Source organism: Phasianus colchicus, chromosome 1, assembly GCF_987193195.1.
Source record: "Phasianus colchicus chromosome 1, bPhaCol1.hap1.1, whole genome shotgun sequence".
Lineage (NCBI taxonomy): Eukaryota > Metazoa > Chordata > Aves > Galliformes > Phasianidae > Phasianus > Phasianus colchicus.
Genome location: NC_143436.1, coordinates 155148563 through 155261983, shown reverse-complemented (window position 1 = coordinate 155261983; position 113421 = coordinate 155148563). Strand labels below are relative to the sequence as shown.

At 40.1% G+C, this 113421-nt stretch overlaps 1 protein-coding gene across 3 annotated transcripts; it reads left to right on the top strand.

The window, feature by feature from the left end:
• The first annotated feature begins 8408 nt into the window (after positions 1-8408).
• Positions 8409-66149, top strand: SLAIN1 (SLAIN family member 1). 3 transcript variants are annotated; one of them, XM_031610020.2, is made up of 8 exons: positions 8409-9296; positions 12465-12604; positions 34820-34969; positions 36768-36917; positions 44798-45136; positions 59494-59658; positions 61467-61749; positions 65088-66149. In XM_031610020.2, the coding sequence occupies exons 1-8, from the start codon at positions 8845-8847 to the stop codon at positions 65161-65163; spliced, it is 1755 nt and encodes a 584-aa protein (XP_031465880.2). In that variant the 5' UTR covers positions 8409-8844; the 3' UTR covers positions 65164-66149. The 3 variants fall into 3 exon arrangements, with proteins under 3 accessions (XP_031465880.2, XP_089986496.1, XP_089986504.1); XM_090130378.1 differs by lacking the exon at positions 34820-34969 and adding an exon at positions 11168-11284 and having other exon boundaries at positions 9239-9296; positions 65088-66148; XM_090130370.1 differs by lacking the exon at positions 34820-34969.
• Positions 66150-113421: the final 47272 nt, after the last annotated feature.

Sequence of the window (113421 nt, the reverse complement as noted above, 5' to 3'; positions counted from 1 at the left end):
CATAAATAATGGTGTCATTGAAATCAATAATAAAACTTGACTGCAAGATGAATGTTCTAGAAAAAAGATTTATCTTCACATCTTCTGGTTCCTCTAAGGAGTATCCAGCTATGGAATCTGGAATTATGTCATACCTGTCTCTAGCTCAGATATTATAATTAAGAACTGGATACCAGCTACTTGAATATGTAGCACTGTAATCTCAGACATTCAAATATTTTGAGTACTAATATTTGGTAAATCTACAAAAAAAAAGAACGACAAAAAACAAACAAAAAAGAACCCATACAATTGAGAATGCTTTTATCCTTTTGCCAAAGTAACAGTAAAACTTTCTGAAGTAAAATACCAGTTTTCTCCAGACAAAATTCTCTGGGGGAGTAGGCATGCTAGTTTTGACATGAGTGACATCTGTGGAAAGCTTGAGGAAGAAAACAGAAATAGTATTTCTTCTGCCTCTTCCACTGCAGTGCGAGACATCCCAGACACTCAGTCAGAGGAAAGCACGTGCTCTGGGAACTCCACTTTCTGTTTGTTTCTTAATTGAGCTTTCTAACACAGAATCAGATCTTCTCAGTAGGAACATAAAGGAAACAGTGAAGTGGGGATAGGAGGGACTTCGTTTCTCCTGAAGAAATCTGAACAAACACAAGGAAAAGACATCGCTGAAAAGAAACCATAATTCAAAAGTCCTTCATCAGTCCAGTGAGCACACTTGCAAAATGCCTTTGCCACAGCAACACTTATTTTGTGTACAGATTGTTTCAGGGCTGTTTACCGTGCAGCTCTTGTCCAGCCAGCCTTGGAGGTTTGGCTGGCAGAGGCTGCATAGTGGAACAAATTAAGTATTCCAGAACGTACTAGGCTCATGTGGTGAGAATTTGGTAACGGTGCCCACAAGGGTGGTCTCTGTGAGCAGAGCCCAGCAGCTGCTCCATATCAGAACAGGGTCAGCTCCAGCTGCTCCAAAAGGAAGCTACAGCTTATGGAGAGACCCTGCAGGAGCAGCCCCGAGCCAGAGCTGCAGCTTGAGGAGAGGAGCCTTGTGGAGCTGCAGCGTAGGGGAAACTCACACAAGGTCAGTTCAGAAATCACAGCATGTGTCATTTGTGCAGAGGGAGAGTGTGACACCGAAGGAGGAATAGAAACAAAGTGTTATGGACTGACCTCAGCTCCCATTCTCCATGTCCTGTGACACCTGTGGGGAGGAGGTGTGAGGAAGCTGTTTCTAATCTGCTTTTGGTTTTTCACTGCCCTACTTTTGTTATTAGTAGGCAATAAGCTATATTAATTTCCCTCACACCAATTCTATTTTGCCCATTATGGTAAGTGGTGAGTGATCTCCCACTTCTTATCTGGGTCCATGAGTTTTTTTTCATCCTATTTTCTTCACCTATCTATTTGAGGAGGAGTGAGAGAGCACTGTGATGGTGCTGGTGAAAAACCACCACAGTCACAAAGACTGACACGTCACTACCCTGACCTAGGAGGAATGGTAAATATTTTAATGCTCGTCTCATTATTTGTTGCAAGACAGTTATCGAGTATTTTAAAAGTGGTATAGCATATGGAAGAGAGGCTCTGGAAAAAAAAAATGGTTTGATTTAGGTTTTGTAACTATACTGAAGTTCTACTTCAGGTATCTTTGCTATTGTATGGTAACTGTTGAGTCATGGCCTGAACCACTGATTGATCACCTGAGGCAAGGACTGAGTCAGCCGTCGGAGCACAGGTTAAGGGGAATCAGTTTGTGTGACCAGAAGGGGTGGAGCCTGGCTGTAGCTCTCCTAGAGCCCATTTAAGGGCTGACTGCCACTGAGAAAGGATCTCTGGAGATTGTTCCTTTGTGGAGTTTTTCCTGTGAACTTAGATCTTTGGATACAAGTGAGCACTCCTTCTCTGTTTGTTTCTTTTCCCATTTTCACCATGGTAATCTTTCCAGCTGCAACATCATATTTATGTAATATGGACTTTGTGCGTGAATAAGTTATAGATAATGCAAGAATGGGCTTTGAGTGTGAGGGTTTTTTTCTGATCACATCTGATAGGACATAAAGAAATCACAAAAGTGATGTGGTTGTGATCAGCTACTCTGTGTCCATGTGGAGGCCAGTGATGAGTGGTGTCCCCTAGGGGTCTCTTTCAGGACCAGTACTCTTTAATGTCTTCTGCAATGACATAGACATTGGGATTGACTACACACTCAGCAAGTACACAGATAACACTAAGCTGAGTGGTGCAGTTGTGTTGTGGTTTTGAGATTAATTTTTTTGTTGTTGTTAGTATTCCCCATCAGAACATCATGTGGACCAGTGGGAGTTAACGAGTTAATGTTCTGGTTCCATTTACTGCCTTTTATGGGCGCTTTGTGTATCCTGATGGGAGGGGAGAGGGCAGCATCCCCTGAGGACCTGGCAGGAAGAGGAAGTGGGATGGAGCTCTGGACAGGGCTGGAGTGTCTGCCTGTCTCCCTCTGGCCCTGGCTCAGCCATCTCAGCTCACCGCGGAGAAAAGCACGTGCTTTTCCTTGCACTATCATGGTTTGACTCACATTTTGGATACTCTCTGGCTCCTCTACATCCCGGCTAATCTAACAGACAGTATGATGATTGGACTGGTTTCCAGGTGCTCTTCTCAGTTCCTTATGCATGTTCAGGGTGCAAGCTTGGGTACTGTGCTGTCACTATCTCTGAATGTTTTCTCTGCAATAATATTTCACGTTATGTGGAGAAAGCTTTCCCTGAAACCAGTGAATGTAGAGTGGCAGGGAATATGGAGAGGGTTAGGAACGAGATTAGAAGTGTGGGGACCCCCGGTATCATGGGATTTTACTCTTGAACATCTGTGGGACCCTGAGGAACTGAGCGAGCATTTGGGTAAGAGATGGCACAGCTCAGAAAGATCTGAGGAGGAACGGCTTATCTGGGGCTTGGCTTGTACTTACTGAGCTCTATATAACATTATTGTGGAGAGAGAGAGTTTCTGAACTGAGATCCGAACCAAAAGGGGAAACCTCCAAGTCAATCTTGATCAATCACAGGAGGCACCAGTATCAATGTTAGTTGTCCCTGTGGAAGGCCAGAAATGGAAGCAGGTGTCCTCATGTCTAGAACGGAAAGAAGAAGAAGCGGATGAAATAGAGGAAGATCCAGGCGAGGGGTCCTCCTCAAAACCACCACCATCGCAGAGGAAGGCAACTGAGAAAAGTAAGAGACATGGAGAGGGGAGTGATGAGGAAGGAATCACTATTCGTTGATCCCTGAAAATGACTGAAATCCAAGGCGTAAAAAAGTTTACGTGACATCTGAGTGAAACTGTTGTTGCCTGGTTGCAACAGAAGCGCAGACGGAGAAAAGAACATCAAATGACCTTGCCGGGGGTTACATCTCCTTGCTGACCACAAAGCCCCCTGGGGAATGTAGTTGTTCTCCTCCAGACAGGCACGCAGAACTTGAGCATCCACAGTCAAACCCCCAGTGCATTACATGATGTTATGATGTGGAATACTGATAACCAAAAATCATAAAACTGTGACAGGATGTTTAGCAAAATTTTCTGCATGATTGAACTGAATTTGGATAATAGTGCAAGCAGTTACTCTTTGAAACCATTCCCTTTTCTAAGAGTTCAACATACACATACGCTAATACAAGTAGAACCTCCCAAACAACTGCAAATTTTCCATGTTCTTTTGACATTAATTCAACTCCGGTGTCATTGCACTTAGATCTGCTTTCTCAAAAAGCATGTTTAGTGCTGGCTTGGAGGGTTTTTGAAATCATTTTTTCCCAAAAAAAACTGGTGACATGACCAGTGCTGAGCATATTGCTGTTCAGTTTTTTAACATGGTAACTTCTAAGCCACTTTACATTATCATTATTAAATTTTCAAGTTGTAAAAATCACTTAGTTATTCATGTGATGGAGCTGTGAATATGGATAGTAATTTTTTCCCCACTCTGCTGAAAAGCTGCCCCAGTACATTCATATCATCATGAAGGCATTTTTCCTCTGCCAACATCCACTGTTCCATAAAGACAAATCAAGTTGAAAACAGAATTGTTGGCAAAAATGTGTGCTGTGTTTTTTTAGCCACCTGGAGATCAGCTATTTTTCTGTCGTTTTTGATGGAAACTTGTAAGAAAGAAACAACCTGCACTGATGTAGGTCAGTGCTTTCTGTCTATGGCTGATAAGGTAAGGGAAGGGTTGATGGATTTGTAAGCCAGAGTAATTTCATATGGAACTGATGAGTCAAAACAAAAAAGTACTCAGTTAAACTACAAGTGTCATGTTCCATCTAGATGGACCTACAAACTAGCACTGTCTCTATGTTCGATACATAGGCAATATTTTAGATACTGTAATTACTGATTTTTCTGGGGTAACTTGGTCTCACAGAAAGTGATGCAGTTTTGGACTTAATCCCATGGAAAATACATGCTAGTAGTGATTGCAGTGTAGTTGAGTTTTAAATTAATTCAATAAGGAAAAAAAACATAAGATCAGAAAGAATCATAGTAGTTTAGAAAAAGAAATTGTATAGAAATAATGAAGTCAATTAAGAGAAAATTGAAAGAAACAACTAAAAAGGTAAAATGTTTGCAAGAGGCATTGATAGTGAAGAATCCTGTAACTCCAGGAAGATGTTTACCTACTCCTTACTTTTGAGCAAATTTATAAATCTAACAATAACAAATTTTTAGGACCAGACTGTACATATGAAAATTCTACAGAGGGTCAAATGTAGCATTGTTCAACTTCTCACATGCATTTAACCTATTGCTCAGAGCATGCCTGGTGCCAAATGAATCGGAAGCATCAGCTGTGATGCTGAATCTGAATAAATATGAAAACAGCTCTGTGGAACTATATTTCAGTTAAGCTGACTTTTCTAGCAGTGCAATTTGTACCAATTACAATAAATAATGAAATATGCAGGCATCTGGTATGATACATTGGAGGCGATTCTATATAGCTTTTTTAAGACAAGGTGTGCTCATGAATGTATGAATATTTCTAAAGGCAACAATATGTTTTTGGGGAAGTTGTTTTTTTTAACTGAATATATTTGGATTTATAAGAAAATTTTCAAACTTTTCCTAAGCCATCATAATAATAAGAAAACAAAGACTACTAATAAAAAGGAAACAGTGGGTTGGAAAATTCAGCTTTTGTTATGGAAGGAAAGAATGAGAGGTTCAGCCTGGCTTCTGTGGGGGCAAGGCTCTATAAATGAGGGCTTGTCAGTTTGGAAGAGAAGTAACTGAGTTTTATAAGTCATGAATGATAAAGAAAAACTGAATAGAGAGTGATTAATCATTCTGTCTTAGAAAAAACAGAACTAAGGGGCACCCAATTAAATTACTAGGCAGCAGATTTAAAGCAGATAATAGGAAGTAGCTTTTCTTACAATACGTAATTAAATTGCAGTGCTAATTGCCACAGGGTGTTCCTAATGGATAAATGGTTTAAAAATGAGTCTCAGCAAAACATATTACACGTTAGTGGCTATAAAAAATAAATGGTCCAGATGTCCCAATCCACTGACTATAGAATGCTGAAGAGAACTTCTCAATAGTTTTCTTGTTTCTGATATATTTTCCCTACTCTCAGCCTTTGTTACTGGTCACTGGTTAGATGGACTGCTGCTTCTGTGTTGGTGGCTCTATTTCTATAAAGTTATTTTCACAGACATCTTTCGGACTGTAACTGCTCTTCAAAATTTCACCAGGCGTGGAGGTTACCATCAGTGCTCTGACCTTATTGTAACACATCCTTTGTGTAGCTCAGACTGGATTACTGCAATTAATTCTTTACTGGCTCGCCTGAAAGGCAGGTCCAGCCTGCAGCTATTACAGAATAAAGCAACAGGCTTATTATCAGAGAAGAGCAGATGGGATCTGCAGGCTTTCCTGCTTCTTTGTTCTCTGCACTGGGAGCCTATCAACAACTATACTGATTCATAAATTTCTACTCCAGTAGGCCATGTAAGTAGCCAAAATCAGCATCTTTTCTGCTACCGCTATTTCTCAGGTCTAGGAATAACAGGTTTGATGGGCATTCAAAGATGTGAGATTGGAGGTAAAGCACATTTTATCAATAACTTAAAAAAAAAAAAAAGAATGGAATCATAAAGTCTTTATTTTGTTTGTAAAGAGCTTATGTGTTCTTGGTTGACCAGACTAATCAGCTAGTGTTGGGACACTGAGTAGAGCTTGTTAACAATTTTTTTTAGTAATATCAATACTAGGAGGAAAATAATTAGTTAAGGAAAAGCAAACAGGTCAAAAATTTTAATCATGTTCTAACCCTCTTGCCAGAAGGGTTAGAACAGTATGCCAGCACAAAGGTGATAGAGGACTTAAAAGCACACATCTATCTACCAATACCACATGCAAAGTTATTAGACATACATTTGACATACAGGAACAAAAGCAATACAGTGAAATGGATGGTTAACCTCCACTCAGCCAGGAAATGCTGGAAAAAAAGACAGTCTCACACAGTGATTATGAGCATAGTTGCTGAAGCGTGCACAAGTTTGAGCTCTTGCAAGATACAGATGAGATTCAAAGCTGTCCTACTCAAAGAAGAGGGATGAGATGTAGTGAACCTTATTCTGTTTGTGATCAACTTGTCTGAGCTGCCTGAAAAGTTTGGCCCAAGGCTAAGGCACTGCACTCAGCACTCAGCTTTTCCTCCTCTGAGTACTGCCCCAACAAGTGTCTGTATGCAGCATTTATGTTGGCAGCAGAAACAGAAGCAGGTACTCAACAATTGGCTATGTGTAGTAGTGAAAACTGGATTATGCTACCAACATGGATGACACGTGGCAGAATTGGGGCCAGCAGTTTTTTACATTCAACATTTTTCCACTTCACTCTTCCAAATGGATGGTGGAGATCAAACAAAATTTTTGGATTAAGCACTGTCGGGTTCAATCTAGGTTATGCTAGGGGCTATATTTATTCTCTTTGGTGATAAAATAAAAATCAGTACGTCAGTGCTTTGTTCCCTGCTTTATCTTTTACAGCCACTCTTGTAGTACTAGCTGTTATCCTTACACTATCACAGTGTAAGTGCTTAAAAGATTAACAAGTAATAGTGCTGTGGTCCTGTGCATGTGCAGAAGAAAGTTTCCCTCCTAAGACTATGAACAAAAGAGAAAACTCTGAGAACTGGTTGGTTTGTTTATGCTTTGAGTAGAGAACTGGTGCCTGTACCTCCTGACATATGAAACCTCTGACGCTGCAGGTGGCAGTGACTGCTATTGCTACAGCTCTGTCCAGGATTGGTGCCCAGCAATTGGGTAGCAACCAATTGACCCCAGCAGCTACCAGCAGTGGCTGACCTGGCAATTCACATGCATCACATCAGAGTTGTAGAGAACTTCAGGGCAGCCTCTGTCTTCTCCTGATTAAATGAACCCAAGGGGCAGTCCTGGGTGTGAAATGATTGCGCTGCCTTGGGTATGATGCTGAACTTCTTTCCACCTGCTTGCTGAGGAGAAAGGATGCATGAGTGATTTCTTCCACTGCTAGACAAGGAACGATAATGAAGGGTAGCAAAATGATCTGCTTTATCTGGGCTGTGTTAAAGGACCTTTCAATTAGGGAGGAGGGAGGGAGGAGCATTTTTCATCGCAAGGGTTCTCCTCCACGTAACAATTTTGTTATGTTTTTGTTATGTTTTATTTTGTTCTGCTTGGTAATTCATGACAGTAAGAGAGGTAATGGCCTCAAGTTGTGTCAGGGGAGCTTCAGGTTGGATATTAGGAAGAATTTCTTCACAGAAAGAATGATGAGGCACTGGAACAGCTTGCACAGGGAGGTGGTGGTCTCATGGTCCCTGGAGGTGTTCAAGAAACGTGGAGATGTGGCACTGACGGACATGGTTTGTTGGTCATGGTAGTGGTGGACTAGACAATCTTAGTGGTCTTTTCCAACAATTTTGTGTGGTTTTCTACTGTTTATGGTTCCGTCTCCCTTTGTCACCAACACATCTTAAAAAATCATACACCCATAGAATTATTTGGGTTGGAAAAGAATTCTAAGGTTACCAACTTCTAAGGTTACCAGCCGTTAACCCAGCACTGCCACATCTGCTGCTCAACCACACCCTTAAGCACCACACCGACATGTCTTTTAAATACTTCCAGGGATGGGGACCCAACTACATCCCTGGGAAGCCTGTCCCAATGCTTCACAGCCCCTTTTCATAATATCCAGCCTAGAGCTCCTCTGGAGCAACCTGAGGCCGTTTCTTCTCGTCCCATTGCCTGTAGCTTCGGAGAAAAGACCCCCACCTCCTCGAGACAGTTGTAGAGAGAGATGCGGTCTCCCTTGAGCCTCCTTCAATAGGTAAATAGCCCCAGCTCCCTCAGCTCTTGTCACGACACTTGTTCTGAAAACACACTGCTGTGAATCAGAAGACCTGAGGCATCAGCACGTCTCGTAGCCACAAACGGCGTTTCTGCCTGCATCCGTTCCTTTCGGGCCCGACGACAGAGCCTTCCGCTGCGCCTCTCTTTCCAATCACACCGCAATCTGCATAATTACCGCCTCGACACCTACGGGCTCCCATCATTTGGCGTCCCGGCGCGGCCCCGAGCCGAGAGGCCAGGCGGCGGCCCCGGCTTTGTTCCCTCCCCGCTCCGGCTGCCGAGTGGGAGGGAACCGGGCCCGCCCGCGCCTTGCCCGCCGCTGTCGGGAGGCGCAGCAGCGGCGGAGCGGAGCGGGCGGCGGAGGGCAGCGCAGGGTCCCGACTCTCGTCCCCGGCGCTCCCTCCCCAGCGCCCGCGGGCCCGGGCGCTGCCCTGCGGCGGCGCAGCGAAGGGCCGGCAGGATGGAGGCCGCCTTGCTGAAACCGGCGATGATGGCGGAGGTGAAGGGGAGCGGCGCCGGCGCGGCCGTGAGCGCCGAGCTGGAGGTGAAGAAGCTGCAGGAGCTGGTGCGCAAGCTGGAGAAGCAAAACGAGCAGCTCCGCAGCCGTGCCGCCGCCGCCGCCCGCCCGCCCAGCCCGCACCTGCTGCTGGCCCCGCTGCCGGCCCCCGCCGCGCTGCGCCCCGCCAGCCCCTCCGGGCCGGCTCCGGGTCCGGCTCCGGGTCCGACCCCGGCCGCGCCGTGCGTGCCCGGCCCGCTGCCCGGCGCCGCGCCCGGCCTGCAGGAGCCTCTCGCCTACTTCAAGGCGGCCAGCGGCGGGCAGGAGGCCGGCGGTGCGGGGGCTGCCACGGTGCTGGACGAGGTGGCAGTGCTGGAGCTGGAGGACGGATGCTGCGGCCAGGACGAGGATACATGGTACATGCGGATCGCCCCCGCGGCCGTCCCCGAGCCCCCTGCGGGGCTGCCGAGCTTCCCGGCTGCTGGCTCAAGGCGTTATTAGCATTAGCCCCCAAATCCACTTGATCTCGTGCTGCTTAAACTTACATCTGCCTCTTTATCCTGCGTTTTCTTTTATTTTTCCTTTATTTTAACGTGGTGCGGTGGGGACCCCCAGTGCTTGATCCCTCGGCTCCCTTCCCTGCGTATGCCCATTCTTCATTCTCCCTTCTGCGGATGCTCAGCTCCCCCGATTTGTGGTGTCAGCCTAGTTCCAGCCTCCGCTTTACATAAGGAATTAAAAATATTGGAAGGGATTCGGGAAATCCTTTATCAGGGCAGCGCTGCCTCGCTCGCCATCCTAAAATCTCAGTCCAATTGTGGCAGATCCTAAGGGATTTGGGAGGGCTTTTGTCTTCTAGACATAGACCTAAAGGGTTGTTTGCGTGTCTTCACATAGCACCAGGACGCGTGGTGGTGTGCTGGTGCATCAGGTAAGGCAGCAACGAACAGCAAATTAATAAAGCCTAAGAGAAAATTGACCTAGAAGAAGGATTCCTTGAAAAGAAAATGTGGGGGTTTCTTGGAAGCGGTAAATAAATAAAGTCTGGTGTTTTCCAGCTTGCCCCAGCAAAGCATGCAGACATCTCAGGGACTATCCAGACACTGCAGAAATACTATGGAGATGATACTGCATAACCGTATCGAGCATAATTGATGCTCAGTTGTGTTCATACACAACACACAGTCTCAGTAATATGATCTGCGTTATCTGTATTCACATATCCGTCTTAAGTGTCAGTCAAAGCAACATAGTTTTTTTAATGATTGCAGTTTTTGAATAGGAAGTTTAGATGAGCTGAAAATACAATGTAGTGCAGCTGAGAAGCACTTAAACATCCTTATTTCTGTAGCAGAAAAAAAGATCTTAAAATTAATCTGAATAGCGTAAATATTTCTTGAATGTTGGTTATATCTAGTTCACGCTACAAGGTAATCAGTGCTTCAGTTTTTGACAATTGCTTCTTCCAGCTGAGAATCATCCAAAAATTGCATGGACATGTTGCTAGTGTGGTTTCACTGTATGCACTGTTGGTCTGTGCAACGTTTTTCTGGGGCTATAAGTCCTGATTTTGCTTCAGTCCTATAACCCAGGGTTTGTGACAGGAGCAGCAATGATTCAACTTTCCTTCCCACTGAGGATTTGTGTGACCCAGTCCTCCTCAACAAACCAGTATTCCTTTTTGTTTATGTTTCACAGAGCACTGCAAAGTCAGCATTATTTTGTGTGCCTCAACAGAGTGATGATCTTGATCAGGGTCCTTTTTGATTTGCCCCCAGGAAGCATTCCTAAATGCTTTATTAGGATAAGAACTTGCCTACATGTCACACAGCCGTGTTTCTACAAGAAGAATTTGGCAACTTATTTATTCTGCCAGGAGCTGCTTTAGCTGTTGCACATTCTTCATTCAAGGCTGAATCTCCATCCTTGTCCATTAATGGTCAGCTGCATGATGTCAGCTGCCTGGGGGTTTTTGTCATGCAAGTCTTCAAAGCAAACTGGTATCTGGGAGGCCAAAGACCATTGTGTGCCCTGGTTGTTGATAACTAATTTTAGACCTTAGCTTTTTTTTTTTTTTAACTGCAGTAAAAACAACAACAACAACAACAACAAAACAGGGTTAGCATCATTGCAGACAAGTCAAATCTTTTTGTCAGCTCTTTACATGTCTCATCATTGAGAATTTATCGTTTGGATGTGTAGCTTTTGAAATGCTTCTGCAAATTAACAGGAGAGCTCAAAGCCTTTCTGTTTTTTCCTTTTCCCTTTTTTTTTTTTTTTTTCACAGGATCATTTTTAAAATATGTAGCCAGGCACTGGAGGAAGCAAGGGAAAATTAGTCTTCTCCTTAGAGAAATTCAATAGTTGAACTCCTCTGAGACTGCCAGGAGAGATACCAGTTGAGGTGAGGGTAGTGATTCACTGTGAGCTGGGCAGGGAACACTGATTTACCTACCACACAGGAAAAGATACAGGGCAGAGATGGGAGAAGAATTACACTCTGGCTTGGGTAGCTGGTGAACCAAAACTCTCAACAGGTGAAAAGCTGAAAGCAGTGTACCTGATGAGCTCAATCCGTTTGTTGTTGTTGTCTTGCCTTTTGTACCCCCTATTTGGATACTAAATCCCTCTGCAGTCTGTGGAGCATTTTGCTGATGCAGAAAATCTAAGACTGTCTGCATCCCCATTGAACAGAAGTGGTGAGGCTGATAAGCTGAGAGCGATCTTGGGCAGCTAATAATAGTTCATTTCCTGGGAAGATTTGTGTTCACCCAGGTGAGCTGATGCCTGCCCCGGTGAGCTAATCTGCAAGGGCAGCAGCAGCAGCACAAATCCAGCTTCAAGAATTTACCCATGAAATCTACTCTGATACGTGGCTTCTTAATGTGCTTGGCCTTCTGATTAGTTGCCTTCTGTAGTCTGAGCATAGTGCATGAGAATAATGCATATATGCTAGTTCTTCTTGCATGCTTTTTTTCCTGGTGGAAAACAACATGGAAAACATCTCTACAAATGTTTTCTAATCTTTAAAGGTATGACTGCTGTACAGCATTTGCTTCATCTAGGAGAAGGCACTGTGTACAACTTGTATTATCATCAGCGTTCTGACAAGTTGATTAAATTATAGGTTAAAATGCGAAGCGTAACAGTGAAATTGCAATTTATATGCAAAATCAAATATTGAAATTATCTAATCCCCAGTAAAGATAAATAGAAAAGGGAAAACCATTAGCTTCTTTGTTGTGTGTACATCTTTAAACGTGTGCAGCAGCTAATGCATTTGAACTTCGAACTTTGCTGAAATTCTGACAGTCTTAATAATGAGATGCGGGATTTTAATGAAAGGTCCCATTGAACTTAGATTGGCAGTTCTAGACTTATAGATCTGTAATTTAGCACCTGGCTTGCTGAGGAGGGAAGAAAACTAGTTTAAACTCATTTATTTCAGAATATCTCTTGTTATCAGAATATTGTATTGCAGCTTTGCACTGTTAAAAATTACAAAGGGGGAGGAAACTGAGAATGGAAATGTAAAATCTTAAGTATTGCATTTCTTGCTGACATTTGTGTGTATTTTGGTTAAGGTTGTATGTCTTGCCTAACAAGACTGTCACTCTTCAAGATACATCACTGAGTCCCCTGCAGTGGTGCAGACGTGTTCTGGATCATCCAAGTCCTGAGATAGAGGCTGCAAAACGTTCCTTATGCTTTAGACTGGAACAAGGTAATGTTATTCTTTGAATTTTTTCTACTAGTAAGCTGGCTTTTTTGGCCTAGTGTTTCAGTGTCTTTTGCAGTTCAGCAAGCTCCAAAAATGGCAAACATGCAATTTTTCTTGCAAGTCTTCCTCTACTCCTTGAACACTAACTATTGTTAGTATTTATTTTGATGATGATGAATTTTTTGAAGTATTAAAGTATTCTCCTTCTTTGTTATTCTTTTCTTCTGCTTCATAACTCTTGCATTTTCAACATGGTATTTTTTATACATTGCTTAAAATAGGAATTTGTGGACCTCTTTGCAAGAAAACTTTGATGCAAACTTTAGTACTCATCCAGCATTGAGATTTGAAAAGCAGTGCTTCTGGTTATGTGCAAAACCAACTTGTCAAGATGCAATGCATTCCTTTTTTTTTTTTTTTTCTTCAGTGAGTTAGGATCCTATTAACACTGTAATAAGTGTTTTTGAAGAGAGTGAATAAGATAGAAAACACTGTGTTGATATTTATAAGTCGCTACATAAGAAAATACAAATGAACAGGAAGGTGGCAGGAAAAGGAAATACAGCCATCTGCTTGTACTGCCATTAGCTGTGTAACTTAGCTACAGCATTCATTAAGAGTGGTTGAACATGTACATATGTGCTTTGGTGCATATATAAAGTTCTGGTTAGTCTTATCCAAAATTAGGCATTTAATGGAATCAGTCTCTGAAGGGATCTTTCTCTTTGCTTTGACTGTAAAAGATCACACAATAATTACTGTAGCAGTAAGCAGTTGAGTTCATTTGCCTACAGTTAGGTGAGCCAAACCAAGGTTCATATATTGGTAATAATCCTACTTAGCTGTAGAGTGGAATTTGTCTTGGGATTCAAACTGTGTTCAGGTGTTTGCAGTGTGTGCTAGAAATCTTGTGTTTGGCAATCAGTGGGATTTTTGTCTGGAGTCCTGGGGAGCTACTCAGGGAACGTGGTGTAGGTGTTGATCTTAGAATTAAATGGAACTCTGTTGAGTCCACTGACAATAATGGGTGCTTGGAACCCAACTTGCATCTGGTCACCTGAAGATATGTCACACCTGAAGATACCCTACACTTAGATGGCGTAGGGTTTCCCAGCCTGGAACTGAATACTGGTGTAGAGGTTCCACTCAGACTGTCCCGTGTAGGCATTTAGTGCCATTCAGGATGCCCTCAATTACCCTATCTGACATCTGGCTTCAACTCAGGAAAGGTGCAAACCTTTCTTAGGTTCTGTGACTCATCTGCTATTCTTTTGAGGGTATCATGGCCTCCCAAGCGTATCTGAGTGTACTCTATACTTATAGGTATGGGCAACTGAATTAAGTCCATAATGTTTATGCAGGAATCAGCCAGAGGAATACGTGACCTATTTTTTCCTTACAAGGTATTAATTAACATTTGATAGGCAATAAAAGCATTAGAAAGGCAAATTTATTACTTTGGATTTAAATCACTATATGATTATCTGTACAATCTCTCTGCAGAAGTCACAGTGAGTGACATACACTGACTGACATTGATGATGGATCACTTTAGTTGTGATGGCATCATGAATTTCCCAGGCTTTATGTTGATATGAGAGCCATATTCAAGGAAGGAATGGACTCCTGTTACTACTGCAAGATAAAATTGTTGTAATTAACAATGGCACTTTTTTTTCCTAATGCTAAATTTTCAGACTTTATACTTAAAAGTTGAAAAGTATTTTCCCCCTTGAGCTGTTGGCTTTGGAACGGTATTTTAGAGTGATTTTGAAAGCTAGTAATGCTTTTTCTATAAGGCACAGAATCAACTGTAGCACTTTGTACGAGACAAATATTAAACATGTAGTTTAAAAAAAAGCATTTGTAATGTACCAGTATGTTCTTTCTGAGATGTTTTACACGTAGAATTCAATTAGTAATTTGTCAATGATTCATCAGCCAAAAATTAATCCAGCTCAGTTTATCATAGTTCTCTTAGCACTGTGGTGCAGACAGAAATGAGAAGCAGTAAAAGCAGTTTTTTCTCTCCCAGATCAGCATGTATGAGTGCACACAGAATGCAGAGCTGCGAAACAAAAAAGTAAAGTTTTGTGAGGCTTTTTTTCTGCATTTTAACAAATTCATGTTCTCTTTTAGCAATATTTAAATCTGTGCTCATTTGTTCCTGCTTAAGTTTCCCTTATTTTGTTATATATTTTGTTATATATTTTGATTTTCATAAAAATGCTGAGTTGTTGTATAAAATTTCCCAGCATTAGAATGGCTCAAAACGAGCCTAAATGTCTTGTGGGAGACTTAAGCCAAAGCAGTCCTAGGCAATGAAATAATAAAATGTCTACTTGATGTTCCAGGTTGGAGAGTCACTTGAATGATGCTATTTTTCTTCACTTTACTGTGCCTGTTTCCTTTCTAGTGGAAAAAAAAAAAAAATCTGTTTTATGTGTTTCAGGGTGGAAGATTTCATCTTGGAATAAATCTTTAGGGGTATAAAGCTCAGTGGTGGTCTGTGGGTGATTTTACTGTGAAGTGCTGTGAGAACTTAGACAAGCTTCTCTGCATGCCTCTGTTCTACCACTCATTACTTAACTTGTATGTTTAGTTTATAATGAACTAGATTTATTACAAGTCCTTTTTCTGTGGATTAAGCATGATAGCTTTAAGGAGGATGAGAGTTATATCACAGAATCATTTGAGTTGGAAGGGACCCTTAAAGGCCATCTAGCCCAACTCCTCTGCTGTGAACAGGGGCATCTACAGCTTCATCAGGTTGCTTAGTGCTCCATCTGCCTGACCTTGGATGTCTCCAGGGGATGGGGCATCCACCACCTCTCTGAGCAGCCTGTTCCAATGTCTCATCATCTTTATCATAAAACATCTTCTTCATTATATCTAGTTTAAATCTCCCTTCTTTTAGTTTGAAATTGTTTCCCTTTGTTCTGTCGCAGCAGATGTCCATCCCCTTCTTTCTTACAACCCCCCCTTTAGATATTGAAAGGCCGCAATCAGGTCTCCCTGGAACCTTCTCTTCTCCAGGCTGAACAGCCCCAGCTCTCAGTCTGTTCTCTTATGGCAGATATTCCATGCCTTACATGGACTCTCATATAGTAAGGTCTCTACTTAGAATTTTTTCCTGTTTTCCAGGGGCAGTTCTAATGATGAGGTGATCTTTGTTTTTACTTTATGACCTGACCTGAATCAATTCTTTCTCTTTGTTCTTCTTCTGTCATCTTTTGTTCAAAACCTTTATGGTTTTTGTTGTTTACAACAATTCTCCATTTAGTGTAGAATCAGTTCCTTGTCCATTTGTTGCTATTACTTTCTGTCTTATTTCTTTAGTTTCATTCAAATCAACAGAGTCGCCTAACAGTCATAAAAGTATAGTGGAGCTTCTGTATTTTTGGTTGTGAAATGTCAGCTTAAAACCCAGTGGGGGAGAGAGAGATGTAGTATATAAACTTCCTAGATGCTGCAGATTGGTATAACTTGTCTGAAATTGATTAAAAGATGTTGATTTACACCCTGGATGAAGCTACACTGTGTAGCTTCACTTCTGTAAAAACTGCTGTGGAGCAGCCAGATGGATATACTGAGGAGTTAAGAGGCTTAGCAAGGAGTCAGGCTGTAGGAGCTCAGCTTTTATGCAGGGCTTCAAAGCATATTTCATCCAATTCAGCCTTCCAGAAAGAAAACTACTCTTCCTTGGAGAATGTGAAATATTGGTTAGATACAAAGATCATCGAAGTTGAGTTCTCATTCACAAAAGCTGCTTCAGATGTTTCAAAAGAGTAGGCAGCAGAAGTCTGGAAATTTTGCAGTTGGCTGCAGTAATTTATAGCCTTAAGATGAAGCTATTTTTCATTTCTTAAAATAAATAATATACTTCAGGATGGATGCTATTATGTTGTACATGAGTACAGTATCTTGTTAAATAGATCACCTGTTGATTTCATGATTTCACAAAACCTAAAAATCTCAGTGAAATTTTAGCCTTTATTGTACTGGATCCTAGATATTAATTAGCAGTACTAAATGATTTTTATCTGTAAAAAAAATGTAGCTGGCAGGGTCCCAGACAGAATATTTTACTTGGTTATGAAGCTTCTGTCTTACACAGAACTAGGACAGGTTCTGTCCTGTTCTCCTAATTCTCTTTACTCTTCCAAAGAACTCGCCATGAAGTCATTTAGTTTGACGTATTTAAGACATGCTATATATTTAATCAACTACTAAAAATTGCTGTTATAAAGAACTTTTACACCATGGTCTGTTAACAGCTGAAGCAAACAAGAAATACTGTAAATTGTCGATAATTGAGCTGAATCCAGCTGTTTTGCATGGCAGCGTGTTGTTTATTTTATGTACATTGATTTGTTAGAGGTGCATGTTACGGCCATCAGGACTGGATTAATAAGATCTCACAGAGCTTTCTCATTCTTATTTTTCATATGTAATAGAGATTAAAATTTTACATGGAATCCTTCTGGAGCTGCAAATGATGTCTTGAAGCCTGCAGACAATAGGATTGCTGTTTCCATCACAAATAAAACAATTTTTAAGTCTCTTGAAGGAATGAAAGAAGTGGCAAGCCTGACTCATTTCATAGCATGAGTCATGGAATAGCTTGGGTTGGAAGGGACCCTAAGGATCATCAAGCTCCAACCCCCCTGCCGCAGGCAGGGCCACCAACCTCTACATTTAATACTAGACCAGGCTGACCAGGGCCCCATCCAACCTGGCCTTGAATGCTTCCAGGGACAGGGCATCCTCAACCTCTCTGGACAGCCTGTTCCATCACTTACCTCTCTCTCTGTGAAGAACTTCCCCCTGACATCCAAAATTTTCTCTCTGTATGTTTCTGGCAAGAAAAGTTGCTGGGTATCTGTAGTACCTTTCTGCATCTGAGCTCCATTCAGGAAATATGACATCACAGTGGACAGTATGTATAGCAGTCTTCTACCACAGTACAAGTTTGGTGCTCAGAGCACACAAATATACATGCGTAAGAATTATTTCCTATTAGATTTCATTTATTTGAAGTAATATGTTGTAACACTGGCATAATTTTGAGAAGTTCTCAGAGGTTTTGCAAATGCTGATATCACTGGATTTTCTAACACAGCTACTGAAGATGATTTGTATGCTTCAGTTGGGAAAAAAAAAATGTTTTTTGATACTCTACTTGGAAACATGTACTTCCATTTCACATAGAATATTTTTCTCCGGCACTGGAACATTTCTACTCTGCACTTCAAGGTAGAGGGTTTGGTTGAAAATTTTTATGGCAACAAAATGCACAGAAGATCAGACAGTTCAGTCTGTTCACTTCACTGATATCTCTTGCCTTTGTAGTATGGCTGTTAGATATGATATGCTTCTTAAGAATTTTTCATTTCTTATTTGGGAGTTCGCTGTTGTGCCATTCGTAATTAAATGTTTTCTTAGAACTGATTTCTAGTTGTCATTACAATTATGAGAAGATGCAGAATTTGCAGTCTAAAGCCTTTTATGTAAAGATTGTCAGGGAAGTCATATTACGTATTATCTCTGTTGAGAATATATCCATCCCACTTTAGAGTGGAAGTGCTCTATTAATGCACACCCACTACTGAGCTAGGATTATCAGTTCATCCTGAAAGGTTTAACAGCCAGGAACACTGTCAAATTTTACATGAGGATTTCAGAATCCTTATTTAAAACAGGAGTGGTTTGTGTTTGCAGTGTAGGCTCAGTCTGCAATGCAGCGTATGTGTGAAAGCAGTAGTAGTAGCTTTGACCCTGACAGTTATGCTAAAAATACAGGCACAGTTACTATTATACAGTGGAACACTAAATAATGTTTTTGTCTGGAAGGCATACTGCTGCCTTCCCAGATAGAAATTAAAAAGAAAGATAGGCTTTATTGATAGACAAGGATGAACTTTGCTCAGAGGATAATCTTTTTGTGGGGAAGAGAATTTTTTCAAAGCGGGCTGTTTTGGAAGCTCTCATTTCATTTTGGGCCTGAAAGTCTATGTATCTTTCTCACTGTTTGTTAGTCTCCAAATTATTTTTATAACTTTTTTCTTTAATTTCCATTTTCTTTCACTGCCCATTTTTTATAGCTGCAGAAGAGAACAGGAAATAAAATTTCATTATGTAGATGAGCCTCCCCCATGTGGTATGCAGAGGTAGCATCACTTCCTTATGAAAATACTGTTTATTTCTTTGTTTCTGCTGTCAATGAGCACATTGTTTCTTGTCTTCATAGCATTGTGTCTTTTTAAGAAGCTTTTGTTCAGACTTTTCTATGCCATGACTCCTAAGTTTGAGAGCTCTTTATTCCTAGGATATAGTCCATAGGCTTGTATATATGACGTATAGTGTTTGACCTTGGTGGTTGACCTCACGTTTTAATATATTAGAAGAAAAGTCAATCAATTGCGCTCACTTCAGCAAATGTTCTGCATCCAGTCTATCTGTATTCATATATTCTGGAAACGCAACATTTAGATGAATAACTTGTTTTTACCAAGGCTTTGTGCAAATGTTTTTGTGTGTTTTTAACAAAAAAAAAAATTGTTTTTAAATGCAATAAAACCTTTTTTGACACAGAATAGAATGTAATCTGAATACTTGTGAGGCATGGGCATTTACAGGTCATAGAGTCAATAGGATCTACTGATATTGAAAGGACTCACAGGAATCAATGAGTCCAACTCCTGGTTCCACAAAGGACCATCCAAAATTTCATCTGTATGTCTGAGAGTGTTGTCCAAAAGCTCCAATTGCATTTGAGTTGTGCATCCAAGGCATATATGAAAATGTTGAAGAGTACTGGCCCTAAAGTCAAGCTCTGTGGATTTACTTCATAGTCTTTGTTCGGAAGACAGAGTAAGTTAGTTTGAATGATGGAAACATAGAGTCATATTATCACAGGAGGGCCTGGGTTGAAAAGGATCATAATGATCATCTATTTTCAACCCCCTTGTCATGGGCAGGGTCGCCAGCCACTAGACCAGGCTGCCCAGAGCCACATCCAGCCTGGCCTTGAATGCCTCCAGGGATGGGGCATCCACAACCTCCTTGGGCAACCTGTTCCAGTGCATCACCACACTCTGAGTGAAAAAACTCCTCCAAATATCTAACCTAAATCTCCCCTGTCTCAGTTTAAGACCACCCTCTCTTGTCCTATCACTATCCACCCACGTAAACAGTCATTGCCACTCCTGTTCATTCGCTCCCTTCCAAGTATTGGAAGGCCACAGTGAGGTCTCCCTGGAACCTTCTCTTCTCCAAGCTAAATATGAACATATAAAAATGAAATTCCTGAGCGTTTTATATGATTCTTTCATGAACTTCTCCTGAGATGCTGTTTCCTTAATATTACTTCTAGAATTGGATATGTTTTTAAAAGTCATAATTACAGAATGTGTTTTATTTTGGAATATTCACTTCTGGGGGAGGTCACTAAGCCATTTTTAGTCTTTGAATGTGGATTGATCCTGTAATTGCATACTTAATTAAGTTTCATGGTTCTGAGAAGATCAAGGGAAAAATGTAGTGTAAGTCTTCCTGCAAGACAAAAATGTTGCTTTTCTTGGAAAAAAAGAAAAAGCTGAATCCTGGTTTATTCTTGTTTGAAAAAGCAGTTGTATTGAATTTTAAGATTACACTTCTACTCATTTAAAAGAATCATAAAAAAGCAAAAAAAAACCAAAAAAAACAAAAAAAAACCAAAAAACAAAGGACTTCAGCATGCTCTTGATTATTTTATTTTGTGGAATGTTTGACTATGAGATATTATAGAAATCAGATATGGGACATTGGTTGTTTTAAAGTAAAGTTGAGCTGATAGCTTAGACACCATTTATTTGTTTTCTTATTTTGTTACCAGAATAAAATAAAATAAATAAAATGCAATACGGTAAAATTCTCCTGTAAATCAAGATATTGGAAGTATTGGATCACATTCTTCACTGGTAAATTCGAACTCTTCATTTTTCACATTTGTGCCCTGTCAGGCATGCTCCTCCCCTCCCCTCCCCTCCCCTCCCCTCCCCTCCCCTCCCCTCCCCTCCCCTCCCCTCCCCTCCCCTCCCCTCCCCTCCCCTCCTCTCCCCCTTCCCATAGTGGCAGGAGGAGACAGTCTTTCTCTGGGGAATCTGAAGACAGTAGTCTCTCCAGGCTAAAAACTATCATCACAGAAGCCCTGACCCTAATCACAGTAATAATAATGGCAATGGTATCTATATTGAATATCTTTATGTCATTTATCCTGCTTTGCATGATTATCATAGAATCATAGAATTGATTGAATCATAGGCCTGGATTGAAAAGGACCACAATGATCATCTAGTTTCAATTCCCCTGCTATGTGCGGGGTTGCCAACCACTAGACCAGGCTGCCCAGAGCCACATCCAGCTTGGCCTTGAATGCCTCCAGGGATGGGGCATCCACAACCTCTCTGGGCAACCTGTTCCAGTATGCCATCACCCTCTGAGTGAAAACCTTCCTCCTAAGTTATAACCTAAACCTCCCCTGTCTCAGTTTAAGACCATCCTCTCTTGTCCTATTACTATCCACCCATGTAAACAGTCATTTCCCCTCCTGTTAATATTCTTTTTCTTTGGTATTTTATAAATAGAAAATCATATTTTACAATATCTTCTATGTTGGGGTTAATGATTATTTAATTTTTTTCACTGTGATGTGATATCTCAATAGATTCACAGATTTGGATTCCACCTGATGTGTAATTAATATCCAGCACTGCTAAGAGAAGGAAGTGAGGTTGTTCTTCTATGAGTTGCTTTCAGAACAGATTCCTTACATGTTATCCTTACCACAGCTGAAGGCAGAGAGCTCCATTTGAAAGAAAGTGTACAGAACAAATAAGAATTGCGTATGCTACTAGAATTTTAAATTTAAGAAATATAATTTAACTATATTTTACATGCAGCTACTGTTCTGAGAAAAAAAAAAAATTACCTTCTCTGAACCATGATGCAATAGCCCTTTTTGTTTTCCTTGTACTCCAATCAATAGGCTAAAGGAGTTTCTGAAATAATACTTTCAACATGTTCTCTTAAATATTTTGTCCATACTTTGGGTGAACTTGTTTGCCCTAATTATTACGTATTTGTGAAAAGCTTTAGTTTATGTGATTTCCTTTTTCCTTCTCTTTTTTTACTGGAATGGCTTTTCTAATTCTGACCCCTCCAGCCCTTTATTGAATTCCCAGAACTAGAGCTGCAGAAATGGAGCCTGTCCAGCGATGTGTTTGCAATGACTTAGCTTCTTTACTGAATTGATGGGAAGATAAATACGATTACACTAACAATTGTAGACCTGCCAGTACAAAGATACAGACACTCAAAAGACCACAAAGCAGCTGTTGTACTATATGAGTTGAAAGCAACACTTCCAAAGGAATGCTGTCATTGGATGTTTTAAAGCATGTCAAACAACCTAGCTCCAGTACATCCATGCACAACAGTGCCATGCTGCATGGATAATATACCTGGATATAGCTGTTTCTTGGATCCAACTTCTATTCAAATTGTCCCAATACTCCTCGTATTTTAACTTTTAGGTCACATCTCTAGCTACTATATATGTCTGCATTTCTCTGTAAAACATGCTGTAAGTGCATTCAAGGTAAGGTTCAACTTTCTTTACTCAAGATTTCTTAAACATCAAGCTTGAAATGTCAGGAACTGATAGAAAGACAAACAACCCCAGAGTATGATTCATATATGCTGTCTTCCTCAAGTGGCAGTGAAGGACAGAAGAAACAGTTGATTAGGTAAGACTGGAGATCAGATTCGGACTGGGAGAATTTGCTGGGCTGAATACTGATCACATGATTCATTAAATGATGGAGAACATGCTGCATTTTGCAAAATATCTACCAGTCCCCTCCTTTCTGGCTAAACATTAGATTGGCTGCCATACCAGTGCTATTCTAAGAATTTTTAGTCATCAGATGTGTCGTTCAATTAATTTAGAGTCATAGAATCATAGAAGGGTTTGGGTTAGAAGGGACCTTTAAGATGATGTAGTTCCAGCACCCTTGCTGTAGGCATGGACTCCTCCCACTAGACCAGGTTGCTAAAGCCACATCCAGCCTGGCCTTGAATGCCTCCAGGGTGGGTGCATCCATAACTTCTCTGGGCAACCTGTTCCAGTGTTTCATCACCCTCACAGTCCCTTTACTACCTTTATGTATGTTGTGGTATACTAGAATTGTTTCCATGGAATTCTACCACTGTAAAATTAATCTGATTCAATAGTAAAGTGATGTTTTTTCAATTTTATGGTAGGAGTGAAGGTAACTATGTAGGTTCTGCTGAAGGCTTAAGTGACTGTTAATGTATTAGGAAAGTATTACGAATATTCTGTAGAATTAAGGAACTACACTAACCTAGAGTCACACGAAGAGCACAAAGCAGATAGTTATTTCTAGAAAAACAGGGTAAATCACACATAGATATTTGATATAGATACCATTGCCATTATTATTACTGTGATTAGGGTCAGGGCTTCTGTGACGACAGCTTTTAGCCTAGAGAGACTATTCTCTTCAGATTCCCCAGAGGAAGACTGTCTCCTCCTGCCACTAAGTCATAGCATGTTCCTGAACATAAGCTGCTTTGGAGGGATTTTACACATCTCTACGGAGACTCCATAAGTAAACTTTGCCTTATCAGTCCTTCCCATAGGTGCCTACACTGCAGTAAAAATTGTATAAACAGTTAACAAAGAGGCAGTTATTATGCATGAGCAGTGCTGAAATGGTGTATGTACCATAACTTCAGACACTGCTCTGCTTAAATCTACTGCTTTTCCATTCTGAAGGCTGCCGTGACAAAGTCTATATGAGGACACCTATTTCATGGTAGACAAATGAACACACCACTCATAAATTAGTATGGAATGGGGCTTTCTTCAAAGTTATTTGAACTATGTGAGAACAAATTAGTTATGTTGGCCAGTCTAGATGCAAATAACTAATAGTGAAGCTCTGCTAATGGTAGAGTTGCTTGTCATGGTCCATCATTTCCATAGGTAGGTTTATCAGCCTCCTCAGAGCTTGTTCTGAGCTCCTGCATACTCTGCTCTGCTCTGTGGTATAAACAATCCTGCCAGCCTCTTGTGGATCCACTAAATATGAAATAAGACAATTTAGGTTGCTGTGGTTGTATCTTCTTTTAATCTCTTTACATGTAAATGTAACCCACTTTCTCTTCAGCAAGGATGTCATTCTTGCTCTTTCAGATCTGCTAGCACACGCAGTGGTGTCCTTGCCCATTGCTTGCAGCGTATTCTGATTTAGGTTAACCAGAGGCCCAATAATATCTCTTTCAGAGATTGATAGCCAGGAGGAGCTAAAACAAGACATCTATCCAGCTGACTTGGTAAGATCTGGAAGAGGCCTTAGGTACGTGGTTGTAGTAGGAAGGTGATGTATCTATCTTTATCCTCATAGTAATTGTAGAATTGTAAGATAATTATCATTTTCTACTGTTTTTTGATTCTGATTGTTACAGATATGATGAAATTGCCAGTGATTTGCTTTGTGCTGCATATGTAAATAAGTAATTGTTGTAAGACATTGAATTAATCTCACCTATCTTTAGACATGTCGTAATTTCCTGGAAGGTGTTCCAGACAGGTTGGATGAGGCCCTGGGCAACCTAGTCTAGTGCCAGATCTGGAGGTTGGTGGTCCTGTCTGTTGGTGGCAGAGGGGTTGGAGCTCATTGGTCCTTGAGGTCCCTTCCAACCCAGGCTGTTTTATCATTCTGTGATTCATAGAGGTTGTTCTCTGATAAATATTTTCTTTGCAGACAACATTGACTTTAGCAGCCCCAACTTCCTCCTCCTGTTTTCTCCTTCTCCATTTCTCTCTTAAATGCCTTGTTATAAATTTCCAGCATTTTCCTGGTAAATGGGAATGAGGAACTCTTCTTAGTATTAAAAAAAAAAAAACCAAAACCCTACAAAAAGTTATTCTTAGTACAGATCATAGAATTCATCAAATTTATCATTAAATCTTGCTGGGAAAGTTGTAATTGCAATGTACCAGTATAGCTGAGAAAATGACATGGGGAGGACTGGGGTAAAGGATCATCCTGTAGGAACAGGTTCCCCTTCAAGCTGCCCCTACTACAAAGAAGGATGCACAACAACTTTAATTGGATTGAGAAAGCTGTTTCGGTTGCATACTTACAAGCATTGTTACACTCTTAACATTTCAGAGCAATCTTTTTCAGTTGCTCAGAAAAAGGGAAAACTAAAGACAGTCTCTGAAGTCTCTTTTCTTAGCTCTGTTTATTGTTCCCTGTAATGAATGCTATCAGAGTGAATTTCATTTGAATATACGCAGACATCTGTATCTCAACCAGTCACCCTGATCTGCCTTTGTAGTCAGTGGAGGCAAATAGGCACGGCTCATGGCCTTTCAAGTGGAGGTGAGGTGAATCGTGCCCTGTTCTTTCACTTTTGAGCATATTCTGTACTGTGATGACTAGGTCAGCCATAAATGTCTGTACATCAGAGCATCTTCATCATGTCTGTTTGACACCAGCTCCTGTGGACAGAAGTCCCATAAATAGATAACTAGAAAAGAGTGAGAACAAGAGGAAGCAGCACGCACCCTTGCTCTGACAGTCTCCCAGGTGTATTTCCAGTTCAGCGGACCAGATATGATACCTGATTTATGTGATTAACTAGTCTTTGATGGATTCTTCTTTGAATTTATGTAGTTTCTCCGTGTGAACTTTTATTGTTGCTATCGTTGATAGCATTCTTTGGTAAGAATTCCTTGTTTTAAAAAGCTTGTAATTCCTTATTAGAAGGCTCCTAAAAATAAGTGATATAAACACTCTCCTTAATGAATGAAAAGATTGTAGTTTGGCAGAAGAGTCTGGGCGATCTCTTTTTTGTACCACGTTGCCTTACGTAGTAATACTTAACAGATTGTGGCTTCTGCTTAGGAACTTATATCTTGTTTCAAACTAGTTGAAATGTGACAGCTTGTATTCTTATGGATCCTGATTATGAATCCACCGAACAGACAGAAAACACATTAGATTAGCAGTTTGTACAAATTGCCAAAAGCTGAATACAGAGGCTGGGGAGAGAACAGACATTTGAGCCCCAAGTCATTACTAGGTGTGGTTTTTCAGTGTAATACTTGTCCAGTATGTCAGGAAAGGAAATTTGGAAGTCAGACTTGCCTGTTAGCTATTATTACTTCTTTGAAAATTTGTTTTTTGGACCTGTACATGCAGAGGGAGTTTTGCATGCAGTAAGAAAATGAATGGTGAGACAATTACATTTATCACAAAGCCTCTGTGCTTGTCTGTGTAACTAGTTAGTAAATAGTTCACCTATAAAGAGGAGGCAAACTGAAAGAAAAACAAAAACCCAGCACAAAGCCAAGGCATGATAGACTTTTCATGTAGGAGTTTTGTATGAGACATGTAATTCATACTGCTCAATTCCATTTTGTTTCTAATCTTCTGAACACTTAGAAAAAAATCATTTGTATGAAAAAGTTTTGTTGGGGAATGGTGGTTGGACTCTCTCTGCAATTCAGTGCACCACAGTTGGAACATAGTGTAGTCATTTTTCCAATCTGTATAATAATATAGAGGTCTTCACTGCCTGCAATGATACATCATCATTGGCACAAGTGAAATTTGTCTGACACACTGCAGCATTCCTGAATCTTACTTAGATTTACGTTTTTTTCAGAAACTGCAGCATGCTCAACACCACTGTTGATTACATTGCTTTGCTGTGCTGGACAAAAGACTCTTCTGCAGTTTAGATGCTTTCTGACTGTACCTTTGAAAGAGGTCTGTGCTGTTTTGGCTGGGGCAGGTCTTGAGGTACATGAGTTGCTGCAGTTTGATAGATTTAAACAGTAGTAAATCAATACAAACCAACTGAGCTACTTTCTCATATTACACTAGTATTGTTTTTAATCTTTTTATGCTATTGTTGAAAAAGAACTTACTTTATGTGAATAATTGGGAAAGAAGCTTTTTTAGGTACTCCCAATTCTCACATACACTTAAAACTAACATTTTTCAGTTTTCCTAGGCTCAGAGGAAAGTGGGCAATCTTCATTAATTCTCTCAGCTCCTCCTAATATATGATTATGTCACCTAACTATAGTGGCAGTTGTTTTCATTAGACTTTTGATACTGCATTTGAAGTTGAAGTTGATTGTTCTTTATTATTTTAAAGTAGCGTGGAATTTTTTTTTTTTTTTTTTTTTTGCATATAAAAATGATTTGAAAACTTATAATTTTGTATTGGAATTACATTCTTTTAGAAGACAACCAAATGAAAATGCATGAAAATGCTGTGTAGTTACTTACAAACTGACCTATGTTAAGAGTGTGGGAAGTCGTTGGATTTCTACACTAAATCCTAACAAAACTTAAGAAAAATGTTGTCATTTATTTATTCAGCCATTGCAGCCTAGTTGTGGAGGTTCAAGGTTCAAGGATAAATATATACTGGAAATTTTATTTTGGAGACCCTTGTTTACTGATTTGTGCAGTCAGCACTTACAGATTCATCATTGCATTTGTGGATGAGGAGGCACCTTGCCTCTCTGGAATGAGACGTCAAGGGATGAAACAGCAAACAAACCCCAGGAGCATTTTGTGAGCTGGGTATGGCAGTAGAGGGAAATAGCTTTGGACAATGACAGATTCAATGTGAGTGAAAATGTGCATTAAGCATATGAAATGTGACTCTGTGCTGATGACAGTTTTGCTGACTGGATGGCTGAGGGAGCTATAGCTGTAGTTATGAAACTGTAAGTGCTTAAATAAGATGTGGAGACAACCACAGCTGATGACTGGGAGAGATTGGAACTACGAGTGAAATGCTAGAAAAGTTGAGATGTTTGCAGTACAGTAATATTCAATAAAAGGAGAATATATGTATTCACAATAATAACTTCCAATTTTATAAATATAACTCAATTATCTTGCATACAGTAATAGAGGTAACAACATTGCTGTCTTGGGCCCAGAATTTGTTTTGTTGTAACTAATAAAAATTGCAGTTTTTTGAAGAAGTTTTTATCACTTCTAAAAGAAAAGAATGGAAATTGTAGAGTTTGGATAAATGCTGGGAGATGTTTTTTAAATGTTAAATTTTAAATGAAACGTACTGCTCTTAGTCTTCATTTTTACTATTGCTTCATTGACCATTTCAAAATGTGTAAAGAGGAGACTGGCACAGCACATTTACAGATGCATATCACTAAGCTCTTCAGTTTGCTGAAACTCATGAGGCCACCAAGAAAGTGGTTCCTGTCCCTGGAGATGTACAAGAAATGTGTAGATGCACTGAAGAAAATGGTTAGTGGGCAAGGTGGGGATGGGCTGACAGTTGGACTTGATGATTTGAGAGGTCTTTTCCAACCTTAATGATTCTGTGGTTCTACGTTACAGCCATTCTCTTTTGAGCACAGAAACTGATTGATTCACTGTATGACTGTATGAAGCAGATCTAAGGGGTGTGTGTGCTTCTAAGCTTTCTGTGGTCGAGAGCTACAGAGACACTTGAGACAGTGCTTAGGCTTTCCTTTGAACATTTTGAGACCTGGAGATCAGTTCCTGCGTATTGGCACCAGAGCATTGCTTGCAGTTGAGTATAGAGTACCTCCTGTCTTCATAAGAGTGTTTAAAATCATTATAGGAGTTTTCAAGGATGTGAAAAATCCTTGAAAAAATCCTTGAAAAATCTCCTCAGTGAGCAGTAGGAGCCCATGTTTTTCACTTCTTAAGCAAATACTCATAATTGCTGTATTCAGCAGGTAGCAAAAATTTTCATCTCCTCTTACTGCCTTTTCAAGCATGTTAGCTACTTAGCTGTTCCCAGACATACAGCTAACTGCAGAAGGAGGGTTCAGACTCTGAATCACAGAGTTCTAAACTATAGTTAAATATCTATGTTTGGGAAGTTGTTATGTATACTTCACTCACTTGTTATGTATACTTCACTCACGTGGTGCCTCTTAGTTTGTTTGAACTCTTACCTACATGTAGGATGAAGTTCTAAATTCCTTTCTAGCACTCTAGAACGTCTCCAGTGATTAATGAAATACTTGTATTTCCCAAGCAGGATTGTGTGTTTTACTCATGGAAAAGACTTCTTTTTTTTTTTTTTTTCTTTTTAAGCATGGCTGCTGTGCAACTGCCCATATGCATAATGTACCAAGGAAGTGGTTGGCTTTCTTTCTCGAGGAAAGTATGTCAACAAGAAGGTCTGAGGGCCTTGAGTGGAGGCAAGACTTGATCACAGCACAAGGGCATAGAACATGGCCCAAGACCTCAGATTAATCACCACCTATGGTTTTGGACTTACTGGATTGACTGTATTTTAAATACTTACTCAAATACTTACTCAAGAGAGGTTTTATTCAGGCCATGTAATTAGTACCAGAGCCAAGTATCTTCATATATGCAATTCAATTCATTTTTTAGCTTTGAATATAAAAGCTATTTTCATCTCTGGCCTGAAGGCTTATATAAAACTTAAGCTAATTGAGCTAGGTAGCAACTTCAGATATAATTTAGTAATATAGCACAACGATTTATGATTTTATTATTTGTGTTAGAGTGAAAGTAGGTTGCTATATTACAGAATTCTGCCAAACTGTTCACTGAATTTCATAATGGAATTATAAAAAAGGGAGGTGTTTCAAATATACACCCTTTAGTTTCTTGAAAGCCCTTGTATATCCTTAGCTAATACACCATCTTATGTACAGCAGCTATACTTGATCTGTCTCTGTTTTGCTTAACTGCACAAAATTAAAACAGCATGATGAGAATCAATGCCAGTTTTACCTTGTGTCCCAGCATATAAATGATCCTATTAATGTTAATAGTCAGTTTTGGTCTCACTTTCAAAATTGACTTTTGTATGTATGCTTAGAGTATGTTCTAGTTATTAATATTATTCCATTCCTTGTCATGCAATTATATATATGAATATATATGTATATATATGTTTATTTATTTAGGTTTTCGTGTGAATTATTGCATACTTATTAAAAGTATGCAATACTGATTATTAACAACAGTCAGTATGGTACGTATTTGTGTTTATGTAGTTGCTCAAAGTTATTACACTAGTGTCCTGCCTCATTTTGATACATCCATCATATCATTTTTAGCAAAATGTTAGTAAATATTTTAAGGTTATTTATAATAGATGTTATGTAACCCAGTATATTATCAGCAATCTAGTTAGTAAGAATTGATCAAGTCCAAGAAAACAGTATCTAGAAAGTTGAGCACTCACAGTGTAGCTGTTAACTTTGAAGACTGGGGCAATTTGGTTTTATGTATTAGAGATTATTAGCTCCTTTTGTTGGTGTCAAAGGCAAACAGCTTCATGTTTCATGAAGTCAAATTGTTTATATATTTGACTCTTTCCCATCAGTAAATCAAAAGGATTTTTTTGGCTTCTTTTCTCTTTATGATTCTTTAGATAAGCCTGCTTTCCTTTCCACAGCTGGTGTTTCTTCCTTCAATATGTCTTCAGGATTATTCATGTTTATATCTAACTGCAAGGGTCAGAAAATTCCTTTATTTTTAAAGGGCAGATGAGTTTCTTAAATCATCTCTGGGCAGCCCAAGTTGGAGCTTTAAGAAAAAAAAACTACTAATATATGAAGTGTTGAAGTCAAACAGCTTGGCTTTTAAATTGAAAATAAAGGTCTTCACAGTGTTGCCTCATTCTCTGGAAAAATCCTACTGGGAACCATTAACAGAGTACAAAGTATTTTAATAATAACTATCCTAAAGTGACCATCCATTGCACTATTCTGTGATTTTATAAATTTTACATTATTTTGTATATTTGCTTAGATATGTGTAGCCTTCATTCCCTACATACCTTTTCATGGTTTTGGTATAACCCAAGACTTATATAAGTCTAATCTTACTGTTGTTGATACTGTTGAAATACTCAGTATGTACTTCATTTTGATATTTCCATTTGAAAACTAATGAAAAAGTTTTTGTATATTTGAACCTAAATTATTGTTTAGCTGTTAATCATATGCATAAAAAATGACAGTCCTCAGCTTGATCCTGAAGCATTTGAAACACAGAACCCAGTAGTTTCAGGGGGCATTTTAGAGTATATATTGCTAGAGTTTATTGGCATCTCTCTCTGCCTTCCCTTCAGAACACACACAAGTTGAAAGAGTAGTTCTGAATCTGTTTTGTTATAAATACTGAATATATTAGTGTGGGTTCTTGCTTACATAGTCACAATAACTGTTGCTTTGTGCTTTGTAGGCCAGCTCACAGTGGTGATTGTACGGAGCAATGAATGATGTTTATTTGTGCTGTATGGTTGACCACATCTGTGGGTGAGAAAATGCTGGAAGCTAATTGGCCTGGCAAATGATCAGACTGTGATAAAACAAGACCTTGTGTTAGGCAGAAAAATAGAATTACAAGAAGCTGTCATCCTTTGCTCCTCATTGACAGCTTCTGATGGAAGTGACAGATGTTAGCTGTGGATATGATATTTACATCTACTCTATCACACACATTTCTTTAAGTGAATGCCTCAAATTAATTTACAGTTGCTGACTGCTTGTGGGTTACTCTGATCCGTAGTGACTGTATTACATACTGCTTTGTAAAGCTGTGGTTGTCGGAGTTCACTCTCCTTTTTGTCTTGTAATACTTGCACACTTGGCTTTTGAACTGTAAATTTTCAAAATTTACCTTCAGTAAATGTTAAAGATGAATAGCTCTATTTAGAGGTAGAGGCCACGTTGCTAGGCACAGAGCAATTTTCTAGAAGTGGCAATGGTGCTACTCCTAGTTACGATCTCAGGCCTGGAGGGTTTTTAATCTTGAAGGGACTAGAATCATGAAAAATGAGGGAACCGCAATAATTCTGTGGTGAAGTGACAGAAAATATCACAATTTGCATTTTTATATCTTACTTTTTTTTTACTTTAATTCCCTCTTACAGAGGCAAAGCATTACAGATGAATCACAGAATCATAGAATCTTAAGGTTGGAAAGGACCTACAAGATCATCTAGTCCAACTGTCCTACCACTACCATTGCTACCACAAGCTACTAGCCCATATCTTGTAGCTTCTCATCCAGACACCTTTTGAACACTGCCAGGAACAGGTGACTCCACCACCTTCCTGGGCAGGTTTTTCCTTATGTCTAATCTAAATCTCCTCTGGTACAATTTGCGGCCATTTCCTCTGGTCCTGTTTGTTGCCTGGGGGAAGAGGCCAAATCCCTCCTCATCACAGCCTTCCTTCGGGAAGTTACAGAGTGCAATGAGGTTTCCCCTGAGCCTCCTCTTCTCCAGACTAAAATGCTTCCTTTCCACTGCAGACTGCTGTATTCTCCTTGTAGAAACAAGAAATCTCCTTTGCGTTAAGCTTCGTAGCACTGATGAGAAGAATATAAGAGTCTGATTAGTCCACACAAAACCAAGAGTAACCTTGAGTGGGAAAAAATGAAAGGAATGGGGTAAAACAGTACCTTTTGTACTGATGGCGAATTGATTTTCAGGTTGGATATTAGGAAAAATATCTTCTTAGAAGGGGTGATAATGCACTGGAACAGGCTGCCAAGGGAGATGATAGAGTCACTGTCACTGGAGGTGTACAAGAAAGGTGTTGATGTTGCGCTGAGGGACATGGTTTAGTGTGTATGGTGAGATGGGTTGATGACTGGAGTAGATGATCTCTTTCCTTTTCCAACCTTAATACTTCTGTGATCCTATGATCACTCACTGTGGCTAAGAGACTGACAGCCTGCCAACATGATGTACTTCCTGTCTGTCCCCATAACTACTCTGTGTTGGTGTTAGCAAGGAGGCAGAATAAAATCTGTATGTCCTGCAAAATCATTCTGGTGACAGAAAAGTCTTAAAACAGGGTCTGCTTGAATATTTTTTGTTAAATATCTGTGAGTGTGCAAGGCAGCTATCCAGAGGGATCTGGACAGGCTTGAGAGGTGGGCTCATGCCAACCTCATGAAGTTCAGCAAGGCCAATTGCAAGGTCCTGCATCTGGTTTGGGACAATCTCAAGCACAAATAGAGGTTGGGCATAGAATGGCTTTAGAACAGCCCTGGGGAGAAGGATTTGGGAGTGTCAGTTGAAAGATTCAACATGAGCCAGCAAGGTGAGATTGCAGCCCAGGAGGCCAGCTGTATCCTGGGTTGCATCAAGAGAAGCATGACCAGCAGGTCAGGGGAGGTGATTCTGCTCCTCTACTCTGCTCTCATGAGACCCCATCAGGAGGACAACATCCAGTTCTGGGGCCCCCAACACAAGAAGGACATGGAGGTGTTGGAGCGAATCCAGATGAGAGCCACGAAGATGATCAGATAGCTGAAGTACCTCCCCTATGAGGACAGGCTGAGAGAAGTGGGGCTTTTCAGCCTGGAGAAGGCTCTGGGGTGACCTTATAGTGACCTTCCAGTACCTGAAGGGCGCCTACAGGAAAGCTGGGGAGGGACTTTTTATAAGGGCATGTGGTGACAGGACGAGGGGAAATGGCTCTAATCTAAAGGATAGATTTAGACTAGATATCAGGAAGAAATTCTTTACTGTGAGGGTGGTGAAACACTGGAACAGGTTGCCCAGAGAGGCTGTGGATGCCCCCCCTCCCTGGAAGCATTGAAGCCCAGGTTGGATGGGGCTGTGAGTAACCTGGTCTAGAGGAAGGTGTCCTTGCCTATAGTGGGAGGTCAGGAACCAGATAATATTAAAGGACCTTCCAACCCAAACCATTCTGTGATTCTATGGTTCTGTGAAATGGATGAACAAACCCAAACAATGTAGTAGATTTGTGATACAAACCACTATGTGTTAGACACTTGGCTTTTGAGGGTTTGGGGTTTTGAAACAGGTTTGCAACATCTGTCACAGTGAAGGACACCTGCTTAGTGCCAAAGTTAATCCATGCGTTTCTAAGCTAGATGTAAGTATATCCATATGCTGTGGTTTAACCTAGCAGGCAGCTGAGCACCAACAAACACACCCATTCGCCTGCTCCCCACAGGAGTGAGCGGGAAAAAAATCAGAGAAAGCTAAAACTTGTGGGTTGACATAAAGACAGTTTAACAGGACAGAAAATGAAAGGATATAATAATAATGATAAAAGAATATACAAAACAAAGTGATGCACAAAGTAATTGCTTGCTACCCACTGACAGAAGCACAGCCAGTCCCAAGCAGTGGCAGCCCCCACCCAGCTCCTCCCAGATTTTTGTTCAGCATGACACCGTATGGTATGGGATACTCTTCGACCTGTTTGAATCAGCTGTCCTGGTTCTGCTCTCCCTCTGCTCGTCACTGGCAGAGCAGCACAAGAAGCTAAAAAGTTCTTGACTATCCTAAAAGTATGTGGATATTGCTTATTTTACCTTTTGAACGGATATTAAAAAACAAACCAAACCAAACTACAAATGTATTGCTACGTTACTAGATGAGCTGAGAAAATGTAAGTTAAATAAACATTAGCATTTTTGCCTACTCTGAACTTTCTGTGACATATCTGAGCAGACCAGATGCTTTTCAACCTTGCTGTAAGCAATCTGTAGAAAGAGGTGCCCTGTTCCATTATTTGGTTGGTCCTTGAAAAAATGTCATGCTTATATAACCACGCAGGAAAAAGAAAAGTAATAATATGGCATGGTAGCTTAAAAGCTTGCTGTGGGATTACAGTTGTTTTTAGCACTTGGTGGTTAAGCATATTTTACCATTGTCTCTGAACTCTCACAGTTGATAATTCAGTATCTTGTAATTCAGTAAGTGTGATGTTTGATTGCCGTGAACAATTCCTTGAAGAGCACTATCAGTTTAATTTGTTTCTCTATTAACTGTAATATTTTTTCTTTCCTTTGTTGTTTTGTGCCTTGACTGACAGCAATATATATGATAAATATATACCAAAATGGTTTATACATAGAAAACAGTAAACAGCACGTATTTAGTAGAAAACTTGTTGGAACAAATCTTGACTGTAGAAGGCTCTGCTGATCCTCTGTTTTGCTGCTGAATTCAGACTGTTCCATTTGCCATAAGTAAACCATGTATAATTAAGAGGTTATTGTTAGATGATTTTCTCTCTAATACCCCTTTTCTATTTATAACAATAAATCTTTTTTTTTTCCCCCTCTTCCATCACATCCATAACAGCTAGCCGATGGCGGAGCCTCTTCTCTACACCTGTCTCCTTGGCTTTCCCCTATAGTCCTGTTGCAAGACTCACCCCATATGTCAATGGCTTTAATAGTCCCAGCTTCTCTAAAACCTCCAGTAAAGCAATACTAACACCTGAACGGACAGGTAATGCTTATCCTTTTGTTCATTTATGGTTCTTACAAGTTTTCTTAATTCAATCTAAACTTGCTAGCATTTAACAACAATGTCTGTTCAGATGATTTTATAAACTCTCATCTCAGAGGGATTTTTTCATTAAAATGACCTAAAATTTTGCTATTAGCTACTGGTGTAAGTTATTTTCTTTGTTACGCAGTGTGCTATAGGAAAGCGATGCTCCTAAGCAGCTTGGCTCTCCGTAATGGTTAGCCTCACTTTATAATTGCTGCAGTATCAGTTTAAGCCATCCCTAGCTTTGCTCTTTACTGCTCATTTCTACCCCACTGTGCCCCTTCTTTATGTCTACAAAAACATTTGTGCAGCTGTGTAATGAGTTTCCATGGGCAATTTACCTGTTATAAAAATAGCCCTCAGAAACAAGGCTGTTTTCCATCTGGCATCATTACTACTATCACCAATTTTCAGAGGGCACAGGTATTTTAGGAAAAATACAAACTTTCAGTGGGTTTTTCCTTCTTCAGTACAGGTATCAGGATTCAATCTGTCTGCTCTTAAGCTGAAGTGGCAGTGGAAAAAATAATCCTCTGCGGAGGAAACATTAATATTTTATTGCTGGCAATAGTAGCAGATGTGATCTGAGGAAGTCAGCAATGCTGACACAGTGCCACACTGCTCTATGCACAATTTTTTCTACCAGTGCAGAAAGCCCTGTTAAGGAATATGAGTGTTGTGGGTGAGATAATGCCTTGTGTAGGTGTGTGTGTGTGTAAGATGTCTGAGCTGCCTTGTTCAGTGGGATGCAGCTTAGTTCAGTTTCAGGTGCCCTCACATATCTTATCTAACTTCCAACTGCTGATCCAAAGAGCACAGGTGTTAGAAAACCTAGAGGACTACTACAACTTGCAAATTTAAAAAGGCAAACACATTTACCACTTATAATCCTTCCAAAGCAAAGTAATCCCCTGCATGTGCTCTTCTGTTGGAGTTATTGTTAGAGAACAGCTGAATTGATGGTGAATTTTGGATAGATGCTGTGCTGGAGGGTACAAACACATCTGTGATACAAGCACAGTGTAAGAGCCTTCACCACAGTGGTTTCGTCCTGTAGGCAGTGAGCCTCTGGTAGTTCAAAGGATATTAAGAAGTAATTTGCTTTTTTATTTGAAGAATTTTTCTTTAATTTGGGCAAGTGCCAGCTTGTACAAGTGATTGCAGTTTAGTTTTTACTTTCCCTACGTCACAGGAAAAAATACAATCTAGAGCACTCTGTGAAAGTCAGCTCTGTGAAGCACGCATTATTTACTCTTTTGTTTCATAATGCCTATTTCAGTCTTAATTGCTATGATCATTTATTTCTCTGACAATTACAAACAATTAAAAAGAATAGTAAAATTTAAGTAAATACTATATAGAATCTGAGTACTGAGCTTAAACTAGAGACATAGACACACTTATTTTTCAGAAAAGGAGAACTACAATATCATAAGAAGGATTCAAATGCAGGTAGATTTAGAGTACTCTAACAAGTCTATGCTGTCAGAACTGAACGGATTAAATTATTCATTGTCTGGGCTATGCAAAGCTATTTTGGGAACAAGCAGAGGAATTCACGATCCATAACTACTCCTACTTCTCATGAGTTTCTAATCCTTTTGCTGATTCTTGCTGGGCTGGGCTATGCTTCCGAAAGCTTTTTGTTTGTTACATAAAAATAATTTAAGCTATTGTAACATAAAAGGCAGTTACTCTGAATGAAAAATGACCAGAGATATTCACAGACTAAAGATTATGTTTTTCTGCCTAGGTTACATTTCTAGGAGTTCCCCTTTGAGCCCACAGTCATCAGTAGACAGTGAGCTGAGCACCTCAGAGCTGGAGGATGATTCTATCTCCATGGGATACAAGCTGCAGGACCTCACCGATGTTCAGATTATGGCCCGTCTACAGGAAGAGAGTAGGTGGCTTCTTTCTTATGTTTTTTAGAGGAAGATTTCATGCTGCAGTCAAAACTGCTCCTGCCTTGTCTCAGTCAATTAGATCTTTCCTGAAAGATGTCACCTCTTCAACAGCAGATGGAAAAACTCTTTATCTGAGAAAGCATACATAATGTCAGGTTCAGGTTAATGGTACTGGATGTTTCAAACTTGATTCTTATTTATTGCTGCAGCACAACTAGGAGCTCCACTATTACATCCACTGAGTACATTTTTATTTGGCTGTTTTATAGTGTCTAATGGTATTATTTAAACAAAGCATGATAAAGGGCCTACAATATCTTCCATATGAGGAAAGGCTGGGTCTGTTCAGCCTTAAAAAAAAAAAAGAAGATTCAGAGGGGTTCTGATGAGCATCTATAAATATCTAAGGTGTGGGAGGCAAAGAGATGAGGCCAGACTCTTTTCAGTGGTGCACGGCAATAGACCAAGGGGAAATGGCCACAGACTGAAGCATAAGAAGTTCAGCACAAGTGTGCATAAGAACTACACAGTAAGAGTGAGAGAACACTGGAACAGTCTGCCCAGAGAGGTTGTGGAGCCTCCTTCTCTGGAGACGCTCAAGACCCGCTTGGACACCTACCTGTGCAGCCTGCTCTAGGGAGCCTGCTTTGGCAGGGGGAGGTGTACTTGATTGGAAGGGACCTCTAGAGATCATCAGTTGTGTGATTCTGTGGTTATCATTGTACGTATGTGTTGTGAGAAAGGAAAAAACCTAAGCAGTACTCATGGATTTTTTGCACCTACTTTGTTTTTATAAATTTTTTAAATGAATTCTCTTTACAATTCTTCAGACACTTAAAGTCAACATTTTGATGTGAGACCTGTCATTGTGCACAAATCTGACCCAGAAGGCTTGTTTGACATACATAATAGAATCATAGAATCACAGGGTTGGAGAGTACCCGCAAAATCATCTAGTCCGACCATCCTCCCACTACCATTGCCACCACAGGCCTCTAAACCATATCTCATAGCTCCTCATCCAGATGCCTCTTGAACACTGCCAGAGATGGCAACACCACCACCTCCCTGGGCAGGCCATTTCAGTGCCTAACAACTCTCTGAGAGAAGTTCTTCCTTATGTCTAACCTAAACCTCCTCTGGTACAACTTGTGGCCATTTCCCCGGATCCTGTTCATTGCCCGGGAGAAGAGGCCAAACCCCTCCTCATCACAACCTCCCTTCAGGAGTTCTGGAGTGCTATGAGGTCTCCTCTGAGCCCCCCTCTTCTCCAGACTAAACAATCCCGGCTCCCTCAGCCGCTCCTCATAAGACTTTTGCTCCAGGCCCCTCACCAGTTTCATTGCCTTTCTCTGAGCACATTCCAGGGCCTCAATGTCTTTCTTGTAGTGAGGGGCCCAAAACTGAACACAGTACTCGAGGTGCAGCCTCACCAGAGCTGAGTACAGGGGGAGTACTGAGTACAGTACCTCTCTGCTCCTGCTGGCCACACTATTTCTAATGCAGGCCAGGATGCCGTTGGCCCTCTTGGCCACCTGGGCACATTGCTGGCTCATGTTCAGCCAAACATCAACCAACACCCCCAGGTCCCTTTCCTCTTCACAGCCATCCAGCCACTCAGCCCCAAGCCTATAGCGCTGCATGGGGTTGTTGTGGCCAAAGTGCAGGATCGGGCACTTGGCCTTGCTGAACCTCATCCCATTTACCTCAACCCAGTGATCCAGCTTGTCTAGATCCCTCTGAAGGGCCTCCCTACCCTCAGGGAGATCAACACCACCTCCCAACTTGGTGTCATCTGCAAACTTAATGAGGGTATACTCAATCCCCTCATCTAGGTCATCAATAAAGATATTAAACAAGATGGGCCCCAGTACTGGTCCCTAGGGGACACCACTTGTAACGGGTTGCCAGCTGGACTTAACTCCATTAACCACTACCCATTGGGCACAGCCTTCTAGCCAGTTCCTTATCCAAAGAAGGGTCCAGGCCACAGGCAACCAGTTTCCCCAGAAGAATTCTGTGAGAGACCATGTCAAAGGCTTTGCTGAAAGTCTAGACAGACTACATCAACAGCCTTTCCCTCATCTACCAGACTGGTCACCCAGTCATAGAAGGAGATGAGGTTGGTCAAGCACGACCTGCCTTTCATGATCCCATGACAGGGGGGCAGTAGGCTCCTGCCCCCCATCCACTCCAGCACCACAAAAATGGGAAGGAAGGAAGGGAGTGAAAAAAAAATAAAACAAAACAGTGGCAACAATCTATGGAGGAAAACTTATTTTACTAACTATGATATCAGAATGCAAGATAATACAATATAATACAATCTAATTGAAATTGAGACTAATAAATCAAATAAGATAGGAGAGAGAGAGAGTTCCCGAGACCGAGTCAAACCTGAAAAGCTTGGAACAGCTAGAAAAGCACCCTCCAGCACCCACTGCCAGGCAGTAAGAGACCACCCCACCCGGAAGAGACAGATCCCATGACTTCCATAATGTACAGGGTACAGGTACCTGGAATTGGAGCATTAGCACTTTAGCTCCCAGTGCACTACAAGATGTTATGATGCGGAATACTGAAAACCAAAAAACGTAAAACCATGACAGTGCCACGCACATGCTGTGTGATCTCACCCTGGATGATTTGCTCCATAACTTTCCCTGGTACCAAGGTCAGGCTGACAGGCCTGTAGTTCCCTGGATCCTCCTTATAGATGTTTTTGTAGATGGGAGTCACATCAGCAAGCCTCCAGTCCTCTGGGACCTCTCCAGATAAGCAGGAGTGCTGGTAGATGACGGAGAACAGCTCAGCAATCACACCTACCAACTCCCTTAGCACCCTAGGATGAAGCCCATCCAGTCCCATGGTCTTGTGACAGTCCAGATGAAGGAAGAGTTCTCTAACTGTCCCCACCTGAAGCACCAGAGGTGTATTCTGCATAGCATTCCAGGCTTCCAGATCAGGAGATAAAGTGCCCTGAGTATAATTGATCTGCCTAATAAAGGCAGATGCCCTTAATAGACAGATGTAAGGAAAACGTTCAGGACCTCAGCCTTCTCCTTATCCTCAGTGGTCACATTGCCCAAGTAAAGGATGGAAATTCTCCCCGGTTCTTTTCTTACCACTGATATATTTATAGAAGGATTTCTTATTCTCTTTTACTGCACTGGCCAATTTGAATTCAAGTTGGGCTTTTGCCTTCCTAACTTCCTCCCTGCATACCATAGCAGCTTCCTTGTAATCTCCCCAAGTAGCCTGTCCCTTCTTCCACAGGACGTAGACTCTCTTTTTCTTCTGGAGTCTCAGCAATAATTCTCGGCTCATCCACACTGGTCTTCCCCTGCAACTTGCCTTACAGCATTCATGCACACCTGTTCTTGCACCTTTAAGATTTCCATCTTGAGGAGCATCCAGGCTTCCTGGACCCCTTTACCCTTTACCCGTAAGGAGTGACTCCTAACGGACCCGTGCTACAACTGTCCTGAACAGGTTAAAGTCCGTCCCTGGAAGTTCAAGATAGTTTTTCTAGTCAGCCTTCTGACATCTCCAAGAATAGAGAATTCTGCAATTTCATGGTCGCTCTGCCCAAGACAGTCCCCAAGCTTCACATCTCCCACCAGTGCTTCTCTGTTAGTGAAGAGCAGGTGTAGCAGGGCACCACCCCCTGGTGGGCTCTCATACCAGCTGCATAAGGCAGCTATCTTCCACACGCTCTAGAAACCTCTTGTACTGCTTCTTCTGTGCTGCATTATATTTCCAGTGTATATCAGGGAAGTTGAAATCTCCCCCGAGAACAAGTGCTGGCGATTGCAGGACTTCTGCAAGCTGCTCACAGAACACCTCATCCATCTCTTCATAATGATTAGGCGGTCTATAACAGACCCCCACCAAGATGTTGCTCCTACAGGCCTTCCCCACAGACAGATTCTTACCACAGACACTCAACTTTATCATTCCCAACCCCAAGCTCTTCAACATCAAAACAGTCTTTATATTAAAGGGCCACTCCACCACCCTTCCTTTCTTGTCTATCCCTTCTGAAGAGCTTGTAGCCATCTATCACAGCATGGCAGAGGTGGGAGTGGTCCCACCAAGTTAGCCTGACATAGTTAGCCTGACACACAATTGCTTCTAACTCCTCCTGCTTGTTGCCCATGCTGCATGCATTGGAGTAGATGCACTTCAGCTGAGTCATCTGCCTCACGCCCAGCTCAAGATCGTTCCCCTGGGCTCATCTCTTGTGAGGCCTGTTTCGTCCCTTTCCCCTGTCATAGCTAGTTTAAAGCTCTTTCAAGAAGCCCCGCTAGCTCCTGTGCTAAGATTCACCACCCCCGTTGAGATAGGTGGGTTCCATTCATGGACAACAGACCAGGAGCCGAGTAAACTGCCCCATGATCAAAGAACCCAAAGTTTCTGCTTTGACACCAGCCTCTGAGCCATTGATTCATTGCTTGTGCTTTCCAAGCCCACTCCGAGTCCTTCACTGCTCCTGAAGGTATAGAACAGAAAATCACTTGAGCTCCCGCTCCTTGAACTAAACGCCCTAAACCCCTGAAATCTCTTCTTGTAGTTTGCAGACTTCTCTGAGCAATTTCATCACTGCCCACCTGAACTGTGAGCAAAGGAAAATAATCAGCTAATAACCAGCTTTGGGAGTTTCCTGGTTATGTCCCTGACCTGGCCCCAGGAAGGCAGCACACTTCCTGATGGTTCGTGTCCAGTCTGCATATGGGGCCCTCCATTCCTCCGAGAAGAGAGTCACCCACTACAACCACCCTCTTTCTTTCCTGATAGAGGCAGTCTCAAGCTGTGGAGGTGACCGCTTCACCTTAGGCTCCCTCTTAGGCCGATCCTCCATTGCCTCCCCACTCACCTCCCCTTCAATTTCTAGCATCTAAAAGCTGTTGCTTAGAGGGACCTGGGGAAATAAAGTAGGCAGACAGGGGGGACTCCCGTGATGCCCAGTCAGGACTCTCTTCCAACCCTCCTCATCAGTTAGGTCTGCCCAACTGTGACAGGGCAGGGGGTCCACCTCTTTTCTGGGCATGTCTCCTTGGCACCCTTCCCTCCAGCATGCCGGCGAGTCACTTCACCAGTCAATCTCCCGCTCACACTCCCTGATGGTCCTTAGTCTCTGGACTTCCTCCTTGAGCTCCACCACCAAGCTGAGCATCTCATCCACCTGCTCACATCTCATACAGATGGAATCCCTGCCACTCTCCCCAGGCAGCAGCAGGCTCAGGCACTCCCTGCAGCCGGAGACCTGAACAGCCACATTTCTGGGCAGGTCCTCCATCTGGGTTGCCACAGTCTTCTTGGAATAAGCCCGCTGTCTGGTGGAGACCATGTTTTGGCCTGCAGTCTCAGAGACTGCCAAGAGGAAAGCTGGTCTCCTGAGGAAGGAGGAACAGTACTTACCGTCCTCTTGACCCATCTCCCACACCCGCAGCTGCAGTACCATATGGGCAGCATGGGCTGTGCTCTCTTACTGAGCCTCCCCTTTCTCAGTGAGCAGCAACAATGATTACTGACCTAGTTGCTCTGTGCTTCTACTTCCCCCAAAGCTATTTAAAGCTTATTATCAGGTGCGAACGTTAAGGGCAGTTAATGACACGTTCATCAGGTGTTTAAACTGTGCCGCTAGTGTACCAGCTCCCCAGCTGGTTCAGGAGCCCACCCGCAAGCTACCTGCTGCTCCATATTAGCACAGCACTGTTGCTGGCTTCAAAAAGCCTTAAAAAAAAAAAAAAAAAGCTTTTGTATTGGCTTTTTTATTCCAAATTACCTGCTCAGTGCGGTCTTATCTGCTCTGAAGCTAGTCTCGACAGCAAATGGAGTATTATATTTTGTTATGGTAGTAGTTTATGGAAGATAACAATAAATGCCATTTGGCATAGAAATCACTCAAACAATGCATCTCACTTTCTACTAGTGCCAAATGAGATGTAAAGGGGAATATGATGGGATAAAAAGCAAGGGAATTTCAGAAATTATGCCTGAATTAAAATGCAAAATATTAAGTGACTACTAAGGGAACTTGTTTAGCTTGGAGAAGAGAAGGCTCCAGGGAGACCTTATTGTGGCCTTCCAGTACTTGAAGGGAGCATATAAACGGGAGAGAGAACAGCTGTTTACATGGGTGGATAGTGATCGGACAAGGGGGAATGGTTTTAAACCATTTGGTTGATGGGAGATTTAGGTTAGGTATTAGGAGGAAGTTTTTCACTCAGAGAGTGGTAACACACTGGAACAGGTTGCCCAGAGAGGCTGTGGATGCCCCATCCCTGGAAGCATTGAAGGCCAGGCTGGATGTGGCTCTGGGCAGCCTGGTCCAGTGGTTCGATGACCCTGCACATAGCAGGGGAATTGAAACTAGGTGATCATTATGGTCCTTTTCAACCCAGGCCATTCTATGATTACATGAAATGAAGAAATTGGAGCAAGAAATTGGAGATCCAGTCTGGCTGGAGCCACTGGACTTGTTAGCATTTGAGCTTGCTGTGAATCTGTTAGTACTAATTACATTCAGTAGAGAAATTTTGCAAGCGTAACACTGAATTCTCAACTGGTCAATGTGTGTAGTCACAGCTCAGAAGATTTCTGATATTATTTGCAAGATATAAGAATTGAAAGAAATTAGTTTTGTGACTACCATAGAGGTGAAAGAATGTGTTATGTAAATGCTGTGCTCTCCTCCTTCAGAGTGAGGTTTAAAAAAAATTCTTCAGGTGCTTAGCTCTCTGATAATCAGGTCATTCATAAACTGGAAAGAGAAGTGATTATTTCCTGTGTAATCACTGTATCTCATTCTTCTCCCTGTAATCAGTATGCAGTCTTTGAACACATGACAGTTGTTGTCCACTTAATCCTGCAGAAAATGGTAATATTATACGTGCGCATAGGCACATATTCTTCATATGCACAAATAATGTAGAGGGGAAAAAAAAGCAGGTATGTTAAGAAATTTTCTTTATAGTAGCAAAAACACTTGTTGAAGCTGAAAGCTTTCTGTAAATTTAAGGAAGCTGTTGTTCACAGCTGTTTGCAGAATTGCTCGGATACTGGAAGTGGAAAGCTTCCTGTGTTGGCTGCTCTGCAGCATGAAAAAAGGGAAGTGGCAGGACTGTGTATGCTGTCCCCTCACTTCAGTTGGAGAAAACCTGTAGAGCAAATACTGAGATAGTTCTCATCACCTGTTGTTTGAGAAGGGGGTGTTAAAATGCGTGTGTATGAAATGCTACAATGTCACCTCTGAGCCTTTTCTTTGAGATTAGGTTCTAGCAGGATTTCACCATGGTTCAAGGAGGTTGAACAGCAAGAATATTTACATGGATTATATGTTCAGGAATGTCATTGTCATCATTCTTTTTTGCAGGAAAATAAAAGTACAGTAGTAAGTACAATAATAAAAGTATAGTAATAAATATAATAAATATAATAATTTGGAAAACAAGTAGAGTGTATGTTTATTCTGCCAATTTAAAAAAGTTAAATACTTAATATTTGTGTCATCTTTTCACTGGCAGAGAAATAGGCAGCTCCTGAGAGTAATTCATATTATTTGAAGGGAAGCACATGAGACAGTTCACACAGCACAATTTGGAGATGCTTGTATTCTCTTTCTTGTTTATTTTTTAAAAAATGTTATTAAAAAGAGATCTCATTGGAAGTAATTCAGGCTTAGATACCTGAAAGGTAGACACCAATAGTTAGATCTGCTGAATCCTATCTCAGATCTTCAGCTTGGTCAGAGTGTAAATCCAGTTCTTGCTGTCAGATTACGTGTCCATGTACTTGCCAAGTCTGAAAGATTGTGTGTTCAGTGTTGATCACTTAAGCAGAAGCCAAATCATCCTTCTCTTGGAATTTACAGGCCTTAGACAAGATTATGCTTCGACTTCAGCATCAGTGGCAAGACACAGTTCAAGTGTATCACTGCATTTGGGAAAGAAGGGGACGTGCAGCGACCAGGAGTATGATCGCTACAGCCTTGAGGATGAGGAAGAATTTGACCATCTCCCACCCCCGCAGCCACGGCTCACACGCTGCTCCCCATTCCAGAGAGGAATCCCACACTCACAGACTTTCTCCAGTATCCGAGACTGCAGGAGAAGCCCTACTTCCCAGCACTTTCCTTCAAGTACTTATCAGCAGCCCTACTATTCTCCTCAAGTCCAAACTCCAGAGCAGCAACCAAATAGGATGAATGGAGGTGGGTTGCATGCTTTTGTTGTGCCTCTCCTCTGTTCAAAGTGCCAGTTTTAAGGATCAAGTTGTGTAAACTGACTGAAAAGTGTTTGGTTTATGACCACTAGATCAGTTCTTGAGTTGCAACAACTAATTTAAATCTGTGCTAATGATTGTGTTATTAGAGGAATATTGTAATTAGGTAATTTGCTACAAAATGTAATTTGACCCAGTCATGAAAGCTATTAACTTAGTTTTAAAATGTTGCAACTATGAGCACATGTGAAGAGAGAAGAAACAGGGAAAAGAGCATCTTTTAGCAGGCCACCATTTGTCTGGAAAGGCTAATCAGGCTTTCGAGCCTGGCCTGCGTATGTCCATCATGGATATGGCAAGGTAGAGAGTAGAGTTTTCAGATTTTCATTCCTAATAACATTCTCTTTCTTACTTCCCAACTTTTCCATGAATGCAGCTTTGTTGTAAGTTCATGATGTGTGCTTATGATAACGGTCAGTGCTTCTGCTCTTGTTCCAGGTCTGGTAGGGCAGACTGCTGAGGTAGTCAGTTATAAGGTTGTATCCAGTCTACCCTGAGCCATTGCTGCTTTATGCACTGCATTTGAGATATATTTCAGAGTCCAAAATATTTTTCTCTTACTACTTTTTCAGGAATTAAGTTGTTTTTGCTATTATATTCCTTTTCCTTCCTCATTACAATCATAATTTTCTTCCTACTGCTGCATCCTACTTTTTGTTCCTTAGTCCAAGTCCCCAAGATACTTCAGGACAGTTAGTTTTCAGTCAAGGTTTTGTTTGTAAAATTAGAGGTTACAGCTTACCCTTGGGCAAGAAAATAAATGTGTTGTTCAAGACAGCTCCTATTTATAGTGTGCTACAGGTATGCATGTTACTTTCCTGACAAATCAGAGGTGACAGGTTGGTTCCAAGAGCACTTGCATTCAAAGTAAGACACAACATGAAAGTATAATTGACAAGTAGCAGCCTACAAAGAAAGCTAAGGTTAGCACAGAACATAATGTGGGTGTTTGCTGTTACAGCATACGTACCACATTCATTTCAATATTATTTTTCTCATCTGTGAGGAGTAAGAATGGGACAGCTCTGAATGGCTTGTGGAAAATCTGTCTGGGAGGTAAAAAAGAAAGTGATGGGACATTTTTGATTCTGAAATGTGGGCAGGATGTTTCATTGCAATGTTTTTGTATGGTTCCTAAAGTCTTTTTCAATGATTTTTCATGTCAGTAGAACTTAGAATCATAGAATCATAGAATCTTTAGAGTTTGAAGGGACGTTTAAAGGCCATTTAGTCCATTTCCCCTGCAATGAACAGGGACATGAACAGCTCTATCAGGTTGCCCAGGGCCTCATCCAGCCTCACCTTGAAAGTCTCCAGGGACAACCACATCTCTCAACAATTTAATCATTGGATTCCCACCAGGAAATCTCAGAAAGTTCTTGCAGCATACAAATACTACATAAATTTCTAGTTTATTAACTGGAAAAAAATGTAAAACACTACCAATTTTATTACCTGGTTGCTTTATTTCTCAAAAAACCTTGAGTGTTGGATTATTTGTTCGGTATTGTTTGGAAGATTGACATGTTACTGGTGTTACTCCAGTTACTTGTTTGCTGGCATGGCAGACAATCCTATAATAGCCAGTACCATTATCTTTAGAGGCGATTTGTTTATCTCTTTAGCTTTTTCAGCTTCACTCTATGACTCATGTAGCAGCGATCAACATAAATGGAAAATGCTGATTATGAAAAATATTTTGTGTCTTTGGCCTGATCTACTGGTTGACAACCCTACCTGCAGCAGGGGGTTGGATCTTGGAGATTTTTGAGGTCCCTTTCAACCTAAGCCATACTGTGATTCTGTGTTTTGTTGGCAGACGAGGAATAAACTTTTTGCTACGTTTAAGATGTATGAGTAGTGTTATGACAGTATCTTCTCACCAGCACTTCTCATCATATTGGCAACAATTTCATAGTCTTTCAAGAACTACAAGTTGAAATTGAGGTAGACTGCAAAAGAAGCATTTGTTTGAACCTCAGTGTGATGGACTGCTGCACTTTCCCAAGGCTGATGAGAAAGGAGAATGGGATAGAAAGGCTAACCTTTTGCGTTACTTGCAGCTTTCAATATACGTGAAAAGTATTCATAATTAATCAAAATTGCACTTTAAGCATGCTCTGCTGTAATACCACTATTACAGTATTCCCAAATCTCTCTTCCTCTCCTTTCTTCTACTTTCCCCTAAAGAGATTGGTTGTGTTCTTCTGTGTGGAGTCAACAATCTGGCTGCTGATTCATCTGGCCGTTCACAGAGCTCTCTGTAAATGAAGAGAAATCAACAAGTAAACATGAGTTTTGGTACTCAGTCTTGATGGAAAGACAGTGTTTAGCTTTGACACAGTGTCTTCCCAAAACCTATCTATGTGTTTACCTGGACTATGTTTTTTTTGCTTTTAAGAACAGATAGGATCAGGGGTTCTGGTTCATACTTGCTTGTAGTTTGTTTGGTGTGGTATGCTAGTTGAGATACTTATTCTGAGTTTAGATCTGTACTACCTGCATTGTGAAAAAAAAATAATAACAGACTGAAGGTGTGATAAACTTAGAAAATGTTAATAATTTCTAAGAGTATTTTATTGGATGCCTTATAATTAGCTTTGGTATGTTTATTGCTATGAAGCTGGGTTGGATTTCAAGAGTCCAGTGTGTCCTGGTGGCCAAGAAGGCCAATGACATCTTGAGGTGCATTAAAAGGAGCATGGCCAGCAGGTCAAGGGAGGTGATCCTCCCCCTCCACTCTGCCTCACCTGGATTACTGTATCTGGTTTTGAGCTTCCCAGTACAAAAAAAGACAGGGAACTCCTGGAGAGAGTCCAGCAGAGGGCCACAAAGATGATAAAGGGCCTGGAGCATCTCCCCTGTGAAGAAAAACTGAGCGACCTGGGTCTGTTCAGCCACGAGAAAGGAAGACTTAGATATGATCTTATTAATGTTTATAAATATCTTAAGTGTGAATGTCAAAGGGACATGCCCAGCTGCGGGAGTGGGATTGGGGAATTCAGAGACAGCTCGATACGAGTTAACAGCTAAGTTCAAATTTAATTGGTTAGTGCAGCAATATATACACCAGCAGGTATACTTGGCCGCGTGCAATTGGCTATACAAATCACGAGCCCGTACGCTGCCTATCACCCTGACACTCGTATGCTACCTATCACCGTGACAATGCGGAATTCCCCAAATCGCCTACTTTTCTTGCCAACTCCCTTCTTTATGATAACTGGACAACTGCTTGTTTCTTTTACCCGTCTACAAAGTTACCATTTCCTTAAAACTTTCACAGTGACCTTGCTCAGCAAGCCACGTCTCCACACCCAGCCTCTTTTCAGTGGTCTCTGGGGACAGAACAAGGGGAAATGGCCATAAACAGGAGCATAGGAAGTTCCGCACCACTATGTGAAGGAACTTCTTACTGTGATAAGGACGACAGAGCATGACAGAGCACTGGAACAAAGGGGTTGTGGATTCTCCTTCTCTGGAGATACTCAAGACCCGCCTGGACACCCATCTGTGCAGGCTGCTGTAGGTGGCCTGCTTTGCAAGAGGGTTGGACTCGATGATCTCTGGAGGTCCTATCCAGCCCCTATAATTCTGTGATTCTCTGACTCTGTGAGAACAATTGGGAAAGGTAAAATGTTTACCGAATAGACAAGGAATATCCCAGCAAGCACTCACTGTATCCAGGTTCCCAGTGCCTTGGAAAAGACATCCCCTAGTTACAAACCCTGTAACAGAGTTGTTTTGACAAGGCTGAGCAGTGTCTAATACTGGCCTCAAGGTAAGGGCAAGGTAAATGGGCTGTCACCTAACAGAGAGTGGCAGTCACCATGACTGAGGAGATGTAGGCGTGTAGCTTCTGGGGACGGGAGTGACTGCTTCTCTGTGCCATTTCCCTTAACCTTGCTGAAAGGGCTTGCAAAGGTTTGAGCAGATAAGACTTATGGTTCATTGCTGTAAATGCTTTTAGGCTTTTTAAGAGATGAGTCAGGAATGTTGTATTCTTAGGATGCACGCTGTGTGCCCTTGCACATATATTGGATTCGATCTGCTTTGTTGTCGGCTGTGTTTAAGTGCTGGGATGTAGGTGTCCAAATGTGAATGCACTGCCCAATTCTTCTGCCTACATATAACTGATTACTGTTATATGAGTCTCTAAGCCACCCTTCTTGGCTTCACCACAGACATCTGTCAGTGTTGTTCAGATGCCTTAAACAACCCAACATCTCTCAAATGGCACTATGTGCCCATATGGAGGCCCACTAGACCTGATGATCTGCTTGTTTTTCAGTCACAGGATGTCATTCTAGGTAGCAGAGAGATTTCCTGTCTTTTGAGCTTATCCCCTGTAATTCTTGCATATACTTGGGATGAGAATGTGCACACAGATGTTTTCCAGCTGTGTTGTGGTGAGCAGGACTACGGAATTAATCCTGTCCTTGTACTTGGCATTGGTGAGGCCTCATGTTGAGTACTGTGTTCAGTTTTGAGCACCTCAGTACAGAAAGGACATTGAGGTGTTGGAGCAGGTCCAAAGAAGGGCAACAAGGCTTGTGAAGGGCTTGAAGAATATGCCCTACAAGGTGAGACTGAAGGAGCTGGGGCTGTTTAGTCTAGAGAAGAGGAGGCTGAGGGGAGACTTTATTGCTCTCTTCCAATACCTGAAAGGTGTTTGCAGTGAGAACAGAGTTGGTCTCTTCTCACTGGTGACAGGTGACAGGACGAGGGGAAATGGCCTTAAGTTGTGCTAGGGTAAGTTTAGGTTGGATATCAGGAAAGGATTCTTTACAGAAAGAGTTGTTAAGCACTGGAATAGGCTCCCCAGGGAGATGGTTGAGTCCCTATCCCTGGATGTGTTTAAAAACCATTTGGATGTAGTGCTCAGGAACATGATTTAGTGGAGAGGTGTACTCTAAGAGGATAGTATGGTTAGGTTGTGGTTTACTTGATGATCTTTAAGGTCTTTTCCAACCTGAGTGATTCTGTGATTCTATTATTTTGAACTCGCACATTGTTCTTGCCAGGGCACTTAGCAAAGTACTGCCTGTTGGTGTAATTTTGATACTCTGCCATGCTTTAAATTGCCAATTAAATTACATCTATTTTAAAATAGCATTCAATCTTGCTCTTCTTCTCAGTCCCAAGTTGTTTTTCTCCCTTTACCCCACCAGTACACTCTCTGAGTGAATGGGACCAGTCCTATTTGCTGCAAATTTGCAACGACTGCTGCACTAAAAGGTTCATCATAAATGCTAACCGAAATTGGTAGATGCATGCAAATGTAAATGTGTTGAGATGTGTTTAGAGTGTATATACAGGGGCCATCTGTAGCACAGGCTGCAGATGTAACTAATACCTGTAGTGTGTGTATGTTATGCTTATATTCTGAAAGTTTTATTTCCAGTTCTGCCAAGAATTCACTAGTAGAAACACACTTTGCTTTCTTGTTTAATCAATTGAATTGTCCCTAATCAGTCATCAGGCATTTTATTTACTGATGTCTTATGATACTATTTACACTAAAAATCTTTGCTTTTTCTTTTCTTAAGTTGTTAGATATGAAATATTTTATTGCTTACAATTCTGGGGAATTATTTTTCTCAGGCAAAATTTTAAGAACATCATTGAGTGTTGCAAAATCCTTGCCTCAATTGGAAAGTGCACATCTTCCTTCCTTCCTTCCTTCCTTCCTTCCTTCCTTCCTTCCTTCCTTCCTTCCTTCCTTCCTTCCTTCCTTCCTTCCTTCCTTCCTTCCTTCCTTCCTTCCCTCCTTCCTTCCCTCCTTCCTTCCCTCCTTCCTTCCCTCCTTCCTTCCCTCCTTCCTTCCCTCCTTCCTTCCCTCCTTCCTTCCCTCCTTCCTTCCCTCCTTCCTTCCCTCCTTCCCTCCTTCCTTCCCTCCTTCCTTCCCTCCTTCCTTCCCTCCTTCCTTCCCTCCTTCCTTCCCTCCTTCCCTCCTTCCTTCCTTCCCTCCTTCCTTCCTTCCTTCCCTCCTCCCCTCCCTCCCCTCCTCTTCTTCCCCCCCCCCCCCCATACCCTCTCCTTCCCCTCATTTCTTCCATTCATCTTTCCAAGCAAACTCAAATCAGACACAGGAGAACAGCATCTTAGTAGGCAGTAGGTCTGTGTTTAGATACTAGTTCAGTGTCAAGTGACATTGATCTGTGTGTTTGGAGGGGTGAGAAAAGACCTCCTCTTACTGATTTACTGAGTGCTTTTCTTCTCTTACCTTCTCTGAAGTTCAGTGAGGGAGAAATTAGAAGGAAATTTTAGCAGACTCTTTATTAAAGAAAAGGAGAAGAAAATATTTTCCAGTCACTCTTGAAGCGTTACTGAGCACAGTGAGCAGTGGAGGGAAGTCATGGAAGGATAATGGAAAAGTCTCTATGTGTCTTTGAAAGGAGACATGTCAGGGTGAAGTAATAATTTTAAATAAAATGGAGATGTTCAACATAGCAAAATGTAGATACTGACAATAATGAAGAATGCTGTCTCTTGCTTAACTTTTTTTTAGTTCTTTATCATGCTTTTATGTACTGATGTCTCTGTTGTATATTAACTGATGATTCCACAGATCTTTAACTGGGCCATGATGTATTTAGGATGTCTTACCTCTTGTAAGCATAACAAATGTAATGCTGATACTGAGCTCATGTGTTTGAAGATGAAGAAGAGAAATTAATCAACAGTATATATCCCACACGGTGAAGTTGTAATTGAGTATGATTTTGTTAAGGATTTCAGAACAAACTCTGAATAACAAGTTTTTCCCCTAAGTTTTTTCCCTAAATTTCTTTGGGCATACAATACAAATAAGGTGGGATTGAATTTGCAAGTTTTGTGTTGAGGATTTAAATATGTGAAAGAAATTACAAATGTCGTTTGAAAAGTGATATAGGTTTCTCCGAGACTCTAATAATTATGATTCATTGTATCACATTCCTTAACTACAGTGCACTTATGATCAGATGTGAATCTGTTCAAATGAAATGCTGACAATACTTGAAGAAAATAACAATGAATGAATAGATGTCTTGCAAGACACTTCACTATATAGCCAACATAAGCTTTGGCTGCATTTAGCCTTGCTCCTGCCAACAAGTTCTGGATGTCTGACATCAGTTTGGTGTTTTTAAATCTAGACTTTTAAACCTTATTTTGTATGTAACAAGACCCATCTTTTGTAATGCTTTTACTGATAACCTGCTCATTTTACATAGTGGAAACAGACTAATCAATGTGCAAGCTGCTAGCCAATTGTAATCTTCCAGTAGTTATTTCTGTAGTTCATTTTAGGTTTTGTTTTCTTTCTGTCTGCTGACACCTTTTTCCAGTTCTAGAAATCGCTGACAGACTTATATATACCATTTGGGTATTTCAGTCTGACATGGCATAAGGAACAGTTGCATTGGCAACATTTTTACATACTTTTGTATCCTAGGAAATATCTGTTCTAGACCATTCCCTCAGATTGAGCCACTTCTCTGAGATCTGAGAGTGTCATTATTTAGGGACATTTATCCATGATTACAGGCTGCTAGAAGTGCTTCAGTGGATGAAACACAGTGAATGAAAGCATTTTTTCAGAGGGAAGATAATATTTATCTACAGGAAACCCAAAGATCAGAACTCCGAAGTCTGGCAGCCCGGCAAGGTCATACCTCTTTTGGTGCATTCTGCATGGATGTAAACCTTCAGATGATGCTAGTATTTGGTCAGAAGAAGGACAAAAACACTGGACAGTGATGGCTACCAACAGAGTTGGAATCAGAAGATAGCCGTCAGGTGTTATTTGTTGTGGAGTCCTGCCAGAAGGAAGTTGTCCACTGATCCCTGGCTGACTTCAGAGAAGAAAATGTATTGGGGAACAAACTCTTTGGGAAAATCAGAACTGAAGCAATTGGGTAAGAGGCAAACTGCTGTCTTAACCATAATTTTGTGGAATCTTTTACAAAATAAGGAACATTTTGGCTTGTTCTTGACCAATTTATAGAATCATAGAATCACAAGATTGGAAATGACCTGCAAGATCATCTAGTCCAACCATCCTTCCACTACCATTGCTACCACAGCCTACTAAACCATATCGCGTAGCTCCTCATCCAGACGCCTCTTGAAAACTGCCAGGGACAGCAACTCCACTATCAATGTGGGCAGGCCATTCCAGTGCCTCAACCCCTTCATCTAGGTGTCTCACTCCAATTTATAGGAGGGAGATGAGGTTCTTTTAATATCTGTATACCCGGTGTGAGATTAAGAAACAACGGTTCATATGTTAGTCCAACCAGTTTATTATAAATCCTCATCAGGGAGACGGGAAAGGGAAGGAGGGCGATAGAAAAGATAGGAAAGAAGCAAGAATCGCGTAAAGCGGGGATAGTCACCACCAGGATCCAGCAGCAGTCCCGTTGCACACCGTTTCGAAGGTCCGAGGCAGAAGCAGCAGGGGGGGAGAGGAGCAGCGTGGCCGGCCTTGGCAGCAAGCAGGCAGCAGGAGGCAGTCACAGAGCCAAGCCGGGAGGAAGCAGCAGGACTCAGGTAGCAGGCCCAGGAGAGTCCATCAGCATGCAGGAAATCCATACTGAGGAATCTGATGGCAGACACCTTTGTTCTTCAGCATTGTGGTAGAGCGCAGAGCAAGTCCAGGAGGGAGACACTGCAGAGCAAGTCCAGGAGGGAGAGAGGCAGGTCGTGAGGCTTCTTCATAGCAGAAACCTCTTCGTCTTCATGAGAATATGTTGCCAGAAAACCTCATATTCTTCATGAGGAATCAGTTGCCAGAAAACCTCAGGTTCTTCACAATTGTAGGTCCCCATTTTATCCTTCTTCTCTTTCTGCCTACGTGACATCCCTGGGTGCTTGAGCAAGAGTCATGTGAGTACCCCTGAGATGGCCATATTCCTTGAGATAAGTCCACACAAAAGACCACTTCACGGCCATTAAGCTGCAGCTTATCTCGCTCTCATTGCCCCTGGCCTTGTCCATCTGTGTCCCTCAAAGGATTTCACAACCCTTGCCCAAGAGTTGTCCATCAAAGTTCTCCAGACAAAGGATTTCTCAACCCCTACCCAGGACTTGCCTGAACTTGTTCATCTGTGTCCTCAGCAAGCTTTGAGACAATGATGTAAAAGAATGATCTCTTACAGTTGGTCATCAGTCAAGATATTAAACAAGATGGGCCCCAGTACTGACACCAGTTGTGTCCAAGACCCCTAAGGGGCACCAGTTGTACCAAGTCGCCAGCTGGACTTAGCTCTATTAACTACTACCCGGTGGGCACAGCCCTCTAGCCAGTTCCTTACCCAAACAAGAGTATACCTGTGCAGGCCACAGACTGCTGGTTTCCCCAAAAGAATACTGTGAGAGACCATGTCAAAGGCTTTGCTGAAGTCTAGATAGACTACATCAACAGCCCTTCCCTCATCTACAAGTCTGGTCACCCAGTTGTAGAAGGAGATGAGGTTGGTCAAGCATGACCTGCCTTTCATGAACCCGTGCTGGCTGGGCCTGATCCCCTGGATGCCACGCACATGCTGTATGATCTCACCCAAGATGATTTGCTCCACAGCTTTCCCTGAGGATAACTGATCTCTCTATTAAAGGCAGATGTAAGGAAAACGTTCAGGACCGTAGCCTTCTCCTTATCCTCAGTGGTCACATTGCACAAGTAAAGGATGGAAATTCTCCCCGGTTCTTTTCTTACCATTGGTATATTTATAGAAGGATTTCTTCTTCTCTTTTACTGCACTGGCCAATTTGAATTCAAGTTGGGCTTTTGCCTTCCTAACTTCCTCCCTGCATACCATAGCAGCTTCCTTGTAATCTCCCCAAGTAGCCTGTCCCTTCTTTCACAGGACGCAGACTCTCTTTTTCTTCCGGAGTCTCAGCAATAATTCTCGGCTCATCCACACTGGTCTTCCCCTGCAACTTGCCTTACAGCATTCATGCACAGCCTGTTCTTGCACCTTTAAGATTTCCATCTTGAGGAGCGTCCAGGCTTCCTGGACCCCTTTACCCGTAAGGAGTGACTCCTAACGGACCCGTGCTACAACTGTCCTGAACAGGTTAAAGTCCGTCCCTGGAAGTTCAAGATAGTTTTTCTAGTCGGCCTTCTGACATCTCCAAGAATAGAGAATTCTACAATTTCATGGTCGCTCTGCCTAAGACAGTCCCCAAGCTTCACATCTCCCACCAGTGCTTCTCTGTTAGTGAAGAGCAGGTGTAGCAGGGCACCACCCCCTGGTGGGCTCTCGTACCAGCTGCGTAAGTGAGCTATCTTCCACACACTCTAGAAACCTCTCTTAGGCTCCTTCTTAGGCCGATCCTCCATTGCCTCCCCACTCACCTCCCCTTCAATTTCTAGCATCTAAAAGCTGTTGCTTAGAGGGACCTGGGGAAATAAAGTAGGCAGACAGGGGGGACTCCCGTGATGCCCAGTCAGGACTCTCTTCCAACCCTCCTCATCAGTTAGGTCTGCCCAACTGTGACAGGGCAGGGGGTCCACCTCTTTTCTGGGCATGTCTCCTTGGCACCCTTCCCTCCAGCATGCCGGCGAGTCACTTCACCAGTCAATCTCCCGCTCACACTCCCTGATGGTCCTTAGTCTCTGGACTTCCTCCTTGAGCTCCACCACCAAGCTGAGCATCTCATCCACCTGCTCACATCTCATACGGATGGAATCCCTGCCACTCTCCCCAGGCAGCAGCAGGCTCAGGCACTCCCTACAGCCGGAGACCTGAACAGCCACATTTCTGGGCAGGTCCTCCATCTGGGTCGCCACAGTCTTCTTGGAATAAGCCCGCTGTCTGGTGGAGACCATGTTTAGGCCTGCAGTCTCAGAGACTGCCAGAAGGAAAGCTGGTCTCCTTAGCAAAGAGGAGGTTTTTTTTTACTCCAGATCCCTCCAGATGCCCAGTGCAGTCTTAGCTGCTCTGAAGCTATTCTCCGCAGCAAATTTACTGTAGTGGCTATGACCTATGCCTGGGTGATCACACCTTCAAGTGTGTTTCATAATTCCTAGTTTTCCTGTACTCTAGGCAATGTGCAATTCAGTGTGTATACTACACAGAGGAAGATGTGCAAACATACTGTAGGCAATTTTTTCTGGATTATTCTGCTGCAGACATGAGATGGATGCAATCTGAAGAACAGTCATGAAGTAGCGAGAATGTGTATATTCATGAACTTCTCTAAGAATATGGTAATGACAAGAAACTGATTTAGTCTCCTGCATGACCATGCTTTTTGGTCTTAAATCTTTTAAAAAGGGAAAGAGCAAATATACATCTGTAGCGTTTTATGTGATGCATTCTACTTAAAAAATCTTACTTATTTCAACCCAAATTTTAGTTAATACTGATGTAGTTGGTCACAGTAGTCTTTGATGCTATAGAAGGTGCAGGTCTTGTGATGTTAATAGCTACTTGTGTCTAACAGAAAAAAACTGTAAACAACCAATGATACTTCTAGGCTTTCTGTTGAGACAGACCAGTGTGGGAGAGCTAGCTGGAATGATAGCAGAACTTTGCTATGTTCAGCATTCATAATAAACAGGGCCATCTGGGCAGATTATTTTCTTACCTGAGAATCTCAGGTCTTCTGCTTCACTCCTCTCCATTAATTTTCTTATCACTCTTAGAAAAGTGAAGAGCTCTAGAAAGGGAATGTTTACTATCAGTGGCTTAGCAAATTATTTTTGCTATCTTCTCATAGATTTCCAGCAAGTTTATATCTAGTCAGGTTTCTGTGGCCTGAAGTTATATTAAAATCACATAACTCTTGTCTTCTCCTTCTGTGTACCAGGCTTACAGGAGCTGTTTTTTCACTTAAAACACCCATAAGACTCTCCACTGTTCATAAGAGGGAAACAGGTGACAGAACAAACATCAAGAAAGAGATGAAAGAGAGTGTATCATCCAAGGAGATGAAAGCTGCAAAGTACTGTAAAGATGAGCATTTCTGGGTTTTCCCCAAACACAACACTGACCTGCTGTTTTCATTGCTTTTCAGGACTATTTTATCTCAACAGACAAAAGGAATCATCAAAGAAGTAACACAAATGCTTGACAGATGAGAATTTGCAGGTGCAGTAGGAATCTGCTGCCTAAGGACTGAATCAGCAGCAGAGCAGATTGCTGAGAAAAGAAGGGAATGATGAGTGGGAGGCAAAAGAAATGGCCACCCTTATTGTGGAGGAAATCCAAGCAACTTCTTTGCTTATTTTCTTGCTACTTTAGCTGCATCTACTGGACAGTTCTAAACAGAGATTATTCCTTTTTGGCTACACAGTCCCAGAGTGGAAGAACATGTAGATTCCAAAGAATTCTGCCTGTACTAGGTGATACGTGGATAGTATTAGACAAAAATCTGTTTTATGTAGTGTCGTCTTCCCTACCACTGTCCTACCACACATTTTTTGCCATTTTTTAGCTACAGACACTTCCTGTTTGTGAGTTTTCTGCAACTCTGGGCCAAAACTGTTATCATAGGAAGGCAGTTACCTTTTCAATTTGCAAAATCATGAATATTTCAGAAATGGGGGTTTATAGTTTCTATATGGATGCCATTGTTCACATCCTCAGTATGATTTTGGAAACCTGATAGGGTTATGCCATTTTTATACCAATGAAATTATTTTTTACCACCTGAGTGAATCACAGTGGTAATCTCTTTGTTTGCCAGTGTCAGTGATGAGTCACTGAAGCACAGCATCTTTAATACTTTAATGAAGGGTTACCCTTTAAAATTCTGATATTAGAAAAAATTAGAATTTAACCTTACTCTAGTTTCTGGAAGGTCAAACCTTGTATTCCTTTCTGATGAATACCTCCCTATTTTGCTTTCCATACTTACTGTTTCATTCATACATACATACTGTTTCAAATTCATTGTTAGTTGGGATGGATGGGGAGACCAACAAGTACAGGTAGGCAGTGGTAATTGGGAGCTGGGACACAAGGGTATTTGAAATGCTGGACTGTTGAAATTCAGGCATGTTTTTCACTATTTGGAGAATGCTGTACTGAGCCTTATCGTGATGACCATTCATATACAACAGCTACAGTTATAGCCTTGCTATATGACTCAATTCGCTGGAGGTACAAAGGCAACATACGTACTCAAGTTAGTGACTGCTAATACATTTTATAGATAGAACTGTACTGTCACTTCTCATTACTCATTAGTTGTTAGCAGATTTAAGGATTAGAGGAGCTCACTATGGTGCTAAATAGGTTATATATTTATGCGAGCTGATTAACAGAGACTCCTAAGAGTCAATTCATAGTTTTGGTTTGTTGAACTTATCCCCATGCGAATTAGGAGGTCAGCCCAAAACAGCAGTTGGAAGCCATGTGAGATGTATTATTTCTGTGCACAAATCCAAATTTTAATCTTAAATTGTCCTGCTTGCCATTGAAGAGGGTAGTTGTGGCTGCCTTTTACAAGAAAAGCATATCACTGCAGTGGAAGAGCTGGAGACAGATCTGTACTGTGCATTGGAACCTACTGCAGATCAGTAGCTGGCAGACTCCATGCTGACCTTGGTACCAGAAAAAACATAACCACAAGCCAGCAGCACAACATTTTGCTATTGAACCTTGCCAAGAGGCCAGTGTTATTATCAAAGAAGATTTTTTGAATGACCTGTTAATTCCATACTTACATTAGCAACTGAACCTGCCCTCATACGTCTATTTCCAGCTTGCTTTCTGTGCAGGGCCTTACTCTGCAGGCCTGGTCTGAAAATGTCCACCATAAGTGTGACAGGAGGCAGACCCACCAGATTTGAAAACCCTGATGTCAGCCCAGGTCTCCAAGCAAATGCCAGTATCAAGACCGAATGGGTTTTCAGCACAGCCACCCTGTGGAAATGTGTCTTTAGACATCTATAATATAAATATCCATATCTGATTGTCACTTCAGCCGTGCTTTTTATTCACTTCAAAGAAACAGGCACATTCAGGGCATGATTCATCTGACCTATTTTACACATCTACATTAAACTCTTTCTTTTTATGACGCTAGCTTTTAAGTCTTTGTAATCCCCGAAATGTACTCCATGTTGGTGTTTTTAAAATGATTTGTGAATATCTGTGATATTACAGTAATCAGAAGGACTCAGTTAGTGGGCTAATAATAATGTATTCATATTGTCCCTATTGACCCAAACCTTTCTTTGTGTTGAATCAATTTGGTTTTAATTTTGATTTTTTTACAGAAATGATTCAGAGACTCTGCATTTGTTGCAAATTCTTACGTGACTGTGAATATTATGCTCTTTCACTTCAGATAAACTCCGAAGAAGCATGCCTAATCTAGCTCGGATGCCAAGTACTCCCACCATTAACAATACTGCTGGCTTTGCTAGTTCTCCAGTCACTGTGAGGAACAGCCAGAGCTTTGATTCCAATCTACATGGAGCAAGTAATGGGATTTCAAGGATGCAGTCATGTAGTAAGTACCTGTGTTCTTTGGCTGTGTGTAAGGTATTGACAGAATGGTAAAATATATGTTCCAGCCACTGGAAAGCTTCCATAAAGTTTTCAATTTATGAAAAATTAAAGGCAGACTGCATTCCTTTTATACTGCATTTTAATATAACTCCAGATTTTAAAGCTGCTATTTTGGAAAGCAGCTTCCATCTGATCTTCTTATGCAGTACTGAAGGTTTAATCACAACCTTTATTTTCTTTGCCCACTCATTTTTTACTAACTTTAAAACTAAAATTACAGTAATTGTAGTAGTACAGAAGCACCAGTAAAGGAGCTAATTCGTATAGGCTTAGGTTTTTAGCTTTGATACTAACATTTAAAACATTTAAAACATTGCTTTTGTCAGTAATTTGCACAATGCTGTATTTACATTACACTATGTTGTCTTAGAACACATGACCTCTCTCCTGTTGAACTGGAGCCGCTTTGTGGCAAATGGAAGGTTATATCCTCAAGTATATATTACATGTTGAGTGAGTTACTTAAAATGACTCTGTAATTGGTTTAATTTAGTTGACTTCTAGATGGCAGGGTGGCAGTATTGATCTATCATTTGTTGAATTATTCATGTAGAATGTCAACAAGACAGATCAAGAACCAAGGCTGTCTTTTCTAGCACAATAATTGAGGTACTCTTATGGGAAGAGGAAAAAGTGAATGTTGTCTGACACAGACAGAAGGAACTGAACTTCTGCCTCCCATTGCCTGTGAAGTTTTTGAGGGAGAAATTGGCACAGAGTCCTGTGGGTATTTTCCTTCAAATTAGAACAGAATTTTCAAAAATCTTCAGAATGATTAAATTGATATTTCTTGTGCTGGATTTATTTTGCTTTATTTTCATCCATGTCTTGTAGAAGAATGGAAAGATGTTCATGGTCCCACTTGAAACACGTGCTAGTGTGTTGAGAGTTTAATTTTATTTACTACTTCAAAATATATGTTTATCTGTGTGTTTATGTATATATGTATGCATATATGTGTAACAGATAACTCTTCTGAAATACATTATTTACTAGGTGGCTTTGTTGGGGTCTTTAAGGAGCTGTGTTATGAGAAAGGTTCCATAGCAATACGCTGCTAATCTTGTTTAACTGAATCACAGATCTTTATTTTCTTCCATGTCTTTAAATGGCTTTAAGATGCCCTTTTTCAAAGAGTTGAAAAAAGATTGACCTGTGTGCAGTAGTTAGTTTAAGTGCTTCAGGCTTTTGATGGTTTGCTTCAGATATGTGAATTCTGAAACAGATGTTTGTCTGATGTACACCAGAGGGCAGGATTGTGTAGATAAAGCTTCTGGAATAGGTAGCATTGATTTAAAATGATAGTTTACATAACATCAGCCATGGAATATATTATTATATTTCAGACCTTTTTATAGCTTTTTGATTGTTTTTATTATGGACAACTTTATAAACGTCTGAATAATCTAACAGTAATATATTTTCAATGGTTTCAAAGCTGTAATGGCATAAGTGGAATTAGTTTGCTTTTAATGACTAATGAAATCTCTTTGAGAGAGAGAAAGAAGGGTGAATAAGGGATAAAGTTTTTGTTTGGTATGGGGATGGAATGGGATATTTTAGATCAATGCAGTGTCACCAGATGCAGTACTGGATCCAATGGGTTATTCAGCAGTTTATAATTAGCAAGTTAATTGCATAATGACGTGTTTATCTGCATTTAAATCTGTCTTGAGATGAGCATTATTACCTTGCCTCATTTGCTGCATATTGACCTTGTTACTTCCTTTTCTACCTCTCTTTTAACAGTTCCATCTCCTGGACAGCTTCAACACAGAGTTCACAGTGTGGGACATTTTCCAGTGTCTGTTAGGCAGCCTCTCAAAGCTACTGCGTATGTAAGCCCAACTGTACAAGGTAGTAGTAGTATTCCAGGATCCACCAATCTACAGTTACATTCTAATACTGGGATCCCAATGCCAAACAAGATTGCCAGTCAAGGGATTTTGGGGCGCAGTGCTCTTCCAAGACCCTCGTTGGCCATCAATGGGAGTGGCATACCCAGAAGTAAAATTGCACAGCCAGTTCGAAGGTAAGAATCAAACAGGCCACCTTTCTTCTGTAGCTAGGTTTAGTTTAGATAGTTGTTTAGTTAGTTGTGTTGGTTTTCTTTCCATGTAGCATGAAGCTGGGCTATAAAGGAGAGACATTTCTAGCTTCCAGTGCTGAGTCAGTGAATGGGTGAAGATTTATCTCCACAAATAGTGATGGACAGTGTCTACTGGTAGTAAACTGTGATACTTGCTAGAATGTAATTATGTAAGAATGGATTGCTACTCATCAGTAAGAAATCAAAACATCTCATATCATTAGTATATCTGACTCAACATCTTCCAGACTTGTGCCATTTGCTGATCCATGGTCATAGGATAAGCTTTCAAATAGGCATGCATGCCTATTGTTAAAAGCAGTGGACTTCAAAAATGCAACTTGTGATGTTACAACATTGGAACATGAGGAAGGAGATATCTTGTGTGGCTTGGTCTTGTGTCGAACCAGCATTCTTTCAGTTACAGCTGGGAAACAATAGGCAAACTGGGCATTCTGAAGTACTGTGTACTTGCAATGAGCTACATTGCTAAATAAATTAATTCTTGCATTTTGCAAGAGACTGTTTCCAAGTGATTTTTTAGGATAAGCAGTAAAATAAGCCTGAAGAAAGAAACTGGGTTTTCATCGCCTTATCACAGATGGGAGTTAAACTTCTAGCTGTATATTCTGTGATTAATAAGTTGAAGTTTGCCAAAGAGAAACTTTTATCAACTAGTGTCAAGTCCTTATGCTATTTTTCCCATTGCCTGCATCCCCCGTTGTGAAAGCCTGCTGTATCGCTGCCTTCTTTTCTGTTGGATGAACTATCTCTGTTTAGCTCTCACTATTTCTATGTTTTTCAATAGATACTGGCAATTTCAATTGCTCATATTCTCTGTTTGCTTGAGTTACGCAGGGATTACACCAAAGTGACTGACAACAGGTTTTGACCAACTGTGGTGAAACTTTGATAAAGAGCTGTCAGATTTCTTCTTTGATGAAGACTGTACCATGAGATTTCTGTTACAACCTTCTCTCCACTCTGCTGGAACTCTCTCTGTTAGAGTTCTTTATAGTAAAGGTTTTTCTTTCTTTCTTTTTTTTTTTTTTTCTTTTCCTCAGCTTCATGTTCTGCAGAGCTCTTAAATCTTTCATAGCAACATGTGAGAAATAGACTTTCTGGGCAACAAGGCCCCGTCTCTTGCTATTTTGTAACTTCATACCACAGGCAATGTTTAAAAAAAAAAAATTAAGAGATTTCAGTGAGAGGGCAAAACACCCTACTCTGAACACTGTTTTTATTAGAAGCTGATTCAGATTAGTAACAGTTGTGTTTTTAATCCAGGAAGTCTGGACTCATATCTTCCCATCTGCAAGTATATTGCAGTGTCATACGTTGCCAACGATGCTGGAAGATATATACTGTTATCACTTTGTAAATGACAAGTTCTCAAAAAGCACAGGTTGGAGCTCAGCCAACAACTTTAAGATCCTAGTTTTATTTTATTTATTCATTTGAAAAATAAGTGTGGCTTCAGTGCATCTGAAACTTTCTTGGAAGGAAGTCAACCATGAGAGGAAGATTTTCTCAGTGTTGATTTTGTCACTATGGTCATTTCTGAGGAACGGTATTTCTGATTATCTGTTGAAGAGTCTAGCTTCTATTAATATATAATAAAACTGGTTTTAATCATAACTTCATTGAAAGTAGAAAAAGATTTTTTTTTTGTTTTTCTTTAATAAATCACATGTTCAGGAAGAATTGTTTTTTCAGAACAAAGCTGTTTATTTTTTACCTATAGCCAGACTTTTACGTAGCCAAGTTACTGGTATTCTACATAAAATAAATTGACACTGTATGTAGGCCTTGTGTTAGGAAACTTCAGTACTTCACAGAACCAAACACAAGGGAGTACTTTTGACAATTTATAGCCAAGATAATCAACGTGGCTAAATGTTACCTGCTTTTCTCCTACTATCAGAGATTAAAGCATCCAAAAGCAGTGTAAATAACTTGCAGTGAGTACATTCCATCTGCATTCAATCTTTTAAGCAAGACAGAATTTTTTCCCTGTTAAATGGATGCCCCAGACCCCGGCTTTCTCCAAGTCCAAACTCTGGCACTAGGTTTACAGATTCACCTTCCCAACTCCTTTCCCCTACTTGCTGGTCCTCCATGTTCCATCTTCACTCAGGAGCATGTTGGCATGAGCAGAGTGAGCTGGAAGCCATCTGCAACAGCCCTGTTATCCCACAGCACCCAAACAAGAGCAGAGCAGCACTGGGACCCATGTCAGTGAACAGTCCCAGTTTCCAGACAATTCTCCAGTGAGCAGGCAAGTCTCAGCTAACCCAGAATGTCTCTTTTGTGCAAGGGCATTTGGAAGGAGAGAAGGGATAATAAGTTATGAGAGTTACTACTAAAGGAAATGCAAAGAAGGAAGAAAAGATGACTCAGGACTTGTTTTTTTAAGAAGCAGTTTTACAGAATTGGGGCACTTTGTTTTCAGCAACTTGTGATGTAACTAAAATAAGGTTGCCTATCACTAGTAGATTGATAGTAAGGTGAGCTAGATAGTTGATTGTGTTTGTTTTTTAATAGTCCTTGAAACAGTTACCTTGCTAGTAAAAACCTGGAAGGTTTGGAAGTTGGTCAATAACGGTTTTTTAAGGAGTCCTTGTTCATTAGTGAGAGTTAGAACCTGAGTGTGAGGGTGTGTGGCTGAAGGATTGCCAGCTCTCAGCACTGGCAGTGGTGTAGGAACTGGCAGCTCTCTGAATTTGGCTGTGATGGAGATAAATAATCATATCTCTTGGATGGGAAGGTCTGGAGCAAGGCTCGGTACAGTTCTTCTGTTGATAAGATGCCTTAATTTCTTAGTGCCTGCATAGTGCTTTTGGGTTTTTTGGGAGTACAGTGAGCAAAAGTGCTTTTTGGAGAATATTTCCCATTACATCTCTGCTGTCATTTTTGGAAGATTTGTTGTCCATAGCGATAAAAATAGGTTTACATTTGTGTTTATATTCTTCAGGGTCCTTAGCTCTGACGAATCAAGTCTTCCCACTTAGGGGGATCTCATGCTTCATGTGAGAATTATTCAATAAATTCCTTTCTGCAAACCTTTTATCCAGTAACAGGAATGGGTTCTCATTGGAGATCTTAATTTCACGATAGATCTTTATAGTTTGCATTTGCATGGAGCCAGGATTATACCACAGTGATGTCTCCGAGCAAGCCACAAAGCCAGTGTCATTACTGAAGTAAGTCATATTTTTTTTACCTCAACCTTTCATGTGAAATATGACTTCCTTTGTCTTTTTCTGTCATTTGTTCCATAGTTTTCTTCAGCCTCCAAAGCCACTTTCATCACTCAGCACGATGCGGGATGGGAACTGGAGAGATGGCTGCTATTGATGAACGATGCCCATGAACAATGGAAAATAAGTAATGCAGATTTCATTACCCAGCTGGCTGGGTAACAATGTTTTGGGAAAGGAGCATCATGCAATATTATATCCCCTGGGATTTTAATATGTAAATATCCATAATGCAGTGCTGTTTTTTAAAAAGAAACATCTTATAAAATACTAAATATTGCACTTAATCAGTTTCCCGAACAGCTGCATCAGACTAACAATGGCAGAATTATTGTGTAGAACTGAAGAAAGTACTATATACGTGCAAGGTACCAGAATAATTCCTTTAAAAGAACTTGGAGTTAAGGATTCTGGGGCAGTTTTGCTATACTGAAATCCTAAGATAATTTATTCAGTATAAAGGCATTGTGTATTTTATTTTGAATTTTGGAGGGACTTACATATGTGCTTGAATTTTTTTTTAGTGTTTCCAGTATATTTTATTTTGTATACTTGAGTTCATTTAAACTTGCCTGAACTTGAACAACAGAGAGATGATTTAACTTTTCTGTGCCATAAATAATATTTTTGGGGTAATGTACTTTTTTAGCACTAGGAACATATCTTACAAAATTGTACCACTGGCAATACAAAGCAGTATATTTATGTTGCGAAAGCACAAAAAAAGTAGCACTCACTGGAGACTGCCATCCAGCAGGGTCAGCATGGTTTTGTTGGTTTTTCACCATTTGTTCAATTGTTAATTTATTGTCATTGTATTTTGTATTTAAAATGGCATCGTAAGTCACACTGCACTTACAAAGATACGGTGATCTCTATGACTATGTTTGGTTTTCAGTACTTTATTACAAAGAATAAAACTGTAATGTTTTATTAACAGTTGCTTATGTAAAATGAGTTTTAATGTGAATAAATCTTTTTGATAGATCTTTTACAAAATCCAATTGCACTAATCAATGCTTTCTTATAATGGCATATGACTTAATATTTGATTACAACTGTGTATACTGCTGTTTTGGAATGTTTCAGAAATAAAGAATCTATTTCAGCAATAATACTGTTTTGAGCATGCAGTGTAAGCTTTGTCAGAATTTAGCAATTGTCATCTACTAAACTCCTGGAGTTCCTATTACGTAGCACTGATATTATGCTGCATTTTTGCAACTAGAAACTAAGTTCATCTGAATTTTTTTTAAAAAACATGCCTTGAAGCCAAAATATGCCTGGAACACAGGTAAGCATTATTCTTTAAACAAACTTACTGTGATGTTACGATTTTTTTTCAATTTAATGTTCAAATTCTGCAAGTGCAAATGTGACACAGTAGGAAAAAGAGAATATGTATGAATCCAGACCATTCCTTTGCCATGGATTTAGCTCTGAATTTTCTTGAGGATCTGTCTTTACTAAAAGGGCAAACTAAAAAAAATAAAGGAGAAGAATTTAGTGAGTAAAGCCTTTATTAGGGTGAGATGTGATTGTACAGGAATGCAGTAGTATCTTTTAGTTGAAAAAAAAAAAAAAGAATCTTGATAAGGGTCAAGAAATATTCCAGCATGGAAATCGTCTCAGCACAAGTAAGTATTTCAGCATGTGTGCATGTAACTCATCTTGTTCATAAGAAACTAATTAGAAAAAATTACGACTGGCTAAAGGAATCAATCATTTCTTGGACAATCTTAGTTACCTTCAACTGTTTATTTTGCTTGCAGACTGACTGTGACAGGGATGCAGAGCCAGATGTGGTGGTGCTTCATTATTTGCCCATGACAAGGAGCATTACAGAACCTACATCCAGGCCTGGAGCCCACAGCACAAGAAAGACATGCTGCTGTTGGAGTGGTTCCAGAGGAGGGCCACAAAGCTCATAGGGCTGGAGCACGTCTTCTGTGAAGAAAGGCTGGGGGAGATGGGCTTGTTTAGCTTGGAGAAGAGAGGGCTCCAGGAAGATCTTGTTTCCTTCCAGTACTTAAAGGGAGGCCTACAGAAAAGCTGGGGAGGGACTCTTTGTGAGGGAGTGTAGTAACAGGTCAAGGGGTATGTTTCTAAGCTAGAAGAGAGGAGATTTATATTAGATATTAGGTAGAAATTATTTTCTTTGAGGTTGCTGAGGCACTGGAACAGGCAGCATGTTCCACCACACCAGAGAAGATGTGGATGCATCCCTGAAAGTGCTCAAGCCCAGCTTGGATGGAACTTTGGATAAGTTAGTTGAGTGGAAGATGTCCGTGCCCTTGGAAGGGAGGCTGTAAATAGATTATCTTTACCATCTAACCCATACTGTTATCTGTAATTCTAACCTACAGCTGAAGCAGACAAAGGCTTTCAGTTCACCACCTCTGTCTAGCATGAGCAGTGCTAAGGCAGAGCTAACCTTTGGTAGCTAACCTTGGTCCCTATTTATATCCTTGCTTCTCCATTATCTGTGTTATAACAGCCACAAATTGCTGTTTTGAAGTTTTAAGATGGATTGCAAGCTGCTTGTTGGAGGCAGTGCTGTGTTGCACACAAGAGGGCAGTATGTACTTGGAAAATGTTTTATTTGCAGTAATGAAGCTGTACCACTTTCCAGGCTCTTCACTGAATTCTTTTCCACTGTTGTTTGTATATTATGACATGCAAAAGAAAGTGCTGAAATGCTTGTGATTTGCACTTTTATATTGAACACCATGAAATGTGTCGTGAACTGGAGAATTAGGCATTTTTGATGCATTGAACTCTTTGAGAAAATGCAGTGTTTTTCCCTTTTTAATTGTTCTAGTCTCCTATAATGTGTTATTTTATTACATCAGGATTTGTGTTTTTGTTAAGTATCTGTCACACTGGACGCCATCAATCTTTAGGAGAAAACCCAAGCTGTGAGTGGCTTGATGTCTTTTTCTATGCTCAAAGAATCAACAGACTCAACTCATTTCAACCACAGACTGTGGTAGTGATTCTATTTTCTTGTAGCTGAGGGAATTTGATTCTATGATTCTATGCTCAGGGGAGACCTTATTACTCTGTACAGCTACCTGAAGGGAGGCTATGGTGAGATGGAGGTAGGCCTCTTTTCCAATGTCACTTAATGGTAGGACTAAAGGGAATGGCTTTAAGTTGTGCCAGGGGAGATTCAGATTGGATGTTAGGAAAATCTTTTCTGAAAGAGTGGTCAGGTGCTGGAATGGGCTGCCCAAGAAGATGGTGGAGTCACTGTCTGTGGATATGTTCAGGAAATTTTTAAAAGTCGTACTAAGGGACATGGTTTAGTGGAAAATGTTGGTGATAAGTGGATGGTTGGACTAGATGATCTCGGAGGTCTTTTCCAACCTTGGTGATTTTCTGATTCTGTGAATTTGCTGTGTCCACTGCAATTAGCTAACCAAATACTTCTAAATAGTGCCCAATGTCACATACTTTACCACTTTATCACTGGGACAAAACTGTATGGACTGTGCAACAGAACAAAACCACTTCTGCCAGTATCAGTTCTGTGTGAGCCAAATCTTCTCCAGGGCAATATGAAACACAGCAAGGCCACGCAGATAGCCTTAAAATAGTCAAACCAATGTTTTTCATGAGGAACCAAAGATATTTTCATTTCTTAATATAAGGGAGTATTTGAGGATTCTCTGTAACCCGCTTTGGTGCTCCCTCTTTTGATGCATGAAAGCAGTCTACTCTTGTCTCCTTGTTGCTGAGCCCCATAAAATGACTCTTCAATGAAACCTACCTCCTTCTATCCAAACTAGTCTTGGTCTCAGTTCTCAGGCTGGTGTCTGAAAAGTAACTCTAAACCTTTTTCTTAAAGATATTTTCCTTCTACTTTCAGTTATGAGATAAAACCCTCTAACTCTCCAGTCATTCAACCCCATAGCCCAATCAGTCTTTGACTTCTACTACAACCTAACATTCTGATTTAAGTCTAAATTTTGCAAGATAAATTGAAGATACAAATTTCCTTTTCCATCCTTAGAGATTGTGCATTCATCTGTGATCTACTCACCTGAAGTCACCTCTTTATTTGGCCGTAACTGGTAGTCTTCAATGTGCAAGATCCATCCAAACTAAAGCAAGATCATTTTTCCATCTTCCTGTTTTGATAATGTTATTTCTACATTTTGTGTATTGCTACTGATTTCTCTCTTACTGCGGAAATCACTTTAGTTAAATGCAAGCTGTACTCAGTTTTCAAAACAACTATGTCATGCCACTAGCAGTTTTGCATTCAGTGTTGAAGTAGATTACTATATCTAAGCCTGTGATGTCATCCTGTGTTGTTTCTTTTCTAAACAAAGCATCTCCTAACTTCACAGAATTACATAATGTTTGAGGTTGAAAGGGACCTCTGGACATCAACTATTCCAATCTCCTTTCTCAAGCAGAGTCCCTTAGAGCACATTACCCAGGATTGTGTCCATAGCTTTTGAGTATCTGTCTCCATGGAAGAATTCTCCACAACCTCTCTGGGCAACCTGTGTCAGTGCTCCATCACCTCCACAGTAACAAGTTTTTTTTCCTCATATTTAGTCAGAATTTCCTGGGTTTCATTTTGTGCCCATTGCCTCTCTTCCTATTGCCCCATCCTGTTGACACCTGCCCTTCAGATACTTATACACATCAGAATCCCCTGAGACATCTCCAGGCCTGTACGCATGCATAAGGTTATTCCTCCCCAAGTGTTAGTAAGTTTTTGTTGAATTTCAAGATGTTCTTCTCTGATGAGAAGAACATTCTCTGTGCCACTGATCACAACCCTCAGAGATTTGCCATTTGCCCAGTTCCCAATCCATCTCACCATCCACCTACCCATCCTGCACTTCCTGAGCTTGCCTATGGGAGACAGCATCAAAAACCTTGAGGCAGTATCAAAAGCCTTCCTTCCACATTGTCCATCACTGAAAGGGAAATCCCCCATAAACAGAAGGGACATCATTTTTATTCATCTTCAAATCCTTCCTTAAAGGCTTTTCTTTTCTACAATACCACTGAAAACAGGACAACAGTTAAACTATGGTTTCTGACTGCTCTTGAGCCCACTAACCAATGCTATCCCATCATATTTCCTTTTTCTGATGTGTTTTTTTCTATACCCAGACTGCAGGTTGTTGCAAGCAGAAAACATTTTCCATTGTGCTTGTATAGTACAAAGCCTAGTAGGTCCTTAGGCTCAACACTAAAATGCCTGTATGCTAACACAAATTCCAAAAATGAACATTTTCATATGGAAAACACCAATTAAACATTCACTGTAAACAACTTGTAAGATTTCATTAAGAGTTAGGGAATAAGACACACTATCTCTTAAAAATACATTTGCTGTGTTTAATTCTCAGGCACGGTTTATCAATTAGAAAATTCTGGATTAAAAAAAGGAAATGAATAAGATTGAATTACTTCTCCTGTCACAATTCTGGTATGCTGTCAGTAGGCATATCTGTGACTTCACTGCTGAATTCTTGGCAATACCAAGAAGTTCACATACTGGCGCCACTCTCATTGCAGTAGATGTCTTAAGCATCCTGAGAAGAGGAAAGTCAGAAATCTTGAAGTCTTGGTGTGAAACCTATTCTAGCTGATGCTTAATGAACAGTAGATCTGTATGTGATTGAAATGTCATTATGATTCATTTTTGCAGATACCAGCCCTCTTTTGTTTAGGACTAGCTCATGTGGTTTCCCAATACATCTGAGATTATAAATGCCAATTTCTCTGCACATTCTCTATTTGACTTAACAAGTTTTAATAGTCTGAGCATATTAAGAGGTAAGACAATGTACTCTGAGAATAGCATTATCTGCAAACTACTATATGGTTTTTTGGGTCAGATTTAATGCTTGCTTTACTGGAGAAAGTCTGTCCTTCATCACTTACATATATATGCTTGCATTGATCTCATCTTGTGCTGAAAGCACTACAGTACCCAAATTTGTCTTTTTGACTTAGTCCCTGACTTTTGTGGATTTATTTTTCAGCAGAAGAACCTGGACTAATGTTTATGAGTACAAATAAGTCAGATAGTTGAGAAGAGAATTTAATAATTTTTCTGATCTCTGTAAGAACAGTGACAAAGAATATATGAACCTAGATCTGGAGCAGAGAATAGTAAATTCTTTGTTTTTTGAAGTAGGGCTAAACATATCACATAGTTCATGCATTACCTCGAGCAGAATATGAAATGATGGCATGCATAAATACATACATATGAAAACAAACGTTTGTCTTATCCTTCACTGGTTCAGATGAAAAAAAAATGGAAAGAAGTATAAATTGGGCTTTCTGAACCATGTCAAGAAGTTTGGACAGTGAATGCTTGAACTTCAAACTTTCTGTAGATATACAATGCCATTTTTTACCTATGGAACATATGTAACTTTAATCTTTTGTATTGATCATTCATCTTGATTTTTCAAGATGGAAATGCAGTCAAAAGAAATATGCACAGTTCCCAAGTGTAGCTATCAAAATTGAAGCAACAGGTAGACAATAGATAATATGCACACACCATAAAGTTACTCTTGCCTGAAGAGAAATGTGACAAAAAATGGAAACAAAATGGGAGCAGTGCTGTCCTTGCCACTACTCTCCTAGCCATCTGGAGATGCATGGCTCTTTACACAGAGGGGCTGGACATTTGAGACCAATTGAGACACATACGCTGCTCTTCTGGCTATGTAGAAAAAAAAACTTGTGTATCCTATGTACGGAGTAGCTTTGGCCAACACAACAGTGCCATTTCTTCTCAGAAGTGCAGTGCCTGCTGCAGATGTGTTACCCAGATGCACAGCTCTCGTGGTCCACTAAGCTGTGTGTAGGTACTGGAGAGCTGCTTGGTGAGGTGAACTGCTTGAAAGAAGGATTACATATTAGAATCTATTCAAATGATGATACTCAAACATGCTGGTTTTGTTCTGTGAGCATAGCTAAAGGATAATGTTTAGCCATGTCAGACATCACCTTTCTGCTACGTAGAGCTCTTTCCTTATGCTTGTACATTTTCTTTAAATTTTTTGTCATTATTATTTTTAAGTTAAAAGAATAAAAATAATATCTTTTTCTTTGTTAAAAAATGAAAATAATATTCCTTCTGCAATTCTGTTCACTTCAGTCCTTGTACCTCAGGTTTATGTTGTTCCCCTGGAAAAACAAAATATTACTTCTTTGTCTGTTTGGCCAGACCTGTAGCATGAATAAGCCTGCAGCAGTATTCCCAAACTGAGCTCCAGCAATCCGTCCAACCTTTGTACTTTGCAGACTGCATACAGATGTTTCTGAGCAAGCCTGTATCCAAGAATGAGCTTTTCAACTATAGAAGCAGCAGCAAACGTAATCTGAGTGTCAGCTACAATACACATACACTGGAATATTTTGAACCATTTTTTTTGCAATAGCAGAAAATACACATATACATATGTGTTTACCAATGTGCTTTTCAACCTTCCCTACAGGAGGTTATATCTTCATTTCTGGATACCCTTATAGAATCATAGAATTATAGAATCACCAAGGTTGGAAAAGACCTCCAAGATTATCCAGTCCAGCCATCCACCTATCACCAATGGTTCCCACTAAAACACGTCCCTCAACTAAACATCTAAACTTTCCTTCCTTTTCCTAAACACCTCCAGGGTCTGTGACTCCACCGCCTCCCTTTCCAGTCCGTTCCAGCATCTGAATAAGTGTTCTTTTCTTTCCAAATGTGAATTTCACTAATTCAATAAAAATATGTTGAATTTATTTTTAGAAAAATGCTTAGTGACTATTAACCTTTTTAGAAGACTTTCTTAAACTGCTTCTAAAGCAGATACTCCAATTCCAACATCAATGTATAATTTTTTTTCCCATAATGCTGCTAATATTCTGTTCAGCTCCTTTAAAATGTAAAGCAGTAATTCAAATGAAAGTTCAAGAACTCAGAAAGAAAATTAATTTAGAAAAGGCATGATTTTTTAAGCCAAAGAAATCATAAAAATGTTTTGATTTAATACCTGTTTTTCTAGGCAGTCATTGACTGGAATGAGCTATGCAACTCTTGATTATGTGTACATATACAACAGAAAAGATTTTTGTATACATAAGAAAAGGGAAAAAACATCAGAAGAAATCATGTTGCTACATTGCTGGCTGGATCAGAAATCACAGTACACAAACCTGCTTCCATCTCTATAAAAGGAATGCAACAGCAGTGATGGTCCCCATCCCAGTTAATCTACAGCTGCAGCTACTTGGGTGGGTGCAGATGGGCTTGATCCCTTTCAGGTATGCTCTGATCTGGTTGCTGTAAGTGAAGTCTGATCCAGAAGCTACGCTGAGTGTTAGCAGATCTTATCTTGCTTCTCAGGACACCTTATTATTTTGGATATGATCTCATGCAGACGGAGATCTGAGGTTGGGTAGGAGGTCATGCATCTGCCATACCTAGCTCTGTACTATCAGCCTGGCAGCTGAGAGCTGATAGCAAATCTGTGGCTCTGTTATCAGGCCTGTGGTTTGTAAGCAAGTGATGCTCTTTGATGAAGAGCCAAATGTAATTCTTCACAGACTAACAATATGGGCATGTTTTTCTCATGTACTGAGTACTCGCAGATCCCATTGCTTCTGCCTCAAACTGTAAGATCGTTAACACCTCTGAAATTAGTTGCTGGACAAATTGTATCTCCTGATAATATCTCTGTTCTTATTAAATCCGTTTAAATTGAGGTTTCATTATTCTGTTTTCATGGAGCACCATTTTACAGGCTATTACAGAAAGCAGTTTATACGATGGCACTGAGACAAAATAGCTAGAGATAATTATCTGGACAGGGATATTCTGTATTTTTGTGGCTCATTCCAGACCCAGTAGACAGGACATTCTGTTAAAAATAATGCTTTGTTGATGGCATATTTTTTGAAGTAAATAGAAAGAAAAATGCCATCTACTAGACAAGGTATTCCAGACAACTGCAGTGATAGGTTTCCCTGGCACTCAATTTCTTTATATAGAATTGAGTGTATATTTTAATAGAAAGTGTACAATGAGTGTGTATTTTAATAAAAAGACATAGGCATTCATAAAAGTCCAAGTTAAGTATACAATACACTATGAAATTACACCCAAGGCGCATTTATGTGATGGAGGACTCCAGCACAGCGAGCCTCATCAGTATCCCAAAGAGCAGGCTTACGGCTTTCTTGAAGACTAAACCAGCAGTTTGCTCATGTCTTGCTTCAAAATATAAATCACAGGTGCTTGTCATGTTTATATAAGCACAAGCGAATTTCCAAGAAAGAAATGGAGAAGTAGAAAACTTGAAATGTTTCAACAGTGTTTAAGAGCATAAACTGCTGAAAAAAGCTGTGTTTCCTTCTGCATCATTCTGCAGCCTCACTCAATATCCTGTCTACTTTATATCCTCACTGTGAACAATATATGATAAGATGAAAGGCAGTTTACGTAAAAGCAGACCATCTCCTTGAGAAAAAAACTTATAAAGCACATCTCCTGTATATCCCTTTAATCCTTTGTGAATCAGTGAACTGCCACTTTGTCCTCCGTTCTGAAACCCTTCCTTAGTTCTGCAAAGCAGATAAGTTTGTTGTGAAATGCTTTTTTTTTTTTTTTTTTCCTCTGAGAGAAAAAGAGACATGAAAAGCTGTTTTTTGGCATGCGGTAGCCTGCTGACAAAATCACAGAGCAGTGGAAATGAACATCTTTCATAAAAACCTCGGCACCACTGGAAAACCCGTGGAACATGCCCACGCTTGTACAGCGGGATTAGGTGTCTGTATTACAGCAGTGTCTGGAAGCAAGTTGGATTTCATGCAATAACAGCAAAAAGCCTCGTCTGAAGCAGCTGGCAGTCTCAGTGAGTGCACTGCCTGAACTCTGTTTGTGCACCTTGTTGTATGAACAAAGTTGTTCCAGCTGGAGGAACATGGCAGGACTGTTGCTGAGACATGAGTAAACAGTCAGTAAATTTGGAATCAGAAAACCTGTGTTCTTTTTCCTGCTTAACCAAACATCTTTGCTTAACCAAAAAGCCTTTGCTTAAATGAACTTAATCATGTAATCATACAGCACAACGGAATTACTGTTTAAGTCTTGCAGGAACTACAGTGAAGCAGATAGTAATTTTTGATGCTAATGAATACAGATAACTATTTAGCAATGAAAAGAAGCAGTGGAAATAATAACTTTCTAACTCAAATTTGAAGGCACTTTTCCATATGATCTACTCACGTCTACTATAGAGATGGGGTTATCTTGTGCTAGCAATGAAATTACGTAATGAACAAAGGGTCTGTAACAAGTTCAAGTATCCAGAAGGAAATAACTGTGCTGAAGTGTTGTTCTTTGTTTTGCACAGGGAGAAGAATAAAAATGTTCCCTGCGTGGTGAGAATTGGTATGGACATGACAGGAATTTGATATCTTTTTACTTCAAAAACCATTTTTACAGTGGTTTATTTTTTTCATTTTGTTGTTGTTATTTTTCATATAAAAATGACAACTGTAAACCAGTTTATTGGTCCTATACTATTTCCTCTGAGCTGCAACCAGAGAGCTATCTTAAAAGATCTCCAGAGACCTTAGAAGTGCTTTAAAAGGTATCACATATCCCATTCTTATCTCATACATGCTGATTCTTACAATGTACAGTGGACCTTCCTAGGATGTCCAAGCTGAGGCATGACCAGAATTCAAGAAGCAGAAAATATTTGTCCAGTATAAGAAAAAAAATGGCGTCCTTGGTGTATTATCTCATATTATTTTGTAGTGGTTCACAAGGATAATAATGAGCCAAATGATCTGGGCTAAGACACATACTATTTTGAAAGTATGTATTGCTAATGTATGTGTGCATTTCCCTTTCCATCAGAAACCAAGCACTTCAGTATTTTTGTATGTTGTCCTCCAGTTATGGTAAATAAAATTCTTTTCTGAAATTTTGTGTTATTACTGTAGAATCAAGCCCGTTGCTCAGATGCTATGCACATGTCATTAGTAAGGAGATAAAATTAGATGTTATCAAAAATAAGTCCCTACATTGAAGGGATTAGGGTCTGAAAAACAAGGAAAAAATAACATAACACTGTGTGTACTTCTGTAGAGCAGTTCAGGTTTTAGACTGTATGTACTTGAAAGGGTAATACCTCTGGCAGTTATCTCTGGCATCCTCTTTTTGGATTTACCATAGAAGCTGACCTTGAAGCATTAGTTCCTGAAGCAAGGACTCAGCTACCACACAACTGTGGTCAGCTCTGAGTTGGCATGGATGCCTTAAAAGGTGAAAGAAAGAGCAGAATTGATGGCATCTACTATGACTCAAAAAACAGCAAAGGAATAGGATTATCATGATATTATTTGATGTAGTAAAATCTTGGGACATTAGTTTTCCTACTGTGTACTAAGCTTTTGTTCTTCCTTGTCTCTTAACCACTTCTAAGCAGTTCCAACCAGGAAGCTTCTGGTTTTCATCTAAATTTGCATCATCAGAGACTGGGTGAACAGAGATTCTAGTTCTAAGCTCAGTGAAAAAAAAAAAGAAAAAAAAAGAACAGAAATGAAAACCAATCTATGGAGTGTAGAACCGCCACATCCAATAGGGTAGATGGGTACCTACACAGTAGGAAAAGTTGTGCCTACTTTTGACGTTCCTGTCCGCCTAGGAGCTAATCCAAAATATATATTAGAGGAGTGTTTCCATTAGGGCTAGCTAATTAAATCCTTCCCTTTTCTAGACTGTAGGTGCCTGCAGTAGGGCTATAATAATAACTCCTTCTCACTCAGGAGTCAGAACCACAACTCCCCTAATGAGGTCTGACACTCACATGTTCTTTGAAGCAGTGTTTATGCTGCTAATTAAAAAGGGATCGTGAGCCAATCCCTCACCTCAAAGCCAAATGACATGAATTATTTCTTGGCTACACAGCTGAGGGGTAGCTCCCTCTGGAACAAAATGTATCTCGAAGCAAGTTACCTAAGCCAGTCCAAACAGAAGCCAAGGTATGAATTAACATTTAAATACTGTGGATGACTTGTGGGCCTGTTGCTTAATTTAAATTCCAGTTTCTTTTCTAGGAGAAAAGAACTACCTTCTTGCTGGTTTTAATGCTTCCCAAAGAAGTGCTACACCTGGCTTGTAGAATCTCACAGCTTGTATCCCAAAGGAGACCACTGCTACTAGGATCCCTCAACTTCTCCTCTTAAATTGCAAGACAATGAGGTGACATGAAACAATCAACATGACTTTAGCAAGGCAGGTCATGTCTGACTGATCAGGAAGCCTTCTACGATGGAGTGATGGCATGACTGGACAAAAGAAGAGCAACTGATGGACTAGCTGGGCATGTGCAAAGCATTTAATATGGTCCCAAACCACACTTTTGTCTTTAAATCTGAGAGGTTTGCAGAGTTGACTATTCAGTGGATAAATAATTGGTTAGATGGTCACAGCCAGAAAATTGTTGTCAGTGGCTCTACGTCTAGGTGGAGGCCACCCCAAGTGGTGTCTCCCAGGAGTCTGGCTTGGGATTGGATAAAGATGTTCTTCAACATCTTTATTAGTGACAAAGACAATGGGACTGAGTGAACCTTCACCAAATATGTAGATGAACACTAAGCTGAGTGGTGCAATTGATGTGACAGTAGGAAGGGAAGGCACACAGAGAGATGTGAACAAGCTTGAAGAGTGAGCCTACATGAACCTAATGAATTTCAACATGATTAAGTGCAGAGTGGAAGAAGAACTCATTGAGAGCAGCCCTACGGTGAAAAAGACTTGAGGGTTCTGGTGGATGAAGAGTTGGACATGAGCCAGCAGTGTCTGCTTGCAGCCCAGAAGGCCAACTGTATCCTGGGCTGCATCAAAAGAGGGGTGGCCAGCAGGCCAAGAGAGGAGATTATCCCTCTTTACTCTGCTTTTGTGAAGACCCATCTGAGGTACTGCATCCAGGCTTCAGGCACCCAGCACAAGAAATCATGGAATTGTTGGATCTGTTGGAGAGGGTCCAGAAAAGGGCCAGAATGATGGGCTGGAGCACCTCTCCTATGAAAACCGGCTAAGGGAGCTGGGCTTGTTCAACCTGGAGAAGAAAAGGCTCCAGGGAGAACTCATTGTGGCCTTCCACATTTAAGGAGAGCTTATAAATAGGATGGAGAGTGACTTTTTAAGTGGTCTGATAGTGACAGGACAAGAGAGAATGGTTTTATGCTAGGAGAGTGGAGATTTAGATTAGATATGAGAAAGAAATTTTTTACACAGAGGATGGTGAGGTATAGGAGCAGATTGCCCAGAGAAGATGTGGAAGATGTGGATGTCCCAAACCTGAAGGCATTCTAGGTCAGGTTGGATGGGACCCTGGACAGCCTGATCTGATGGATGGCAACTCTTCCCATGTTGGAATTAGATGATCTTTAAAGTCTCTTCCAACCCAAATTTTCTATGATTCTATGATTCTGCAATTCTAACCTACAGCTGATGCAATATTCATCAACCCAATCCATTCTATGATTCTATGATAAACTGAGCAGAAGCTACTACTGAAAACTTTGGGAAAGAGAAAGAGCATTAGTTGCATAACTTGCAGCAGCTAAGGGAAAGGAAACACAGTGTTGGTGGTGTGTTTATTCTTGTTTTGGTGTTGGTTTCTGGTTTGTTTTGGTTTTCTCCTGGAACTACTTCTATGTTTTACATTAAGCAATTACTGCATACAGAGACTGCCATGCACTTTAAATGCCTACAATTCTTTTTAATGATTCTAGATCTAAAAAACAAGCTTGGAAAAATTGCTTCACTAAATATGCTGCTGTAAAGCAGTCATGACAAATGTAGGTACAAGATGCATATAAAATATAGATGCAGAATGTTTATATTATCACAGAGGGAATCATGTTCTTCAGGAGTATCTAAAAACCATCTTTTGTAATAGTCGTTTTGATCACTACTTTCCTGGATATGTCTGCAGCTTTTAGATTAAATCAGTATAGCGAACCTTTCTGCAGATGTTAATAACTTACATCAGCAGACAGAACCAGTCTTCTGTTCTGGAAATAGCTTACAGGAGACATTATTCTTTCAAAATATGACCAAGAGAAGGAAGTAAAAATAAGCAATTTTAAACTCTAGCATTAAATGTTTCAGTGTTTTGTTGCTATACTTAAAGCTGTAAGACAGATGAAGATGTTGCTTCCTCCGATGAAAACTGGAATGTAGTAGCCCAGGGAAAATATATTCATCTATAAATATTTTGGAAATAATTTTACAGAATAAGGCTTTAAAAAGGATGTGCTTAATTTTCGTAGGCATTTGGTTTGCATTGGTTTTGGAGTGTTTCTAGGTTAAAAAATAATAGTAATAATAACTGTGGTTTCTTCATCGTGAAAGAAAACAGAGAGCATTCTACTGCATGGTGAAGTGATGCAAAGTTACCTCTGGATTCATGGAATAATAGAATCATAGAATTGCTCAGATTGGAAAAGACCTTAAAGATCATCAAATACAACCACAATCTAACTAATAACTCCACTAAATCATGTCCCTGAGCACCACATCCAAACAGTTTTTAAACATATCCAGGGATGGTGACTCAAGCATTTCCCTGGGGAGCCTATTCCAGTGCTTAACAACCCTTTCTGTAAAGAATCCTTTCCTGATATCCAACCTAAACTTACTCTAGCACAACTTAAGGCCATTTCCCCTCGTTCTGTCACCTGTCACCAGTGAGAAAAAAACAACCCTGTTCTCACTGTAAGCATCCAAATCAGCCTAAAGTATTAAACTCATTGCTGACTGCTGTGTTGCCATATAGCATGATCCCAGTCCTCTTTTCTCAACAGAGCTGAATGTCAGACAAAATGGCAGTTAAATGTTTCAACAAGTGAAAGAACTGGAAATGTTTTCTTTTAGTTTTCAGTGGTCTTGGCATTACCAGCACCAAGCACAGTTAGAAACACATCAGAAAAATTTCAGTTTCTGAAAAGCAGAAGTTTCACAAGTAGAAGTAGAAAGTGGTTGTGGAAGGACATCTCTGAAAACAGAGTCCTCTTGCTCATCAGATAACACTTGGTATGGATTTAGATTTATTTAAAGCATGAATACTACTCTGATTTTGTTCATTCCGCTTTGTTTGATTGGCTTTGATTTTCTTAGCTTTCGTAACTCCATGCTGATTAAAATCTTTTTTAAAAATCGTTTTCTACAAGTTTACTCACCTACCTCACCATCCACCCCTATATTTATCTGAGTCTCTAGGAATTCACCTAATCTTGATTCGAAGGGAAGGAGAAAGAGAGGTATAAAAACACTTCCCTGATTAAATCAAATCTTCTTTTGCTAATAATTCCTCTCATCTGTAGAAACATAAGTGATTCTCACTTGAGTAGCATGAAAGTCATTCCATACAAACTCGATCATTTAGGAAAAATAGTTCAGGGAGTTTTGTATCTCATACTAGTAATAAAGAAAAGTTAATAAAAATACTCAGGCTTACGAAGAACGCTAAGAGGCAAAAGTATGGAAATTATCTGCAGATACTAGGTACCTGAAAGATGAACAAAGTAGATGCCCTGCTCAATACGTTTGGCTGGATTTTTCCAGTGACAGGAAATGATAAGCTAGGAGCATAGGGAATTGCTCAGAGTATGTCATATGCCATGTCCTAAGCATCATCAAACACTCTTTGCAATATTAAACTTTCATAGTTCAAACCATTTTATCAGACACACACAAAGTCAGTTTGCCAGTAACACAGGAAACTACCCTAAGGACATGTTTTTGAACATTTATTCAAGATGTATTTTGAATGCACTTTCAGCTCTCATTCTTAGATATTGGCAGAAACTGTACTGCTTTTGCTGCAGATGAGCAAGGCTATTTAATCTCTCCAGATGCCAAGGAAATGAACACTGTGAAAATACAGTTGCAAAAATAGTTTGGAGAGCTTGTACTCTGCGAAATGAACGTTGAACAGATATTGGTTCATTGCACACAGGGGACATGAAGTCCTGATTCGAAACTTCAGAAACAGTCCTGTCTATCTGATACTTTTAATAACAGTTGTGGTGGAATCTGGCAGAGAGAGCCCTTAAACAACAGTGGTATCACTCCTATTTAGGAAAGCATGGGAATATGTGCCTAACATTAAGTTAACATTATTTAATTAAGAAGCATTTAATAGCATTCCCTGCACAGGCTGTTCTAGTTTGGATACTACGAAAAAATTCTTCTCAGAAGGAGTGGTGAGGTACTGGAACAGACTGCCCAGCAAGATGTTCAAGAAACATGGAGATGTGGCACTGAGGGACATGGTTAGCTGACATGGTGATGAAGGGCTGACAGTTGGACTAGATGACTTTAGTGGTCTTTTCCAACTTTAATGATTCCATGATTCTAGGTTTTAACCAAACAAAGTGCTCACATGTTATTATTATTTTTTTATGCTACTTCTTAAGAAACTAAGGGCCCTACCTTTCACTGAGATAGATCCATTTGGTTCAGTAGATGTCACTGAAGTTGCTGTTTTGTGGATCTGGTTCCAAGTTTCCTGTGTTCCTAAAATAAAATATCATTTTCTAAGAAGGAATCAAGAGTCAAGATTTCTTGTTTTGCATGTTGTTCTGTCCCCGAGAACCAAATGTCCATGCTGTGAGACATCCTCAGCATGCTTTATTAACAGTGATTAGTTAAACTTTTTAGCAGTCATTGGAGAGCAAACAGTGGCAGTTCTTGCTATTTCACAAAAGAAGTCAGAGGTTCAGATGGCTTTGTCCAATCTCATGCAGGCCTCATGACTTCCAGGCTTGTGCCAAGTACACTGCCTTCTGGAAAAGCTGCATTCACAGCAGAGGCTGCCATCACACAGTGTCTACTTGGGGGCCTCTTTGTGAATCCAAATGCGGTTATCTAGAAATATTCAGCCATACGTGCTTTAGTAGCACATGGCTTTTCCAGCACTGAAAATAACCGTAGAACAATTTTCTCACAGATCTAAAAATTTGCTTTTGCAAATATCAGTTGGTGTCATCACATATTAGCTGCATTTTGAGCCATGAAAATACATTTTGGAGCAGAAGTGCAACAGCAGTGTGTAATTTCATTTCTATAATGGAGAAAATATGCCACGGGCAGCTCCCATCATTTCTGTGTGTATGAATGCATATGGCTCTAAATCTCCATTCTACTTCTGGGTGGTTACAAAGTGAGAATGCAGAGTTATACAGTCTTAATCCTTGTAATCAAGCAAAGATGAGAGGGAATGTAGCACCTCCACATTTTTTTTTCTTGGACTGGCACTGCTTTGTGCAGTCTATGTTGCTAGTTACATGATGGGGAGAAAATGTATCACTTTCTGTAGACCCCATCACGTCTAGGTCTATTTTGTTCTCATTTACTTTTACTGAATACAATAAAGCTAAAAGAAGACACTTGCATAGCTATCTAAAACACTGGAATATCTTCCTGATTCCGTGAAAGAAATATAGATATTTTTAAAAAGATCATTTCTAAAACAACTTTAAAACTTGGAATTTTTTTACTTGAATGCTAACAGGTTTGAACTTGTCCTTTTTATGCTTTTGTGAACCATAGAATCAAGCTTTTAAAATCTTTATAGAAAATTTACCACAAAACAAGAGTTATATGCTCTGAATGCATGCACATCACCTACAGTCTTATTGCTCTTTTTTTTTTTTTTTTTTTTTTGGAACCTGTTCCTAAAGGAAAAAAAAAAAAATGGACAAAAAGCAGATAAGCAGATTATTGTTTTTTTGAAAGTTAAAAAAAAAAAAAAAAAAAAAACACCGTAATCATATTTTATCAGCATAAATAATTTCACTTAAGTACCAGAACTTGAGTATTCAGTAAATCACCATCCCCAATTTTAAGTGCTTTTTGAAAGAAAGAACAAGAGTTTGCAAGTTATCTTTTCACAATTCCAGGGGAAAGCTCCCTCCCTTCCTTTCACACCAGCTATTCTTGACTGCTAAATTGTCTTCCTGCTTCCTCCCTCTTAGATTTCATGTTTAAAGCTCCAGAAAGTTAAGATAAACAGGTCTTGTCACACTAATGCATGACTCAGTAATGTTGCAAAGCTTTGTGTTTTCTTTTTTTTATTAGTAAGAACTGCAAAGATAATCGTTACATTCTCAAAAATTCAAGCAGCTATCCATCTGGATACTTGAATTGAAATTGATTTGCTCATTAGACATATTCAGTGCCTTCAAATAGATGGCTGTCATCATTTACAGTCATAAAAGATATGCATGATTTTAAACCTCATTATTTTCACTATAACCTACATTTATGTAGGTTACTTTCAAACATCTCAAAGCTGACATAAACACCACTTCTATACTACAGCAGAAGAGTGAGCAGTCTATTATTGGCAAAGTATAAAAGAAAAATAAGGCCTAATTCTATGACTCTGAATCCTGGGATCTCAAATGTCCGTTCAGAATAAACAGGAACTTTTAAAGCTTTGTGTATGACACACACTCCCCAGGACATTGGTAAACCACACTGCATTTTGTTTGCCCAGAGGATGGGAGGGAGAGTAAACACTGACAAGTCTGAAAGTTTTCATTCTGAGATAATAGGATATTTTGCCACCTAATGCTTACAATCCTATCTCCTTCCTCTTTGGATAAGTAAACCAGTGCAGGGAAATTGAAAGCCGTAGGGTTTCAATGAGTGTGGTATTCCATCAATCCCATAGTTCTGCTCATGGTAACGTTTGCCCTAATATATGTCTGCAAACATTTCATACTTACTAAAAAAATTCACATTTCCTTTAGGAAAGGGAGTAGCTTCTCAAACATCTGAGTGGTATGAACTGTATTGTTCTGAAAGTAATATATACACAACTCCATTGGCTGTAATGGAGCAGATTCAGTCCTGAGCAGTAGTGGCCAAAATAAACGCATCTTTAGTGCACTTACAAATGCTTCTCTATACTGAACACCAGTAAGGGGAATGCAGAAGTAGAAACACTGTAGAGTATGATTCCTTATTTCCATTTTAAGGAACTACAGGAAAGGTGACTTGTTCAGCTTTGCTTTTAATCTTTATAAAATCTTGTCTGACCTCCTGTCAACTCACTGTTTGTGGAGAGTGCTTACTACGCTATGTTAAAGGGAACTCATTTTTTTAATTCCAGCTGTATCTTTGTCATTTACTGCCTATCACAAACAATTTTCAGTGACTGTAGGATTGTTTGCATATGTGTTCTCTTGCTTTCTCACATTTTTGTTTTATTGAAAAGCACTCTGCTAGTGCATTCAGCATACTGTATTCCACTGAGAAAGAGATTTACTTAGAAAGGGGAAGGGCCTCATGCAGTCATCTTTTCTTCTTCATTCCACTTCTCTTTCCTTCTGTGTTGTGTAGGTCACTTAGATTTGGTGCAAATTTTTCTTTGAAATCCTTAGCCCATTCAGTTCTCCAGAACAGGTATGAATCACTGACTCAATGGGTTGATTTTCCAAGGCAGTCATCTTGCAGGTAGAAGTACCAAGAAGTTTTAGCAATGACATCTGAACAGCACTATGGCACAAACTCACAATGAGAAGATGTTGCCATCAGCTTATCTTACTGCATTAAAATGAAATTTGCTTGTTGATCTCCAAGGAGCAGTGCAGTTGATACACTGGTTGGAAGAGAAGCCATCCAGAGAGACCTGGACAGGCTGGAGAAGTGGGCCCCTGAAAACCTAATGAGGTTCAATAAGGCCAAGTGCAGGGTGTTGCACTTGGGTTGGGGCAATCCCAGGTATTTATACAAACTGGAGGAAGATCTCCTTGAGAGCAGCCCTGTGGAGAAGGACTTAGGGGTCCTGGTGGACGAGAAGCTGGACATGAGCCAGCAGTGTGCGCTTGCAGCCCAGAAGGCCAACTGTGTTTTGTGTTGCATTAGAAAAGAGGTGGCCAGCAGGAAGAGGGAGGTGATTGTCCCTCTCTACTCAGCTCTTGTGAGGCCCCATCTGGAGTACTGCATCCAGGCCTGGGATTGTGGATGCCCCATCCCTGAAGGCATTCAAGGCCAGGCTGGATGTGGCTCTGAGCAGCCTGGTCTAGTGGTTGGTGACCCTGCACATAGCACGGGGGTTGAAACTAGATGATCATCGTTGTCCTTTTCAACTCAGGCTATTATATGATTCTATGATATGATGATTTTGTTTAATTTGAAATGTTTGCCTACTGTATATATCTGCACTTACAGTGCTTTCATGTATTCGCTGTTCTAGTCCTAGTAGTGTCTAATATATTGCAAATGTAGCAATAGCAAAACAGGAAAGATAGTTTGGCTATTTGATCACATGATCTTACAAGGGAGAAACCTGTTGAATGAAGCAACAGATAGGGAACAACTATGTCATACACACAGTGTATTCCTTCTAGGGTCCATTGCCTTCCCCCTGCCCTTCGTGTCACTAGAAATGGGCCAATGTCTCTCTGTCACCAGTTCTTCTGGAACACAAATGTTATTTCTTCCCAAAATATAATCTCTGAAGGTAAGACTTTTTAATCTAACTTTTGCCAACAGAAGTTAGGTATTTCCTCTAAGTTAGTCACATGTTTCTGTGCAGAAAAATAAGTTTCTCTTTTAGGCCATTTGTCTCTTACTGAGATCTTCACTCAGGTCAGCTTCCATGTTTTATCTCAAGAGTTCTACTTTTTTTTTTTTTTTTTTTTTTTTTCCAATTCACTCACCCATCCCACTGGAAGGGAGAGAAGATGAAAACAACTGTGTGGTGCTGAGCTGGCTGCCAGGTTAAACCACAGCATCCTGACAGTATAAAATTGGCTTTCATATTAATGGTATTAAAATACAGTTTTGTGGCTGAAATGTTCATTTCATCTAAATGTTGCTTGTGTTCCTGGTGACAACTATGGAAAATATACATTTAGCACAAGCGATTCAATGTCTCTTGTTACCATGGCCAGCTTTGGACACAGAGACTAGAAGTGAGTCTGGAAGATAAACTTGCTCTGTTTTTGTACATGTACTCACTTTGTAATACTTACATTGTCTGTGTAGTAAACATTTTATGTCTGAGACACCGTGATTGCTAAGTTACTCTAGACAGATGAGAGCAAATGCAACAGACTGTAGCTAATCAAGAAGCCACAGGAATTTGTGCAGAAATAAAGTGATGATAGGCAACAGAGAAGGAATCCATCATTCTAATTAAGTAACAGTAAAACATTTGTCCTCAGTTTTTTAATTCCATCATGTTCTCCATTTCTGTGCTGTGCCAAATTATGATTTGTATCCTTAACTGTCAATACGTCATCACTTATTGCTGATCCTCACCAATACATGAATGCATTCTTCCATGGCTTCTGCAAGCAAATTGTTTATTTCTAACTCCTGGAGGTATGTGTACTGCTTGTACTCGCATTCAAACTTACTACATTTCCAAACATATATAAGTGGGTTGCATGTTGTTTATGAGTTTAGAGGCTTTACAAGTCACAGCTCAATACAGATGTAGATCTCTATTAGCAGATAGAAGAGACGAAATCCAGATTTTCTAGTTTCTGGCTTTATTACAAAAAAAAAAAAAAAAAAAAAAAGTTTTCTGGGAGTTGAGTTCCCATTTTTACCAGAATTTGGAATATAAAAAAAGAGAGAGAACCAGACAATGAAAGTGTCCATATTTTGTATTGAAGTTATTAATGTTCTTAGTAAATGATGCATGATTTAATTTTATTTTTTAACATATGGCTTTTTTTTTTTCAAATATATTAAGATCTTACCTTGAAATTCAAGGTTTGACATTAATCACACTAGCTACCCAAGCCTCACTGAAGTACAACTGCTTTGTTTATACTATAATATATGCTAAACAAATAGAGGCACATCCAGCAGAAGTTCCTGGCTTTAAAGTGACCATTTGACTTCATAATATTTTTTTTTCTTCCTGGATGCATTCTAATGAAAGTCAGGCTCCTAACTCCAGCATCTAAAATACAAATTATATCTCTTTATGTAGGCAATGGAAGGAAGTGTATATAAAGAAAGTAACTCAGCCTTCTGAGATGATTTCTTCTCTCTGTTGACCACAAAGAATCAGATGTTCACATTCCTACGTCAGTTTCCTTATTCTAGGTATTAAAATGAGGAGGCATGTGTCTTGACCCTATTACTTTACTTTCAGGTTTTACATTAAGTGACATATTCTGACAAAGTGCTGGATATAACGCAGATAGAGCATGACCATATGAGAAAATTGAAAGCTTTTATAGCAGCTTTTATAAGCTTTAAAAATTTAGAGAAGTCAAAGCAACTAGTTGAAGGTAAGACTTGGAAAAAAAGAGAGCTGTAGAAATATTTTACATTGTCCATAATGTTGCTACAGGTGAAAGTGCTACTGATTAAAAGATTGACAAAACAGAATCATGTTTAGAAAGCTGAGAAACAAAAAGAAGACAAACTCTCCACTGTAAAAGAGCAACAGACTGGGGGATGGCCTTTGAGATTTGACATGAGGTAATGAAAAGCAAAAGATGTTCCTGCCTGCTAAGAGAGAATTGGGGCTCAGCAATTTTTAAAGGATGTTATCTCTTCCATAAAAACTCAGAACAGAAAATGAAAACCCTTGGCACTTACGCTATGTCAAAATTCTGATCTGAAAGAGATGTCAAGATATAATAGGAGAATCTAACACCAACCTTCCTAGGAATTAACATAAGATACTCATTATCAGATGAAAGAGTGATATTTATCACTTTATTTTTTACAATGTTTTTTGCTGTGGAACCAATATTTTTCCAGTTCTCTTTCTTTAGTTTTCATGGGACATTTCCATGAAGATGCAGAAGCTCTTAGCTACTTTCAGTAGCTAAAGCATACGTGTTTACTCACTCTTATTAACTCTTCTTTCCAATTATACACCATAAAACCCATCTTGATAACAGTGAGACCCTTACATGGCTGCAGAGATTCCTTGCTACATTTCTGTTTTGAAATTTCCTATGACTGATGTTGTTTCTTGCTGATCATTGATTTTGGAATTTTTACTTTAGGCATGTTTTAATGTTCATTCCCAAGAGCTCTTCTGGAACAAATGTTTTTTGCTGTTAGGCTTCAGCTTTGAAAACTACTCTGCCTTATCCTAACACTGGAGATCCTTAGGGTCAGATGTATATAGAGAGGACCAACAGCAGGGATCCTGTAATGACAGGGAAAACGTGAAGGGCAAGCAGCAATACAAGGGCTTTTGTATTAGTACATAATCCATGGCCACTGACACATGCAAACAGTGAAACATACTTGGAAACTCTAAGTTCAGTGTGAAGAACAGTTCTCTCTATCAAAGATGGGAGTCACATAAGGGAAATGACACTGGGGCTTCGATTTCCTTTCATGGAGATACACTCAGTGTACCTTCCAGATAAGATATCTCTGTCAGGATCCACACAAAAATTGAAGTGAACTGTACTTACATACCTCCACTTTAGGATTTTTCAGACTTAACCACAGCAGTACTCTTCTACTTCGCTGTGGTGCTCACCAGCAATACTATATACACTCAGTGGATAGAAGCAGAAACTTCAATGTTATGGTTCATCTCATCTCAGTGGTATTGGAAGTATGACCAACACAGTAGAGGATGTTGTTTCTGCTTTGTTTTCTTTAAAAGGCTGTGTTCTTGTGTCCATAAGAAAATATCACAGGATAGAAACTTATAGCTGATCTGTTATGTAATGTAATCCCTCCTGCAGTCCAGAAACATGCTCTGTCACAGGCAAAAGTCTTTGGATGCCCTGTGGTGGTTGGAGTATTTTGAAATCTGCACTCAACTGAAAAAGTACAAGTATAGCATAGGTTCTGAGATGACAACTCAGGTGCTTTCTTGTTTTGACCGAACAGTCTTTCTAAAAGAAAGAGTATTTGGGTAAACAAACCATTCCGTCAAAAGGTGACCTGGACAAATGAATGCAATGAAGTACTTTCAAGCCAGCTCTGGGCAGGATAACTGACAATCATGAGATCCCTAATGATAAGAGGTCCAAAGACCTCTTAGCACCATCCCTACTAATGACTGGGCTCAGGAACTCCTGTGTTGGTGTCAGATTTTGCAGAACTACTTGTGGACAATCTTTGTGACTTTGCTGTGTGTCTTGTCAAAAGTGCAGCAGATTGCATACAGAAGCATAACCAGGGTTTAAGGCTGTAGTCTGACAGTTTTATTTAAAAGCATATGACTCAAACCTTGATCCGTCCCTCTGGAAGGTAGAGAGTCCTTGTGGACTTTAAAAGAAGGCTCAGGACCAAGCTGTTCCCGAGCCTTCTTCTAAAGGGTACAGGTAATAATGTTTTGTATATTGGTGCCATCTCACTTCCACAAGATGTGTTCAGAGGTAAGGATAGAGCTCAGTCATCCCTGCTATAATGGAGTTCAGATGCTACACCCAGTGTGATCTACCTTGCTTGATTGGTATCTCATTCCCTGGCCTTGTTTTAGTCTGCTCCAGCTAGCCATCTCCAAGGCATATCTCCAGAAGATTAGTCCTTACTAAGTTTGAGGTAAGCAGCTGGTCCCACCTGGCCTTCAAGCCAGGTGACATGCTTTGTTGTGCTTTGTAGACATAACCTCAGGACCTGTAGTAAAGGAAAGAGAACGTTTTGATCAGTGACATTTCCTAAAATGAACCACTTAAACTAAGTATTCATACATTACAGCTGCTTTTCTCAGATAAAAACTAACAACTATAATCTTTTTGCCAGGCTTTGTTGGCAACAACAAAGGCTTCTAAAAGTCTCTATACTAAAACAGACTTGAATATATACCTAGAAACCTGGGAAAATAAGCCTAGTTTGTCTGAACAAATACTTCTGCAGCTGCATGTAATGAGCCAAGCAAATGAATATATTAATTAGACAGTTCTGAAAGGTGAGAAGGAGGAAGGGAAGAAAAGAAGCAGAAACAGAATACAGCTCCCTCTGTGAGGTGCATAGCTACTAGTTAGAGTCTTTCTCTTTTTATGGGAAGATACTATTCCAAATTTTGGCTTCTTGCCTCTTCTGGCTGTATTTCAGTCATTATTGGACCATCCAAGCAACAAATCTGAGGCTGTAATATACTTCCCAGTTTAGGATGGATTAGGGTTAAGGAATTAGTAGGCCTCTTACTGGGTTGCAGTTACATAGTTACTTCTGCTTGTATGAATTTTAAAATAAATATACTACATGAAATGTATATAAAATACATTTAAACATATCCATTGGCTCACTTCTCCAGCTTCCCTTTTTCCACTCTAGGCCAGCAAGGAGGCATATATATGAGGGCTTTCAGGCACGCTAAACTCTCTCCTAGAGTCACAGAGTCATAGACTGGCCTGGGTTGAAAAGAACCTCAAAGATCATCTAGTTTCAACCCCCTTGCTATATGCAGGGCTGCCAACCACTAAACCAGGCTGCCCAGAGCCACATCCAGCCTGACCTTGAATGCCTCCAGGGATGGGGCATCCACAACCTCCTTGGGCAACCTCTGTGTGAAAACTTCCTCCTAATATCTAACCTAAATCTCCCATCTCAGTTTAAAACTATTCCCCTTTTTCTATCACTATCCACCCTTATAAACAGCCTCTCCCCTTCCTGTTGTTCATGTCCTTGAAGTACTGGAAGGCCGCAATGAGGTCTCCCTGGAGCCTTCTCTTCTCCAAGAGAATGCTTGGACAGATCAGCCTGTCTCTCAGATAGGTGGATCACCTTTGCCCAGCCTTCTGAACAAAAAACATAAATATCAATCCTTAAACAACATGTCTGGATCATACTTCCACATGTTTGTAACCAACCTACTAAATAAACCCACGTGTGATTGTGTGCTGAGCTTAATAGCTCTTTTCAGCTTGTCTGAAGTTCATTTCACTGGTAAATATCTTGAAATAACAAAAATCCTGTTAATAGGAAATTGTAAATGTATTTTGTAATATTTTTAAGGACGTTGAATTTAGCTATTTATCAATTTTAACAACTGCTTAATCGTGAATTTCTCCTAACAAATGACATGTTGAGGGACTCTTCTCTCTTGAAATTGGTGATGTCAGCATTTTTCTGCTGATGGCAATTTCACAAAAAACTGGGAGAAATACACCTGAGGATTACAGGACTGGGTCTAGCCACATTATAAATAGGAAAACGTGGGAAGTTTGGTAATTTTGTCAATTATCTTATGATTAGGATGCATGACATGAGACTTATTAATGATACTATTGTTTTTCTGTCTGTATTTTTTGATCATTGATTTCCATCATGTGCAAATATGGCGTTTCAAGTTATGGAATTGCTGAGAACTCCCTGACCATCGGATCATATCACGTGTAGCTGTATTTATACTTTCAGAAAACTGCTGTCATTAAAGCTATTGCTATGCTCTGTCTTCTGAAACAATTGTCTACAGGTGACAAGCAGTATTCAGTTGTTTTATTAGCTGTAGTAATTTTTTTTCAAACTTACTGCTGGGTTATGAATAATGGACACTAGCAGTAACTTCTTTATATTCAAACTTCACAAAATATAGCTGCTTAATAAACTGTGACCCACTTTCAAAATTATTAACAGAAACAGTTATTTAGCAGTAAGACAGTCTACTATTGCCATTTGTGGAAAAGCAACTAAGAGTTCAGAAAGGAGCACATATTCTTTCTTGGCCAATCCAAACAAGTCTAAACCTGTTTTGCACCAGGGGAACAATTTTTCCTGTGCCACCAATAGCGGCTCTTTTGCTTGACTTGGCTTGTTTTTTTGGCAAAAACAACAAATCTTGACAGTTTCCTCAATATCTCTATTCAGATGAGCCAATATAAAGCATTTCTGTTTTTCTTGTTAGGTTCTTCAATCTTTAAATGACCGATATGTTGTTCTTTTTCTTTTTTTTTCTTTTTTTTTTTCTTTTTGCTAAAGCTACTGCAAGTGATGCTTCTTTTCCCATTAAAAAAAAATTCTTCGTAAGTCTGAAATCTCCCACTCAGCTGGCTGATGGAGCCAGTCATGTCTACCAATTTGTTCTCACACTTGCTTTCACAGATTGACTCCTACCCTTTTGTTTTTCCACCTACCTCATTCTTCTTGGAACTTCATTGAAAAATTTTAAGCAACACTATCAAAGCTAATATTTTCTACTATGGCATTGTTTGCTGTGTTTTTGTGTTCCTCCTTTCCTGGATACTTTATTCTTCTTGTTTATATTTTTTCAATTTCTTTGTTCCTCAGACTTTCTCTGATTTTATGTTTATACTGTAAGTGCTTGGCACAATGTACCCTTATTGTGTTGCCTGGTTCTTCTTGGATAAAAAAATTTGACAACAACTGATGTAAATTCTGTATTTCTTAATGATTCTTCTGGCACAGTGAGCTTCTAGTACATCTACATAGTATATGTGTATCAAATATATGAATATCAAGGGGAGAAAGAACAGTCAGAGACTGTGGTGCCAGTGAGGAAACAGGACTTGGCTATCTGTTGGACTTTGCTGGACTTGTTGCTGTTTGTTTCATTGACATGATTTCTTGTGTTTGGATACACAAAGTTATACTTAGTACTAACACTAACAGAACTCTTATTTGAATATAGCTGCAAATACACACTGACCTTGAAACACATAATACAGTACAGGAGTTCATGGTTCAGTCTATAGATGCCTACATCTTTGAAAATTAGTCCAAGTAGTAGACTGTGATTAAAAAAATTGTAATCATGTGCTGAGTATATTATTCAGAAGAAACTGTGTTATTGCAGAATAATTTACCATAAGTACCGGAAGGCCAACAGCATCCTAGGCTGCATCAAAAGATGAGTGGCTGGTAGGGCAAGGAAGAAGATGGTCCCTCTCTACTCTCCCTCAAGAGGCCTATTCCGGATCAGTGTGTCCAGGGTCCCCCAGCACAAGAAAGATATGGAACTGTTGGAGCAGGCCCAGAAAAGGACCATGAAGATGATCAGAGGTCTGGAGCATCCCTCCTCTGAAGAAAGGTTGAGGGAGCTGGGTTTGTTCAGGCTGAAGAAGAGAAGGATCTACAGAGATCTCATTGAGGCCATCATTACATGAAGGGAGTTTAAAAACAGAGGGGAGACCAACTATTTACACTGTTAGATATTAATAGGACAAGGGGGAATAGTTTTACAGTAAAAGAGGGAAGATTCAGATTAGATATTAGGAGGAAATTTTTTACTTGGAGGGAAGTGGAACAGTTTGTCCAGAGACACTGTGGATGCCCCAGGAGGCATTCAAGGGTATGCTGGATGGGGCCCTGAGAAGCCTGATCTGGTAGGTGGCAACTCTGTCTATGAAAGAGTGGGTTGAGCTATGTGATCTTTAAGGTCCCTTCCAACCCAAGCCATTTTATGATATGTAGTAAAGACAGAGAAAGAATGCATCTGTGGTCACTGAATACTTTCCAAGCTTTAAATTCTACCATCACAGTCTCTCTCAACAATTAATCTGGACTCTGCACTAGTCTTTTAAGTAAAGTGATGTTTTTCTTCTACAGCTATGTGATGGTAAGCTAACATAGATATAATTTAGAATCACAGGATCACCACAGGATCATAGTAATTTAAATTCCAAAAAATCTCTGAATTTCATCTGATGAAACTGTCTGCTTAAGCAAGGTCAATAGACATCAGCTTACTCAGGATCTTCTCCAATTGAGTTTTAAATGTCACTTCTCTATACGACAGAGACAGGCCCTTAAGCTCTTGTTTGGGCTTGCTATGTAATTTGTCCATTGCTGTTGCTGCTCATGTTGTTAGTGACAGTTACATGACTTTCACCAGGGGGAATACTTCTGGTTTGTTTGCACTTCAGAGTTGGAGCAAAGATATCTAACAAAGGTCAGTAGACCCTGGCAAGTGTGGACCTCTCATGGACCTCTCATCTCAGATGCTGAGATCGGACAAGGCTGATTTGATTGGGATATTACCCTTTTTCTTTCTTTGTCAGGGATGCAGCCACTGTACTTTTGCTGAGTGACAGTTTGGGGTGAGGGGACACTACCTGATGGCAGACTTATGTTTTAGTCGTGGAATGCAAGTGCATCCAAAACTTTATTTTATTTATGAGAACATTTGTAATCATTTTCAAGGAGCTCATTCCTACCCTGCAGCATCAACATGCCATTTTTATTGCCTTCTTCTCATGGACACAAAAGTGATTCTGGGGAGCTGTTCACCCTGAGCCAGTTTAGACAGAGAAATTTTCTTGCCAGGTAACTCAAAGGAAAGTTATACAAGACTGTTCTTTACATTGTCTAAGTCTGTGCATTACTGTGCTTTTGACCTTTCTGAACGAGTAAGCGTATCTTCCCACTGTGCATCTAAAACACTAAAATGAAACATTCTCTCAGATTTTCCAGGACCAACAACTTTGTGAACTGGTAGACCCATAACTTCTTGATCCAGCAGAGCCTTGCTGCTTAGCGTAGAGGTTCATAAATGCTCTCTCCATGTGCCTGTCCACTTCTTCCTGGCTCCTCCACTGCTGTGGTTATCTTTATTGGAGGCTACTACTCTGAGATGTTGCACAGCTAGGTCCTGGGTTGGCCGGTGATTCTGAGTCACAGACTGGTCTCATGCATGCTGGCACTTCTGTGTAGGACTTAGCCTGAGCATGGAGGATCAAGGGCAGATTGAGTGGTTAGTTCTACATTCAACTTGTTGCGCATATTCTGGAAACACCAAAAGTTCCCTCAAATTCCAGATTCTTTCTTTGGCCTGAGATCATATTTTTTTTATTTTGAACTGGTGAAACCATAAATGTTGATCTCTTCTTAACCCCAGCTGACACTTCTTTCAATGCTGCTTAGCATCATTCTCATTCAGCTGCAACCCGGGAGGCCAACTGCCACACAATCTAACTCAGGAATGTTTTGTATCTTATTGCCAAAGCTAAAGCATGTCGTTTTTGTCTGTAGCATGAGAATGAGAAAGGGCACATAAGGCCATGTTGCTTGCAGGCTGAAGAAGTCAGATGTGCCAGCATTTATTTTTATATTGCAGAAATGGTAATGAAACCTTGGCAGGCAACGTTTTCTAGTTCATGCCTGCAGTTTTTTTTGCCAAGGGAGTTGTTCAGGCTCACGACCTCCACCAACACTACCACGCACCACACCATAATGGGAACTTGGATGATAAATAATGTGTATATAGCCAAGAAGACCAAAGGACTGAGACCAGAGTGTGAAATATGTAACAGAGAATATGACAATAAATATATGGCACTGTCTGGAATTCTGCAATACCCACGACTCTTCTGTGCCCAGTGCTTTTCTCAAACACATAGGAAAAATATATCCCACTTCAAAATGGTCTAAATGCTGAGAGGGGGATATGAAAAGATGTGGAAATAGAACACAGTGTTATCCAGCATAACAAGCATGGATGCTGTCTATTTCCCTTGCCATGTAAAAGGTTGAGGAAAATTTCCTATTAACAGATTCGCAGACAAATATATAAAGTGCATCCTGTGTAAGACTGTCACGCAGAGACATTTTTGAATAAGATTATAAGTGATCATTTCAAGCTACAATCAGTGCAGAAGCACAGGATAATAAATTAAATACGTGAATTACTCTCCCATGAGGGCAGCATCTGTCCTGGCAGAGGAAGAGCACTTCAAATGAAAATGTAGTAGTTGCGACACACAGCACTGATAAATACAAAACAGAGGAAATAGAGAAGGATATATAGAGTTGAAATAAAGTTGAAAAGGGCATGGAAAATACAAGTTTGTCCTTATGCCATGAGAAGAAAAAAAAAAAAAAAGATTTATTCAATGGGTCTTGGAGAATACAGAAAAACTTTTTCCTGATTACAAGCAATTAACTTCAACCTTGAGTGTGAATATTAGTCCAGGACATCCCACCTCCTTTTCTGAAAGTCATCAGTACAATGAATTACTGTCAAAATCTGGCATCAAATACCAAATGGGTTAACTTATCTGCTTAAACCAACAAATAAATCATCCTACAAGAAGCTCTTTCAACTACTGTTTTTTTGGAATTATTCCCAATAATATTAATGACATGGGTTCTTTCAACTTGCGTCTTTTGGAATGGCTCCCAATAAAGTTAATGACATTAAGCTCTTTCAACTAGTGTCTTTTGGAATGTCTCTGTAATATTCCCTCAACTCATTCACCACTCTAACATCTTAGTAATTGCATATATTGAACTAGTTTTCCTTGTAATAAAGTAACATTTTAGGTAATTAAATGGCATTTTGATCTAAAATATATACAATATTAGTATTTGTTCTGTTTATAGACAGATAAAAAAAAAATTAGTAAAATAAATTTTCACTGAACTGGAAATACTGTGATTTGCAAATTCAGTATGTGCTTTGGTTAATATTTTAATAGGATAATATCAGGCATGCATGAAGCAATTTGAAGAAGACTTGTTTTATTATTTACTCAGTAGAGTTGTCAAGCTAATTGACAAAAGAAAAAGGGTTGACTTCTTTGTGTGTCTACATGGAAAGAGTCATAAGAAGACAATGTATTTTCAACATTTTAAAGTGCCTGTGTCTGAAATACCAGCATTGGTATTTCCTTTCCCCTTCCCCTTCCCCTTCCCCTTCCCCTTCCCCTTCCCCTTCCCCTTCCCCTTCCCCTTCCCCTTCCCCTTCCCCTTCCCCTTCCCCTTCCCCTTCCCCTTCCCCTTCCCCTTCCCCTTCCCCTTCCCCTTCCCCTTCCCCTTCCCCTTCCCCTTCCCTTTCCCCTTCCCCTTCCCCTTCCCCTTCCCCTTCCCCTTCCCTTTCCCTCTTTCCCTCCCCCTTCCCTCTTCCCTACCCATCTCTTCCCTCTTCCCCCTTCCTCCTTTCCCCTTCCCCCTTCCCTCTTTCCCTTTTTCTTTCTTCCTCTCCTTCTCTATTTTCTTTGTCTTTCTTTCTTGTAGAAATGTTAGATGCTCAGAAATTTGAAACAAATGCAGAGGAAGACATGGATGGCAAATATACACTCAGATTGTGTGCCATACATTTTTTTGTGTTCTCATCTTTTTTTTTTTCCTTCATTCTCACACAATTGCTGACTTCCAGAACAACAAAAGAAATGTATGGAATTAAATATTTGTTTTGTGTCCCGCTCAGAAATATTAATAACAGCCTCGGGTGACTCGTAAAAGGAAACAAAACTTCTGAGCTGTCAGAGATTTCTTTTATGCAGAGACAGGAATGCCAGCTTTGTGGCAAGAAGTTATCTGAATACAAACCTTCCTACCTTCCTAGAAACAAGTGCTGTCAACAGCATTTATTTTCCTTGTCATGACACAATTCTGGGTCTTTCTTTATATCTTTTCTAAGATCTTCTTTCCAGAAATTAAGCTACCTTCACTTGCATGTTTCCAATTTAAGTGGAGAGCTGAAGGTAGAAAACAACAAGATATTGTTCAGATCAGGTTAATTCTCACTCCTCTGCTGGATTGTGTAAATGCCAACATGGATATCATGAATGAGATCGCAAACTGCATCTATTCCTTCCTAATACTGAGACCATAATGGGCACGTGGAGGTGCTGTCACCTCCTCTGTTTTCTTTCAGAACCTCAGCTGAAGAGATCTTCTGTTCTGTCATAGGCAACACAGTCTTAACTCTGAGAATTTCACTTAATTTTGTTTATTGCCAATTAACATAAAATTTTAATCACCAGCTTGGGTACTGGGAAACAAAGAAAGTAAACATTGAAACAACCATTTATGGAAACTTTCCACCCTCTTACCCGCTGTGCAGCATCAATCAAAAAGAGAACTCTTAGTCTCTTCTGAGAGACAACAGGTAGTGCAGGAGGTTGGGACAAGTGTGAGTCTGGGTTCTACCACAGACAACAGTCTCTTTCAGGGGTGTTCCTGCTCCAGTGTGGGTGTATCCTTGGGCTGCATTCCCTTAGAGGTGTATCATTTCTGCATAGGAGTGCTTCCATTAAGATTGCATATCCCTTCATGATCACATCTCCCTCATGATCATGTCTCCTGCATATCTCCTCTTTCATTTTTAGTGTACCCTTACATATCCCCTCCTGTGTGTCCTTTTGTGTCTCTTTACACATCTTCAAACAATAGCAGCTCCCAGCCCTTTTTACATGTGTCTCTTTTTACATTGTGTGCTCTTCTAACTACCTGAAGTTTTGGCACAGTTGCCATCTGGCCAAAACCAACTGTGATCAGCACAGGTTGGTTTGTGGCCTCCTTCTACATAGGTTACTACTGCATCCACCTGCTGGGATTGCTGCAGAGAAAAACTGAATTCAAGTATTTGGTGGGTTTGTGTGTACAAGGAGAAGAAATCTGATCAACAAACACTTTGTGGTATATTTCTCTTACTGTTAAATAGATAATCCAGTTCATAGGCTTCGTATGTCAGAAAACCTTCACTGGTAAATATAAAGTATATACAACCAGAAAGCATATCCCATCAAAATAAGATAGTACAGTAGGAAAACACACCTATGAATTAGACTGGCAGTGATGAAACTTTCAATGTCTCTTTTGTAAAAATAAGATCTAAGAGGTCCTAGTTCCTTTCGGAGTAGATACTACGGAATGCTTCCCAAACGTATACCTAATAAGTGATCCATTCTTAAAACATGCAAAACCTTAAGCACCAAATGCTAGACCTGTATCTGCTTTTAACAGATACTCTTTCACTATGTTATAGGAAGTATTTCGTAGCACTGAGAATCAGCTTCTTTTTCTTCATATTGTCTGATGCAATACAAGTGTCAGATGGTTATCTAGACTTAGTTGTATTTAGAAGTTATATGTAATTCAATAGTATGGAGTCCTGAATAAGATATTTTATGAGAAGGAAGGGTTGGTTTGTTTAAGAACATGGAAAAGACATGTAGGGCTTCTAACCTTGAGGTCATTGGTTTGTAATTGGTCCAGCCTGATAAGAAACCAAAAACACTGTCTGTATGTTCTCATGCAACTCTTCCAAACAAGTATTTCCTAAAGTATTAAAGGGAGGTCAATGCTGTTGTTTTTCCTTCTTTTTCCTGCTTTCCTTTCTGAGTTGAACATTATGCTTGGTATGTTGATCTGCTTCTGCTTTTATAAGAAATGCAGCAGGATTCTTTAATGAGATTTTTGTCCATAGAAAGAATGCATCTGCTTCCCACATACATATTGTATATGAATAATATTTTATGCCATGATTACCCCACTGAATTCACTCCTATTGTAAATGGAGTCTCAGCTACTCAATATGTTCAATATGAACAGCTTTTGTTCAGGCTATGTGATTTGGATTTATTTCACATAGGTTCAAGTCAAATCACATAATTTAACGGAGAGTTTATCTAAAATGTATAATCCTAGAAGAAAGAAAAGCATAAGCAGCGCATACTTGAGGTTCTTATATATACCATCTTATCTATAATAACAATGCATTTGTGCAATTTTGCTTGATGCTTTTGCATAATTTGAAATTAAGCCAGCTGCAAAAAGGCACTCACTGTCGAATTAGAACAGTCACACAGGGACTTGGAATGTATTTATTTAGATTTAGGTTGAGTTTCAAGGCTCAAAAGAGAAATTAAGAATATTTGCAATGTGTATCTGACAGCCTTAGAAAATATCCATGATGTTCATTTTTCAGAATTTGAGGAAGAGATTGTCAAGAGTATCTAGGTCTTCAGTTCCATTTGATTTCATGACTGGGAACAGTGCTGATGTGAGCTAGCTGATGCTGATTTCTCTCAGTCCGATCTGTATTTTCATGCCACTCGATTGCTCTGAAGCAGTTGAGTATATCTGAGCTACTGTTTTCCTGAGACTATCTGAAAGCATTAGCTTTATATTCAATAAAATTGCCCACAGCATTCAGCTGGCCTCCTTTTGTCATTCTGGCAGCTGAGCAGAGGGAAAGCAGAATGAGTAAGAGAATACGTCCCTTAGTGTTCAAGCAGTCAAATGAATGGAGTGTGTGTTACTTGCAACTGTTAACAACAATAGGGTACTGTTGATGCTACCGGAGTCTCTGATATTTCCAGAGAGTTCTGAAAATGACATTGTATTTTCAGAAGCAGAAATACATCATTTGAATTGCTTGTATTTTCCCACTTGGTAAATATTGCTAATATAAAACGGAAATAATCAGCTTCTTATGGGATTTACAACCATCGATAGCTGAGCATTCAAATAAAAACTTTTGTGAGCTTTCTAACATTCCTGGTATACTGCTGGCATTGTATACCACTATGGGAAAGCTGCAGTGGGTTTAAACAGGGTATGGGGGTATGGTATCAAAAACCCTGTCCATTATGTAGCCTCTTTACGCTGTTTAACAATCCAGTTAGATAATTGCTTTGTACAATTATAATCTGTGTCTGTACTTGTCATTGTTTGGCCAGTCAGCAGAGATGCATCTGAGACATTTTAACACTGATCACAATACTCTGCGGTTATTGCATTATACTGCATTATTTCCATATGCATAAGCATTCAACTGTATATCTGTATTGGTGGGAGAGCAAATTATTGAGACTGGTTGCTATTTATTCTCAAGGTGATCTCATGTGTACAGAGTTTCAAATCTTTTTGTAATCAAGTCTTCATCATCTCTATCCTCACAGAGAATTGTGCATACAACAGGTAAACCTTTGCCAATGTACACTTTTCAGCTGGAACTGGTTGCCAACACTTGTTAGAATACTTAGCACTAGCTCACAGCTGTAAAATAATCTCCACGTACATATAAGAACATTGAAATGATTCAGACAAAAAACATGTCTAGCACACCACCTTACCCTAGCACTGTCCGTATGTGGATACGGAGGAAGGGAAAAATAGGGCTAGTAATTGATGGTTCCTAGTAGCCTTTCAGTGATGAAGGTATCAATGCTATACACACTATTCAAGCTATGGGCAATCATGCATTTAAATCATAGAATCAGAGAATCACAAGGTTGGAAAGGACCTACAAGATCATGTAGTTCAACTACCCTCCCACTACCATTGCTACCACAAGCTACTAAACTGTATCTCATAGCTCCTCATCCAGGTGCCTCTTGAACACTGCCAGGGACAGGCATCTCCCTGGGCAGGCCATTCCAGTGCCTGACCACTCTCTGAAAGAAACAGTTTTTCCTCATGTCCAACCTAAACCTCCTCTGGTACAACTTGCGGCCATTTCCCTGGGTCCTGTTTGTTGCCTGGGAGAAGAGGCCAAACCCCTCCTCATCACAACCTCCCTTCAAGAAGTTGTAGAGTGCAATGAGGTCTCCTCTGAGCCTCTTCTTCTCCAGACTAAACAATCCCAGCTCCCTCAACTGCTCCTCATAAGACTTATGCTCCAGACTCCTCACCAGTTTCATTGCCATTCTCTGGACACGTTCCAGGGCCTCTTCCCTTCCCTTCCCTTCCCTTTCTTGTAGTGAGGGGCACAAAACTGAACACTATACTCAAGGTGCAGCCTCACCAGTGCTGAATAGAGAGGCATGATTACCTCCCTGCTCCTGCTGGCTACACTGTTTCTAATGCAGGCAAGAATGCCATTGGCCCCCTTGGCCACCTGGGCATTCTGTTGGCTCATGTTCAGCCCAGCATCAACCAACACCCCCAGGTCCCTTTCCTCTTCACAGTCATCCAGCCACTCAGCCCCAAGCCTATAGCGCTGCATGGGGTTGTTATGGCCAAAGTGCAGGACCCGGTAGTTGGCCTTGTTGAACTTCATCCCATTCATCTCAGCCCAGTGATCCAGCTTATTTAGATCCCTCTGAAGGGGCCTCCCTACCTTACACTCAATCCCCTCATCCAGGTCACCCATAAAGATATTAAACAAGATGGGCCCCAGTACTGACCCCTGAGGGACACTACTGTAACAGGTCACCAGTTGGACTTAGCTCCATTAACTACCACCTGTTGGGCATGGCACTCTAGCCAGTTCCTTACCCAAAGAAGGGTATACCTGTCCAGGCCACAGGCAGCCAGTTTCCCCAGAAGAATACTGTGAGAGACCGTGTCAAAGGCTTTGCTGAAGTCTAGGTAGACTACATCAACAGCCTTTCCCTTGTCTACCAGTCTGGTCACCCAGTCGTAGAAGGAGATGAGGTTGGTCAAGCAGGACCTGCCTTTCATGAACCTGTGCTGGCTGGGCCTGATCGCCTGGATGCCACACACGTGCCCTGTGATCTCACCCAAATGATTTGCTCCATAACTTTCCCTGGTACCGAGGTCAGGCTGACAGGCCTGTAGTTCCCCACATTTTCCATATGGCCCTTGTAGATGGGAGTCACATCAGCAAGCCTCCAATTCTCTGGAACCTCTCCAGATAACCAGGAGCACAGGTAGATGGTGGAGAGAAGCTCAGCAATCACCCCCGCCAGCTCCCTCAGCATCCAAGGGTGTAGCCCATCCGGTCCCATGGACTTGTGACAGTCCAGATGGAGGAGGAGCTCTCTGTCTCCACCTGAATCACTGGGGGTATATTCTGCATATCATCCCAGACCTCCAGATCAGGACATAAAGTGCCCTGAATAATGACATACGGATATCTTCTGTTTTGTATTTCTTTCTTAGCTTTTCCTAATATTCTGTCGGTTTTCTAAGCACTGGGATGGTGCTATTTAATCTAAACCCCTTCCCAGAATATAAAATCTTGCTCGTTTCCCATGACATTTTAAAATATGATGCTAGGTCCATTTTTCCACATGGTTTCTCTCTTTACTGCACATTTATCTACATTAAAATCCACCTGCTGTTCTATGGCTCAATTGTTTAAGGTGCTTTTGTGATTTTGTACACTTTACTTTTGTTTACCTAAATGACTACGTATCACCCACAGGTTTCATCATTGCACTGTTGGCTCTCTGTTCCAGGCTGCTTATGAACATCCTGAACTGAACACACATGACTCAACTCACACTAGCTCTATGAGTGTTATACAGCTTGAATTGAGGAGTCCACTCAAATCGGCCAGATATCTGGGTATACCTTATCTGTAAGTTCAGAGCATCCCCTCTGTTAACTAACTGTTTTCTGTGAACTAGATCAGTAGGCCTTCCCTACACCATTCTTAGTATAGAAGGTGTAAATACTTTCCCACTTCTGTTTGGTTTATTTTTGTTTTTATGTTTTGTTTTGCTTTGTTGTGTTTTGGGTTAATTACACATTGCAGATTTCTTTTTCTCTTTTTGAAACTGTCTTGAAAAAGTCCACCTGTAACTACTTACTCTTCTGCTTCAACTTTTTCCAAAGCTGCATGTGGTGAGGTTGGGAGGGTGATGTTTTTTTTTCAGTCTTGATCACTCTGGAGACCTGTCACATCTTTGTGAAGTTCTATGAGCATAGCTTAGGATGGAAAACTGCAACAGAGAACAGGAACAGGCAACAGAACTAGATAAAGCTGTTCAGGAATTAATTTTCTTGCCATTTAAAATGGAAACTGTAACTGGCACTCTAAGAAAAAGGTAGATCCCATTTGCTAAATAAGCTGCATTTAAGCAGTGTTGACTCTTAGTATTAGCATTCTGACACTACAGAATACCTTAGGCTGAAAGATCTTGGCTTTCAAGAGAAGATTTTTGTACTTCAGCAGGAAGTGCAGCACTGGATTCCACTTTGCTAACTCCCTTTTTATGTATGTGTCTCTTTGGTTTTGGAGAGAATGGAATACAATAGAGCAATTGGAAGGGATCTTCAAAGATCATCTAGTACAAGTGCTGATGTTTTTCACCATCCCTTTATAACATCTTGAACCAAAAGAAATTTTCACAGAAAGCTAAATGACTCACTGGGCCACAACAAAAATCTACAACTTCCGGTCCTGAGTAGCAGTACTGGGTGGTTGCCTATGATTCATACTGGACCTTATCCCAGATTTATCAAAAGATTTGCTATGGATGTAAAAAGTTGCAAGTCACAGTGGATGTGTGGATACTGCCAAAGGCTGAACTGAGGAAGCTGAGGCTCAGCAAATGTGACTCAGCCTCACTTGTCTGTTATCAGCAGAGCAATTCTGTTTAACTGGCAGATCACAGAGATCACTTTGCAATAGGATTAGAAGCCATCACTTTAAGTTACTGCTTTGTACAGCACGACTGATGAACATAGGTAGGAGGAGAAGAACTAGGCAGAGACGAATGTAAAAGCGTGAACTAGAGATTATCAAGATAATTTATCTTCATATTATTGAAATTTATTTTCATTCATTTAACAGCACTTTGGCTTATTAAATTGGTTTGTTTTTTTTTTTTGTTTTTTTTTTTTTTTTGGTATGCAGGGGTATTCACTGTCTAGTAAGCTCAGTTGGTTCTTTGCAGAGAGAGATTACACTGTCTGACTTTTTAAAATTCATTTTCTGTTTAGTATGGAAACAGCCGCCCTGGATCTGTGTTAATCCGTCTTCTGGTTGGACATGATGGAGATCCGAATGAACTGAAAAAGACAAATTGCAGCGGGCATGTAACAAGCCCCTCTTCTTTCTGTTAAACTTCTGTTAATAACGTGTGAAAGAGTAACAACAAAGAGCTTCTGTTCTTTTTATAAAAGAACCTTAAGGGCATAGGCAGGCTGTAAGAAACTATTCTTTTGCTAATGCTATCTGAGTTACTGAGAAAGCTCAATGTTAAAAATCCGCTACAAGCATCTTGTACATGGAAAGGAAGTATTTCCTTGGATGACTTTCTAATGACTGTCAAACATTTGCAGCCATCAAACAAAAGGAAGCATTGTAATGACAAGACACAAGCGACTTAGTCCTAGAGCTGCGGTTACAACTGCCAGCAGGATAATTGTGAGCTGCAAGCACTTGAGCGGTCCTACAAACAAATTAGAAATTGAGTCTTGATGCTGAATCCTTTTCTTTCTCTTTTTCTCTCTTTTTCTCCTTCTCTCTTTCTCTCCTTCTCTCTTCCTTTCTCTCTCTCTTTCTTCTTTCTTTTTCTTTCCTTCTTTCTTTCTTCTTTCTTTCTTTCCTTCTTTCTCTCTTTCTCTCTGATATTACTACAGAAGTTTTAGAGCCTTTCAGCTATACTACTCCTCTTTTTTTATTCCTGAGTTCTATAAAAGTCTTTTTCATATCAGTAAATCTGTTCATTTTTTTCAAGATCCTTAGGTTTCTATATAGTCACAGTTCTTTTCTTAGCTCAAACCATACTCATTATTTGCATGTCATCTGTAAAACAGTGGCTTTAATAACCACTGTTAATATACTGTTAAACACTGGCTTTAATAACATTCCTGTTCAAATGTAACTATGTATTTTCAATATGACTTAAAGATTTAGCGATTTATATCATTTCCTGTGTTTCAGCATATATATTCTGGTGTACAGACTACAACCATTTAGTACTGGGCATACATTTTTTCAAAAAACACCACCAAAAAAGAAAGAAAGAAAGAAAAGAGAAGAAAAAAAAAAGAAAAAGGAAAAGGAAAAGGAAAAGGAAAAGAAAAAGAAAAAGAAAAAGAAAAAGAAAAAGAAAAGGAAAAAGAAAAAGGAAAAGGAAAAGGAAAAGGAAAAGGAAAAGGAAAAGGAAAAGAAAAAGAAAAAGAAAAAGAAAAAGAAAAAGAAAAAGAAAAAGAAAAAGAAAAAGAAAAAGAAAAAGAAAAAAACTGGCCTTCCTCTATGGAATTATAATTTTAATATTTTGCTTTTCTTAAATATGAGCCAAAAACAAAAAACAAAAACAACAACAAAAAACAGAACTCATGATTTGATGATCGTATCTCAGATAACAAATCAAGCTCATCACATTGTCCACAATGGAAGTTTAATAGTAATTATATAATGCAGTCATACTTTGACAACAATGCAGAAAATCAACGGTTAGATAATGAGGAGGAAAGATCATGTTGCAACTTAGACTATAACAGGTGTATATACTGTTTTTCATCACTGTGATAGCAGTAATGGGACAGATTATTTTGGACAGTGTCATTATATTAGCGGAAGACTTAACAAGGAAGCAGTAGAAAAGTGTAATATTATACTTGTTACATCTAGCTTTAGGAATGGAACTGAATATCAGCACAATATAAGATGTTATCTGCTTTTCAGTCTTAAAGAATTCCTGTAATCATTTAAGAAATTCAATAAAGTCTGCCTTTTAAATGGCTGAAAATTAGATATCTAAGTTATGCATTCAAGCTTACCAGTATGATCAATATCAAGAAATAAGAATCAGAAGGCTGTTCGTCTCAACTGAAGATATATAACTAAGATAGATCAGACGAATTGTTCTCTGGAGATAACTCTTTTAGTGGAGTATAGGGATGCTGATAGAGTGTAGTGATGGGGTCAGGAAGAGCAAGGCCCCACTGGAACTGGATTTGCCAAGGGATTTGGCAAAGAAGAACACCAAAGGCTTCTACAGGTACATCAACCAGAAAATCATATGCTCCCTAGTGAGTAATACAGACAGGCTGGTAACAAAGAGAAGGATGACATACTCAACAGTTTTTTTGCCTCAGTCTTCGATGACAACTGCTCTTCACTCAGCCCTCAAATGAATAGATTGGAAGGTGGAGACTGAGGGAGCAGTGTTCCTCCCCATTGTAAGTGGAGATCATGTTCATAACCACCCAAGGAACCCATAAGTCTATGGATCCTGACAAGATGCACCCTAGAGTCCTGAGACAATTGGCTGACATAGTCACCGAGACATTCTCAATGATATTTGAAAAGCCATGGAAGTCAGGTTGAGTCCCTGGTGACTGGAAAAAAAGCAACGTCACACCTGTTTTTAAGAAGGGTAGAAAGGATGATACAGGGAACTACCAACCTGTCAGTCTCACCTCTGTGCTGAGGAAGATCATGGGCAGATCCTCCAGGAAAGTGTGCTAAGGCACAGAGAAGAGAAGGAGGTGATATTGTACAGCCAACCAGCATGGCTTCACTAAGGGTGGGTCCTGCCTGATCTAGTGGCCTTCTATGATGATGTAACTGCATCAGTGGGAGGAGTCACTGATATCATTTATCTGGATTTTCAGTAAGGCCTCCACAACTTCTTTCTCTCCAAACTGGGAAGATATAAATGTGATGGTTGGACTGTTTGATAGAGGAGGAACTGGTTGTGAGATTGTCCTCAGAGAGTGGTGGTCAATGATTCAATATCAGGATGGAGATCAGTGATGAGTGACATCCCCAGACAGTGTTCTGTACTGGGACAGTACCATAATATCTGTACTGTAATATCATCATCAATGACATCAACAATGGGATTAAGTGCACCCTCAGCAAGTTTGTGGATGATACCAAGTGCAGCTGACATGCCCAAGGGATAAGATGTGAACTAGAGAGTCCTAGATAGGCTCAAGCAGTTGGCCCAGGAGAACTTTATGAATTTCAACAAATCCAAAGTGCAAGGTCTCGCACCTAAGTAGTGGCAACCCTTGCTATCAGTACAAGCACGGGGATGAAACAATTGAGTACAGCCTTACTACACTTGGGTGTACTGGTGGATGGGAAGCTGGACATGAGCCATCAATGGGCCCATACATACCAGAAAGCCAACCGTATCCTGGGCTACATCAAAAGAAGTGTGGTCAACAGGTCAAGGGAGGTAATCCTGCCTCTCTACTCTATGCTGGTGAAATCTCACTTGGAGTCCTGCATCCAGATGTGGAGTTCTCAGTACAGAAGAGGCATGGATCCGTTGGAGCACATACTGAGAAGGTCCACAAAAATGATCCAAAGGTTGTAACACCTCCCTTATGAGAGGACAGACTGAGAGAGCTGGGGCTATTCAGTCAGGAGAAGAGAAAGCTCTGGGGGGAACCTGATAGTGGCCTTTCAGTATCTAAAGGGGGCTATAAGAAGGAACAGGGACAGACTATATAGAAGAGTCTTCTGTGATAGGACAAAGGGTAATGGTTTCAAATTAAAAGAGGGGAGATTTAGACTAGATATAAGGAAAAAGCTGTTCTTTGCAATAAGTGAAGCCCTGGAACTGGTTGCCCAGAGATGGGGTTGCCGCATCTCTGGAGTCATTCAAGGTCAAACTGGATGGGACTCTGAGCCACCTGATCTAGCTGTAGATGTCCCTGTTTACTGCAGCAAAGTTGGACTAGATGATAATTAAGAGTCTCTTCCAACTCAAATGATTCTATGATTCTAACTCTTCTTTTGCAGTAAAAGGAACCTGAAGAATTAGCATTCAATTTTTAGGCAAGTTCATTAGGGCAGATGAATACCTTCTTCTTCAAAATTTTACATCTTAAAAATTAATTTTGCCTTAAATTTTCTTACAGGATAAGAGATCTTATGCTTTCATCAGAAACAAAGGTATACAAAAATATATTTTTCTCATAGCAACTTGTACTTGTTGCTACCATTCAATTTGCAGTGCAGTGGTATGTAACTACCTCTCAAAATCACATTCCGTATTTTCTCTCTCCACAACATAGACACTGAGGATTAAAGGCTTGATTTAAATCCCATTAAAATAGGAGAGACTCGCATTGACTTTAATGGGATTTAGATTGAGTGCAGAGGAGACTGAATGCTGAACTGCTGTCGGGAATGAAGTACAGAGGGTATTAAAGGCCAAACTAATAATGCCTCTGTTAAATGTTAAGTACTCATTTTTCAGAGAGAAGACTTGCCAGACTGGTCATTCAGTCTTGTTCAGGACTACTAAAGTAATGCAGTAAGCAATAAACAGGATTATTAAGATAATTGCTAGTTTTCTTCATGTCTTCTCATCTTTGTCAGGTAAGATATAGTGTTTAAGACATGATTTGTTCACTAGATACTATTAACAATTTATTTGACTAGGCACTTTTTTCCATCTGATACTGTTAAGGAATGTCCCTCTTCTATTGATGCATCTCTTGATCAGTTTACAATTTAAAGGGGTATGTTCAGCCTGCCAGCCTGCCAGTGGTACCTAAGTGGATCATTTTTGGAAATATACTGAGTATAACAGACACCTATGCTGAATTGTGGTTCAAACAAAATATTGTATAGAGTTGGCTCCTATATTAAATACAGGAATGCCTGTTGGCATCAAGAAAGTCTGCCAGATGCTTGTAGACTCGCTTTATAGCAATTCTCTTTGGATCTTTAAAGCTTAGGTAACTGTCCAAAATAAAGAGTATTGTAGCTGGAGTTGATAGCTCCACAATACACATGAGCAACTTGGAATTCAGTTCATTACATGGCCAGAGGCAGAGCATAGTTTTCAAGAAATAGTTAAGAAGTGGGAGTTTTGGTTTGGTAAATTTAGGCACATAAATGAAATATGACTGTAAACATTTGCTAGCATGGAATGGCCTGCACCCACAGAGCTGATTTCCCTTAGCCCTCAACTAGTATGGCTACATCATTCCTATGCAGAGGGGCCCCTGGCCCGACTGCAAAAAAATCCTGGTATACATGAACCAAAACTTAATGGGGACCTACTAATAATATATAAAAACATAGATGTGAGTCTTAGTGCCTGTTCATCACACTGTAGCAGTTGGCCAGCTGTCTGTAGTGATGCAGGAGAGTTATTCTTCAATAGGGAACACATATGGCCCGTGAGCTTTGGAGCTGTAGAGTTGACAGGATTGAGGAGAACTGTCTTCCCTCTTGTCCAGCTGCTGTTTGAAGAACTAACATGATTTAAAAAGAGATACTGATCACACTGAAAATGTTGTGATCTGGATCTGAGTGCAGTTATGCTCTTTGTAATATCCTACAACCAAGTACATGCAGCTGTTATGGCATAACTCTAGCCTTTTGGCATTTACTCATAAAACTGGTGCTTGATTTCTTTAGCACTGCTGTGTTTTGGAGGCCCACGTGCCTCCTCAATATGGTTGCTGTACCATGCATCAAAGTGACACTGAACACTTACAGTTTTTTTCTGTTCTATGCTATTAATGTAAAAGTGAAGAAAAACCATGCTGTGTACATATGTGGACATATTCAGGGTGAGCCTCTTGTGCAGTTGAATTCTATTCATCATGTGCTCAAATCTAGGTTATACAGCCAGGAGATCATTCAGAATTTCCACGCTGAATCTTGGATAATTACTCAAAATGCTCTTAGAAATCCACATAATGCTACCCACAGTTCTTAAATTTAAAGCATAAAATAATAATATTACTTAAACAAATACAACTCACATATGCAATTCTAGGTTTAGAAATCTTAGAAATCAGCACGTGTTTTAATGTTTATTTTTCTTTAGAAAAAAGAGAATATAAAAATGGAAATTAAATTTAATTTAAATATTTTTCTTAAGGCCCAAGATAGTAAAACCCCCACACAAATTTTGGAATTCTTCAAATTACAGGAGAATGAGTAAACATAAGTGAAGACAAATCCCAATGCTACAGACCAGCATCTCACATGACATTCAGACAGATTCAGTCTCATTTATTGTTTGTTTGAAGAAAATATTTTGTCTATTAGCAAACATATTTTTGAGTATCTGTGCCAACGCAGACATTGTTGTCTTTGCTGTCTGCTCCACAATGAAAATCTGAATTTAGAACTAATTCCCAGCTGGCCTCACAAGTTGCATCTTTGTGAACTTCTGCTTTTGTTGAGATAAAACAAGAATTATAAACAGCAAACCAGTCTAATTTGATTGTTGAGTTAAATACTTCTGACAAGTAATTTGCAGTAATCTTATCCTCCTTGTTCTAGAAAAAAATGTGAAAAAATACTACTTAGTCACAGAAAGTAAACCAAGACTTTTGAGATGACTTTTGATAAGATATTGTCTTTCTGTTGTTGTGGTTGTTTTTTTGTTTGTTTGTTTTTGGTTTTATTCTTGTTTTTAACATTCAGGACTTTGCATAATTTATTAAGAAAAGGACATCATGAACGCACTTAATACTCATGCTAGCTACTGACTACTTCACGTAGAATGCAGATTTTGAAGCTGGAAAGAGAATCCAGCTTCCCCCCTTTTGTGAGTGAGTGCCACAATTGCTAGAAAAGAGCAATCAGCATTCTGCTTATTTTCCAGAATGATCAATCTTGATTGTACTTTTATTTTTTTTTGTATAGCACACAGTTAAACAGCAGGGATGAATAATCTTTGCTTCTTGACACCAGCAGCCTGCAGTATGATGTCTGATACATTTTTTAGAGGTGAGAAAAGGCAAACTGACATCTGAAAACAGTTTCCTCTTCCCATTTTAGAAGGTTCTACATCTGTTGAAAGGCTGAAAGGGAAGAAGGGAAGAAGAATAAACTATTTCTGAACAATGAATAGCTTTTTTTCTTTTAATAGCAAATGAATACTTCTGAATTCTGAAAGAAAGATGGTCAAGACTGCTGTATTCTTCATGGAGTTTATGCCTCAGATGTGATCACAGGATATTCTCTGGTGCATAAACAGATGGGGCTGTTCAGCCTGGAGAAGAGTAGGCTCCAGGGAGACCTGATAGTAGCCTTTCAGCATCTAAAGGGGAACTGCAGTAAAGAAGGGAACAAACTCTTTAGCAGGATCTGATAGGTCTGACAGGACAAGGGGGGAAATGGCTTCATACTTAAGGAGGGTAGACTTAAGTTGGATATAAGGAAAAAATAGTTTACAGGTTGTTCAGAGATGTGGTTCAAGACCCTGGAGGCATTCAAAGCCAGGATGGATTGGGCTCTGAGCAACCTGATCAAGCTGTGGATTCCCCTTTTCATTGCAAGGGAGTTGAACTAGATGGCCGTTAAAGGTCCCTTCCAAATCTAAGGATTCTATGATTCTATATATGGTATTGTATCCAAAATATCACTGTATCTAGACCTGTTAGGTTGACCGACAGGTGGGAAATATGTGGCAGATGAGCCAGAGACCTCAGGGCTGTTTCTCAGCAATCATCACACTGAATACATCAACTGTGGCCCATAAAAAGAAACCCTGGAGCAGAAAGTGTGATTGACTTGCTCTTTGACTGGACTCAGGTATTGTCTCTATGCAGCACACAGGGGTCTCTGGCAATCTGAGATTAGCCTGACAGACCCCTTGCTCTGAGGGGCATCTGCCAACAGACCTGTAGTGTTGTTTTCTCTTTAATTTCTTAAAATAATAAAACAATAATCAAAATGCACCATAAACTGCTGGCTTACAGCTCAAAAGCACAAAGCCTTGTAGCCTCTTTAACTTAAGAGAGTGCAGACTTGCAGATCTGATGTCCTGGAATTGATCTCAGGAATTTCTAATGCAATTAGTAAAATAAATACAAGATGCAAATATTTTCAGGGCTTAAATTTTACTAGTCACCAGTGTTTAGACAATTGAAAACCACCATTAGGCCTCCCTATGGGTGATCAGGGTGTTAGAGTAGCCACTAACATATCTATATTTTTCCTGATACCTATCATAGCTCAAAGTTCTGATTTATGCAACGTGTACGAAAATATGGACCTAGATTTGGCTCTTAGTTTTTGGTCTTGTGAGGTATTTTCACAGCTTTTAAGATGAATTGTTCAAAGAACTCTGATTTTAATCCATTTATTCCCATGTTTAAAATGAATAATGTTTTCAAGGCTTCCTAGAACAAAACATAGGCCTAGTCTGACTTGTTCTTCCTCTTTCAATTTTTCTTTTAAGTATCCTAGATGGTGGTTGACACTAGAACCAGGAATCCAGACACACTGACATCAAAAGCAATTGTAATATGTATGTGGCAACAAGGGGGGGGGGGGGAGCGGAAGGAAGAGGAGCACTTTGAAGATGTCATGATAACTTGGCATGTTTAGATTTGGTAAATAGGTGTGCCTTTTTCTGTATCCTGCTCATCTGCAGACTAGGATGTTTGAAGAGAGGGAAAAACGAATTGTTATTTCCAGTAAAGGGGAGGAGATTAACAGTGGTAAATTTGTTATGACAAAACAAACACTGGAAGGAACATTAGAAGTTTTAGCCAGTAAATGATTGAAGAAAGCATATGTGTTTGAAATAAAGAGGTAAACTGCTGTATTTAACTGTTTTCTAAAGCACTGATGTTTGTAATTTATTCGCAGCTGAGTTATATAAACACTGTTACAATAAATATAAGGCTGGAACCAAATAATATTTTCCCTATCAGCTTACTTAATTGCCAGAAATGTGGTTTAAATTAACTGAAAATGTAATTTATATTTTCAAATATAAAATTTGGTTGCTTGATAGCAGATTAATTAAGACCCTGGCCATCTCATGTGAAATTTTCACTGTTTCTCTGCTGTGTCACAGAACCAAGCCTAGGAGAAACAGTGAATAAACCTCCCTCAGCCTTTGGAGAACGTGCACCAATAAGACATTTGTAAAGACCCAATGTCAAGTTCAGTAAAGGTATGGGGAGAAGCCTTTTCTCAAAGGAATCTCAACAAAAAAAATGGCAGCGATGGTCAATAAGACACACCACTTAGAGACACATTTTTAGGTACTGAGTAATGGCAGTTTAGAGGAAGGCCAG

Excerpts from the sequence above, each read along its gene's own strand:
- SLAIN1 (XM_031610020.2), top strand. The coding sequence starts at position 8,845 with ATGGAGGCCGCCTTGCTGAAACCGGCGATGATGGCGGAGGTGAAGGGG. Across the intron at positions 12,605-34,819 it reads ATGCTTTAGACTGGAACAAG|CTAGCCGATGGCGGAGCCTC; the intron begins GTAATGTTATTC and ends CATCCATAACAG. Across the intron at positions 61,750-65,087 it reads ATTGCACAGCCAGTTCGAAG|TTTTCTTCAGCCTCCAAAGC; the intron begins GTAAGAATCAAA and ends TTTGTTCCATAG.